At 43.0% G+C, this 144,179-nt stretch overlaps 1 protein-coding gene across 3 annotated transcripts; it reads left to right on the top strand.

Moving 5' to 3' along the window:
* Positions 1 to 36,523: 36,523 nt before the first annotated feature.
* On the top strand, positions 36,524 to 119,614 carry JCAD (junctional cadherin 5 associated). 3 transcript variants are annotated; one of them, XM_074324742.2, is made up of 5 exons: positions 36,524 to 36,638; positions 76,306 to 76,372; positions 87,910 to 88,242; positions 104,778 to 108,541; positions 114,727 to 119,614. In XM_074324742.2, the coding sequence occupies exons 3-5, from the start codon at positions 87,968 to 87,970 to the stop codon at positions 114,759 to 114,761; spliced, it is 4,074 nt and encodes a 1,357-aa protein (XP_074180843.2). In that variant the 5' UTR covers positions 36,524 to 36,638; positions 76,306 to 76,372; positions 87,910 to 87,967; the 3' UTR covers positions 114,762 to 119,614. The 3 variants fall into 3 exon arrangements, with proteins under 3 accessions (XP_074180843.2, XP_019587088.3, XP_019587089.3); XM_019731529.3 differs by lacking the exon at positions 36,524 to 36,638 and adding an exon at positions 73,242 to 73,378; XM_019731530.3 differs by lacking the exon at positions 36,524 to 36,638 and adding an exon at positions 74,598 to 74,760.
* The last annotated feature ends 24,565 nt before the right edge of the window (positions 119,615 to 144,179 follow it).

A 144,179-nucleotide genomic window follows, 5' to 3' on the forward strand; every position in this document is an offset into this window, starting at 1 on the left:
CAGCAGTGTTAGCTATAGTCATCACGTTATACATTATATCTCTAGTTCTTATTTATCTTATAATTGAAAATTTGTGCCTTGTAAACACCTTTATCCAATTTCTGCCCTCCTCCTCCCCTTCTGGTAACCACAAAGCTGATCTCTGTTTCTGTAATTTTTTTATTTTATTTAATTTTTTAAAATTCAACATATAAGTGAGATCATATGGTATTCGCCTTTCTCTGTCTTATTTCATTTAGCATGTTTCCAGCTTCATCCAAGTTGTCACAAATGGCAATATTTTCTCATTTTTTATGGCTGAATAATATTCCATTTTGTATATACACTATAACTTTTTTTTCATTTGTCTGTCGATGAATGAAAAAAAGGTGTTTCCATGTCTGGGCTTTTTAGAACGGTGAAGCTTTCTGTAATGGTAGGTACATTACACTATGCGTTTGTCAAAACCCACAGAACTTCACAGCATAGTTAACCTTAATAAAAGCAAATATTTTAAAAATCATTGAGAAGGTCAGAGATGCTGGGATGAAATGTAGACTGTGATGGGAAAATATAATTGCTATGAATGTATGACATACCCTCACTGGAGAGGAGAGAAAAGGTGATGATTAAGTAACTTTACAATATAGATGTGTACGTATTTTCAGCTGCTTTTTAAGTACTATAGTTGGTAACGTTGGTAAAGCTGTCACCCATGGAGATATGGGTTAAGAATTCTGAAACCACTAGATGTGTCAGCTGGAACTGAACAATGAAGTAAATGTATGGCAGGTGGAGAAAGCCAAGTTTCTCACTGTTGGACTGTAAGGTTACAGACAAGAGGAGAGGGCTAGAATGGTCCATAACATATTGCATTAGAGTTGGAGACATCAGTATGAACTCAGGTTTAGCTTAATTTAGATCCAGATGGCTACATATACAAGTTATTGCTTACACATATGTGTGTGTGTGTGTGTGTGTGTGTGTGTGTGTTACATACACATATATTTGTTTGCTCTGTTTTTTAGGAGGGCCTAGAAGAAATGACTCCTCAGTAACAACTAATTAGCACATCCAACCAAAGTCTACTCTTGGTTTCTAATACCATTCTCCAATGAAAGGGAACAGGGTTTCTTGGAAAAATGGTTGTTTCTAAAAAGGGCTGGGACATGAAATATCCAAGATGAGCCTAGAGCATTTTGTAGTACTAAAAAGCAAGGATGGGCTTAAAAAAAAACAAAACAAAGCAAACAAACAAGCTACATACACACAGACACACACAGACACACACACACACACTATTAGGGACATGTCTGATGGACATGGAGCCATCTGAAAGAGCTCCCAATGGCCAAAGCTGGAATAATTTCAGCAATAAAATAGTGCTATTTGTAGATCGTTGTACAAAGGATAATATAAATATCCATGAGTCCATCCTAATATAAATTAATGACTGAATACATTTGTTTTAAATGTAGAAGATAGACACATCTGTCATGCAGAAGAATCCCAAATAACTTATGTAGATACTCCCTTCTCAAGGAGGTGGAACCTAACTCCCATTCCGTAAGTGTGGGTTGTTCACAGTGACTTCCTTTTAAGAGTAGAATATGGAAGGAGGAAATAGCGGAAGTAACTTTACAATGGAGAGACCCGATAAACAGGACCTCATCCAGGTGACCAAGGTCAACATCAACATACATCATGTTGGCAGTATATAGCCTTGATATAATGGGATGAGAAGGGCACCTTACCTCTGTGGTCTTGCTCCCCAAAACGATAACCCCAGTCTAACCACGAGAAAAATGGCAGACAAACCCATACAGAACGTTCTTTAAAATACTTGACCTATACTCTTCAAAACTGTCAAGATCATTACAAACAAGCAAAGCCTATCACAGTCAAGAAGATTCTAAAGAGAGACATGATAACTAAAAGTGCTGTGGTCTACTGGGTGGGATCCTGGACCCCAGTAAGAAGACATTAGGTAAAAGTGAAAGAAACCCAAATAAAATAGGAAATTTAGTTATTGACGTAACAATACTGGTTCATTAATTGTGACAAAGGTTAGCAATTAGGTAAACTGGGTGTGGGCATATGGGGCTGTGTATATCTTTGCAACTTTTCTGGAAATCTAAAACTGTAGTCTAAACCGAAAAGCTTATTTTTTAAAAAAAACTAGTAATAGTGTTTATCAATTCTCTTTCCAAATTCTAGAAATTCATCTGCATGTTCCTTTCCTTTAATATTGGAAACAGGTTCTAAGAGCACTGGTTGGCTCTGGCCATGCCTTTCTTTCCAGAAATTTCTCCTTTGACCTGTGAATCTGAAGTAGGTCCTGTTTAATTGTACATTTCCTTTGTTCCATAAATTTCTGAGATTTTCATAACACAAAGTGTCTTCTGACTGAGTCATTTGTGATACATCCATGGGTACCCCTGCCCCCACCCTACTCTTATCTCATGGCCAAGGCCGCCATGACCTCACTGACCAGTTTCTCACGGCCCAGCAGGCAGAGCACAACACTGCCACGCACCACCTACCACGGCAGATTGTTCCTCATTTAGTACAATGGCCTGATTTTTTTAAATGGATGATCATAAAAATATCCTTTTGGGGCAGTTTTGTTGTCTGGATGTTTCTAGTGTTTGGATGTTACTATGGTTGCAAATGATGTCATCTCACAGTTAAGGAGTGCCATTGATAATACCCGCCTTGCAAACTTGTTGAAAGACTATAGATACAAGTGGCAATGCCTGAAAAAGGCACACACAGCTCCTGGCACACACAGACCTGCACTAAATACCATGCTTCCTCCCTTCCCACCCTCCTGAGCATGGAAGGCGTATATGGACAGTGTAGAGTTTCCCAAATTGTGTTCTGTGTATCACTAGTAGACTGAGAGATGTATGTGCTGTAAACACAAATGTTTGGGAAATGTTATGCACGTCTTTTGGAGATTTACAATATAAATTAAGTTGTTGGAGTCTTGGAGAAGAAAGGTTAAATTTTGTTTAATTAAAATTCCCCACACTCACTGAACTCTTTTATTGTGTGTGTGAAGAATCTGCCAGTGAACCAGTTAGGAATTCTGGATCTAGTTGTTAGGGCCAGAGACTGGGTGGAAGGTAGGAGGAGACGGAAGTCTGAAGACTAAATATCTGAAAAGCAGATGAAAATGTTGGCCGCCAGCTGCTCATAAAGCATTTAGAAGACTGGCGTGGGACAGAAACCTTTGCCTGGCTCCCTGCAATGGCAGCCACAGCTGGTTGAGTCACTTTTTCCCTAGAAGGGTGAGTGGGGGTGGGGGTGGGGGTGGGCTGTAGGAAACCATGGAGTCGTGTTCTCCAGGTACACGTGGTGAACGTATGGCCAGCTCCAACTCTTCCCCTGAGATGAGGATGAGGGGAAAGCAGAGACGGCTCCTGAAGGGCCCTCCCTGCTTAAGGCCATGGCGCGCGCATGACCTGTGTCAATGCAGGTGACGCAGAGCCTCCCCAGGCTCCAGCTTGGGGAAGTTTCCTGGATGGGGGAGGCCTAGAATGGCTTTTCTTTCTCCCTTGAGACTTTCCAGTTCTCCTGCAAATTGGTTGTGTATCCTTCTAGGAACACTGTGCGTACTGAGATAAGTTAATCCTGGAATTATCTGCTTGAGAGGAGATAAATCCACAGGCTCTGTGTGTGTGTGTGTGTGTGTGTGTGTGTGTGTGTGTGTGTGTGTGTGTGTTCCCAGATCCCCAACGCCTCCAAGAAGAAAAGCAGGTGCTTTCAAAGCAGCCTGAGGGAGACTGAAGTGCAAATGTGGGGCGCTCCACCTGCAGGCAGGTCAAGCCCTGTGGTGTTTTATAGGCGGCATCGTAAATAGTTATAATCCCTCTCTTTGATCAATTTGAAGTCTCTTGAGGACAGACAAAACTGAGTGAAACACAGAATGGAGTATTCAAGCATGTCTAAGGAAATCCTCTTCATATGAAAAAATATATATGGATCAACCCTACCTTCAAAATCTCAAACTCCTCTTTTCTAAAAACATTATGTGTAACAAATCCACAGTCACTGTATTAGTTATTTCCTTAACCTGTCCACAGTATGAGAGCTCTTTAAATCTGGTTATAGTGTAGTTGCTTCACTGAATGACTCTATATGACAAATATTTCCTCTGGTCTTTGTAAAGTGATTTGCTGTTATACAAAAGTACTTTATTATAGATATTTAGTTTTGAGGACAGAAACAGGGAATGGTTCTTCAAGCTGTTGTGCCTTTTCTAAACCCCAGTTTCTTATCTATAAAATCCTTGATTTTGGATACTCGAGTTCAGAGTTCTCTCCCCAGACCTGTGAGAGAATACATTTCTATTGTTTTAAGCCACCAAGTTTGTGGTAATTTGTTAACAGCCCCAGGAAACGAATACAGCCCCAAAGTGGTGAAGATGTGAGTTTGTTCAAAGATCTGAAGGAGTACCCATGAGTAAGATGAGGATTAGCCTGTGATGGTAGTGGAGTATCAAGGTCTAGGCCACATGGCACCTTAGAGAACCTGGAAAGAAGTCTGGATAGTTCAAAGTGTGATAAGAAGCCAGTGAATAGTTTGAGGCAGGAACTATGACCTACTTTTTACAAGGAGAGAGAATGGAAGCAGGGAAGCCAGTGAGAAACATGAGTGAGTGATACTAGTGGCCTGGACGAGGGTAGTGGACGTGGAAATCAAAGGTAGCTGATCAAATCAAGATATAGTCAATAGATAAAGTTGACAGGACCTGTTGATAGATTGGATATGGAGATAGAAGAAAGGAAGAAACCAAGGATGATGCATGTCTAGGTGTCTAGGTTGAGTGGATTGTGACAAAGCCTAGAGAGAAAACAGGTTTGGAACAGCAGATGAGAATTAAGAGTTCAGTCTTGAACATGTGAAGTTTGAGATGGGTGTGGATTATCCAAAGAGAAATGCCAGGTGAGTATCTGAATATACAAAGAAAGGAAAGCTAAAGAAAGATATCTAGGCTAGAGATGTAATTAAAGAATCATTATAAAGATTATATAGATTTTGAGTCCTCAAGGGAAAGACAGTGAAGATAGCTTGGAACTAAACCTTGAGAAATACCAACGTTTAGATATTGGGAAGGGGAAGATTATCCAATAACATTGACTAAGGAAGGCCTATGAGATGAAGGGAAAACAAGGAAAGTATGCTGTCCCAAAGGCCAAGAGAGGGAAGTATTTGAAAATAAAATTATGCTCAGCTTCTACAAATGCTGCTGAGAAGTCAAATAAAACAAGGCCACAGAACTGTCTTTTTGATTTAGCAACATAGAAATCACTAGAAACCTTGACTAAAGCAATATCAGGTGAATGGTGATGGTGGACACCAGATTGGGGTGGGTGGAAGAGTGCATGACCCAAAATAAATTACAGATGGAATAAAAGTATAAACATAAGAACAAAACTATAAAAATATAGTTCTCAAAATATTTTATGAAAATATTCAAGAATTTTTTTTTGTAATCTTGGGGTAGAAAGGCTCTAAAAGAAACACAAAATCAAAACACATACACATTAATATATTTGACAATGCATCAATAATCAAAAACTGCTGTATGATTTTAAAAAGACCACAAATTTTAGAGAAAATAGGAGTTACAAATTTTGTACAATGTATGCAATATAAAAGGATTAGCATTCAGAATTATAAAGAATTTCTGTGAATCAATAAAAAAGATAAATCATTGAGTAGAAAAATGGGTAAAAGATACAAGAAGGCATTCACAGAATAAGAAAACCATGCAGCCAATAAATATACGAAAAGATGCTCAACTTCATTAGTAACCAGAGATATGTTCATATCCTATGCTGGTAAGGGGCCTAGGGACTAGACATTCTCAAACATGGTTGGTCATGGTGGGAATACAAATTGGTACAGCCACGGAAGACAATTTGGCAATATTTATTAGCAAAATCCATTTTGTATACTATGCCCCTCAGAAACACTTATATGTGTGTAGGTGGTGGCTCATTGTGTTTGTAATAGAGAAATGCAGTCAAGGCATCAGCCAGGCAGCTTTCCTTTCTGAAGCTCTGGGTCCTCTTCCAAACACACCCAGAGTTCACTTCCTTGAGGCTGTAGGACTGAGGTCCCCGTTTTCTTGTTGGCTGTCAGCTGGGGGCCGCTCACCGTTCTGGATGGTGCACACAGCCCCCTTCCACATGGCCCCCTCACCACATGACAGCATGCTTCTTCAAGGGCAACAGGAGAATCTGTCCTCCAGGAGAATTTGCTAAGATGGAGTCTTATGTTATGTATTCAAGGGAATGACCATCCCATCAGGCAAAAGTGAATAATATCAAGGAAATTACTAATGAAGTCAAGGAAATTCTTCTCGTCTGGTCTAAAGTAAACAAGCCTTTGATGATTTTGTGCTTATGGATTTAGTTTATTTCCTAGCAGATTAGAAAAACTCAACCCGCTTTTGGTTAAGAATTTTTGGACATCATAAAAATGGTGGCGTTATGGGAGCCTCTTGAAATCTCCCCTGCAATTTACAACAAATTGAAAAACTATAACTCCACAAAGGACTCCTTGCACAGCAGGCAGGCAAGACTAAGAGGCACACTACTGAAATCATCTAAAGGTGGGCAAATTGCTTGAGTAGGGGAAGAGGGAAGGGAGAAAGGCAGAGATGGGGATGCACAGGTGCAGGATGCAGACCTAGCTCAGTGTTCTGAGCTTGCTGCATTCTGGAGCTACCACAGAGGAGAGGGAAGAACTTGTACTAGTAGGGCCCCATTTATGGCCCACAGGGCTGAGGGGACAGCATATAACACGGCTCATGGCAGAGACCTCGGAACAAAGACTGAAGGAAGAAGGCTGAAAACAGTGGTTTAAGCCCTCACTGCCTAGCAGGGAATGGGAAGCCTTAGGCACTGAGCCTAGCCACCCTCTCCCTACCCTCCCAGAGCTCGCCCCGACCCCACCTGCCCAGTGATAGAAGTGGAACAGTAACAGTGTCAGATCAAAAGAACAGAATATTTGCAGTTCTGAGAACTGTGGTCCGCAGACATGGACTCACAACAAAACTAGTTCCAGTAAAGGGGAGGGAGCCATGGAAACAGAACTGGCTGAGTTGGTGGTCACTGCCATTGCTCTGAGCCACCTCTTACAACCCAACCTGTCTCTGTCCCCACATATCTGGTAGGATCCCTGCAGGAGTAAACAGAGCTGCTGAAACACACGAGCTCTGAATCTGGTGTAGGAAGAGCTTTGGAACTTCAGAAGCTTTCCACATCCCCCCATGGAGGCGGGGCCCTATGACCCAGGTGAACTGTTCACAGAGGAGAAGCCCACTTTCCAGGTAATCCCCCCATTGTGTGAGAAGCCAGAATAGTGCAGAGAAAATATAACACTACAGTGTGAGAGAGAATAAAAGGGTGCAGTCGGAGAGAAAAATAAAGCATTCTACCAACACCTACAGTAAAACAAAAGAAAGACCTCTTTCTATCAATCTATTGCAGAACCCACTCCAGTAGATGTCTAGGAAGAAAAAGAATAAATCATAATTGCCATGAATAACCAAGGTAACAAGACACCTCAGAAAGAAAATGAAAAGTCTCCTGAAAATGAACTTAAAGACATGGAAATATGTGACTTAAATGACAGAGAATTGAAGATTGCACTTCTTAAAAAACTTAACGAGCTGCAAGAAAACACAGAAAGGCAGTTTTAAAAAATCAGAAACACAATCAAAGAACAAAATGAACATTTTACCAAAGAGATTGAAATTTTAAAAAGGAACTAAATAGAATTTCTGGAGATTAGGAACTCAGTAAAAGAAATGAAGAATGAAACAGCCAGCTTAAGTAGTATATTTGACCAGGTGGAGGAAAGAATCAGTGACATTGAAGATAGAAATCTGGAAATGACACAGATGGAAGAAGAAAGAGACTTGAGACTTAAAAGAAATGAAAGAACTCTACAAGAACTTTCTGACTCCATCAGAAAGAGCAATATAAGAATAATGGGCATACCAGAAAGAGAAGAAAGAGAGAAAGGAACAGAGAGTATATTCAAACAAATAGTTGACGAGAACTTCCTAAACTTGTGGAAAGAACTGGATCCTCGAATCCAAGAAGCAAATAGAACACCTAATTACCTCAACCCCAACAGCCCTTCTCCAAGGCACATTATAGTGAAGCTGTCAAAAATTAACAACAAAGAAAAAATCCTCAAGGCAGCCAGGGAAAAGAAGACAGTAACCTACAAAGGAAAGCCCATTAGATTATCATCAGATTTTTCAACAGAAACTCTGCAAACCAGGAGGGAGTGGAATCAAATATTCAAACTATTGAAAGAGAGAAATTATGAGCCAAGAATAACATATCTAGCAAAGATATCCTTATGAAGGAGGAATAAAGACCTTTTCAGACATACAGAAGCTGAGGGAATTTTCTAACACACAACCTGCACTACAAGAAATACTGAAAGAGGCTATTCGACCTGCATAAATAGGGATAATTTGTGACAATCAAAACATAAAAGGGGGGAGAGTAAAGGCCTGAACCGGAATATGGGAATGGAGAAAGCAAGCATGCTGAACAAAATGGAATACTCTAGATATGAAACTTTCTTTTACATAAACTTAATGGTAACGACTCAAAAAATATCCAGAACTGAAATATATACTGTAATAAAAGAAGAAACAGAGGGAAACATCATAGAATACCACCATACAGAAATAATAGACAACAACAAAAGGCAAAGAAACAATGGAGACACAGTCTTACCAGAAAACCAAAGATAAAATGATAGGAAATCCTCATATATCAATAATCACCCTAAATGTAAATGGACTGAACTCACCAATAGAAAGGCACAGAGTAGCAGATTGGATCAAAAAACTAAACCCAATCCTATGCTGCCTCCAAGAGACACATCTCAGCTACAAGGACAAACACAGACTCAAAGTGAAACGGTGGAAATTGACACTCCAAGCAAATGGTATCCAGAGAAAATCAAGTGTAGCCATACTGATATCAGATGAAACAGACTTCAGGATAAAAAAGCTAACAAAAGACAAAGACGGACATTTCGTAATGATAAAGGGGACTTTACAACAAGAAGACATAACAGTCATCAATATTTATGCCCCAAATCAGGGAGCACCAAAATATACCAAGCAACTACTGACAGAACTAAAGGGAGAAATTGACCAAAGCACATTTATGGTAGGGGACCTAAATATATCATTGACAGCTATGGCTAGATCATCCAAACAGAAAATAAATAAAGAAATATCAGCCCTAAATGACACATTAGATGAAATGGACATAATTGACATTTATAGAGCACTTCATCCTAGAACATCAGACTATATATTTTTTTCTAGTGTACATGGAACATTCTCAATGATAGACCATATATTGGGACATAAAACTAGCCTCAGCAAATTTAAGAAGATTAAAATCATACCAAGCATATTCTCTGATCACGAGGCTTTGAAATTGGATATCAGCTATAAAAAGAAAGCAGGAAAAACCACAAATATGTGGAGATTAAACACCATACTTTTAAAGAATGACCGGGCCAAAGAAGAAATAAGAGGAGAGATAAAAAGATACATAGAAACAAATGAGAATGAAAATACATCCTACCAAAATTTTTGGGATGCAGCAAAAGCAGTTTTAAGAGGGAAATTTATGTCATTACAGGCCTATGACAAGAAACAAGAAAACTCCCAGATAAATAATCTCACCTTGCACCTTAAAAACTAGAAAAAGAAGAACAAATGAAACCCAAGATCAGCAAAAGAAAGGAAATAATAAAAATTAGAGCAGAACTAAATGAAATAGAGAACAAAAAGACAATAGAAAATATCAATGTGACAAAGAGCTGGTTCTTTGGAAAGATTAATAATATTGACTCACTGAGATAGAAAGAGAAAAGACACTAATAACAAAATCAGAAATAAAAGAGGGGAAGTTATCACGGATGCCACAGAAATACAAAGGATCATCCAAGAATGCTATGAAGGACTATATGCCACCAAATTCAATAACGTAGACGAGATGGAGAAGTTCTTAGAAACATGTAGCCTTCCTAGGCTGAATCATGAAAAACTGGAAAATCTAAATAGACCGATCACTAGTAACGAAATTGAATCAGTCATCCAAAACCTTCCCAAAAGCAAAAGTTCGGAAACAGATGGCTTCACTAGTGAATTCTACCAAACCTTCAAAGAGGATCTAATACCAATCCTGCTCAAACTCTTCCAAAAAATTGAAGAAGAGACAGTACTCCCTAACTCATTTTATGAGGCCAACATTACCCCGATACCAAAACCTGGTAAGGACAGCACAAAAGAAGAAAACTACAGAACAATATCTCAGATGACTACAGATGCAAAAATCCTAAACAAAATTCTAGCAAATCGAATGCAACAATGCATTAAAAAGATTATTCATCAAGACCAATTGGGGTTCACCCCAGGGGCACAAGAATGGTTCAACATCTGCAAATCCATCAATGTTATACATCACCTAAACAAAATAAAGGACAAAAATCATATGATTATATCAATTGATGCAGAAAAAGTGTTTGACAGAATGCAACATCCATTTATGATTAAAACACTTAATAAAATAGGTATAGAAGGAAAATACCTTAACATAGTAAAAGCCATATATGGCAAAACCTCAGCTAATAATCTTAATTAACGGAAAAACTGAAGCCCTTTGCTCTAAGTTCAGGAACAAGACAGGGCTGTCCCCTATCACCTCTGCTTTTCAACATAGTGTTGGAAGTCCTCACCAGAGCAATCAGGCAAGAGAAAGAAATAAAAGGCATCCAAATTGGGAATGAAGAAGTTAAATTGTCACTCTTTGCAGATGACATGATGCTATATAAAGAAAACCCTAAAGACTCCACCAAAAAGCTATTAGAAATAATCAACGAATACAGTCAAGTTGCCGGCTACAAAATCAATGTACAAAAGTCCATTGCATTCCTATATACTAACAATGAAATCTCAGAAAAAGAAAAAGAACCAAAAACAATTCCTTCTGCAATTGCAACAAAAAGAATAAAATACCTAGGAATAAATTTAACCAAGGATGTGAAAGACCTATATGCTGAAAATTATAAGACATTTTTAATAGAAATTGAAGAAGACACAAATAAATGCAAAGACATTCCGTGCTCATGGTCTGGAAGATTCAACATAGTTAAAATGGCCATGTTACCGAAAGCAATATACAGATTTAATGCAATCCCCATCAAAATCCCAATGGCATTTTTTAAAGAAATAGAACAAAAAATCATCAGACTTGTATGGAACCACAAAAAACCCCGAGTAGCCAAAGCAATCCTAAGAAAAAAGAACAATGCTGGAGGTGTCACACTCTCTGATTTTAGCTTGTATTATAGGGCAACAATAATCAAAACAACATGGTATTGGCATAAAAACAGACACACAGATCAATGGAATAGAATTGAGAACCCAGAAATAGACACACATAAATATGGACAGATAATTTTTGACGAAGAAGCAAAAAGCATACAATGGAGAAAAGACAGCCTCTTCAATAAATGGTGCTGTGAGAATTGGAAAGCCATGTGCAAAAGAATGAAACTGGACTGCTACCTGTCACCACATACCAAAATTAATTCAAAATGGATCAAAGACTTAAGCATAAGACCTGAAGCAATAAACTGCATAGAAGAAAACATAGGTACTAAACTTATAGACCTTGGGTTCAAAGAGCATTTTATGAATTTCACTCCAAAGGCAGGGGAAGTAAAAGCTAAAGTAAATGAATGGGACTATATCAAACTTAAAAGCTTCTGCACAGCAAAAGAAACCATCAACAAAATAAAAAGGCAACCAACTGAATGGGAGAAGATTTTTGCAAACAGTGCCATACAATGAACTCATGGAACTCAACAACAAAAAAGCAAACAAACAATTGAAAAATGATCAGAGGACCTAAAGAGACATTACTCCAAAGAGGACATACAAATGACAAATAAACATATGAAAAAATGCTCAACATCACTAATCATCAGAGAAATGCAAATAAAAATCACAATGAGTTATCACCTCACCCCAGTCAGAATGGCTATCATCAACAAGACAAATAGTAACAAGTGTTGGAGAGGCTGTGGAGAAAAAGGAACCCTCATACACTGTTGGTGGGAATGCAGACTGGTGCAGCTGCTATGGAAGGCGGTGGGGAGGTTCCTCAAAAAATTACAAATAGAATTACCATATGACCCAGCAATCCCTCTCCTGGGTGTCTACCCAAAAAATCTGAAAACAGTTATCCATAAAGACATGTGTGCTGCAATGTTCATTGCAACTTTATTTATGGTGGCCAAGACATGGAAACCACCAAAATGTCCTTCAATAGATGAATGGATAAAGAAGTTGTGGTATATATACACAATGGAATACTATTTGGCGGTAAGAAAAGATGAAATAGGACCACTTGTGACAACATGGATGGATCTTGAGATTATAATGCTAAGCAAAATAAGTCAGAAAAAGTAGAGAGCCATATGATTTCACTGATATGTGGTATATAAAACTGAAAACAACTAAAAAACAAGACAAACAACTGAAGGAACAAAAACTCAAAGACATAGACAATAGTTTAGGGGCTACCACTGCCAGAGGGTAAAGGGAGAGGGGTAGTGGGGCTCTAGAAGAGGGTAAACAGTGTCTAATTTATGGTGATGGAAAGAGAACTGACTGGGTGGTGAACACACAATGTGAGATATAGATAATGTATTACAGAATTGTACACCTGAAATCTATGTAACTTTACTAAACATTGTCACCCCAATAAACTTTATTTCAAAAAAAAAGAAAAAGAAAAATTCAATTGTGCAGTATCAGTATTCTCTGTCCTTTATCTTTAACTTGTAAAACTGATTTGCTTACTGACCTCAAACTTTACTTTTTGATCAGACCAAGGGGGTAACCAAATGAACTAAACTATGCTACGAAAAAAACAATCCCCGAAACCCTAAGCTTCCCGCTAGCTCTCTGCCCTGCGGCTGCGTGTACAAATATTTCCATAGCTTCCTATCTCCTGGCGAGCACTGGGAAATGCTGTCAGAAGCAAGTTGTGTGCAGGGTTGTGCAACCTAGATTTTGTTTTTCTTTGTTTCTGTTGTGGATAAGCTTCTTTTCCATTGATGATGTAGGACTTAATTAGGACTGAGTAGGACCAGCAGTAGAAATATGCATATAGGACCTGGGATTTCCTGCAGAGCTTGTCATCTTTGGAACAGTCTCTGTGGAAATGAAAGTCACCCCCAGCCCCGTTGTTCCCTGTGGCTATGATAACACAAAGCTGTGTTCTTTGGACACTTTTTGCTGCCCCAGCAGTTCATAAGAGATTTCCTCTTTGTCATTAAGCCACCATTATGAGCAAATTGTTTTGTCAGTTGGCCAGGACCTCCAGATACTCAAGGATCATATGAGCAGGAAACTCCAGCTGCGTGTGTGGAGGTGGGGTAGCCGTGCCTTAAAGAAAGTTTCATTTTTGTTTCAAGTTGTCATAATCTTTTATTGGGTTCAACAACATTAGATGAAAACACATCCAGGGGTGTTTCTACATCTGGAACTTAGCTATCCTGCTGAGGATAGTCAGGGCGACTCCAGGGAATAACTATGGAAAACAATCAGGAAATCATTTGGAGAGCCAGAGAAAGAACTTTCCATTGTACCAAGATGCTCAAAGAATGTTAGACCCTATGTCAACCCCATATGTGCCCAGGGAGTAATCAGACTCTACCACGGGCCCAGTTCTCCTTACTTCATCCAACTGTGGTTCATCAACTATTCATTTCTCTAGACCGGGGCCGGCCTATGCCCTACCCAGCACCTGCTCTGGCAGGAAGTATATATGAAGTCTTAAACCAGGGCTGACTGATTCATTGTTCTCAAGTAATTGGTGATGTCTGTGGCTTAATTTGCTAAACTCTCTGCACTCCCCATATGTTTCTGGCCCAGGCCCATCACCTCACATTTGATTTTGGTTCAACCACCTGTATTCTCTAGCCTGGTTTTTGATTTTTGGTTTTCACTCGTTTCCTAACCCTAAACTCTCCCTTTTAGAGTCCAGACCCTGGTTCTCTCCTAGTTTCAGTGCCCACTTGATCACTGATGTCAGGTTTTCACATCAAGGCACCCTGACCTCATTCTTGACTTCACTCCACCTTCCCGCAGGATGAAAGCTCCAGCTTAGGGAAGTAGTGGGATAAAGGATATGAATATCTGGTGACTACATTTCCTGGTACATACAAAGCTGAACGATTAATGGTATGATTAGGGCTATGAAATAAATACGGATGTCAAAATGATGGGATCAAAATGGCACCATAACAATATGCCCTCCTGCTGCCCAAGTCTTACAAGACAATAACTGTCACAAGGAAACATGAGTAGCTCTCGTTTCGTAGCACTTCCGAATTTAGAGAGTACCTTTACATCTCATACTTAATAGACTCTAAAATTGTAGGGTACATTTTTTAATATATATTTTAGCATTTCTGAAATCTATATGCATCTTACAGTCAGTGTCTTACAATCACTGTAGGCCAGGTATCAGTTATCATCTCGCTGTCATTGCCTAAGATTTAAAAATGCCAGCATCAAAGTCCGCAGCAAGGATGGCAGCTGCCTGGAAACGTCCCAGGGACAATCATCTTGCAAGTTCTAGGGAACAAATTCTTTGGTGGGGAGGGAGGGGCGGCAAAGACAGTGAATCAGATGGGTTTGGAAATTCTTAAAGAGGAAGCCAAAGAAGGTGAACTCTAAATAATTGCAGAGCCAGCTTAGGAGCTCAGCCCCATCGGCTTTCAGCTATTTGATGGATTTCTTTTTAAAGAAGCACTATAGCATTACAACTCTTCATGGCACAGAGGGCAGTTCATGTAGAACAACACAGTTTTCAGTGACTCTGAGTCAAAAAATAATTTGGAAGAGTTAAGGTATGAATGTGAAGATGTTTCTAATTTATTTTTCTTGTGTTATCCTTTTTATAAAGGCATATAGATTATAAAACCCATGTCTAAGTACTAAAACAGCTTTTTTAATAGCATAAGACAGAAATTCTGCATGATAAGAAAACATTGTCTCATATTTTGGTAGTATTTCTTCTTTCTTAGAAATGATGCCCCTTTAGAGGGTGGCTCTCAGATCATGGAATAGGTGTCCATTTGGTCACTGAGAAATAGGGGACCCTTTGTCCTCTAGTGTGGCCCACTGGCTCTCCTTTCGGCATGAAATGGATTCTGAGTTGGTAGAATTCAGCAGTTTCCTTCTGCTCTGGTGGACTGATTCAGCTATGGCCACAGAACTTTCCTTACTTCTCCGTTTTGAGACACAGTATCCACCTACATCAAGATCGAAGTTGATAAGTGCTTTTAAAATCACTGTGCCTCGTAAGGAGCCAAGCTCAGAGATGGAATAGGGAAAACTATGTGAAAGTACAAAACATCTGCCAACATTCGCAATGCAGAGGAGGCTGACAGGCAGTTCGTTTGCTGGGCCAGCAGCCTTGAGAAATGTAAGGAAAGTGTGATGAGGAAACGTTGCAATCAAACTTAGTGGGACCACAGCTATCCTTCATGAGTGAACAGTGCTTATGCCAAGATTTGATTTGAACCACAAGAGCCAATATCTACATCTCTTTGGGGGAAAGACTGATATCTTATTGTTATGGGCTATGACATACAGCATTTTCCTTCCCAACAGCCACCCAGTTTCTTTATTGAGAATTATACCCTCCTGTGGAGCATTTTCTTGACCAGAAGGCCATCCTGGTTCCGCCCTCTCTCTCTCTGACTCTCCCCAGTATGGAGGCCAAGGGCGCCAATACGTCCTTCATCTGCCTCTTGCTACAGCTAGGTTGGGCCAGGGACCTAAGCTTGGCCAATCAGACGCTTGCTCTTAGGGACTTTGTATTCTGTGCATGTGACAAGAGGAAGGAGAGGAGTTTCAGAGGTTAGATGTATCACAGTGGTGCCAACCATTGTCAAAGTGATGTCGTGATCACATTGTACCTGCAACAGACTGTTCCCTGGTTTATACTCTATGACCCTTCTCTCCAGCTATTTCATGGTTCTTGCTGTCCCAACACTGTTCTTTCAGCTTTTCACCAATTCTGAGAGCCCGCAATTATATTCCCTTAGTCGTACATTGCTTCCAAGAGGCAGAGCGAGTTTCGATTACTTGCTACCAAGAAGCCCGGCCAATTCAATAGCATCTCATGTAGGATAAGTGGCACCTCAAAGGAGAGGAGAGCCTGCAGACTTTCCCCATCATTAGAGGGAAGAGATGAAGGAATGGAGTCTTCCTCTGGAGATCTTTAAGAACGTGATGATGTTGCCTCTAACGTAGGGTGGTCCTGTCAAAAGGATAACAGATGTGACCTTCTGTGGTTCTCTCTCCCCAAGATTAGGTGGACAGCGTGTGTGCTGCAGAAGTTCAGCAGGAGAGTCTAGACCAAGGACATGGAAGTTTCTGTACCCAACAACCTCCATTCTGTCTTTTCCTCCCTAAGGTACCAAAGGATAGAAAGCCAGATTTGTTTAATATTTTAAAACGAAACATCTTTTCAAGGTTCTGTACATATCTTTGCCTTGCCAGACCAAGGACCACCACCCCCAACAAAATCGTAGATATCAATATTTTTTTTGGAGGCGGTTTTGGAGACAGGCGGACATGCGTCCTGGGAGAAGATGGTAGAGAATGTGGATGCATTTATGTGGCATTCAGAAATAATTATTTTGTTGATAAAATTATCCTGGACATTTCATTGCATATTTAAGGAAAATTACAAAACAGAAGTTGGCAATCAGTGGCACCTCTCAGAAGAAAGATTGGGACATGGCAGTCTCCAAAGTTGAGTCTTGCTTGGTGCCCTTGGTGAACTATACCATTAATGACTACCAATGTAGGAAGATTCAGAATTGCCCATATCCAAAGGTGGTTTGGAGGTGCTCAGCTGTATTGCCCTTATTCTTCTCTGAGGCGCTGCAGGATGGGGTGGGGGCCTGTTGCCATGGTTCCTTGAGTCCCAATCCATTTGGCTCTCAAAGTCAGTACGGTGTTTCCCATGGGAATTAGATTTCTGAATCCCCAACAGGACAATCCAAACTGAATTATTCTTCCAGTCGAGGTAATACATGGGACCGGCTGGGCATATTTTTCATGCAGCTGGCCAGGCTGAGCATTTCTGGTTTGGATGGCTGAATTAGCCTCAGAAGCACTCTGCAGGTGTTGACAACGTGGTACTGGCCAAGAGAGTCCAACATGCGGGCCACTAAGCTCCCCCCCTTTTCCTCAGCATTAGAAGAAACAAATATTAAGGGATCTTTCCAGTAACTTGCTCTAAAATCATCAGGAGAATTTGGGGCAAAGGTACAAAGTTCACTGACCCAGTCATGAATGTTTCTATGCATTATGCATAACCTAAAGAGAGACTAAAGACGAACACTTCCAGAAAGAGATAAATACATAAGAAAACTGGAAGTTACTGGTAAGCCTTACCACAGACAAAGAGCAGGGCTAAAGTAGTCAGTCTCTGGGCAGCACATCTGAGTTCCACATTTAGGGAGTTTTTTTTTTTTGAAATGGAAGTTGATACCTTAAGGCTTATTTGCTCACACTTCAATTTGGGAAGAGTTGGCAGGGAGATGAAAATGAGGTCCTGTCACAGTGTGAAGTAAGAACGATGGCACGTAGTTGAGGAAGTCAACTGGGGAAGTGGTGGGAGGGAGGTGTCTGAGATGACTAACCTCCTTCACTTGTTGTTCTAGAGCAGTGCTCCTCCAATTTCATGTGCATGAGTAACCTGGGGCCTTGTTCCCACACAGACTGCTGGGCTTCACCCTCAGTTTCTTCTTTAGTAGCGTCTGGACTGGGGCCTGGGAATTTGCATTTCTAACAAATTCCCAGGTGAGAAGCTGATGCTGTTGGTCTAGAGACTACACTTGGAGAACCACTGATGAGAGCCCTGTGTTGGTTACAGCGAGTATGAAGCAGGGTAGGGAGCCTGAAGATACGTATGGTTTGCTAATACCCACAGCGCTCTTAGTATGTGGTCTGCACACCTGCTTACGTCTGCACTTGGGCCCGCATTTTATGGGCACTAGTTAAAGTCTCAGGGAGTAAATCTTGGAAGAAAGTCAAGTAGCTTGGCTCTTTAGAATGCTCTAGAACTTATTTCCTGACTCAGACAATATGTCCACACATAGAAGATGTTAGTAAAACTATTCTCCTGGAGGCTAATGAGTAACATATCAGGAGAAAGACCAGGCCCAATTGTCCTTGGCATTATGTAAAAAATGAGGAAATGTGACTCTAAGAACAGAGACAGTAGAACAGTTAATTCAGAGCAATCTTGATATTGTCAAGGTGCTGGCAACATCCATCCTTTAAGTCTCAAATTCCTGCTCTTTGGCAGGCAACTTCAGGCTGCCCTGGCAGACTGCTGGTGGCTGCTGTGGGGACGTGGGTGTTATTCTGGCTCTCATTAGTTGAGATGGATTCTTCTTGTTATAAACAGTTCAAGGACTTCTGCTTCGTAATGAGTCAGGCAAGATGTTTTGGCGGGGCAAGAATGGAGGAATGCGTATGTGTGCGCATTTCAGAACATCAGTTTTCAACTCCTCTTTCCTAAGGACCCCTTTACAGTCTTAAAAATTATTGACTATTGCAAAGAACTTTAGTTTATGTAAGTTAGACCCAGTAATATTTATCATATTAGCAATTAAAACTGAGAAATTTTAAAAACATTTATTTATTAATTTATTTAAAAATAACTACAATAACAATACGTTACTTTTTAAATGTTTTGTATTAAAAACTATATTTTTTCAAAACAAAAAAATTAGGAGAATAGCGGCATAGTTTTACATTTCTGCAACCTTTTCAATGTCTGGTTTAATAGGAGACAACTAGATTCTCATATCTATTAGGATAACTTGAAAGGGGAGGAGCATTTTACCAGCCTTTTTAGGTAATTGTGCATATTTTTCTTTGTTACTATATAAAATCCCTACAAGTGGTAGTTTTTTTAAAAGTCAGCTGGAATGTAGCATCCCAAACCGTATCAATGAACTATTCATACTCTGTTACATTAAAGTCCATTGGTCTTCCATGCACTTTGAATATCTTTTTTTCATACTTAATGTTGGAGATATAATAAAATTAATACTATTTCTGCTTCAATCCATGTAATCTTAATTGAGACTTTTTTCCCTCTGAGTTTGTGGTGATAAGGAACAGAATGAGTACTAGCAGAATTTGGTGCCATTGCCCTGGTTTGTGATAAGACATCAGCAGTGTTACTCACCATTGCTTCTGTGTGAATGTCAAGAGAGTGGAAAACATAAATAACATGTCAGTATCATTAGGAAAATAAAGTTGGCTCTGTAGCTTTTTCCGGAAAGTTCTCAGTGACTCCCAGAAGTTCATGGACCATAACTTGAGAACCACTATGCTAGGAGAGTGAGGTGACAACTACGGCCTCCATTTTTATCTTGTTGGCTCTCTGATCCTTCATCTCTCAATGTGACTGTTAAAGAAAATACAAAGATCACATTTAAACTCTTCTAGGGCCGGCCCAGTGGCTCAGGTGGTTGGAGCTCCATGCTCCTAACTCCAAAGGCTGCCAGTTCGATTCCCACATGGGCCAGTGGGCTCTCAACCACAAGGTTGACAGTTCAATTCCTCGAGTCCCACAAGGGATGGTGGGCAGTGCTCCCTGCAACTAAGATTGAACACGGCACCTTGAGCTGAGCTGCCGCTGAGCTCCCAGAAGGCTCAGTTGGTTGGAGCACGTCCACTCAACTACAAGGTTGCTGGTTCGACTCCCACAAGGGATGGTGGGCTATGCCCCCTGCAACTAGCAACGGCAACAGCGCCCTCCACAACTAAGATTGAAAGGACAACAACTTGACTTGGAAAAAAGTCCTGGAAGTACACACTGTTCTCCAATAAAATCCTGTTCCCCTTCCCCAATAAAATAAAATTAAAAAATCTAAAAAAAAAAGAAAAAAAACAAAACAAAAAAACCTTCTAATTTATTCACAACATCAAATTACAGGGCCCAAAAAAAAGAAAAGAAAAAAATTTACCAAAAAAACCAGTTTCTTGAATGTAATAAAAATGATAATTAGTAACCCAATAGGGAGTTACCCTCCTGGCAGTCGGATAATGAAATACAGGACCCTCTAGAATACATAGGAAAATATAGGTTTGAACTTGCTGTAAATTTATAGGTACTATTATGAGAAACATTTTAAAAGATGGAATGCAGTGGTGTCCATGATTCTGTTCTTGTTTCTGTTTGGTGGGGGTAATAGGCATGACTGGGACCTCTGAGAACCTGGTGGTGCTGGGATCTGAGTAGGGGGGTGGGGCGGCGAATACAGAGCCAGGCGTCTGAGGAGGAACTCTAGGGAAATGGTGGGTGTGAAGATGGTTTAAATGGAAGAAGCTCTGACTTGAGCCCACCTACTCCCTGCTGAACTGGGTCTGGCAACGAGGCTCCTGAGAGATCAGAGAGCAGCAGAATCTAGTCTTTCAGTCACACTTATCCTGCAACTGCGAGGTCGCAACCACTTTGGCTCCACGTCCTACATCATCCTAGACTTTTGTCTTCCCCTGACCCGACGCTTGGACTCCTTCGTCTTGGCTGTTTGTCTGGTAGACCTCCGACGTGCTCTATATTAAGCGTTCAGTCGGCTTGGCTTGGCTCTTCTGGCCTCTAGAACTCCTTTCTCACCCCTCTCCCTGCATAAGCCTACTTCCTGGTCTCGGACTTGAATTGGGATCCAGTGCTTCCTTGGTCTTGACCCTGACCAGACTCCGGAGACTGTGTGGGGTTTTGGTACAGATGTCCTGTTAACCTCACAGAGTAGAGTAAATCCAACAACACATTTCCAGGGCCAAAGGGATTCCTTTAGATACTCAGAGAGCAAGTTTGTGGTGGAGGTATGGCTGGGACGCTTAATGCATTGCAATGAGGAATCACAAAACATACTTTTTTAAAAAAGTCCCCTCTCAGAGAGTGTGTTGGCACCATCTGTGCTGTTGATACCTAGAACCAAGGAAACTCAGGCTATCCAGCTGCCCATCACCTCCCTCCCCCACTCAAAACAGAAGTGGCCATGAGGCTTCTTTCTGGGAATTAAACTCAGAGTTTGACCCCTCAGGCAAAGAATGAACTGAGCAGAAGCAAGTAAGTCAATAGCCAAGGGCAAGTTTTGTAGAAACATCAACATCATTCATGACAGAAGCACAACCCTCCAGGGACTTGTGAAGGAAACCCAGAGGGTCACCAGATGCAGCTGTGTGGTAGCAGAGACGTTGTTTCTCCATCGCTTCATCTTTAGAGCCCACTCAAATGTCTAGCTCATAGTCAGTACGCAATAGAGATCTGATGTGTAAAGGAATTAATGACTAAAGCGTCTGAACAAGAGCAAGGCTGACCTTGGACATGAAGGAGAGGGCACTCCTGTCTCTCTACATCTTCTTCCCATGAGTTTGGATTTTGAGCTGTCTAAATAGGATCGATGATGCTTCCAGGCAATGAACATAGCCTTGGCCCCCTGGAGGGCAGGCACGAAGCAGGACAAAGCAGCAGGTGTCCCAGGAAGGCTGAGATGACAGTATTTTGATGCCAGATGGTCTGGTTGTATGTTAGTTTCTTTGTTTATTTCTCTTTTGCTATCCATAAACCTTTAGTTTAATATTCCAATGCTATCATAACTGTGTTATAGGGAATAAATGGAAGGAGTTTATGTCCACATTTGGGTCAAGGCTTTAAAGAAGAGCAGTTCCTTGTGGGCTGGCCTAAAATAATCCTAGAAGGGAGATGGTTTCCAGGGAGACAGGCATCAGGATTACAAGGACCCAGCTGTCTCTCCTTGGAGAGTCTTCATTTATTGATGCAATTTTTATAAAACTCAACATTGTGCCTTGCCGTGCTATCTTTGACCAACTTGCGCCTGTTACTTCCTACAGCTTAGGAGGACCTGTCGGAGGCAGTGTCTAGAAAATATGCACATGGCATTAACCTGAGACTCCCTCTAACCACTGGTTGTGGTAATAAAGCCACAGGATTGTCCCCACTAGATCACCGGCCTCAGGTTGGGGGGAGGGGAGACGGAGCCACCCAAGTGACAGGAGCTGATGTCTGCAATCACTTTGGAAGCGTTGTTGACTTCAATATCATTACACGGAGTAGCACTTAAGGGCAAGGCAGTTTTGTGGGCAGCTTTCTGACACCCACTGATTTCAAGTTGGCTTAAAAAATCATTTAGTTGCTCTTCTAACAAATACATTTTTTCAGACAAGTGCCCTCCACAAGGGGAGGGCAAGCTCCCTACCTCCTGACTGACGCAGCAGTGAGGAGCTCCAGGGCTAATTCCGTCTGCAGTCAGGTTTCTACAGTTAGAGATCTACACAGGCAGCTTAATGCTATAATGCTCTGAAAAGTCAATGGCTGTGGCTGGCATTTGGGAACACTTTCTGTTTGGCAACTTAGTATATGATGACATATTTAAAATTTTTGTATCCGATTTAATTAGAAACGAAGTTTATACCACATTCATCTGCGTTGTCTCACCCCCTAGAATCCCCTGGTACATTTTGTCATAGATTTTTTTTTTCTCAAGGGCAATCAAAATCTCCCCATACAATAGAAGCATAGTTCAGAGGTAAAGAACTTGGGCTCTGGAATTGGACTGACCTGTTCAAGTCCTGCTTTCAGTCCATGTGCCATATCTTAGGCACCCTCTGCCCTCATTTGTCCATCTGCAAAGTGAGGGTGGCAGTACTCACTCATCAAGCAGTCACGAGCACTAGTGGTAATAATCTATGTCACGCGCCGAGTGAAGTGCCTGATCTATAACAGGGCTTCCACAAATAATAGAAACTACTTTTGAAAATAAATTATTAGCCATTGATGTCATTGGTACATTCTTTCAATCTCCTCTAGTACTTCTACTTTAAAATGTTCTGTTCCCTCATCAGACCAGACGACAGAATGTGAGTTCAGGAGCTGTGGTCACTGCCTGCTTCCCCTGCCCCCACCCTCTGCTTTCCTTCCATGTCTCAGGGGCCTCCTTCTGGCAGCTTCTTAGGGTGACCCATGCCTGGAGCTGCAGAAGGAGGTTTGTCAGAGCACATCTTTGGAGCAGACAGGAGACCGGTACCACAGGAGCCGTTCTCCTGTGAGACACGCCTTCGCTGAGGAGTCCGTGTTGCTGCTCACCAGGCGAGGCCCTGCAGGGGACAAGCCAGGCGAAGGGGGGCAGGAGTCGGGCTCCCCTGAGGACCTCGCACCTGGGATCCTGGCTTTTACAACATAGGCCTTGGACTGGATGTATGTGGTATCACATATGTGTGTGGTGCATGTGATATGTGATGTGATTGGTGTGTTGTATGTATATTCATGTGTGGTAGATGTGTGTCTGTGTGTGGTGTGTGTCTGTGGTGTATTTGTATGGTATGTGTATGTCTGGGTGTTGTGTGTGCATGCCTGTGGAGTGGCATAAATGTGAGGTGTGTGTGTGTCTCTGTGTGGTGTGTGTCTGTGATACGGCATGCATGTGATGTGCATGTTTATGCACGTGTGTGTGCGTGTGTGTGTGATGTCCTTGACGTTGGAAGACGGGGCACTTCCGAGTTTCCTGCTCGTGCCTATATGCAGCAGTCACCTCACGCAGGCCTCCAGCCAGCCTCCCTTAAGTGCTTTAGCCCCTGGCACCTGTGCCTTTTGGATGTAGACCAGCATCTTGGAGAGAAGTAAGACTTTGCCCCAAGATGGGAGGATGCCAGCTGCCTTCCTCGCTTCAAAGCAAACCAGCCTTTCCTGAGCTCCACAATGAGAAGCCCCACCTTTTTCCTGGCCTGAGTGTTTACTCCCTTCTCTCAAGTGTCCAGGGACCGCAGCTGAGCCGTCGCCATTTCCACCTCTTTACAGCAGCCTGGTTCAAAGTAGCATCACAGCCTGTGGGTCCCTGGCCTCCCCTGCACCCTGAACACCGGGTGGATCCACTTTGCAGAATGAGGTGGTGTCTGCAGGTGGACATGGCCCTGTTTCTCGCCCGCTGCCCCACAGGGTTTCCAGATTAACCTTCCCCACGTCTGTCGAGACTTTTGTAAATGGTTTATCCCCAGAATGGGAGGGCCCTGCAGACCCACAGCTGGAATATTCAGAGTGAAATTTTCTCCAGTCGGGGATCCAGCATGCCAATACTCCAAATGAACTGCCAACATGAGGACAGGGTCTGTGGTTAGATTTCGGCAGTGAGCTGCCTCTGTTCTGTCTCCGGAGCAGATCTGTCCCACAGTTATTTTGAAGGTAGAAAAACAGATTGTATAGAGCAGACTTAAGTGAAGACTCCAGAACCGAATGCATGTGCTTGATGAATTATTGCCTTGCTCCTCCATAAGTTCCAAGCCACATGCTTTGGGCTCTCCCTACGAGTGACCTGCGTGGGTGCCGCCAGCTGGAGGCGCCCTCCCAGGCCCAGGCTTTGGCACCAGCCAGGGTGGAGCATTATCCCGTTCCTGCTGGCAGCAGGGAGGACTGAGTTTGCTCACTGTAAGGGAGATTAGCTTGGTTCCAGCCTGGAATTGTTTTATAGGCACTCAGAATCTGAGGGTGTCACTGCTGAATGTGTACCCAGAACACCACAGGTACAAAATCATAATGACCCCTAAACCTAGAAGGGAGGGGGCATTTTGCCTTCTTCCTCCCCTCTTCCCTGCTCCCTAACATCCTGACATGTGACTGTCTTAAAAACAAAGAGAGACTGGGAGAAGCGTGGCTTGTTTTGATGGATGCTGTCAAGGAAACATTTTAAAATGGAACATGATGGGTCGTGGAAAAGGCCTCAATTGCTTGAACTGAAATTTCCTTGGTGCCTGAGGTTTCATGATGGTCTTTTTGGAGCCGCGACAGTGTGGGGCTCAGGGGGTGCAGCTGCCAAAATGCTGAGACGAATCTCGTTACACATTTTCCCTTTTCATTTGATCTCCTGGCAAATTGCAACGTGGGGCTACAGTGAAGTTCTCGGGTGTTTCTACTGCATCTGTGGATATTCTTGATATATAGCTGAGTATTGTGCAGCGTACGTCTGTCAGGGATATAAACTTGCCCTTGGATTTGAGGTTTCCCTACACACCCCCGTCCCCATCTCACCAGAAGGCGAGCGCTCATTTTCTGTCACTGCTGCTGCCTCACAAAATGGAGCACAGATGTCTTGATCGATGGGAAGCCTGCCCTGAGAGTGAGAACAATGGCTCCTGTCCCCTCCGGGCTGCCAATGACTGTTTCTTACTCTCAAGCCCTGACCGTTTAATGATCACTGTGGTGATGGCATGACTTTTGGTAGGTCCTGCTCCTGGCTAATATATTCTGAGTGCCTGGTACGCTAAAGCACTGAGCCAAGCAGTTTGTGTGTGTTTGGTCATTTAATCTTCAAGCAATCTCACAGTGTAGGCACTGCTGTTGTCCCCATTTTTAGATGAGGGAGTCGAGGCTCAGAGAGGTTGAGTAGCTTGGCTAAAGTCACACAGCTAGTTAATTGTGAACTGGAACCCAACTTAGGTTCTGTCACTAAAACCAGAGTATTCTATTTCCCACTGGGATTGAAAGACCTGAAAGTAGGCATTTGGGGAAGGAGAGCTGATAAGTCCAGCCCCAGCCCTCTGCCTGCCTTTGAGGGGATGGTCTGTCTGATCATAATGAGCACAGATTCTTTGCTGGGGCTCTTGTCCACGTCCATAGCTTGGCTTCAGGGTGCCCATGAACCCTGCTACAACTGTCCGTAAGATCTTGTGGGGACATGTGACATGTTATTGTCTGAAGAAAGGATGCGTGATTTCAGTGATTCATAGAGGGTTGGAGCCCCTCAAAATATTAAGAATATTAAGGGTCACATCACTGTACTACATCGTCTGCCCCTCTTCTAGGCTTTCTTTTGCTCCTCCTCATCTCTGCTGTCCACCCCGTTTTCTTAAATAATTAGGAATTCAACCCAAGGCTTGTTTGATGGTAACATGAGGTAAAAGGACCACCAAGACACTCACCCAACTCTTGCAGTGTGAGCAGACCTGCCCAACTGCCGTGTTCCTTCTGATGTGTGACCCAAACTCGGTGGATTTCGGACCATTTCTGAGTGGAGACACTGGGCACAGAACCGAGGAGGCTCCCTGCTGGCCCGATTCAAGGTGATTAACAATAGAGTGTGAGAGTCTAGTTTTAGTGGTGTGAAGGATCGTGGGCCCACATGTCTGCTGAGCTGAGGTCCCTGCCTCCCTGTGCTGAACTGTCACCAGAAGCTTTATGTGGAATCACAGTTGGTCTTGCCCACCCTTTAGGCAGGGTTTTGAACTTGAGGGCCCCACCAGTGACAAGACTATTATTTCCCTGTTGAGCAGACAGAACGTGGCAGAGGTTGGAGAAAGATTGCGCCCTGGTCTTTCTGACCCATTTTCTTGAAGTATGAGCTGTCACTTTAGGCAAGGGGAGGGGTGTAGAGATGAGAACCCCAAACACTGACTGTTCCCTAAGTGATAGTTTTCATCTGAATGGGGGTCACGTCAGAAATAAACCCTCTGAGTTATAGACGGTCACAGGCACACTGGACGCAAGTAATTGTAGTGCAAGTTTAAAGAAGCCTTGATGAAAGCCTGGACGTTCACTTCCCAAGATCTCTTTTTCCCAACTATCCATGAAACCTACTATATCAATTTTTCCCTTTATCTTTGGTTGAGGATAATTGGCCTTCATAGTTGGGCAACAGATTTCAAAACATAATTTCTTTCTTCTTTGCTGTCTCATTTCCAATTTGAAAATAGCCTTCCTTTGGTGGGTTAAGACCACCTCTCACACTTCTTAAATATTACCCAAATAAGGCTATTTTGTTCTTTTGATTAACTTCTCTGATTACACCTAAACCTGGATGAGAAGTGAGTTTTCTGCCACATCTGGTTAAAGATGGGCGAATATTCTGAAAATTCTTTGGTGGACTAGAGAAGCAGGGGTATTAGTTTGCTTGAAACTAAGAATTGGTTTAAGCTTTAAGCTGCCTTAAGTCATTTTTGGAATAAGGCATGTGGAGGTAAATTAATAAAGGATTTGGACCCTGCTTTATACCCAGAAGTGGGTCGTGATCGGGGGCCAGGAGGTGAGCCAAGTGCCTTGGGGAACACACCGTTGCTTGTTTACTGTTTGGACAGAAGAGAAGGCTCCTGGGAAAAGGCCTGGGCTTAAAAGAATTCCTCCCCTTAACCGCGAGCTTTCAAACTTATAAAGAATAGAGTTCAAATAAAGCCCTTCTTATTCTTGCCTTCTAGAAGAACTGTGACTCAGAGGTGGGGAAGGTCCCTGCTTACTTGGAGCCACAAGGTCCTCACGGTGCGTAACATGGGACATTCAGACACTGACTGCGGGGCCCTGCACCTGGTCTGCTCCTTGCCAACATGTGACCTTGAAAAAGTAACTTAACCTCTGTGTGCCACAGTTCCCTTATCTGTAATGTGCAGGTAGTGACTCGCTTTGTGGGGTTGTAGTGAGGATTAAAGGAGTTAATATACTGTATGTACTGGCTAAGGTCGTAATTGACTTGTGGTAAGCATTAGGTAAAGGAAAGGTTAGCTATGATTGCTGCTGCTGTTATAAAAATCACCTTCTTCATTCTATAGGATGTCAGAGTCTGAATTGCTGGACTTTTAAGGGTGCAGTCTTCCCCAACTCTTCTTTTCCTGCCAGAATCCTACCATGCCAGACAAAAGTCTGTTTCTCCTCCTCTTAAAGGTCTCTAAGAAAGGTCTCCCCCGATTCTTCAGTTATTTGATCTATATCAAACACAATCTGTCTAGTCAGAAAGTTTTCCTTATAAGTAAATTAACCTCTCTTCTTGAAATTACAGCCATTTCCTCTCACTTAAGCCACGTTGAGACAGAGAAGTGCTTTTCTCTTTAAAATAACTCTCCTCCATTTAAATGCTCTGTTAAATCCCTTTTCTGGCTTTTCTTTTTCTGGAAGGAATTAGAATCATTGAACTTTTCTCTAGGGCTTACTTCTGTTACCAACTTCAATTGTTCTTTTTGCCGTCTTGTTTTTTGTATATCACTTAAAAACCAAAGCCACAAATGAAATGAGCAAATTATGACCATTCTTGCTGCTGCCACAGGCGAGTGAGAGATTCATAGCCCTTGCTCATTCTATTCCTATTCATTCTTGGTGCCATATTTGTTTTCATGGCCACAATCAAAGATATGAATGAATGACTCCCACGCTTCAACTGAGGGGACCCTTCCTGACCGTCTTCAGTGTCTCATCACTTTCTTCTACCTATTCACCATTTTCAGATGTTGTGATCTTTTCGAGCTTGTTCAAGGGGCTAGACTCACATCCAATTTGGGGCTCAGTCTTAAATTTAATGAGCAACGTGAGCTGCTTGAGGAAGAATATTTAACTCTATATCCCAGTACTCATGACCCCTGGCTCACAGTAGGTCTTCAGGATACATGATAGATAAATTTCCTACGCCATTGCTAACAATATGAGGGGATTGGTCTTGTTAGGGTAACATTCTGTGATAGGCTTTGTCTCCCATATTCCCACCGAGACCTGGTTGAGAAGTGTGCAGATAAATGGGATTGTTTTCAAGTAGTGTGTGCTCATACGGAAATGTTCTTAGAGTTTCAACTCCTGTTATTTTGTCTTAGAGTTGGAAATTCTTGAGAAGCATTTGCAAAGCCTCACAAAGGGAAAACTTGAAGTGCTTAGGGCCTGGATGCCGTGTTAATGAGCTCTTTGGAGAGATATGGAGGGAAAAAGCGGGACATTGTGAAATCAAACTAACAATTACAGTGTCTTATAACTCCAATTTGGTTGGGAACTTTTGGTTCAAGTCATACTTTCCACTGGGCCACTGTCTGTGAGTAGCATTCTTTACCGAGAATTACACCGCCCCTCGTTAAGCGTCCGTAAGTCAGACTTATTTCCATCTACTCCAGTGTGTGTACCCTCCACCCCAGTCTGCTGGCCCTGCTCCCTGCCGCCTGCCTAGTTTCATTTCTATGGCTCTGCTCATGCTATTTTCTTGCTAGGGACGTCCTGCCCCTCTCCAGTCTAGGGACATCTATGCAGCATTTAAATCCATCCTAACCTTCCTTCCTCATCGTCATTATTCTCTCCTTGTTCATATCAGTATGTGCAAGTTTTGTCTTCCTAATAACTTATCATTGAAGGTGAACCACTTCTTTTCCAACTCTTAGTCCCAAACCCCTAGTCCAACCCCTAGTGGTGCAGAAAAATAAGATCTGGACCATGTACCCCAAACCCAACCAATTCCCAGAATCACCTGGGAACTTTTAAAAAAGATCTACTGCATCAAAATCTCTGGAGGTGGGGACAAAGAATCAGCTTAAAAATAATAATAATAAAAGTCGCTGGAGCTATGTCTGATGATAAGTCAAATATTGGCTTTTCGTTCCCTGGGGATATTTCTGTATTTACTTATTGTTATATCCCGCATCACATCCAGCTCTAAACTAAATACCACTGCTCTTTCCAGTTAATCAATTTTGCATCAAGATAAACAAGGTTTTACTTGGCAACTGTCATTTCCCATTCCTCCTATTTTGAAAGATGGCTCTTCCTTGGCCAACACACAGAAAAATTGTATTTAGCTTCGTGCTATTTAGCTTAGCTTAGTAATGGTTTTGTTCCTGACATGCTTGTCCATTCTCAGAAGACACGACCCCAACTGCTACCATTACCACATCCATCATACTTTTCTAGGCTGTGTCTATTTAAATGTGGTGTTGGGCTGGGTGTCCATTCATTTATTCATGCGTAGTCTAAACAGCGGTGCCAACCTGTAGATTCACACAGCCAGTTTTGCTCCTATGCTTGCCTACCGCCCTACTAATCTGTGGTTTAGACTGTCCAATAAGCCTCTAATCTTGGCCTTAGGCATGCTTCAATATGCTGACATGACAATTTTTTCTGAATCAGAGGCATCAAATTATACTTCCCATGTAATATCTACTTATTTTATTTTGAATTCCAGAACAACATATCAATATTAATAAAACCATTTATAAGACCCAAGAGAGGCAGCAAGATATAAAGAGGGTGAAGAATGAAGCAGAAAAAAAACTAAATGAATCTGGACTAATGGAGTCTATTTGCAGCTTGGGCTAAAAAGAAAGCACATGAGTTACATAGAGCCAGGGATTAAGTAAGTTTATGGGAGAAGAAAGAAGAAACTTTTCTCCTTTCGCTGAATTTCTGAAGGAAAATTTTCCATGGGGCTATTTCTAATCCCAACCTCTTAGTTAATTGATGTGATGGCTATTTTTACTACTAATGAGGCTCTTACTACCAGCCGGCTAGCCAACTTTTTATGTGCTAGGCACAGTGCTAAATCCCATGTACACATTTTAAAAATGTAATCCTGCAACTGCTCTGTGAGTAGGTCCGATACCCCTCCCCCTCTTGTAGGCAGGCTTTATTCTGTGCAGCCCTTCCTACTAGCAGCTGAATGCTCTCCATGAGCCGGTCTCCTCCAGCATGGCAGTCAACAGAGGCTGACAGGAAGCCTGCCAGATAACAGATAAGAGGATCTCACTCCAGGAAAACTTTGATCTAGAGAATCCGGCACCCAGGGCTAAGTTCTGGCAAAGCAGCTCAAGGAGAGGTCTCAAGACTGAACAAGGGGAGACCGGTCTCTGGTCCTTAAGGACACTGATTTTGATAACCACAATCTTAATTGTTGAGAAGCAACGATGGTGTGGAGGCCAATGGGCTGGACTCGGGGCCAAAGAAGACCCTTGCAGCTGTGTAATGTGAGAGTCACTTCACGTATCTTAGCTTCAGTCTCTCCAGCTGTTAACAGGGGCAGGAAAGGAGCTTCACCATCTCCTGTGCTGAGTCCATGGGAATGGATGTGACAGTGTGTGGAGTATTACAAATGAAACCGGCCACACATTATTCAGCCCAAATTTAAAATCCTGCTTGCGTTTGTTTCTATATAGGTCCTACAAATCACTCAAATTTCATTACCTCGCTCTTCAGTAGTTCTCATTTTATTCTCTTAATACTCTTTCCTACCTCTATGTCCCTTCAGTGTGCCCCAAGTCAGTCCTGCTAGCTGGCTGCCACTCAGCCTTGCCCGTCCTCTCCTTGTCATCACTTAGTATTACGTGACTAGAAAGGGAAGGAAAAGGGAAGCGAAAATATTTATTACTGTACAAGCATCCTTATTTTTTTAAAAGGCAATTTTATAAAAAATAATCCACCTACCGTGTTTCCCCGAAAATAAGACCTAGCAGGACAATCAGCTCTAATGCATCTTTTGGAGCAAAAATTAATATAAGACCCAGTCTTATTTTATTGTAAGACCGGGTCTTTAGTATGACCGGGTCTTATAATATAATATAATTAATATAATAATATAATATAATATAATATAATATAATATAATATAATATAATATAATATAATAAAATACCGGGTCTTATACTAATTTTTGCTCCAAAAGACACATTAGAGTTGATTGTCTGGCTAGGTCTTATTTTCAGGGAAACACGGTATTATCGTATCACCTTAACATGTCAACTCAGCATTCTCCCACACCACTTCTAGTCTGTCTCTATGCATCTGTGATTTTCACATGGCTGTGATCACAGAGTAGATACATTATCTGGTTCTGCTAATTCTATTTATTTAACGCTGCTATAAACAGTGCCTTCGTTGTTATTTTTGCTACTGGTTATTAATTATTCCATGGGGTAAAACGTCTTATGTTGGACATTTAGATTTATTTTAATAAATAATGCCACAATGAACACTTATATGTATATTTAGCCTTTTTTTTTCACCTTATGAACTGAAAAGTGTTTATCTTTTTTTTTTCTAAAAGGCTGGCAAATTTTTCTAAATTCCCTACTTATTTGTCAGCCTTCCCTTACCCAACTCTGCTTTATCTTGCTTTATCCTCATGGAATCTTCTGGTCAATGTGGCAAGATTTAGCTGCTGTTTCTAATCGTGATGTTTTCCATCAACAAGTCTCTTTGAGTGCTGTTTCTTGTTCTCTGGCAAGATCAGAAGAGTTACAGAGATGGCCTGGTAACACTTGCCTCATGGTGGTCAAATTTGGAGAAGTGATCTTGTCCAAAGGATTCATAGTAAGAGGAATTCCACCCAACAGAGCGAAGGCACTGCTGAGTCCCACTGAAGCCCACGGGCATTGGGTAGTTCTTTGACCGGAAGCAAAAATGGTATCTCCATGTCAATCGTGATCCAACCAGGAAAATGAGAGCAGCTCTGAGCATTTAAAAAGGAAGACATTTACTACAGTGAGGAGGTGACACAGATGATGGAAAAGCCAAGAAGCCAAGTGGGGGTGCTGAGGCAATTGAGAGACGAGCAGTAGCGGGAAGCCACTGCTATCCCTCGGCTGAAACACAAGGCAGAGTCACCTGGCAGAAGCTGGACCCAGGGCCCTGTCAGCAGAGCTGAAGTCACAGAGAAGGCGATGAACCTGCTGCAGAGCTACCTGGAGTGGAGAGAGGAGGAGAAATGCCCTGGCTTCATCCCCGCTCCTACCTTCCTGGCTTCAACCGTGCCTCTTCTTGGTTGAACCCAGCTGGAAACCAGGTGTATGAGAGCCTGTGACATACAAGTTCCAAGGGTGAGCCCTCCCCCTGCCCCACCTCCTATGACACAAAGGGAAGTGGGGAAAGGATAAAGAATGAGCCCACAGCAAACAGGCCAAGTATTGGTACAACATCACATTGCCAAATATTCATTCAAAATAACACCGAGGTAAGAAAGAAAAGTCATCCGGAAGTGCTTGTGAAGAAAGCAAAAAGGAACTACATGGTTTAGTTTTAAGCACCTGTATCAGCTATAAACATTGGCATTATTTGCAAATGGTGCCTCTATCTAGTGTGAGCCAAAAGATGATTACTGAGCACTATCAGTGGACCACAGACTCTCTGGGAGGCCAGGGTCGGATGTGGAAGCTGCACAACCAGGAGTATCAGCTACATGTGGGGGGGGCTGGGGGTGAGGGTGGGGGCTGCTGTCACCACAGAGGCAGGCCCAGGCCCCTGAACTCACCTAGCAGACAATCTGAACCAGACACCACAGCTGGCCCTCCCTCGGGCTGCCTCTGAGAGCTGATGTCTCCCTGCCAAGTGGCACTCATTTCCTGTAGAGTGGATTCAACCCCTTTCCTGCCTCCTCCTGTATTTTACTGAGTTAAAGGCAACTGATTGTCCAGACTCTGATGTATGTCTGCACCCCAGCTGCAAAGAAGGCTGAAAGAGAGTCTGGCTTCTACTTTGGGAGAGGGGGAATTCTATGGACTGAATTGTGACCTCCTCCGCCCCAATTTATATGTTGAAGCCCTAATCCTCAATGTGACTGTATTTGAAAGTAGGCCTTTTAGGAAGTAATTAAGGTTAAATGAGGTCAGAAGTGTGAGGTCCTAATCTGATTGATAGGATTGGTAGCCTTATAAGAAGATGAGGAGGACAAGGAGAGAGAGAGAGAGAGAGAGAGAGAGAGAGAGATCTTCCTACCCGGGCACCGAGTAAAGGCCATATGAGCACAGAGTGAGAAGACGGCTGGGCAGTCTGCAGGCCAGACAGAGCACTCTCACCAGAATCTGATCTTGACTTCTAGTCTCCAAAACCTTGAGAAAATACATTTTTCTGTTTAGCTACCCAATCTATGGTATTTTGCATGCATGGCCACCTGAGCAGACTAAGACAAGAACCCAATGTGGAAAGTCCAAGTTTACCAAAAGAAGACTATTGACAAGATGGTGAGTGGCCATGACGGTGGTGAATGCCCAGAACACCATATTGTCAATTTTGTTCACTACAAAATATTATCAGGTCTTGCCACAATTGTGACCATTAGAAAGGATACAAATGAGGGTGTGGTGGCACTGCTGCCAAAATGCTACAATGCCGATGCCACTTGCCATGTGAGGGGACTGGTTTCTTTTATGCTCTGATCCTAATGAGGGCAAATCTTTGTCCCGTGACCGTGTGATAGTTTTGTCTTCTGATGAGGCCACACCAGAGAAATGAGACTATTACCAAACCTTAGAGTAAGAAGGGAACTTAGAGAACACTCAGCCTACTTTCTACCCAGTGCCAACCCTTCCAACTCTTCTGACAGCTCTAGTTGTTACAAAGATTGTCTTTTTCTAACTGCTGTTGGTATATATTTCTGTAATGAGGCTCTTCTTCTGTAAATTCAAAATTACGTGACCAACTAACAAAGAATGTGTAAAAGTCAGCCCCACGCAGGGGCAAGAGTTAAAAGGACAGAGTCAGGGTCATCTGTTGGGAAGATTATTTTAAACACGCCTCATCTTCAGAGAATATCAGACAATCCCTTCATTCATTTCCTTTGAGATTATGTTCCAGTGGAGCAAGACTGACTGAGTTATTTTTGTAATAACCATTAATGGAAGGGCCCCTTGTATGTCTTTCACTGTATTAGGTTTTGGGGATAAAAAGTTGAATGAGATATTGTTCTTACTCTCAGGAAACCCATAGTCTAGTAAGAAAGGCAAACATAGAGATAATTGGAAGATAACTACAAGCGAAGAATGAACAAACTATTGTGAGCGCCTGGAGGAGGGAGCAACTAACTCTGTCTAGGGAGAACCAGAGATGATTTCAAAGACAGGGTGCATTTGAGGGTGACATGGAGGGGGCCTTGCAGGTACTTCCAAGTCTTCTATTTGAGAGACCAGTTGGAGACAGACACTGGTAATTTCCTGGGGATGAAGTTAGGTACACTAGACCAGTGTGGCTAGGCAGGGACAGAGGGGACCTGGATGAAAGAGTTTCTCTGATGAAGGAATAATAAAATTGGAGACTCAGGGTGAGAATATGGTGTTTCTTTCTTAGACACGGATCTTTAGAGATTATTGAAAGAGCCTCCTTGCCCCTTTCTTTTACCTCTAAAAAATAAAACAATGCAAAACAAACACATCAAAACACCTTGCATACAGTCTTTGCCATGTCTATTCCATTCCATTGTTGCAGTACCAACGAAGTCATAGAGGATCCACAGATGAGGGAGTGTGGCTGTGTACCAATAAAACTTTATTTACAAAAATAAGCAGCAGTCTGGATTTGGCCTGAGAGCCATGCTTTGCCATCGTTTCCCCTGGTCTACAGGATCAAATTTGAAAAATGCAGTCACTGTTTACCCCTAGTTTGCAATTTTGAGGTCCGTTGTGAGATTGTGTATGTAGGGAGGACTGGGTGGGGTAGAAATCACTGAGGGAAGGCCTAGGGGGACTCAGAAAGGAAAGCAAGGTGTGGATCCGAGAGGTCCGTTGTAGGTCTGGGGAGGAAAGGACAGATGTTAGAAGGGCAGATGCCATTCAGTCTTCCTTGCAGAGTGCCTCCTGCCACAGTTCTGCTGTCTGTCTGGGGCTCCGAACTGACTGGTGGTGGCCTGGCCAGCTGCTGCTAAGGCAGGCGCTGCGTTTCGTCCCCGAGGTGGCTGTGCACGGGATAATTTATATTTTGGTGTAAATGCACCTCAAGCTCCTTTGAGATGAAAGACTCTAAATAAAACTGAGTTATGACCCTGCTTAACGGGAGCACTGCTGAGGTTTTCCAAAAGTGGAGTTAAACCCCTTTGGCATCTGTGAAGTGCTGGTTGTAAAGGACTGTTGGCCATTTCAGCGGCTCTCGTTTTTGCTGTTGATCCTGTGTGCCGTAAATCATTCTCCTTCAAGTCCAAAGGCAGCCTTTGTATTTGCCAAAGCACGAGGGAGGAGGATCTCCCACTGGTCCAAACTGAGGCTGGATCTTTGCATTTTTGCGTTGTTTGGGAAGTGAGGAGAACACACACACACACACACACACACACACACACACACACACACACTCATGCCCTCCCCACACTCAAATTCTCTCACACACTCACACACATGTTAATCTTCCATAATAGCACATTCCAGAATTGCTGTTCTCTTACTGTGTAACTTCCTATGGATTCTCATGACACTGGTTTTGTCTTTACGCAAAAGATTTGACTTGGTCACACTCCTCTGTCATTCTCTGCTTTGAAGCCCCAAACAGCTTCTTTCTTTGTGGAGCAAAGCTATCAAACAGGTGTCACTTTCTCCTGTCTGAGGCCCAGGATGCCACAGGCCAGCTCCGTGCTGAACTTTCCTTCAGACGGTATCTGACAGGGCATACCAACATGTCTTTTTTTAGAAAAGACCATAAGTGTCTTATCTTACTCCTTTGGAATTTTCCACAGTTCTTGAACCTCTAGTTTAGGAAAAGTTGGTTTGAGGGTTCTTCAAATGTCCCTGAGCTTGCACAGCAGATCTGCGAGCGCGTTGCACTTGAGGTGGATGGGTGCCTCTGCTTGCCAGCGTACCTCATTTCCATCTCTCCTCCCTACTGACTAGAAACCTTGTGTTTAAAATAACACACAGCCTCCATTCAGAGCTCAAACTCAGAGCTGCATTCGGAGGCAGACTTTGGATTTAAGGAACTATTAGAAGATGCATTCGAGTTGCTTCTTAAATACTCCCTTTTAGACTCTCACGAAGAAATCAGGGCTCTTATCAGGTAAACGTTTTCTTTCCTTTTTCATGGTTTTGTTTGAAAAGATGATTAAGAATATCATGTCAGTCAGCACTGGAAGAAGCCAGCTGCTTTCTAGCTTTTCCCTATTGAACAGGGCTTGTATCTGTTTCTCTGAAAGAGGAATAAAGTGATGAAACATGAGTTGCATGGAGAGAAAACTGCAGTGGTAATTCTCTGGGTGTCTGAGGAGTAGATGTGCCACGGTAGATCAACCCAACTGCATTTGGGTGTGTACAGGTCATAAAGGTTGGAAAAGGCTGTCTGGTTGATCTCATAATCTTTACTCTCTGGAGCAGCTGCTTGGAGGGTGGTCACATGACCAGCTCACACAGGAGCGGTTCCCAGTCCTATCTTGGCATCATATCTAATGCCAATAAAGCTAAACTGGTTCTCTTTTCCTTGCTCCTTTCTCTTTAAGTAATTGGGTATCTCTCTCTCTCTCTCTCTCTCTCTCTCTCTCTCTCTCTCTCTCTGTCTCTCTCTCTCTGTCATCTATCTATCCATCATCATCATCTATATCCCACTTCTAAATATTTTTTAAGTATATCTCATATTTTTAAAGGCATGCCTTTCTCCAGTAATAGAACATTAAAGATTGGTCTTACATCTGTTTGTAAAATGTATTCACATTTTCTTTGAACACCATTAACTATAGCCTCTTAAAATAAAGCAGCAGTTTATTTGCAGACTGAGCCATATTTTTTTTTTTTTTTTTTTTTCCTGAAACACCACCATTGCTCCAGGACTTTCTTTGACAGGGCAGTTTTTTGGGGAGGGGGAGGGGCAAACATTCATACCTATGAAATCTTCAATACATGTGACACTGGTGGGACCAGGTATTTATTTACCAATTCTTTCTGTCTGTCTCTCTCTCTCTCTCATGCCCCAAAAGATCATTATTTTCCTTTAAAGTTTCAATTTAAAGAAAATTTCATTCTTGTTTGATGATAGAGCCAAATCAATGAATAAATCAATCATTGGTCAAACAAACATTTATTCAAGTGCATTCTAGATGCTCTGTATTAGAATAGTCTAGATTTTGATTTGCATTCCCCCACTAGAGGTGGGGAAAGGCTGTCTGAAAGAATATAAATATCTTCATTGGTGTTTATTGTGCATTTTGACTCCTAGCTATATTCATGAAATAATTACCAAATCTTATCAGATAGTACAAAACGAAGTGCTGAATTTTAAACTTTGGATTGTAGGACAGGTTGAAATAATACGACTACCATTCCTGAGAGTTCATTCTACATCAGGTACTAAGCTAAGCACTTTGCAATCATCTTATTTTATTCCCTCAACAAACTCATTTTGCATCTGGGGAAATAGCAGCTTAGAAAGGGGCTAAGTGTCCAGCGTCACGCGGCTGATGAGTGGTAGACTCAATGCTCAAACCTCCCGCCTGGGGCCAGTGCGCATGCTCTGGCAGGCGTTAGAAAATGCATCCCAGAAGAAGTAGTCTCTGGGCTGGGACCTGAAGCATTGTTTGGCATCCAAATGGCCAGAAGAACAGTTGTGTGGGTGATGGACAGGGTGGAAAGGGACAGTGCAGCAATGCATGCCCCGATGAGAAGCAGGAAGGGAAGGGCTGGCTGAGAGAGGCACAGGAGTTGGATGCAGAGGTGCCATTTGTGTTTCTGGACTGAGGAGTGAAATGAGGAAAGTGGAGTCAGATCATGCTGAATACTGCTCAGAGCGAGCTGTGTGCTTTGTTTCCCCCACCTGGAAGGCTTTCTGCGTGGCTAATTACAAGGCTCAGACCCTCCTGCCTCAGGTCTCTGCCCAAATCTCACCTCATCTCAGAAGCTTCCTTGACCCTCCTATTCAAGGAGCAACCCCTGAAATCCCCTGCCCCCCACGCTGTCACTATTTTCATTGTAAAATACACATAACATAAAATTTACCTTTTGAACCATTTTTAAAGTGCACACAATTAAGTGGTATTTAGTGTACTTACAATGCTGTGCAACTATCACTACCATGTAGGTTCCAGAATATTTTCATCATTCCAAAAGGAAACCCTTTACCCATTAAGGAGTCATTCCCCATTCCCTCATCCCCCGAGCCCTGACTTCCATCGGTAGGCTTTCTGTCTCTATGGGTTGGCCTATTCGGGACATTTCATATAAATGGAATCATACAATATATGGCCTTTCGTATCTGGCTTCTTTTACTTAGCGTAATGTTTTTAAGATTCATCCATGATGTAGCATGAATCAGTACTCCATTCCTTTTTCACGGCTGGATGATATGTCATTGTATTTACTCTACAGTTTGTTTATCTGTTCATCACTTGATGGACATTTGAGCTGTTCCGACCTTTTGCCTATTGTGAATAATGCTGTTTTGAACATTTATGTACAAGATTTCGTGTGAACACAATTCTCTTGGGTGAATATGTAGGAGGGGAATTGCTGGGTCACATGTAACTCTATGTTTAACTTTTTGAAGAACTGCCAAACTGTTTTCCAGAGCAGCTGCACCATTTCACATTCCCTTTAGCAATGTATGAGAGTTTCAGTTTCTCCACATCCTCGCCAACATTTATTTTCTTTTTCTAAAATTATAGCCATCCTAGTGGGTGTGAAGTGGTATGTCATTGTGATTTTGATTTGCATTTCCCTAATGACATGGAGCATTTCTTCCTGTGTTTGTTGGCCATTGGTCCCATTCACCCTTTATTCCCTTTATTTGGTTCTATTTTTCTTTACATATAAGTTTTACGATTTATTACTTCCTGTCACATTGCATCTTTACTTATCGGCAACCTCTCTTGTGACCTAGTGAGTTCCGTGAGGGTACGGACTCTGTCTGCTTTGTTCATTTTTGTATCTCAATACCTAGGACAGGATTTGTTATGTCAGGGACTCAATATATATTTGCAGAATAAGTGAAAATCACATTATTGTTATCCCTCCAGCCTGGGCCCAGGGCCCCACTCCCTGAAGGTGGATGAACAGAGGGACTGTTTTGTGAGGGGAAAGCCTCAGCTGGTCCTTACAATAGTCCGGACCACATTTCCCACTCTCCCTACCCCTAGCCCATTTTGCTAAGGCCACTGGATTGTAGTGCCCGCTGCCATCCTTCCACCCCTTGGATTGTAGGGAGAAAGGTGGTAATGCGAGCTGGCTAAGGCAGCAGCAAGGAGAGCAGAGTAGGAGGGATAGATATGAGGGAGATATTTAGGGAAAAATCAACAAGACTAGGTGACTGACTGAGGTGTCAATCAAGGTGATTTCAAACGTGAAATTTGGAAGGTTGGGAAAGTGGTGGCATAATTAACTATAAAATGAAGTTGGGAGAAAGAGTCTATGTGGGAGCAAAGAAAAGGGGAGGCCTATTTTATACTGAGTTTGAGAAAACGAGATCTGAGTATACACAACTAAAATAAGGAGATGTTGGAGCACAAGCGAGGAAAGGAGGTGAGGTATGACACAAACAAGAGAGAGAACAAAGAAGGAAAAGAGAAGAGAGTGAGAAGAGGGAGAGAGGGGCATAGAAAGAGAGTAAAGCAGGAAAAGGTTGTTGTCACAGAATAATTTCCACCTGTTCAGTAGCAAGCATGAGAGAGAGGAAGGGAACAGAGAACAAGTGAGCGCGAGAGAGATTTGGCAATTGACTTGCTGACCTACCTTCTCTCTCTGCCTGCTCTGCCCCTGAAACACCATAAAACTAGCTTTACTCTGACTACCTACCACCCAGGGACTTTCCAAGAAAAAGACCCTTAATGAATGAAGTTCAGATTTTCATTCCAGAGAGTCTATAACGATTGCTCCTAATACGGGGAGCTTTTGAAAACTAACATGGCTCCTTTTTCCCATTGAGTGAAGTTTGGTTCCGCCCATCGGTACTCTCCCCACGTTGTGGAGCCATGTTGGAGAATGACCTCCATGAACACAGATGGGAAGTGCATAACAATAGCTGAGTACCGGACCTGTGAGAGAGGCAGCCTTAGGAAGCGTGCAGATGCTCAGCCCCAGAGAGAGTCAATAAATCAAGATGCATTGTAGACAGCCCCAGGGCTCTGTCTATAGCTGTAGCGCATGTATTTCTACGAGGCAAATTGGGCCAAGGATTCCAAGCTCTGCCACACCAAGATTCGGGATGGAAAAACATCTACAGTAGTTCCCATCTTATCCATGGTTTTGTTTTCCATAGTTTCAGTAACCCGCGGTCAACCATAGTCTGAAAATATTAAATGGAACATTCCAGAAATAAACTATTCGTGTTTTAAATTGCATGCCATTCTAAGTACCTCACTTCATTTCATTCATATAGGCATTGTAACATCTCACATCATCACAAGAAGGGTGAATACAGTACAATAAGAGATTTTGAGAGAGACCACATTCACATAACTTTTATTACAGTATATTGTTATAAATGATCAATTTTTAATTAGTTGTTGTTATCTCTTACTGTGCCTAATTTATAAATTAAAGTTTATCGTAGGTATGTATATATTTAGGAAAAACATAGTATTTATAGAGTTCGGTACTATTCATGTTTTCAGGGATCCATTAGGGGATCTTGGAATGAATCCTCTTGAAGAAGGGGGGACTACTCTATTTCCAAAATGTTCAGTGTGGAACATACTTATGGGAACTTGCCAAATGTGTGGTGAAAGACACTTTTTTTCTTTTTTAATGTTGAGTGCATGAAGCCCTTATATTTCACAGGGAATTTTCTCTTTTATCGAAATGTAGACTGAAATGTGTTTGTGAAAAAGGCGCTTATTACCTAGGGTGAAAATCTCTGACTTGCAGCAGAGCATGTAGTGGCAGAGACTTCCTCCCACTGCCTCCAAGAAAAGTCTGGTGAGGGGATTCTTGCTGCTGTCCTTCCCTCTGGCTGGAAACACCAAATAGGTGCTCATGTGTGCAGAACAGAGAGCTGGGGACGATTGGGAACCTTCTCCCAGTGAACCTCTCACTTTGAGTGTATAATATTTTTTCATGCTTGGAGTATTTGTCTCTGATAGCATTTTCACCACTTTACTGCAAAGTAGTGCTCGCCAATCATAAGGCTGGAAGCCTGTACTTGTCCAGCCCTGAGCCTGAAGGAAGAGAAAACTAATGAGAGCCAAGTACACTGTACTGACACTCCCTGACACTTACCCCTGCAGGGCCACTCTTATCTCAAGGTACAGCTCTTGACATTTTTCTGGAACATGACCCACTGACTAAGGTGTCCTAGGCAGAATGACATACCAGGATAGGGGACGTGTTTTATTAAATGTTATGGCCAAAATTGTTTTCAAGTTTTCAAGCAGTTGTCCCTTACGCAATTAAAAAGCAAGTAAGAGTTTTGTCTTCATTCTGAAATTATGAAGTTTCAGGACTGAGTTCACTGGATGATGTGTTTTCTAATTTCATTCAATTAATGTATATATGTATTCATCTAACAAATATTTGTGTACACTCATTGTAAGCTCAGTGAGAGTCCCAGTGGGAGAGAGTCACAACACCCTGTCTCTATTTTCTAGTCTTAATAAAGAATGAGGACTGCCATGGGGATGAAACGTGATCACAGAAGAGAAGTGCACAGCAACCAGATGCTGTGAGGACAGGTACGTGGGGCTCCTGTACACGGCTGTGGCCTCCCTACATTTGAGCTGGTGGCCACCTCCGTAGCATGGCCAGCCAGGAGGATAATAGCAGAGGCATCAGCAGGGGCCCCTGACAAGCATTCAGGCTCAAAGGTCTACAGCCCACTGGGTTCATTCACATACACCTTTCCTGCTATCGTAGGCTTCGCGGTGACAAAATCCTAAGGGTGCATTTGCTTTTTCATGATGCACTCGTCCCTATTGTAAAACATCTCTTCAAAATGATAGATAATGTTTAAAGCATCTTCTACAACAATGATCCGGAATTGTGTTGGAGCTGAGGTACTGATTGGGGTCTTAGTGCCATAAGACGTTTTGTCCTGAAGGGAGTGGTGAGTCCCTTCCTAGGTGTTGCCACTAGGAAACAAGTGATTAGAAGTGTTAGCATTGTTAGGTTGATGCTGGATCTGAACATTTCAGGATATAGGATGTAAAATAACCACTCTGATTTCTTGCATATAAATTGTCAAATCACCCTTCGATCTTTTGTATTTAGCCAAAGCAGTAATGTTAATTAATGCCAAAGTAATTTACAATGACAGATAATAAAATAGAACGACCCCACTGGCTTTAGGCTTTGAGAAGTATTACATAGATTATTTTACAATAGCCTTACCCTTCTGATTCTTAATTTTCTTAAATCAATGTTGAAGTTGTACTGCATGATTTCAGCACAAACGAAGGGAAGGTGAGGAATGAATTGGGCCAGAGTGGCAGAAGGAGCCCATCAAGGGCCTAATTTCACTCATAATGCAGGGCTGGTGACAAGCACAGCCAAGCTCAGCTTTTGTCTTCTTATTATCCTTTTAAATACCAGCCACAATAGAGTTGTCTAAAAATTATTTTCACCTCTCCCCGGTGTACTTTTGTAACAAAATCATTGCCAACCAGAGTTAGCAATCCAGGGCAATATAGCACTACCGGTAAGAGGGTGGGTTTAGGAATAAAATTAACCTGGTTGGTTATCCAATCTGAATTCTTTCTAGCACATAACTTCTCTAAGCTTCAGTTGCCTGATTTGTGAACTCAAAATATTAAAAGCTCCTAGCCCACAGAAATGTTATGACAATTAAGTGAGCTAATGTGTGCAAAACTTTTAGCAAATTGTCTTGCGGGAGACCCTGCTTGCTGCGCCATTTGTTGTGCGGGGCAGCCTGCGGGGTCTCTGCTCCCGCTCTCCACACAAGAACTCAGGACATGGTGAGGCCAAAAAGGAACTCCCACGGAGCCATAAGTAGGGGAGTCATACCCCTATAGTCTCGCCAGTGGCTAGGTTGGAGACACAGGAAGCAGGAGCCACACTATCTGCAACCTGCCGTCCACTTCTCTGCAATCCGCAACCCGCCGTGTTAACTGCAATCCTCGCTTGCTGGCTCAGCCACCATCTTCTTGCTAGCCCCCATTTGCGGCTAGCGTAGCCACAGCAGTTATATTAGTGGCCAGTGGCTCACTGGTTACAGCTGACGGCCAACTAGTCACAGTTGATGGCCATCCAATCACAGTTGATGTCTATTTACTACCTGAGCCAGCACCTTTCCACGTGAGGCCGAGAGCCTGGAAACTACACTCCTGGCTCTGTCCCCACACACATTCAATGTTAACTCTTATTATCCCAGGTAACCTGTGAATAACAGAACTGAGCTGCCATTTTCAGACAACCACCAACCTGCCTCTCTTCTTCCTCCTGTGAGTTTAGGCATAAAGCAGAGTTCGAATGAAAAGTCCGGTGAGGGGATTCTTGCTGACGTCCTTCCCTCTGGCTGAGAACACCAAGTAGGAGCTCATGTGTGCGGAACAGAGTGCTGGGGACAAATCAAGTCCAAAGTCCTTCGGCATGGTGTGTGAAGCCCCTCAGAAAGGGGCATGTCCACCTCCAGCCCTTGTGAGGCTCCGGACAGGAAAACCATTTCCCTTTTCCCGAGTGAGCCCCATGCCCCGCGGCCTCTGTGCATTAGCCTCTGATTCCCTCGTGCCGAATGCCCTTCCTCCCATCTCTGCCTGCAGGCCAGTTCCCATCAGAACCAATCAAGCCGGGGTAAATTTCTTTGGGGACATTTCCATATTTGTGCCTTTACATAGCACTTACCACCCTTGCTTTATATTCTATCTCTTGTGTTATATAGCAAACTCATTGAAAGTTGGAACAAGATTTTGTTCATTTTTATCCCTTCTCTAGTACCTTGCAAGCTGTTTTGCACATAACCAAACAAAAGAAAAGGTTGGTTGAATTGAATTGAAAAGTTGACTCTGTTTATTTTCAATAGGTCATTACAGTAACAATAGAGAAAGGGCTTGTTTAGGATCAACAGGACAGGATATTTACCTAAATATATGTGTGCATATGTATATGTACATGTGTGCATATGTATATGAGTGCGTAATATGTATGTACCATCATGTGCCGTTTGCCAATGAGGATACAGTCTAAGAAATGCCTTGTCAGGTGATTCTGTTGTTGTGCGAACATCACAGAGTGCACTCACACACACCTCGATGGTGTAGCTGACCACCACCCAGGCTCTAGGGTACAGCCGACTGCTCCTATAGTCTGTACAGCATGTTACGGTACCAAATAACACGAGATTAAATCAAGCACAAGAGAAAATGACACAATCAAGACACACAGTAAACACAAGACCATGCGGCTGGTAGAGGTGTACTGTGGCATACTGTTTTACAGCAAACTTTCTTTATAAGTAGGAAGAGTCCACTCTAAAATAGCAATACAAAGTGTAGTATAATAAATACATAAACCAGTAACATAGATGTTTGTTACATTATCAACTATTATGTGCTGTATATAATTGTATGTGCTATAGTTTTATATGACTGGCGGCACAGTAGATTTGTTTACCCAGCACCACCACAAACACGTGAGTCACACATTGTGTTATGACATTATGATGGCTACAATGTCACTAGGCCATAGTGTTTCCCAGCTTTATTATAACCATATGGGACCACTGTCATATATGCGGTACGTTGCTGACCCAAAAGTCGTTATGCGGTGCATAACTGTATATATTTCACTCATCTGTGAAATAGACATATGACATATGAAGTTACTTTCAACTCTAAGTCTACGAATCTGGGTTCTGGGCCTTCCTATTCTATTATATACTTTTAAATGTTATGGTAAAAGAACAACCAGGGCTCTGCCATCTAGAACCATGGGAAGTTGACTGGGTTGGAAGTGAGTCACCAAGAGTGGTCTGAGGGTAGTGACCAAATAACCCTGTGTCCTGATTGACCTTTTCCTAGGCAAAGGCCACATATAATAAGGTGGCTCATTATTTCAGCCCTGCTTTTGAAGTCAGGATGTCACTGGTTTACTGTTCTTCTTTGTAACACTTTGCTTATGTGTTAGTACTTATCCACAGTACACATCCCATAAACATCTCTTGAATGAATGATTGGGGATCTTCCCTTTCATTAAATAAATAATAATAATAATTCTTAATATATTTATGACAGGACTCTGCTTTAAAAACAGTCACAATTTCCGTCAAGGATAATGAACCCTCCTCTATACATTATGCATACATTAGCTCATTAATTGTCACAACATTCCTGTGAGTTAAGAGCTATAAATTCACATTATTTCCATTGTATTTAGCAGAACATATCCTATAACATTATTTGTAGAGCTTAGCACTATCTAAAATTACATGTGTTAATATGTTTATTATACCTCTTCCCGTAAAATGTAATCTCCATGGGGGCAGGAATTTTTTTCATCTTATTCATTGCTGTTTCCCTGTATCTGGCACATAGTAGGTGCTCAATAAATACTTGCTAAAGAGACTTGTAATGTATATTCAAGAATTTAAGTCTATTAGACCCAAACTAAATAAGGTCTATTAGAAAGGGAAAATAAAGGAGTGAAGAAAGCTCATTTTAGAAAAGAGAGTGAAGCCTCAGGCATAAAAACTTGATTTGGCTTAGAGAAGAGGGGATTGGACTAATGGGAGTTTTTTACCCCTGATTTGTTTAGAAAAAAATGGAATGAGATGGAAAATGGGAAGTTGGGAATCCCCTGAAGGTTTGGAAAGAATTAACTGAGAACTTTCTTTTGTAAAGTTGTTATGTTTCAAAGGTAGGGGGTAAGAAGAATTAGGAATAAGCGTAGGTTTAATTTCCCACACTTTTAAACACTTGTTTTAATGGAAAGAATAATAAATAGATTGAAAATTTAGAGGAAGTCTATATAAGAGATAATAGAAGAAGACTGGGTGGAGGATAAACTAAAAAAAAAATATCAAGAAAATTGCATCGTTAAGGAAAGAACCACAGATGCAGTTCAGCTTGCCAACATGAGAGCCAACGGTTTAAAGGAAGCAGGAAGTTTTGGGGGCAAATATAGTAAGTAGAGCAAATAAGGGAGAAGTGGGTGGAATTTTAAGGTTGAAGATTTCAGGACAAAGAGTTATTGGACAGTAGAACTTTGGAATGGCACTTAAAGAGAAGATGAATCATCCCTGAGACTAACAAGACTTTATGAAAATCTTAGAAAAAAAACCATTCATTCTCTCACTTAGCATTTATTTAGCATCAACCAGCTACTGGGGATACAAAGGTGAATGAGTCAGGCCAAACATAATCCCTGCTTTTTTATAGTTTACAAATGAATACATCAGATAATCTCATTTATGAATATCTATGTTCAAGTCGGTGTTCTGGGTGAGGGAGTTCAGACGAAGGAGTGAATAATGAAGGAGCGAGGCCTGGATGGGGTAGGGAGCGGTGCAGGTAGAAGCAGACATTCCCAGGAGTAACCTTTGACCTGGGATCTGGAGCTGGAGAGGGATGAGCGTTGGGTGGAAGAATCCTTCTAGATAGAGGGACCAGCACGTGCAAAGCCTATGGAGGAAGCATCATGGTACCTTCAGGAAACAGAAGCAAGTCTACGTAACTGGATAACCAAGAAGTGGATGAACTGAGGCATGAGTTGTGGGCAAAGCTACATCAGGCAACCCCAAGGGTCATGGTAATTATTTGAGATTTCAGCCCAAGGGCAGTAGAACATCATAGGGAAGTATAATTTCTTGCTTATGTGAGGAATGAGATGTGCCCAGTAGCTAAACTCTCCAGATAACCCAGACCCACCCATCTGTGTGCCAAAACTGTCAATATTTGTACCACTTCTGATGGACAGAGGGCTGGAAGAGTCTGGCTCATTTTCTCTCTATCCTTCTAAGCTTATGTCCCTGAACTCAACATTTTCTCTATGGTCCAAGGTATCAAATGCTATATTTTTGAGGTATAAAGGCTGTGTGTCCTTGTGCTCAGTAATCCTAGACTGTGTTTCTCTTTTGAGTCCTGGTCTGTTTTCAATGTTTTTTTCATTTCCAGTCGCTGCCATTCTGTCTGCCTCTCTCTCCAACTGGATGTTCCCACTCTGTTGTGGAATAAAAAAATCAAAGAACCGAATCAGGAGGTTTCAGTTGAGCTTGAGTACTTGGGTTTGCGACTCTCTGGGTGCCTTTTGGGTGTTGGTGTGCCAATAGCAGGGCAGCTGGAGTGGGTTCCAGCTGATGCCTTAGAGCTGCACAGTCCAATACCATGCCACTGGCCACATGCAGCTATTTAAATTTAATTAGAAACATTAAATAAAGTTAAACATTCAGTCCTTAGTCTCACTAGCTGCATATCAAGTGCCTGGTGACCGCATGTGGCTAGTTGCCACCATGTGACATAACACAAATCCGAACACTTCTGTTATAACAGAAAGTTCAGTTGGACGGTACTATCTTAGAGGATTAATGGAGAGTGTGAACCAGTTCATCTACCTCATTGTTATTAATATTTTTAAACGTCTATCTGACAGTAGCTCTAGGCATGTACCCAATGCAGAAGTGTATGTTGCCTTTCTTGTTCCTCTAAGCTAACATAAATATATCCTGTGAGTTATGCCTTTCAGAATTGTTATAATTAATGCAATGCTATTAAAGAAATGCTTAGAGATCTGCTATTTCTAGCAGAGACATGGACTCAAAGCTAATTAAAATTCCACAGTTGCTCACTGGAAAATCTGAGCTCTTGCGTGATTCACCTTCCCACAGTGTCTCCAAATAGATACACGTCGCACACGTGTCATGCAGCCTCAATAATGTGCATGAGAAATTCCGTGACATCACCTGAGCTTCATCAGGTCCTACCTCAACTTCAGGAAACCAGGTACATTCAGGCACCTGAGACATTAGCACAAACAGATGTTCTTAAAAGAAAAAAATCAGCTCATTGAACTGATGAGCTAGTTATCTTATGTTCTGAGCTCAGAATAGCAAATGAAGAAGGTTCAGATCGAATATATTCCAGCTGAATGTTATATAAAAGTCATGTCAAGGTGTGATGAATAATGCATAAGATATTCCCTGATTTTCATTATGTGCCAGCTTGAGAATGTGGTCTGTGCCTAGAGGTTTCCAAAATAATCACAATAATAAATTATCCATTATCACTAACCCCTGTAACAAGTCTGTAAGGTAGGTAGCATTTTTCACATCTCACAGGTGAAGAAAATGAGGCCGAGGGAGATGGGGTTAGTGGCAGAGCAGGAGCCCAGCTCTAGGCTGATGTGTTTGTGTGTCCCCAGGCTCAGCCTCTCACCACTCTGCTCCCACATGCACACTCCCCTGTTTCCTGGCACCTCTAGTGATGGAAAGGCCGGGGAGGTAGATTAGGAAGACGCAATAAGGCAGTGACAGAGAGGAGGGCTTTGTGGTCCAGGCTGATCACATATTTCTGGAAGCTTCTCTGCACTGTAGCTCCTGTGGTGATAGTGTGGCTTGTGTGCACTGAACCTTGGCTTCTACTGTCAATGTGAAAAAAAAAAGTGGAACACAGCATTTTTGTTCTGACTATTATGGTCAGCTGATTCAACATGACATGAGTTTCAGTGAGAAGTTCCACTTTATTTAAAAACTAACAAATAAGCAAATAGAAACAAACAAACAAAACTGCAAAAATTTCTCTTGGATGAATGGGAACAGACCGTCTCTTGCTAATTTGGTTGTTTTGTTATTAACCGGGATAAAGGACTGTCCGTGGTGAGGCTCGGGATTTAGGATTTTGTAAGGTCTCTCCCCTGGAGAACTTCACCTATTAACCTGAGTGGTTCATAAATATTTTCTGAGCTTCTGTTGTGTGTCAGGTACTAATAATCCAGAGATGAGTGAGCTGGTCCTTGCCCAAGAGAAGTTTGTAGTCTGTCCTGGGAGACCAACGGGTAACCAAATATTAAAACAGCAGGATTAATGCTATAATACGAGGATGTATGAAGTACAAATGAGTAGATAACTAAATGTTTACTTCCATCCAAAAATTCCAAATTATGGCAGGTTGGATGGGCATGCAAACTTGACATGGGACAAAATGGGGAGCTGGCTATTGGCTATGGATAGAACTGAGGCAAAACAGATAAGGTGCCTGGGACACTGGCACCCATCATTGAGGCCACAGGACCACTGGTAAGGCTGTCCCAGGACTTAATTTAGAACAAAAGTTTTAAAAGCCATAATTCACCCAGGGGTAGAATCCGCCTTAATAATTGACTAGGTAATAGCTATCAGCAATACTGAACTAGAAGTGAAGAAATGGGTCTGGGATCAGAAAATAGCTCAAGAGATGAGAGCTATGGACTAATTCTTCAGGGGCAAAATCGGGAACTTCAGGTTCAAGGCAGGAGAGGAAAATTGGGGCCATGGACCACAGAAGGAACCAGAGTCCTAGGGCACAGAGAATGGCCGTGAAGTTTATTCCAGGGCCCGGGGAATATGAGGGAAAAGGATGAAATGATCAAAGGGGCCCAGAGCCACACCGTGGTTTATGGTGCATCAGCCCGAACCCATCTGGACGGAAACCTACATCACTGGGTCCAACATCCTCCTCAGACAATCTGAGGGGAAGTAACCTCTGGCGAGAACTAGATGTTCTCCTTTGCGCTCCAGGATGGAGCACTTTGTATGCTTGTCTCAGAGAGTGTGGGAGGAAGAAAAGATGGGGAACTTCCCCACACCTCAGGGAGTTCGGGGAGAGAGACATTCAGGCAGCAGGTACGGTAATGAGAATGACAGAGGCTAAATCTGTGATGTGTGTGGGCAAGAAGAAAGCAAGGCAGGAGTGGGCGGCTGGCCTTTCCAAAGGCAAGAATGGTGCTTCAGTTTAGAGCAGTAAGAGGACCGATTTCTTTTCATAACAACCCCACCCAGTTCCCCACGACTGTGTCCTGGAGAACGCAAGCAGTGGGGAAGCTCCTCTGCCTTCGACAAAAAGTCGACCCTTCTCCACAGCCCCTCTGGCAGTGACGGTGACCCCACAGCACCTGGGAGGCTGACTTGTTCCTTTGGATCTCCCGTATTTCACAGTTGCCTTCCAGTTCACAGGCCAGGAATTTTCATCTTGGCTTCATTACGAGTCATGACAAAGCAGGAAAGCAAGGACCAAGTGACTTCCCACTCAGTAACTCCTTATGGACTTGGCAAAGTGTCATGCAAGCAAGACGAAATCTTACAAAGTACCCACTCTAGAACAAGATGCACAAGCTCCCAGGTGAGGACCTGATTATTGAAAGCAATACTCAAGAAACCAATATTCCATACAAGCAAAGAGTTTAGAGTTGACTTTGGAGATGCTTATTAAAGAACCTTGACCTCCAAATACCTGCTGAATCTCTAAACTCTACTCTCTCCCTGGGCTGCCCTTGGCTTTGCTGTTGCCCACTAGAGTTAAGGCTTGAACATCAGAGTGCTGCCCTGATAATACAAGAGGGCTGTGCACAAGGGGCCAGAGTTCAAGAGGTCTTTGCAGGAACTCAGGGTGGCAAAGGCACCGAGCAATCACATAGGCAGACATTCATCACTGGCTCAGCAAACCGCCCAGCCTCTTTCTCTGTTCCACAGCCCTGACGGGGCCAGCTGCGGCCTTATGTCTGTCTCACACTTCTCCACAGGCAGCTTGCATGCACCAACAATTTCACTGAAATGTCATTTCCAAATTATCCAAACTGACATGCGTGGCCAAATATGGAAAACAATGGGACTATAAGTAATACTAATATGTGGACACCAAAAAGTTGTCATACCATGAGCATGTCATTGGGATCTATGTGGAAAAACTGGAATATTATTAGTGGGTGTTATCAACATGTAAACCATGCCCAGCGTGAGTCATGCCTTATTTCTGGCTGAAGGTAGATCCCTTTTAGTATTTGGTCTCAGTGTCTACATGGAGAACACAGTTCTGTCACATGTCAAATCGGCAAGGACAGGTAGTAGACTCAACACCCACAACTTTGGCATATCTGCAGACTTTGATCCTTCTATAGTATATCCTTTTCATTATTATTACTGGTTTTTTAAATTTATTTTTTTTATTTTTTTCAATTACAGTTGACTTTCAATATTACAGTGATTTCAGGTGAACAGCATAGTGGTTAGACATTTACATAATTTATGAAGTGATGCCCCCAGTAAGTCCGGTACACACCTGACACCATATGTAGCATTATATTTTTTAATTTATCAAAAATTTCTCTTTTCTGGCTAAAACTCATGGCTTACTCAGAGCATTTTGCATTCTCTTCACGTTCAAAATCAGCATGCATGGTTGGCTTTCTTTATGGACCTTTTCCACAATGGGACATTTTATTTTTCAATAGCACCTTGCAAGAGTTGCTGAGCAGAAAATGGCAAAACCTGAGTTGAAACATAGCTGCTAAGCAGTAAGCCAAGCTCATTCACTAGCTATATGGTTCGCTCTCACCCCCGACACTGCTGTCACCATTCTAGTCTGTGCCTCAGCAGAAGAACATGTCACAGCCTTGGGGGCTTGTTCATAAGTAGTCAGAACCAGGAACATTCAAGCTGCCAATGCCCAGCGTCCGACGTGCGGGCCTGGGCCCTGCTGTTAATCCTGTCCTCCACAAGAAAAATGCTTCTTTCCTGAAGCTTTGAAGCCACTCCCTGTGGGGGGCCTTAGGACACGTGGCACTGGTCTGTGTGCTGTTGCTCAGCATGTGTTGTCCACAAGAGCCCAGGTTTGCTAAGCTGAGGACACTTGGACCTGCTGGCTCCCGTTTGCGGGGCCTGGGGGTAGATGGGGGAATGACGGTGGTTGTGATGGCTTTGACAACTGTAGAAGCTACCAGCTGCTCTGTTTCGCCTGCCACCATATGCCAGGATCTGTGGCTTAGCACTTCCACGCAAATGTGTCTTTGGCCCTCCCTGCCACTATGGTCCTACTTGGATCCCCCCATATGATGCTCTCCAGCCCTCTGTTTCCATTCTCCACTCTTCTTTCTCCTTTCAAAAGTACCCTATGTGTTGTAGAAAATGTACTTTTTGATTTTAGACCTAAAGTAGATTGATGTTAAAGAACTTGAATAAAGTTTGAAATACAGCTATTGTCATGAGGAAATTCAAATAGTTGGTAAAGTCATCTTTTCACATCTTTCTACCTTCTTAACTCCTACATCTCTGAGAAAATCTGACGTCAGTTACCATGTGTTAGTACCGACTTCTTTATGTCTCAGCCCTGCTTTTGACAGAGACTTCCTTTAAAGATAAATTTAAAGAGAAATTCCATTACGGTATTAACATCTCATCCGGAATCATCTCTATTTTTGAAAAATCTTTTCTTAGTTCAGCTTAGTGATCTTTTAATTATGCCAAACAACTGTCAGAAATCATATTGTAGAGTTTCTCACAGATGTACCCATCAGTCGTCTGTAAGCCACCATATTGTTACTCCTCCAGAGTTTTCATGGTCTTATTTAGCCATGAAGATGGAGCCAGGCCTCTGCACCTGTGGTCTGCATCAGGCAGTAGGCCGGAAAGGAGACTAATGAGTGTGGCCTGGGCTTGCTGTGCGAGCAACGGCCGGTGCTCTGCGTCGTCGAAGGCGGTGTCTGCATCCAGCTGCCATTTCTAATCTTGCCGTGCGGGTTGGCTTCAGTTCCCTCCCTCGCCAACCCCCCATCTTATTTATCAATAGCATGTGAATCAGAGCGGAAGCTAACAGACAATGAGCTGATCGTGGCCCATCGTTTTGCCTTGCGCCTCGTGAGGACCACCGTGTCCCCAAGGCCTGGATGCACCACATCCCCTACAGTGACTCAATTATATTATCATGTTCTAAGGTCCTGCTTCTCACGTCTGACAGGACCTTTGCTTGAATATGGAAAGGGATTTAGGCTAGATAAGGATAAGATCTAGCATGTTCACATTTGTCTGCTCTTCGCTACCTCTTCTACCCACCCACCCCTGTGGCTACCATCCCTTGTGCAAATATTTGTCCTACAAAGTTCCTCAAGCAATCAGCAAGTTAAGTGAGTGTTGGACCTTAGTGTACTCTTACGGTATTTTTAGTGTCACTAGCTTTGGAAACAAAGGAATATACAGAACGCCATGAGTCACACTGCTGGGCTCAGCAGCTCTGTGAGTGATAAACCCCAAATTAAAGATGATAATACCTAGTTAAATTAGCACCCATTAGGTTGAGAAAAAAAATGTCAACATAAGCCTCTAGCTGTTGGTGAAAGTTCACCAGGTTATAGATCATGGATGTTGACTACTGGGGCACAGGCATTCTTTTGACCATGTTCATAAACATAACTGGGAACAAAACAAGCCATTTTGAATTTAATTTGAAACAACTGTGTTTTCATGTATTGTAAATAACTTTTACACAGCAGAATTGATGTGTGTGTGTGTGTGTGTACTGTAAAAGCCTCAAAATACAGAAAAGCCTCGCTGTTCACTAGACAGCTGGCATCTGCTGCCCTATTCCAAGTGATTAATTCATCTACAATGACTTCTCACCCCTTTGGATAAATCAGACAGTGTCACTGGCTGCAAGGATGGGGGTGGCCATCCTATACACTATGAAGCAATTATCTAATGAACTCTAGGTATTTTTAATATTTCAGAAGACACTTTCAAAAAGGCTTCTAATATTTTCTGTTTCTAAACAGCCATTAACAGCAACTACAAAAATATGGAAGAAGCATTCACATTTCACACCCCTCATCGCTGATGTTCCACTGATATTCAACAGATGGAAGCTCAGCAGTAGTTCTGTAAGTGGCTGCCAAATAGGGCAGCCAGATGAAACAGGGAGAGAAGAGGTACTATTCAAGATGCTGAGAGACGATGCTTGTCTCCGGGCCCCTGCTTTCTCCTAGGTAGCCATCGCAGTTTGGTTGCTCTAGCCAGATAGAGGCAACTGGAGCCAGGAGGCCCGCCTATACCACCATGGAAGAAAGCCACCCAGCCCTTTATTTCATGAATGGGGAAACCTTGATGCAGAGAGGGAAAGTAACTTATCCATGACATGGAATGTAGTCTCTTGACTCCCAGCCCAGTGGTCAGCCTATCACACCCTAATGTATGGTTTCCATCATGGAACCTAAAAGGGAGTTGAGGGACAAAACCTCTTCTGTCACCAATGGCTTCTAAAATTTCCCCTGAAGGGGGGAATAAAAAACAAAGCCTTTTCCATCTTGGTTAATGAGCATTATATTTTGTACATTGCCTACCTCCTTGGATAGAGACAATTGTCTGTGCTATGTCTTCTTTTCTTCCCATATCAAGGCCTGGTAACCAAATGGACTTTATCCAGTTCCTCCTTTTGGGTCATTGTGTTTCTGAACCTTATTATTTTTAAAAGAAAGAAATTGAAATTGAATCAGAGTCTTTATCTTGCTATCTCCCAAACTATTCAATTTAAAACCTGAACACTGAAGTTGGCAGATTTCTCTACTTGCTCTAAGTAAGCAAAAGAACCAGGAGGCCTGCAGGGAGGATCCCTCCAGCTTTGACGGAGACCAGCAGACTCTGAGAAGAGTGGTGTGTTTTGGAACTCCAAGAGTGACAATTTATCCTGAGTTTTCCATGGGGAGAAATATTGCTATTTTCTATTCTAATACTAATGATCTATATTTGGAAGTTTGAAGCTGGATCAACTGCTTCAAACTGTCTTCCTATTTATAATTTTCACACTCAGCCTACTTTGCTGGTTTATACCAGATTCACTCTCTCCACCTTCATTAATTTTGAGCAAAAATTTACTAGACTCCAGTAAGTTTCCAGGTACCATTGCAAATCTTTTTGCACAGCAATGAATAAATAACACACACATACACCCCTTTTTCCTTCCTACATTCAGAATCAGTTGAGTCAGGTATTACCGATAATGCGATATTGGAGAATGTGATTTTAGTCTATTGGCCAAGTGGGCTTCATATCATGTCCCTAAATTAGATATACTTTCCCAGTTATGGACAGTGTCACTGCTGAAGAAACACAGGCCACCCCGCTTGAGGACTGACTGAGAGTGTGTGCTGAGTAGTAGCTTCAGCGGGAGGAAAGAGGAAGGTGCTGGGATGAGTGTGTTCAGCTCTTCCCAAACTTGACAATGAGATACCACTTCACCTCCAGCCTGGAGTAGACTGTGTATACCACCGTGTATATTGGTGCATCATCAGTGTGGAATAGGGCTTCCTCCATCATACAGGTGTTTCTAATTCGGAAGAGTCAGGATTCCCACTCAAAGCTCTGGGCCCCTATCCTGCTCTTCCTCTGACAGGTACCAGAAGGAATTCTTTAGCAAGGAATAAAACTACTGAAACTAACAAATTTGCTGTATACTTTTTAAAATGAGAGCAATATATCAATATACCTTTTAAAAATTATTTTGGACTTCTCGAGGTGATCTAATTTCTTTGTTTATAAGAAGTATACGAACATTTTCAAATCATGTGCCCCAGATTGGAAAGAGTTCAGATCTACTGGCTGGAAACAGCTCGGTGGACATCCCCTATTTCTTCACCCAGTGTGGGAGCTATGGAAAGTACGATGGCTATAAAAGTGAAGATGCTTTTTGTCAGTTGGAGTAAAGCATTGAACAACTCTTTTCCATAGTGGGATTGGATTTCCACGCAGGCAAGATAGCAATTAATGATTTGGATTTGTAACATGGCTCTTAGCATGCAGAATTCACTGTTGAAAGTCCAAAGCTAAGATAACTGGTGAGGTCCAAACACAGAACTTCCTACCTTGGGTCTACTGACATCATCCTGCAGGCAAACAAAAAGAAGTGAACTCTTGATTGAATTGTCAAAGGTAGCTCATTTAAACTCAGTAGTGGATTCTATTTTCTACCCTGTCAGTAAAATGCACCATTTGGGTTAATGCCCTACACAACTGACACAGTTTACACTGATTTGTCTGCCAAAGGACAAAGTGACCCTTTGTGGAGGGGAGAAGGTCAATGCCCCAAAAGAGGCAAACAAGGCATAAGCTTTGTTTCTAATTGTTTTTCTAGGTAGTCAATCTTTGGTACACTTGGTACATGTTCATTTTTCCTTGAGAAAAATCTTTTAAAAAATAATTTAATGTACTGTTTTGTTGTTTGGTGTAATGCTAAAAAAAAATTCCAAATTTCTCATTCTTCAAAAGATCAGTAGAGATACAGAGTTTTATAATTTTTCTCTGTACAATCCCACTCAATTTGTCATGTAATGTCGATGTTTAGCATTTCAAAGGAGTTCATTTGAACAAATAGACTTTGTAGAAAGAGAACTAGGTTGGTGTTAGAATTGGCTAAACAAAATTCTCTCTGATGTCATAGATTCCTGCTCTGCAGATGAGTAGGCCATGCAGTTAGAACCTCATGGATGGGACAACATCACCTTAAATCCATGGGCGCTCTTAACTAGAACAGGTAAACTGAGTCATCAGTGATGCTAGAGATGAGGGCTCTTGTCCTAGTTGCCAAATGACTGGAGGGCATGTTCAAGGTCAACCCATCACTCCCCACACAGACACACAATTTTGAACATAGAGGTAGGACAATTAAGTTTGTGAACTCATCCTAGAAAAAGTGCTACGCACCTCATTGCTGAATACCGCTACAGTGACCTTCGAAATACTCCCCTTGGGAAGCTATGCACTGAGCCTAGTCCACCCTTCAAAGCAGTTTTGGAACTCTTTTTCTGGAATGGCCATCGGAGCTGTCATTGTATTACCCTTGATGTCCTGAATATCATCAAACTGTCTTCATTTCAATCTTTCCTTTATCTTCAGGTAAAGAAAGAAGTCATTGGGGACCAGATCAGGTGAGTAGGGAGGGTGTTCTAATACAGTTATTTGTTTACTGACTAAAACTCCCTCACAGACAGTGCCCTGTGAGCTGGTGCATTGTAGTGATGCAAGAGCCATGAATTGTTGGCAAAAAGTTCAGGTCGTCTAACTTTTTCACACTGTCTTTTCAGCACTTCCAAATAGTAAACTTGGTTAACTGTTTGTCTATTTGGTACAAATTCATAATGAATAATCCCTCTGATATCAAAAAAAGTTAGCAACATCATTGCAACAAATTCGTGAACTTAATTATCAGACCTCGTAGATCTTTGGTTCCTAAAACTAGTTCTCGCTTCTGTGGCTCATAACTCATATTGTACCTCACTTTGAAGCTCTTCCTTATTCCTTATCCCCATCCTGTAAAGGATTTAATCCCCTTTAAGTAGCCTTTTGTGATTGCACACACAGTGGGTCTCTGTCTTCTCAGAGCTTCTGCAAAATCTGTGTCCTATATTACAGTCTAGCACATCTTCTCTCGAAGTTAATGGTAAATTTATTGAAAGCAAGAACCATGGCTTCTATTCATTGCAGAATTTTTGAGCTAGAAGGAGTCTTATGGTAAAGACTAATGGACAAATGTGGAAGTGCTATTGAAATGTAAAGACCAATACCAGGTCACATAAAAATATTGGCAAATATAGCAGATGGTCTACACAGAAAAGGGCCTCAATATGTGCTCATTTTATAGCAGATCATTTTATTTAAGCGTTGCTTTCCCCCTGATTTCACAATTTGAGGGACTGACTCTTTAACCCCAAGTATATATGTTATACAAAAAAGACAATCAAATGACTCCTCTGAAATATTGAAAATGTAAACACCGAACTTGAGTTCAAAAAGAAACCAAAAGATTAAAACAAAAAGGTTATACAGCTGGAAGTAAGGATGCCAGTGAATAGTAGAATACCTGCTAGTATTCTAGAATCAAGATTCTAATATACTGGGTGTAGTATCAGGATTGTTACTTTATTTGACTCAAAGCTGTGAGCCCCAGGAACTGAGACAAGAGGGCCATTATTGCAACTATTTGAAAGTGGGAAGGAGGGAAGCAGGAGAAAGGGAGAACAACACTGAATCTTCAAGGAGAAAGATGCAAGTGATGCTTTGAAACCTGGTGGTTTTTCTAAGACGAGAATTCCAGAAAGAGGGAAGAATTTCTTTCTATTCAATGACTACTAGGAGAAACCACTGGACAGTAAGAGAATTAATTCCATCTGCACTTACTCTAGGAAACAGCTAAACTACTTATTTAGGTAAGTCATTAAGGAAACCCTCTTATAGATATATATTTTTTCTGCCAAGAGATTTATGTGGATATTCTTTTTCATTCTTGTTCTTTCTTTGGGAGGGAGGGTTTGTTTGAAAAATTAAATAAATGATGAATAATGATTAGAAATAACTGTGAAAGTAAGACCGGAGCTAAATTCTTTTTATAATTTATTCTTAGAATCTACAGAGACTGTTCTAAGTTTTAAGCAAGGGAGATAAATGTGTAGTTCTAGTGTCTGGTTTTTTAAAGTGCAGAGTTACGTATGAATGTATGAGACTCATCAACCAGAGGTGTGACTCATAGTCTCTGACTCCAGAACCTCTTTTGCCCACTGACCTCTAGTCTTGGAATAGGAGTGGCCATGTTGTGTATTATGTGACCCAGCCCTCCAGCCACAGCTGATTGGCTCCTGGTCAGTGAGCTGACCCAAGGGCAGCCAATTCATGGCCAGAAGTCCAAGAGGAGGCTTGTCAAAAGAGCTTTGCCCAGACATAATTGTGATGAAGTAGACTAATCAGATTCTTTCTCTTGGAAAGTTTGCTCCTTAGAAACTCAAAGAACTCATCTCAAACAGTAATCTCTTCATCACTCCAAAGTTCAATTGAACCTTTCTGTACCCTGCTGCCAGTTGGCCAGAAAACTCCTATAATTACGACTCTTCTTGACCCACTAACAAAGTAAGGCAGATCACCATCATTTCCCACAGAGGTGAGTTCCACTGACGTTGACTGGAAGAGCCTATCAAGAGTCTGACAACTAGAGTCCAGGCCCAGATTTGTGGGCCCCTTACCTCCATCTTTACAACATCAAATAGAGTTTCTCATTACAAGGACACACAAAAGAAGATAGCGATGACATCGGACAATCCATTACCAAGATTTATACAAGAACTCCAGCCACACCCCTTCTGTCCTGAACGTTGCCAGCATCTGTCCCTACATCAGGGGCACCATCCTCCTCACTGTCACCAAGGAGAAAGGCCTGCAGCAGCCCTCATATATCTGGTTCTAAAGGGGAATACACTATTGTCCCGTGGCCTTTTTATCTAGTGGTGAGTATAAAGAGCTTGCTGCCATAGGCCAGTCACTGGAGAAGCGACTTCTCTGATTGATCATTCCAGATCCAGCTCTTTCCAATTATCACGGGCTTAATTTACTGGTCTTGCTATCAGGTCAGAGCAATCAGCTTTCCCACCAAAAGCAGCAAGCCCTGCAACGGTTGCTTTTGTCAAGGCTTCAGCTATTAGAGCATCTATTTCTACCATCCTCCCAGGTTAGGTGGGTGAATTGCTTAGTTTGCACCAAATGACAGCTCTCTGATGTTACTACATTAAAAGAAAAGGAAAAAGTAAAAGAAAAGAAAAGAAAACCTTCATATAGCCCGCTGGGAGAGCAAAGTGCCCTTCTTGATCCAGATGCTTGCCTTCCCACCGTTCCTATCAGTCTCTCTGCCTCTGCACTATGTGGTTGTGACAGTTACAAGGTGGAACCCCTGCAGAGTGGCTCTGAGATTTGTCGGGAGACAGGCTTCACATTCACTCACATGGTTTGGTGGACCAGGGGGAGCTGCTGCAATTTCAAAGAAAAAGCCGTACCTGTTGTTAGTGACTGAATTATTAAAAGAATGGAATGTAAGTGAAAAGCACAATGAGATACCACTACACACGCATTAGGAGGGCTGTTTTGAGAAAGAAAATTGAAAATAACAAATGTGGGTGAATGTGTGGAGAAATGAGAAGCCTCCTTTGTTGTTAGTGGGAATGTAAAATGGTGCAGCCAATGTGGAAAACAGTTTGACAGTGTCTCATAAAATTAAACATGGAATTACCATATGATCTGCATTTCCACTCATAGGTGTATGTGTAATCAAAAGTATTGAAAGCAGAGATTCAAACTGATATTTCTGCAGCATTATTCACAAATGCCAGAAAGTGGGAGCAACCCACGTGTCCATCGATAGACAAATGGACAAATAAAATGTGGTGTATACATACAGTGAAATATTCTTCAGCCTTAATGAGGAAGGCTATTCTGACACATGCTGGGACATGGATGAAACTTGAGGACATTATGCTGAGTGAAATAAGCCAGTCAGAAAAGGACAAATATCATACGATTCTACCTCTAGGAGGTATCTCGGTAAATTTGTAGACAGACAATAGAATAGAGGTGACCAGCAGCTGAAGGGAGGGAGGAATGGGGAGTTATTGTTTGATGGCTACAGAGTTTCTGTTAGGGATGGTGAAAAAGTTCTGGAAATGGATAGTGGTGGTGGTTGTACCACATTGTGAACGTACTTAACACCACTGAACTGTACACTTACAAGTGGTTTAAAAAAGTATGGAAAAGTAAATTCCTTTTGTTTAATTCCTTGCCAAGGGCGTAGGCAACTCAGTTCCGTATACCACCTTCTGCCCAGAGTTTGTGAAAGAAATGCACACCAGTGTGTTACCTTACCACAGAGAAGAGGTCTGACTCTGGGAGGCAGGTTTCACTGGCCCACTCTGCTGGCTTGCAGCACTATAGTTAATATTCTCTTCAGTTCCAAATGTTGTCTTATATTTTTCCAAGTTCAATCAAATATATGTCCATTTTTCTGTCTGACATTCTGGGCAAGCGAGTTCTGCTGGGAAATGAGCCTTCTCTTCTCCCTAAGAAACCCTTTTAAAATGAATAAAACATGGGCCTGAGCAATTCAGCCTTCACAGTGGGTTCTCACCAGCTTATAGTATGTCTTTGTTTTCCTCTACCCTTGGCAAGCATGATGGCTTTGCTCTCATACTGACTTATTCCTGTGAAGTGGAGGACGACAGGCCATCTGGTGGTCCCATCACACCAGAGTTTAATTTAGACTCTATCCAGGACTACACACGTGTCCTTATGTTGTCCTAACTGCACATAGGTGGCCCTTTACCATTTCACCACAAAATGACCAAAGTTCACCAGCTAGCCCTGGGATGCGGTCCCTTGCTGAAACAAGCAGTCCTGTTTCTACATCTGGCTGAGCGAGACCCACAGTCTTGGAGGGCAAGGACTTTGAAGCCCAGCCCCAGCTGTGGTTTCTACAATCCACAAACACCTATACAGTGTAACTATTTTAATAAAATAAAAACATTGGCAGCCTAACTCTAGAAAGAAATAACTGTCAGATTTCTGGGTCAGAGCCAAATGATCCAAAAGTCCCTGTTTGGACCATATTTATGAATTAGAAGTGAAAACCCATATGCCTCAGGAAGCATCAGGCTAACTCTATTTGTCACCTCAAATGAGAAGATTCAGAACAGACAACAATGCTTGGAAATAGTATTATAGTAAAATGAGGATACAGTAGTAGCAGGCGGTGGAAAACATCAGACACAGAGGCATGACAGCTTCTTATGCTAATTCTTCCCAGGGACTTCTCCCTTTAGCAGATATATTAGTAAAACCAAACAAACTGCCCTAATTTTGAGTGCATTTCCCCCTTGCTACTCACTTCAGATGTTTCCACTATGCTGCTCCATAATCTGATGGCATGATTCTGACAGGTTGGCATCTGCTGTTGTTTGGTGTTTGGCATTTCTGATGTGACATCAGCTTCATTTCATGCAAGAAATTTTAGCTGGAATGAACCTAACTTTTTAGAGTGGGTTAAGAGTATAGCTTCACTTCAAAATGCAACTAAATCCGAGGAAGCCTTGGCCAGTCTATCTCCTTCGCTGGCCATTGGTTCATTTACTAGATACCATTACCCAGTGCCATCCACACTGACAGGAATGTTAAATCAATTAGGCCCTTCCGTGGAGTTGGGCTAAGGCAATGGGAAATGTCACCAGACTAACAGGTTTAATGAAAAGAGCATGTTCCTAAAGAATCCTACTAAAAACATACTGAAAGCAATGTGTATCAGGGTCTTGCTACGTAAGCTTTTTTGTAGAATCGGAGGGAGCTAGGATTGCATTGGATACTCCGTTACCAAAGCACATTTATTCCCTTCAGAGATTAGGATAACCTGGCCCCCTCCATTTTGGCTTCTAAGGCCGTTGTTCCCCACGGAAGAATAAGATGTTTCCTTGAAGTTGAGATAGATTTTCTATCTGTGAAATCAGAATTTAAATAAAATAATGAAAGCCTTTAAACTCTTGTTTGAATTGGGAAGGAGGGGCACTGCTGTGTAAGACTAAGACTAAGCAGTATGGCCGCTTACAGGAGAAAGCATCGTGTTGGGATGTAGAGGATACAGGAAAGGGAACGGTGGGTGCGCCATGGGTGATTTCTGCTCTGTGATCTCCTCCACCACCCTTGGCTCTGAGGATTGTGTCACCATGACGTCTCCACCCTTTGGGGTTCCTCTTCCATGGGGGGATCCCTGGCAGCTGGAGGTGAGCCCAGTTGCAGGTCCTGTTGTCGCTCCCTGCAAATCATTGCCGTAGTGTGTTTGGGTAGATGCAGAGCTGTGTACATCAGCACTACCCCGGCTCTGACCTACCCATACATGAGGTGAGATATTGTCTACCTGGGAACGTATAGAAGCCAGGCCCTGACAGACAGGCGAGCTCTTCTGAGTGTTCAGGCCAGAGCATTTGGCTCAAGATATGTAAAGAATATTTAAATGTGAAATCACTGAAACTTGCAGTGAGTTTTAATATGGTCACATTTCTTTTACCTTGGCCAGTTCCCTGCTTGGCGCCCTCCCACTAACTTTGGAAGAAAAGGGTAAATAAAAGGCAGTGAAGTAATGTCCTAACCACAGGTACAATATGTGTTACTATGCAAAGGAAGAGTCATGCAAATTTATCCTGCTCATGTATGCTTCAAAGAATATCCTTGATTTAATATCAGATGGCTATTTGGTCCACAGTATTTTTGTCAGGAGTTCTAACACATTTTTTATCCTCTTGTTACTGGGCCAAAACTACTCTTCTAAATCCTGAAAGCCAGTTCTTTTACTACCCTCTTCACACATACACACACACACACACACACACACACACACACACACACACACCACATGCACCACACACCACACACCACACACGCATACCCAGCCATGTGCTCAGATTAAGTTCTGAGACTTCACGTCTCACATTAAATAAGAGTCCTCTCATTAAATTGTTCTCTTGGAATCTTGTGATATCTGGACTCCATAGAAAAATGAGGGTATCTTTACATAGCCTGCCTTACACAGTATCTTAACTAAATCCTTTATGATATTTCAATAGCTTTAAGGAACTCTAACACTATATTTTAATCTGAAAACACACATGCTCTTTACAATACCATTCTCTTGTCTGGAAAGAAGGAAGCAAAAAAGAAAGGAAGGAAAGAAGGAAGGAGAGGGGTGAGAAAGGGGGAAAAGAATGAAGGGACGAAGGAAACTACAATCTTACTTTCCAATTAAAAAGCTAAGTCGAACAGTCCTTCTTAAAATTTAAGTAGTATCTAATATCTCTGTAACATTTTTTCCTACAAAAAGCAAATGAATATAGAAATAGTTTCCTCCCTTGGTTCTCAACAAATGAGGGAACTGTGCTCATAAGTTATATTTAGACCCCAGAAATTGAAGATACTAATCGCTGTGGTTTGCAGAGTGCTGTGATGTGCCAAGTGCTTTGCATTTCTCTTGTGCATTCTCACATGAACCCCGTGGAGGGTGCAGTGTGAGAACAGCTAACCTCTATGGAATGTTGACTCTGTACTGAATGCTTTCATAAGATATCTCATTTAATCCTCATAACCAGACTGTGGCTTGTTATCAATAAGGAAACTGAGGCTCAGAGAACTGAAGTATTTGCCTAACGACACTCAATTAATCAATGACAGCATGGAGATCCAACCTAAATCTGCCTGACTCCAGAACCTAAGTGTTTCTTCCTTTAGGTTATGTTACTTCCTGACAAGCGGGGGGATTGGGAAGCACTCTGCTATGAATGCATCAGCTCCCCAAACAGGGCAGCCAATTGCTTTGTGGTTAACAAGATCTACGGAGCCAGCAAGGAAGTATTACTGAGAGCCTGTCAGCAGCAAGCTGATATTAGGATAGGTCAGGAGCTATGGCTCTTAAACTTTGGTGCTCATTAGAATTAGGGAACTTAATAAATATGCAGATTTCTGAGCCCTCCTCTGGGTTCCTAGCTAATGACAGCAAACCACTAATTTTTTTCAAATGGTCCATAAAATTTACCATTTCTACTTTAACAGATTCAGATGATGACATTTCTGGTCTTAATGGTTGATGATGTGAATGGCAGTTGTCATCGGGTAGCTTGCCATTGAGAAACTTACAGTCTGATGTGATGACTAAGGACTCTGTGCATGTGGGAATGCAACAGGAAGGGCTGCACTTGCTTTGATGTTAGTAGAAATAGTGTCTACTGTAGCGTGGAACACAAAACGTAGCACAGAACCTAAAACATGGGCATGTTAAATAAATATACTTTACTGAGTAGCAGTGGGAGTTAACTGAATTAAAGACATTCCATGGCCTTGACTTTAATTTGATTGGCCTTTAATTTAATTTAAACTTCTAATTTCAAAGTTTTTGTGATACTAATCTCTGGTTACCCATCTTTATGAGGAAGAGGAGAATATTTTGTTTTCCCAAAGCAATGATATATCAATGTCTGTGGGGTTCCTTCTATTATTTTTATGTCAGTGTTTCAAATCTACATCTAAGAAAATTTGCCTGTCTTTTAACTTTTAAATATATTCCCTTAAACAAACGTATCAAGACCCTAACATTTTATATCAAATGGCTGAAAATGAGATTTACCATCTTGCAATTTCTTCAACATTAGGATATTTTATCCTCACATTCCTCGGTCTGTCACCATCTCTGTTTCCCCTGTGCTAGTGCCCTGTTCCCAGGGAAGCTGAGAAAAGTAAAAACAGCAACAACAATAATAATATTAGAACAATCTATTGTGAGATAGCAGTCAAGAATTAATAACTAGGGAACGTTCTTTTACATTTTAAGTCAATCCTTTAACATACAAAATGCATCCTAACCTCATATGTACATTTGCCTACCGGTAAACATGTGGCCCCTGATAAAATAAACTGGTGGCCCCTGACCACGAATAAAGCAGTGTTCTCTGGAAAAGATATTCGTTTTGTTTATGAATAGCATCTGTTCCAAGAATGTGTAATATTATGGCTCCAGTGTATGCTGTATAGGGAGAGAAAAAAATCGGGGTGGATTTAATACTACATCTGTGACTCGTTAGGTATGGTAACTTTCAGGTATTTGGTGGTTTCAGCAAAAGTTCTACTACACATTCCAGGCATCAAGAACCATAGAGAAGACTGTAAAAATATTTAGACAAAGAATTAATACATTCACTGGTTTGAGAAAACTACAAAGTACATGAAGTTTCCTGCTGACTTGAAAACTGCTCTCAATTCATCCTTTTAGGACGGAAGTGTCCCCATGCACAGACAGAGGTGGTAGTGATGGCACGTGCGGAAATGGGGAGTCCTGCTGGGCCTTGTCAGCTATGACTGGGAAAACTAGACTAACTTATGGTGGGTGGGTGGGGGAATGACAAGCATAGCAGCAGTTATCCAGGAACTTACTAACCAATTGTTCCAGCTGAATGAGACACCGGATTTGGACTTTTATGGTTATTTTTTAACTACTGCTAGTGAAAAGCTAACTTTCACTAATCATTTCTTTGTGCAGACTTCTGTTTCATGTCTGTTAGTTGCCTTATTACAAACCACTAATAATTTTCTTTGGCCTCTCTTATATGTATTTTTAAAAATATTACTTGCTTTTAGAAAGTTTAGTTTTTGTTAGATTCAACCAAACAAATAAATAGCACCCAATCTGTTTGATATATATATATACATATATATATATATATATATGTATATATGTATATATGTAGTATATATGTGTATATATGTGTGTGTGTGTGTGTGTGTGTGTGTGTATATATATATATATATATATATATGTAATCACCCAGCTACTTAAGATGCTAATAAACAGAGTTTGAGGACAGTAATCTAGATTTAAGTCAGAATATGGAAAAAGCAAAAGTAAAACTCAAAACAATTTAAAACAAAGAGATTAAAAATTCAAGAAAACCTAAACATGTTCTAAAAACGCAGGCCATTTTTCCTTTGGTAACCCTCAGCCCTCAGCTAACATTTTGTCCCTGTTCATATATAATAAGGATTTACAACTCAGGATTTCTACAATGTGAATTTAAATGAACATTTTTTTACTTTTGAGATATTCACCAATTCAACAGACAGCTTTTCATCTATCTGTCCACAGGTATGGTGCTAGGTTGTGGTAAGCAGAGGGATTGATTTGTACCTGGGTCTTAATTTATAAAGGTGACTGAGTAACAACATGGAGAGGTCAATGTCATTGAAAGAAAACTTTGAAGTTACAGTTTCCCTAGAAACACGAGGCATGGCATGCCATACACAGGGCCACAGGGAAGCACCAGTGTCCATCAGGGGGTAGAAAGGAATACGGGGAAAGCATAGACCACAACCTTTATTGGGGTCTCTGTGAAAAAGGCAGGGCAGGGCTGGGAAAACAGCTTAGGACTGGCTGGTTTGACTAACTCTAGTGGGCTTGGGGCATAGGGGCTGTTCCTAGTTGTCTGGATCTTAGGGTAGAGAAAATATTGGCTGGGTGTGGCAGTTAGATAAAAAGCTGGTTCCAAGTTATAGGCTCTAGATCACAGTAGAGTTGCAAACAGCTGTGGCCCATAGTTGGGCCCTGTAATTAATGGGTGTCAAGTAAACAAATATAGAACCTAAGAAAACACAGTTAGGGCAGGATGAGCAGTCCCTTCCATGAGGAACTCAGAATCTAGTAGCTGAACTAAACACAAGGTGTGATCAAACAATATAGTGAATGTTTAAATAATAAAAAGTTATTATACTAAAAGATGCATTGCCAGTAATCCCCCTTAAAATACTCCCCCTCACTTCAAACACATTTACCCCATTTTTTTGCCACTTTCTGAAGCAGTTCTGGAAGTCCTCTTTCGTGAGTGTCTTTAGTTGCGCTGTCATGGCTGCCTTGATATCCTGAATCGATTCAAAACGTTTACCTTTCATGTTCATTTTGACTTTGGAGAAGAGCCAGAAGTCACACAGTGCCAGATCCAGGGAATAAGGTGGATGAGGACACACTGTAATATTTTTATTTGACAGAAATTGCCATATACCAGAAGCGATGTATGACATGGAGCCTTTCGTTGTGATAACAAAATATGTTGAATCCTGCTGTCAAGTGTCACCCAACAAAAAGGCAGGGATTTTCAATACAGGAAATGGCGCGTTGAACTTTAGTATTAGTGTGTGACAAGTTTAACCTTGTTCGGTGCAGTCAGTCGGGTGTGAGCTACGATTGAGAGAAGGTGTGTTTTAAAGTGTGCGGTAAATAATCTTCCATCATGACAATGCTCCGTGTCACACATTGCTTCTGGTATATGGCAATTCTGTCAAATAAAAATATCATGGTGTGTCCTCATTCATCTTATTCACCAGATCTGGCACTGGGTGACTTCTGTCTCTTCCCCAAAGTCAAAATGATTCAGGACATAGAGGTATCATGACAGTGCAACTAAAGACACTCACGAAAGATGATTTCGAGAACTGCTTCAGAAAGTGTCAAGAACAATGGGATAAGTGTGTTCGAAGATAGACGGATTATTTTGAGGGGGATTTCTGGCAATGTGTCTTTTACTATGATAATTTTTTTTTTATTTAGACATTCACTGTATTTTCTGATCACACCTCATATGTAGGCTGATAAAGCGGATCCAAGGCATACCATGATCAATGCTGTGCTAGCATCTTAAACAAAATGCTATCGGACTTTTACACAGGTAAACAAGCGAAGATATGGAAAGCTTTCTCATATAGGCGATTTTACATTCTCATCAATATTCAACCAAAAGCGCTACTTCAAAATCATGCAGCCCTGGTACTAAATGCTGCCCTTTTGTACATGGAAGAACATAAGTCAAGGCCTAGCCAAGAAACATTACACATAAGAAACGTTGGCACATAAGAAACGTTAAATGTAAATGAAAGATAGTTTTCACCTCTCCCTCCCAACCTGGTATCATTTTTGTGTTGCTAGCCATCACTGACGTAATAAAACTCTGATACGTCATTCTCTCCCAAAATGAAAACTTTTTTTTTTTTTTTTTTTTTTTTACACAATTTATGCTGGCAACTGATTTGTTTCATAGTTGTTCACATATTCCCCATTATTTGAACAAAAAGTCACACAGGGTTAAAGAAAATACGTTAATTTTGCTATTTTCTTGATTAGCTGGTGTGTGATGGTGGGAGAGGCAGCCCAGGGATGCCCATGTCTGGCCACATCACTGTCTTCCTGAAGCCGCATTTACATCACCTTCGTACCAGTGGGATACCAGCCAGCCACTGTCATTCCCTGGGGGACAGGAAAACAGGGTTTTCCTTATGAATTTGGCAAAGAATTGTAGATTGCAGGCAGGGGGATGTTTGGAATGTTCTGTCAACCACTAGTAAACAGCAACCCTTTTCTCGGGTGAGTGGTGACAGGGCTTGGGAGACAGGCAGAGAGGCTGTTTTCCATTAATGTGTAGCTTTATGGAGGAAAAAGCTGACAAAGAGATAGCAAATAATTACAAATGATTTTTCTCATGCAAAAAACATGCAGATTCATTCTCCTTAGAGTGAAGGTATATGACTGAAAGATGTTTGTTATTCTTTCTTTAATCCCCAGGGGTGTAAATTTTTCTGTTTGATAAGTGTCAGATCCTCCAAGCAACAGTTAAGAAACACCTCACGCACTTTATTCCCTAGAGACATGGCTATGCTAGCCTTCATCTTCACATAGTGATGTTCATGGCTACTAGTTTTTTTGTTTTGTTTTGTTTTTTAATGTTTGTTATGTACCAATCCTTCTGTTAAGGTCTTGACACCGTATTTCTAGTTCTAATGTTGTATCCTTGTTTCTCAAACTTTCCCATGTGTAAGAATCATTTGAGCATTTACTTCAAGTTCACACAGTCCAGGGTCTCAACTGTAGGAATTAGAAATTAAATTCTGATGGTGCCCATTTTTGCTGAGGCCCAGGGATCTGGCTTTCAGTCAACTCCCCTCCCCCCACCTCCAGCTGGTCCTGAGGTAAGTGGTCCATGGAGCACATTTTGAGAAACAGAGTTCATGGTTAAAAATCATGTGGCATCACCTCTGAATTAATATACAGCATGTTGACATCTAACAACAAATTTTGTTAGTGCCCGTTGACATAAAACTCTCTGTATTATATACAAATATAATCATTATTGTCTGACTTTCTAGAACAAGCCAATAAGAAGGACCTCAAGGTTTTATCAAGAACATTAATCTTTTTTAAAAAATGAGAACTGGTAGTGTTTTTCAGACTGAGAAAAACATCAAAGACTATGTCAGCTAAAGGAAACCTTCTAGTAGGTCATCACAGAGGGGCCCTATAGCAGGGAGGGAGTTGGCTAATGCCAGGTCCTTGAAAAGGCAGCAAGTTGAAGAAACAAGGGTTTTGTCTTTTATTTTTTTAAGAAGGCTGTTGAGCATTCTTTCTCTGGTCATTGTACATCTGCCCTGATGACTCAATAGTCCAAGTTCCTTCCTGAGTCTGTGAAATCCCTTTTCCAGGACTCAGAGAAAGGAAGGGACATTTGGGTATCCGGGGCTGGATCCTGGCACATGCTCCCAGACAGCACTAGATTTCTAACAGCATCACGCTAAAAGTTGTTTTAAAGCACATTTTATATTTTATATCACATAAGCAGTAGATATTTTTTCCTGTGTTTAAATCTCCCCAAATCAAGAAGGTGGGAGAAAGGGACTGAAGCTGCACAAAAGTGGGAGTCGGTGGTGATTAGGACAGGAAATGTGATTCTTCTAAAGGTCCCAATAAAACTTACGCATGTGCTTTCTGAGTTACAAAGACCTGACTTAGGAAATAATGTCTTTTCATCTGAAAACATAATAAGAATATATGTATATTTGTATATGTGTGTATATAGAAAAAAAATACATAAGATTATACATAGCTGGTTTCTCAGACCTCATGTCCACCAACCCATGTCTATGTACTGGTGAATCATGTGGGAAATTGGCCCCGTGGATTTCCTCATCAACTTTTATCTTCATTTGGGGAAGCACCGCACTGCCCCTTGCCTCTGTCTTCTTACATTATAATTCAGACAATCACCCACTCATACTCATGTAGCTTTTTAATTCTGCCCTCCTTCCTCTTCATAATTTTATTTCCAAATCTTCAGAAAATCTCCCACCTTTCTTCTTGCTCACCAGCCCTACCACCTTCTTCTATCCTCAGTTTGCATTCTGCTTGTTCTCTTGAAATGGCCTTAGCCATAGCTGGAAAGCACTAGAGCAGGGCTAGTGATGTATGAGTGCCAAAGAAAGAAAGAAGCCAAACATTTTGAAATCAGGTTGTCATGATAAAGAGCCAGTGTCAAGAAACCACAAAATAGGTTTAAAATTGTGAAGTTGTTCTTGTCAGAATCTGGTATCTCAATCTTGTTATCTTCGTCTTAATTAAATCTACCCTTACCAGCCTTAAGGCTAGAACAATTTATTAAGCGTTTTGGGGTTGGTTTAGCTTGTTCCTAGCATTGCTTCAGTGTTGTTTTCTACTGCGATTATATAGCATTTCAGTTACATTACGAAACTTCTGTGAGGTTGACCCAGAAACCCAACAATATAACAATGTGCATCTTAATCTCAGTTCCCTGGCTGATTAATGATCTTGCGGAAACATTTGGTTCCACGTGCGTCTGCATCATGCTGGGCACTAAGTATTCCACAACAACAAGAAGTTATTTCATTGAGTTGACAAATTGAGGATAAACAGGAATTGTATGTCATTGAAGCAATCTATCTCCAAACGATGCTTTTATGACAAGAATAATGTCACTACTGTTAATAACTGCATTTTCCAGAAAAGCGGCTCCGTTTCTTTGTCTTCATCCTATTCCTCCAGCTTGGAGATGACACCCTTTGTATTTGCCTGGCCGCAACCCGCCCGTCTGTCAAGGTGCTCCCCACCAAGCCTTCCCCGGTGACTCCTGCCCACAGAGCCCTAATAGCAAGAGTATCAGTGCCAGGAGCTAACGTTTTCTTCATTCTCACAGTGTGCCAGCACTGTGCTGTGTGACAGAAAGGCATTACGTCACCTAATTCTCATGGCTTTCCTACAAGGTGAGCATCGTCATTATTCCCATTTTGTTAGAGAGGAAATGGAGGCTAACAGAAGTGAAGTAATACATCTAGAAAGCGGCAGAAGCCCCCAAGATCGGACCCAAGCCGTTTGCCTTTTGAGCACCTGATCAGGCCCCCCCAATCCCATCTCCTCGCCTGGTGTCCTCAAATGCACTATAGATAATGCACAACACAGCACCTGATTCTAGTTATCCTTTCGCAGCTCTAGTGTGTTTGGCTTTTTTGTCCTCTTAGATTGTACATTCCTATGATTAGGGTTCAGAACAAGAGTCTGGGGCCAGATTCTGCAACTTGCTAACTGTGTGCCTCTCAGAGCTCCAGTTTCCAGCGGCACCCACCTCATTGGACTGTGGTGAGGGTCAAAAGAAAATAATGCATAAAAAGTACTCAGACTGGGGCCACGCATGGTGACAGTGCAGACAACCTTATGCATTATTGGTGTTATGGCAGTGAGCACACTCTATATCCATGTATTGCTAAGTGGTTTTCTCAAAATTTGTTCTCTAAGGACTCCGGACTACTCTTTTATCCATTCTTGCCTCTGTGGACTTGACTTAGACAACATCCTCTCCCTCCCCAACCCATCAACAAAGGTGGACGTTTTATGTCTATGCTCTGCCCTCCAAAGACAAGGACTTTTGCACATCAGAAGACCTGGCAATCTAATCTCTGCGGCAGGAGGAAATTGGAGGGGGATGGGAGACAGCAAATGCTCATTCTGGTCTGAACTCCCCACTGGTCTCCTACTCTTGGCTTCAGGTAAATCCTACTCCTGGCTTCAGTTTCCTCATCTGTCACAAAAGAAGACAAACTAGCTGACTTCTGAGGTCTCCTCCAATCTATAGCTAAGACTCTTATATGTCTTCTTTTAAAAGAAGGAAATCCCAAGCTCTAAGGTGTTGTCACCATTGCTGTTTTCTGTTCATGCTTTCAATGTGTGTTTGTGTGTGTTTCTGTGTAAGTGTGTGTGTGTGTTTTCTGTCTTTTTGTGTGTGTGTATATGTGTGTCTGTATATGAGTGTGTTTGTGTGCATCGATGTGTGACTACATGAGTATGTCTGAGTTTTGTGTATCTCTACTCGTATGTATGTGTACATTCGCACAGGGTGAAGCTGCCCAAAGCCAAGTGACAGGGAAGTGTGGTCAGCCCACCTGTGCCTTTCGCACGAGCCACTCAGGCTGCGGTGCCTTGGCCTGGATGCAGCCCCCTCTGAGAGAAGCCAGAGCCTGGAGGCGTCCAGGCGGGCGGGGCGAGGCCGGGCGGTGGGCGGGGCGAGGCCGGGCGGTGGGCGGGGCGAGGCCGGGCGGTGGGCGGGGCGAGGGCAGGCGGTGGGCGGGGCGAGCGGCGGCGGCGGCGGCGACGGCTCCGGGCATGCTCCGCCGCGGCGGCAAGCGGGTTGGTGTCGCTGGTCCCCGGCCGGCCGGAGCGGCGGCGGTGGCGGCGCCGGGTAGCATGAGGGAGCCGATAGGTAAGTCTCGGCTACTCTCCCCACTCCTCACTTCCACTGTGCATTTGGCCCGCTCCCACGGCGCTTCGCGGGCCTCTCCCCCAGCCTCCCGCGCTCTAACCCCAACTTCTCCAGCCGGACGTTGCTCGGGTCCGAGCCTCACCCAGCCTGGGGGACGTCGCACCCGGCGCGGAGCACCCCGGCGGCGACCATCCTCGCAGCGTCTGGGGGGAGGGGCGGCCCGCTTTTCCAGGAGGGCGAGTCCCCACCCCTTAGGTGCCCTGCCCCGGAGCGGGGCACGGGGCTCCCTGGTGTCGCCCAAGGCCGCGGCTGGCGTTAGCGTTCGCGGAGCCCCTCGGCGCGGGGGAGAGCCGGGGAGGACAGGGGTCGCTGTGCCCCTCTTGGCGTCGTCCCCGCCACCGTCCGAGTCCAGCCATCCACCTCCCTCGCCCATTCGCCCCAACTTGGACGTCTCCACCCCGGGAGCTGACAGCCGCTGCTCCGAGTCCTCCGAGGTCCCGGTTTCCCACGGTGTCCCCGGCGGCTGGACCTGCCCGCGGGACGTGGGGAGCTGGCGGCCGCGCCCCCGATCCCTGCTCAGGTCCCCGCCCTGCCTGGCGCCCCCGCTCCACGGGTCAGAACTGGGGATTAGAAGGCTAATCGCCGCTGCTCCCAGAAAGTGCCCCGGTAGCCTGGCCCCGGCTGCTGGTGGTCAAGCGAAAAAGAAAAGAAAAGGGGGGTGGGGGTGAGAGAAAGGAAAGAGCCCCGCCTGAGAGTGCTGTAAATCTCGTCAATTCGCTGGTTTATGGGATCTTGCGCTGCCTTCTCGCTGGGGTCCTCGCTCTCAGGTCTCTGCGAGCACCCTCCGTCCCCCCAGCCCAGATTGCGGTCGTCACCCCAGAATGCCATGGTTTTCCTAGATGCCCGGACCGCAAGGAGGCTCGGCACCTACAGCTGAAGGCGCCGCTCTTGCTCCTTGTCACTGGCAATACCGTAGCAGCCAGGCTCCTCGGATTCTTCTGGGGGTTTGAAAACGAAGCTAAGATTTCACTACTAAAGAAAAAAATAAAAACGGGACTTCATGCCCGCGCAGCCTGGTGATGCCCTAGTCCTGCTCATCCACCCTTTCTAGGAGCAGAGGACTTTGGGGAATTAGCTTAGATCACCACTACCCCCCACCCTCACACACACACATCCTGTCACCCACTCTTGCATCTCTCATCCCATACATCCCCTCCCCTAACCCCTGTGCCTGATTCTTCCTTCCCTGGTCTGGTTGCCTGGCCAGTTTTGGGGAGGAGAGTGAAAGAGTTCTGACCACACAACTCAGATGTTTTTTTCCCACAGCTTCCTTTCTCTGGCTTTTTGTCTCTTCTGCTTTGCAGATATCCCAATGATTTGAGGTGAGGGTTGGAAGGTGGGAGGGGGTTCGTGGGAGGGAGTGGAGCGGGACATGGGATTTGGGCAGCCAGAAATGTTCTTTTTTTAAACATTTATTTGCTTATTTATTTTAGTTACAATTGACATTCAATATTATTTTATATTAATTTCAGGTGTACAGCATAGCGGTTAGACATTTATATAATTTATGCAGTGATCCCCTGATTAGTCTAGTACCCACCTGGCACTATACATAATTGTTGCAACATTATTGACTATATTCTTTATGCTGTACCCTACATCCCCGTGATTATTTTATAACTACCAATTTGTATATTTTAATCCAGAAATTTTCTTGACAAAAAAAGGCAGACTCAATAGTCTAAACTGAGTGGTCACAGGCTGTGAAGTTAAAACTTCGGGAAAATGGTGCCTTATGTCAGGTAGTTGTTTAATTTACCATGACCAGATTATGATCATCCAACAACACAAGTGTGTAGTTTTTTTGGAAATCACATTCAGATTCTATTTTATGGGACTTGTGTTGGTTTTCATGTGAAATTGGGAGTTTGGTAAATTCATGTGGTTTTCCATGATATTCTGTGGGTTTGGACTTTATATTTATTTACCTTGATATGAAGTGTCTAATTTTTAGCCACCCACTGAACAAGCTTCCTGAAGATCCCTACATGTTACTGGGGCAGGCAGCATGTAGTGAACTGTTTCACTCCTACTGGAGTGGGTGAGCAAATATTTGTTGAACAGGCCTTAATCTGCTGGGTCTTTCTCCCGCCAAACTTCACCCTCTGCTGCAGAGACTGGAAGATCAGGCCCTTGGCAGGCCTGAGAGATTTAGGGGGATTGGGTGGGTGGAGGGAAGCCTAGGCAAAAAAAAAAAAAAAAGAAATTGTCTTTCCCCCTCTTTGGAACGTAACCTAAAATGCCTGAGTGTCCACATGCTCTGGAGAACTTGACAAGCTAATCAGAGTTATCTAATAACCCATCTGAGTAGTCACAGATTCCAGGGGTTGATGGTATATGGTTCAGTAGCTATAAAATATAACTGGACATGGGAGGTACCACAAGGAGAATAAATAAGGACCATTTTTCAGTTAAAAGGAAGGAAATATGAAAAGATCCTTGGAGTCTGATTTTTAAAATGCAATTTGAACATAAATCTGAGAAATACTATCAGGAAAGAAAGCCCAGGAGCCTGTGGTTCCGCCAAGTGTTCAGTGTCCTCGCTGGGAGAGCCTGCTAGTTTGGGAGGACAGCAAACACCAACCGTGCTTAGGAGTCCAGAAGTTTCTCTCTTAATGAGCTTGGCGAGACTCCACGCCAATTATTCTGGAGAGAGTGTAGAACACAGAGGTAGGATTGAAACAATTGTTCTGTTGTGGTTTTTATTTTGATAAGCAAGGACGGTATCTCTGAAATCCTCTGGGCCTATTGCTGAACCCATTCCTGCAGTTTTTTTGCTTTTTTTTTTAACAGATGTTGTTTTTTACCTTTTGAATGGGAAGAGTTATCTCACTCATTAAAACCTTGTTATTGTGCTTTGTTTCAAGGGCCTGCCGACTTAAGGAATGCTGAGGGCCACTCACTTGCCAAGGCCAGCAGCCCAAGGAGGACGAGGTCAGTCTCCAGTACTTTGATATCTGCTTTAAACACTGAATGTCATTTTAAAAGTACAGGAACTACCCCAATACTCAGACTTTGTCAATTATCTTGATTTGAATTTGTGGTCCCTTGTTTAAAATTTGGATTATCACCTTTACTTTCTTTAATTAAATATGTTTTCCAAAAACTTTCTATAGATAATATAGTTGCGAAAAGCCTGACCAAACGGGCAAAGACGATCAGACCACTAAATATCCTTGTGGTTTACTGCTTATTGTTTATCTCTCTATAGCTTACTTATTAAGCTTGTTTCTTCTATACGTAAATGAAAGAAGTTAGATATTATGAAGAGAAACCAAGATATATTTCAAGGAGAGAGAAGAGACAGAGAGAGTAAGTAACTGTACTCGTATGTATAGGAAGAAGAGTTACTGCTGGTTATCTCTCAGTGGGGTTATTGGGAACTTTTACTTTTTGCTTAAACACTGAATTTTGTAGTGTTTACTTCTAGAATAACTTTCTATGACTTTTGTAATTAGAAAATAAGTAAAAATGTAAGAGTTATATGAAATTATGAAATAATTTAACATTTTTATAAAACCTTAGCTCTTTTATTCTAAAGACATTTAAAAACAAAACTACCATGTCATAAACCTAATAGACTATTTTCAGAATCTTTATATGTGGAGTTTAACATACATGATGATAGTGGAATTAAATTCTAACCTATTATAAGTTACACAATTATTTTTGCAAATAGCCAAAAAATTTCCAGAAGATTAAAAAAATCTTATCTAATTTTAGTCCTTTTCTTAATGACTGCTAATCTTTCAGAAATGTTGATGAGATACTTAGGGTCTCATGAAAATGAAGTGAGGTCTCCAAAGCATAATGGTGTGACGTAATTTAAAGGTGAAAGAGAAGATGAGAGAAAGCTTGGGAGAGGAGAGAGAGAGAGAGAGAGAGAGAGAGGAATGTTCACTCAAGTTGAGGGGGAAAAGACAAAAAAGAGAAGTTAGAAGAGACATAGTTAAGAAAAAAATACAGTGCATAATATTTTCTTCTCTTTTCTCTCTCCTTTTGGATCAATGCCTTAACACCGACCCAACCCAGCAAGATTAGAGTTCCAGGATCCTTTTGATGTTAGACTCAAGTTTGTTCTCTCTCTCTGTCTCTCTCTCTCTGTTTGGTCACCTTATAAAAACAACTCAGTGATGGTTACCCTACTAAAATTATTGCTTCACAGATTAAATATACTTTTTATGATTTAGGAGATTTTAACAAGTTGAGGGTCCTGGCAGAGCTGGCCATCGTACTACGTGGTATGGTCATGACGTTGTGTGAGAACTTACTGTTCCAGAACTTAAACTGGAACTGTTGGCGTTCTTTATTTAATTATTAAGGCTGAGAAGGGAAATGATAATCCTATTGCTCATAATAAAATACATAGCTCTCTACAAAAAAAGAAAAGCTATAGAATGCATTAGAAGTCCATGTATCAATTAGCAACATGCTCCATTCTGGTTTGTTTTATGTCTTAACTGTTTACCTCTTGTTTAAAGAAAGTATTTTGTTATATATTAGTCATAACATTAGACAGAAAAATTGTCAGTTGAAGAAATATTTACAGAGAACTGCCAACAATTTGAGGGACTAATTACATCTTAAGTATGGAATGTTTGTGAATACAGCTAAGTTTTAGGTTTTCTAGGGAGTAAGAATGTCTAATCAAGACCTTTAGAATGCCATTTGTAATCTTGTATTAGATTCTATCAGCAGAACATGTAATTTTAGGCTTACTGCAAATAAGTTAAGAATCTCTGTATCAGATAAGACACATGCACCAAATACTAGACCCTTAGAACCTTTTGTGATTTATTATTCATTTATTCTTAAGTGTTTCTTTTATTCTCTTTGAGTCTTGCAAATGTGTAATATATTTTCAAAGATGCATTTTCCTAATCCTACCTATGCAACTCTTTGTTTTTAAAAGTGTTTTTTTATGATGATGAAATAATATTAAGTTAAAGTATATGAAAGTGCCAACATTAGACCTTTTTTTTTCACCTGTAAAATGGCAACTTTATATGGTTCCACCTAATACATTTCATGACAGAACCTCATAAAATACAGTAAAGCATAAATAAGGACATTAAAAACAAAACAAACCTGAGACTCCGATACTATTTTGGTGTTTCTTTTTGGTGTCCTCCCAAACCGTCCTCCCCTCCCCCCAATCCCGGCATGTGCATGTAAACGAAACTGGTATTACACTGAACCTATGGTTTGGTACCCTGTCTTGATTATTTAATGTGGTACCATGAGCATTTCCCTGTGCCCTTGTATATTTGAAAACATCATGTTATGCATGTTATACATGTTATAGTCTACCATGTGGATGCACCAGAAGTTTTCTAACCATCCCTTAAATTGACATTTAGTCTGATTTTTCATTTTCGTGATTAAAACTTGGACACATATCCTTGTATAAAATTTTGTGTGTATCTCTGATTATTTCATTAGGATGACTCCTAAGACGTGAGATGATTAGTCCATAATAAGGTTTTATATTTTTAAAGATTTTTATAACATATTGATTACTTTTAGGAAAGGAAATACCCATTTACACACAGACTGGCCCCCAACACACATTCATACACCCACAAATAGGAGAGCTTCCATAGCTCATCATGCCCTAACCAACAACAAATAGTGCTTTGTAAAAGCTTCACTAATTTGATAAGTGAATAATAGCATTTTGGTTTAATTTACATATCTTTAATTATAGGTGAGTGAACATTTGTTTCATATTTTTAAATGGGGTATTTGTGTCTTTCCTTTATTAATTTTCAGTTCATATTCTAGGCAAATTTTGAAAAGGAAGACACGTTCTGGTTGATTTAATGAGCTTAATACTTGCTTTCATTCATTCAACTGTCTTGGGAGCCTTATAACTATAAATAGGAGAATAAAATTCTTTTTTTAATTAAAGTTTATTGGGGTGACAATGGTTAGTGAAGTTGCATAGGTTTCAAGTGTACAATTCTGTAATACATCATCTATATATCACATTTGGGGAGGATGCAATGGTACCTGTTCAGTAACATTCATTTGCGAGTCTCAGCCTCTAATGATGAGAATACCCATAATTGAAGTAGCACCATTTAGACTATGCCACCCACATGGAGGGTGCTGATGGGTCTTATGTGTCTTTACGTTCTCTGGCACAGAGCCCAGGCCTTGCACATTCAGTGCAGAATAAATGTCTTCACCAATTTAACTTGGAATAAGTGTGCAGCTCCCGGGATAGAGAATTTGCAGATGGTGTACTCCCTGGCCTCCCCTCAGCTGCTCCTCTGCTCGGTCTGTGGCCATTAGCTCTGCTCTCCTGGTTGGCATCTGTATGGGTGCTATGAGGCCAAGGTCAGAGGCTCTATCTTCATATCTTCTGTGTCCTGGCCACAAGCCATGTTCTTTTCCCTGTGGCAGCTGACTTAGAAATGCATGCAGTTCATGTCAAGGGAGAACATGCTGGAGAGAGGGGCAGGTTTCTAGAGCCAGAAGGACCCCGAAGAACCTTTAGTTCAACCTTCTTATTTCACTTCTTTAGGAGAAGACTGAAACCTGAAGAGGTTCTCTCCTTTTCTCTTGCTCAGTGTTTCAGGGTCAGTTCAACACAACAGCAACAGAGAAAGATAGAAATTCATCCCTACAGCGAGCATGTGGACAATTCGACTCCGTGCTTAAATGCTGATGGGTTGTTGACAACACTTTCCTAATTGTATCGTCCCTTCTGTGTGAATATAAGCGATATGGCTAATATTTAAAGAACTTAGAAATCTACCACACAACAAGATTAAGTGGCCTCATTCAGGTTCTTTGGAAGGGACAAGTAATCTGATGAAAATCTATTTGAAAATGATTTTTGCAAAAAGAAAATTTTGTGCAAATAGGCTGGTTAAACCAAAGTCAAATTGCCTGTCATCTTCTCCAACCAATAGTTGTTTCCAATTTCTGTATTTCTCTTAGTGACTAAGAGAAATTATCTTAGTCACTGAGACTGAAATCCATTGTATTTCTTCCCTTGAAAATTACTCTTATTATGCCTTTTTGTCTCATCTCCTCTGCTCATCTCCCTGCACATTACAATAGGAGGGACTTATAACTATGTGTCCCCACATTTGTTCTTGCTCTGGCCACTTTAGTTCTTTCCCTTGCTTTCTGAAACTCTGTGGTTTCCCGTTGTCTGCTGAAATAAAGTCCACATTCTATTCATGTTGCAGATAAGAGTGAGTATATCTATGTAGATAACTTTTTTTTAGAATTTACTTTTTTCTGAAAGTTACTCCTTTCCCATTTTTCATAGACATAGTTTGTCTGCTTTTCAGTTTCACACAACGGGTTTTATGATAGCTCTGTGTTACTGACAAAGAGCCTGAAACCCAAAATGATTGAAGAGGTCTGCTGAAGATCACGAAGTGATTGCATGGTGTACTTGTGAATGACTCATATCACTGAGTGTTTAGAAATTCACATTAGTATTGCCATCAAGACATTATAGGCAAATGAGGCATCAACCCTGTGTGTGTGGGCATGTGTGCACACACACACACATGCATGTGTGAATAATGTGTGTGTGTGTGTGTGTGTGTGTGTGGTGTGTATAAGGAAAGAAGCATTTAGAAGAGCCATCCTAATCTCAGAGAATAAAGAGAATTTTTTTCCTTTTAAATATATAGTTTTTAATTTTAATGTCACCATGCCTTCTATCTTTTCTTGTTTATGCATTATTTTGTAAATTAGCAAACTTTTGTTGCTATTCAAAAAGGAACTATAGATGGATGAGCCTAAAACAGTAGCACAGACTTTGAAGCTAGCCTATGTTGGTTTGAACCTTGTGTCTGGACTTACCAGCTGTGTAACCTTGGACTCAGTCTCAATTTTCTTGTCTGTGAAATGGAGACATCAATGTCTGCAGCAGGAAGTGTGCTGTCGATGTTACATAAAACAAAGTGTGCCAAGCAACTAACAGAGTATCTGGCAGGTTGTAGATCCTCAATGGATGGTTGATGTGCTGCTTGCTCTCTTGAGCTTATAGAGCAGGCTCTTCCTTCTACTTTGTATATAGAAAGATATTGGGGCAGAGGGGAATAAATTAACCACAAATTGGAGAGTATTCTTGATGAATTTGTTATGCATCTACTGGAGAGTATCTTGAGCATTTCACCGCCTGTCACAAGCATCCTCAAGGGGGGAAAGTAATAGAATATAAACCTATTGGTTCCATGAATCAATCAAAAAACTCAGTGCAGGCAAGCGTGGCTGTTCAGCACTGTTATCCCCGCATCCCATCCCCTCTAAACCGCCTAAATTAGAGACTGCATGCAATAAGCATTTCTTTTAGGGTCTCATCTCATGAATTTAATTTAATTTAAACCAGTCTCATCGAGGTGAACAAGAGAACTGTGGATTGAGTGTCTTCTGACCCGGCTCAGTGTTACTAGATTTGTATTTCCTTCACTGTTTCTTCAATTATGATTCAAAGCTTGTAAGTAGCATTTTAGTAACAGAGATAAGAAGCATAAGTTTATATTTATCTTATCCTTTTTCGTGTTATACACGCAGCACAAAATCTTTCTTCTATAAAAAGAGAATTTTTATAAATCCATTTTTTTTCTTTCTATATATAATTGACCCTTGAACAGCATGGAGGTTACAGGTGTCAACCCCTCATGCAGTTGAAAATCCACATATAACTTTTTTCTCTCCCAAAACTTAACGACTAATAGCCTACTGTTGACTGGAAGCCTTACTGATAACATAAACAGCGAATGAAGATATGGGTTGTATGTTATAGGTATTATACGCTATATTCTTATGGTAAAGTAAGCTATAAAAAAAGAAAATGTGATTAAGAAAATCATAAGGAAGAGAAAATACAGTATTGATTGAAAACCATATGTGTATAAGGGGGGCTGTGAAGTTCAAATCCATGTTGTTCATGGGTCAACTGTACTGTCCTACTAAGTTTGTGTTAATCAAATGGCTTCATTCACTCAACCCTAGTTGTACAACTGGGTGAGAAATTCTCTGAGAGGGTGGCTGGGCCTAGCTCTGATTTCTCTTTAGTTAAATCGAGCAATGCCACAAAGTCCATAGAAATGACTATCCTAATATCCTAAAGCTCCGAGGAGCCCCATAACCTTGGGATAAAGTCACAGACCCATCTATTTTACACATGAGAAAACGGAGGCTCAGAAGTTACATAAGCTGAGAAAGGCCGCCTACCAAGGGAAGCCAGGATGGAAACTTAAGTCATTCTGATGTCAAAGCGTGTGCATGTTCTTAGTATGCTCTGCCACCCTCTCTACACTTGTGCAGGAGAAAGTCTGCAAGCACCTCCTACCCGAGATGAGAAGAAATAGCTGAACCCGTGCTACCCAGAAAACTAGATCCATTAGGACATGTGTCCCTTTGATAAAGCTGTTTTACTGTAGTGGTAGAATTTTTAAACGGATTTGTAGATTTTATTTTTGAAGTGATGGACTAACTCTAGGAATACATGGGCCAGAAAATAGTAGGAAAAAGTGAGAAGAACAATAGTGAAATCAAAAGAAACAAGAAGCTGTGTCTTGGCTTTCTCATACCAAAGAGAGAGAATGAAAGTGGCAGCAGTGCAGAGCTGCGTCATTTCCAGGGACCTGCGGCTTCCCTCTTTGCCCCTGCAGTGCTGGTTTCTCTGTCCCCAGTGACAGTGTACGCAGACCTCAGGTGCCAAGCCCCTCATAGGTCATAGGCAGAATGAGGAAGGAAGCAGAAGACAGTACTTTCCCTTAAGGAGATGTATTTCTTTTTCATTTACTGACCTTCAGAATAGGAAAGTAGTTTCACTTAGTAGCTGTTAGGTCTTCTGAAAAGAAGACCTAACCGGAAAATAAGCCTTAGCCTGATTTTTCAGTATGACATCCTCTGAATGTAAGCCCTAATGCGTCTTTTGGGGCAAACCTTAATATAAGACCCGGTCTTATTTTGGGGGAAACATGGTATGCCTTTTCTTGGAAAGAACACTTTTGATAAGAGAGAAGAGTTATATTTGCTGTTGAGAACAGAGCAATGAACTTGTTACACCGAGGGATTTCTCATAGATTGGTAGGGTCTTTGAACTTGCCGAAATCTCAGAGGTCATTTAGTCCAGCTCCCTGATCAGGGCAGGAATGATTTCAAATTGTAGGTTGTGACCTACTAAGACGCCATGAAATTTAGTGGGCGGTGTGACCTGCCTTTTAAAAAAGTGAAATAGAATAGCGTGATTACAGTTCATGTCAGGATGTGAGGGTGCATATTTTTCCTTTAAAAACTTGATTGATGTGTGTGCGCACACCTTCGGTAGCTGGCTATAAAAAGAAAAAAGTTTCCAAGTAAGTTGTGCTTAAGAACCTCCCCACACAAAAAAAAGAAAAGAGAAAAAAAAAAAGAAGAAGCTCCCCACTAGGAACTCCCAACTTTCAGAGGCAGCGGTGCCTTGATGGACTGTTCGGTTAACATGTTTGTTCTTATGTTAAATGTTCCCTCTGTGTGAATGGTATTCAGACATTCATAGAATGAATACAGTATTTCTAGTGGGCTCATTTGTCTCGTTATTGTGTCCTGGCTCAGCCAATGCCAGAAGGCCCTTCCTTACCCGAGACTGTATCTAGGCACACGCACTGCCTTGACCACTCCTACAGGGTCCACAATGAGTATTTGAGACAAGGCAACAAACAAAAGTAGTAAAGGAAAAAACTTCTTAAATGACCTGGCTGGAAAATCATCCTTATAGGGGGATCTTACCGTGCAGATCTACCCTGAAGTAGAGGATTTGTTTGGCTTAGAGGCAATCTTTCCAGAAGCCTTCCTGGCCCTTTGAGGTGGGGTAAGGGTCCATTCCGTGTCACCATGTCCTTTTTCCTGTCACAGTGCTATGGCACTATGGAGAGGTGGCTAGTTCCTGTCACTAATGCATGCATATGTCATGTTTTGATGGCTTGTTTTCCAGTTGTCTGTACAGCAAGACAGTCAGATTCTCAAGGGCAAAGACCGTGTCTTATTCATTACCATAGTTTTAGTGCCTGGTGCATTATAGGCGGTCATAAATTGTGTTAATGTTTATAATGTTTGTAAAATAACATTGACTGTTCTACAAGAGTGAGTTGGATGGAGATTGGAGCAGCCATTCACAAAGCACAAGAGATGTGGGTGCTATAAAGTGGCACGACTTTGGAAATCAAGAGTGACATCCCAAATGATACCAAAGGAATTAGGAAATGGTCTAAACTGCAGGATGAAAATTAATAACTAATTGAACTATTTCCATAAGGCAAATAACTCTGCCTTCACTGACAAACTAGAGACATTGTAGCATAAACAATCCACCATCTTATATTTGTGTGGTGGTTTCCACTTTTACATATTCTTATTTGGCCCTCAGAACAGTCTGGTGAGACAGGAAGATAGTGGCATGGCCATTTTGCAGATCAGAAAACTGAGGTTTGATGCAGTTAATGACTTGCTCTAGGACCAGAGCTGGGGCTAGATGTCAGCACGAACACCGGGATTAAAAGGATCACACCTAATACTGTTTGAACTATTTGAACTGTACACATATCTGCCAAGTTGTGAAATCTGTTATAATAACTGACATTTATCAGTTTTGGTGTGTGTTTGTCTTTCTAACAACGCTTTGAGTTTAATTAAATGCTGTTGACGTAGAATGCTGACATGTCAGGATTGGAAAGAAACTTTAGAAGGGACAGCTTTTAATCCAGCAACTCATTAGATGCCTGGCTCCTCCTGGTCCCCTCAGGGTCCCTTCCTGGTGGCCTCTATAATTGATGTGTTAGTGAGACAGCCCTTTCCATCTTAAGTAGATAAGGATGCTGAAGAAAGTAAGCTGAATATGCCAGGGATTAGAGAAACCATGTGACTGTTTAATCGTGTGTATAAGGGAAGAGGTGGTGGTCAGTGTGGGTGTGGAGATGAGGTAGAGGCCAGAGTCTGAGTTGGGATTGAGAAGGTGACGAGTGTGAGCCTAAGGGAGAAAGGGCCTGCATGGATTGAACAGTGTATGGGAACACTCGCTTGGCTTACGGGGCCGGTGGGTCATCCCCTCTCCACTGCGCCTCTCCCACCTGGCCCCAGGTCCTGTGTGCTGAAGCTGGCAGATTTCATACTCCTGCTGCCACAAGCTCTGGCCTCAAAAGGTTAGGAATTTCCAGTGATCAATACGCTTTTGACCTCAGACCTACAAGTCAAGTTATGGCTCGTAGAGGTCTGAAACTTTCTAGGAAGATGTTAATAGCTTGGCCTGGGTTGTGTTGCCACTTAAGGGTTTGCTAAATATAATGACCATACAGACATAGCCATCATGGACCAGCTTACCGAACCCCAGGAGAGACATGAGCCACATACATGTTTGTAAGTGTCACTTCTTACCACGCCACCAAGGGACTGCAGCACTGACCTGTCCCGCTGTGTATGGATGGACAGTTGGAGTGCAGTGCACTTTTCTTTTAAAGAGCCTGACATAGTCAGAGAGAGAAACTGAGTATCACAAGCCCTTAACTCTAGCTGTAAGTGGGGTGCTGACTGGATGTGTGCAACCGAGCCAGTGAGTCTGGGGACCCTGGTCTAGGCCACCAGGATTCTGTTGTTATTTTATTTCTTTACTTCTAGGATAATTATATCCCAAATCTATTTTAAATGTTAATTCCCTCTCTCATACACATGCACGTGCAGTTTTTCTAGTGAACTCCTAATCATGCTTCAAAACTTAGCTCAAATGCCCCTTTCTCTCGTTGGTTCATTCACACAATGGCTATTTATTGAGAGCACACTATGTGCTAGTGCTGGGGGTAGAGTGACAAATAAAACAAAGACCCTGCCTTCCTCTTCTTGCCTCTATGTGCCCTTGGCCCTGTGTTTGTAATGGAATCGCTTTCCTCTGCAGTCTCCAGTCCAGTGACTTGCTCAATTGAATCAAAGGACAAATGCTTGCCTCTCTGATCCTTCCATTTCTGTCTAAGCGAATGACCCGGTTGTACAGGTCCCTCAAAGATACACAGCAGGAGTGTCAGGAATGGCGGAACTGCTGTGGAGAGTTTTCTACTAGTGCAGTAACTACCAGAGCTTGTCAACCTCCCATAAAATGTAGGTACCTCATGGGAAATTATAGCCTTGCAAAGTTTGGTGATCTCCATGCTGACCACTGAGACTTTGCTGCCGCCGTAACCTAGCATGTGACAAAGAGAGAGGACATGCGCAGTCAGCAGAATTGTGTGATGGGCCCCAGGAAGAATTCCCACCGGCAGGAAGCACATGCGTCTCCCTGTCACCTGCACACGGGCCCGCAGGCATTTCCTGGCCATTGTTCGATGGGGCTGCCACAACGCAATTTCCGTTCACCAGTGAAGTGGGGCTGGAGCTGGCCGAGCTCTTACAGGCCTGGCTTTGGTGTGCTTCTTGCCCAGCCGAGTGTCATAACCTCTGGGGAGCCAGATCCATCCGACCAAACTGCCTTCCCCTCTATTAACAATGGGAAGACAGAGGAAAGAAGATTCTCTTGTGTAAAAATAAACATGGCAGCCCCACCTATTTTCACACATGTGCTGTCCAATAGGTTCCTGTCCGTTTTAATTCTTTTTTTGCTGGTACAATGGCCATAGGACAGTTTACTCGGGGAAGTAGCTGCCGGTAAATTAATGTACCGTGGCAGGATTTGGATGTGGACACCCTTGGCCCAAAGAAGTAAAACTTTTCCCCAAGATTTATTGGGAAGAAATGTGATTCTTTAAAGTTTCATATGGAAAAGAGAAGTTTGGGATTTGCAGTGGGTTGGACACGTATGCTTGATCAGTGTGTCATGTGCTTTCTCATTATGAGCCTAAAAACTTAAGAGCTATTTTCAGCAGCTAGTTAACCTCCCTGGTGGAGGAAAGAAGATTCTTTTCTGCTCTAGCTGCCCTTGCTACGGTATGTCGTGGTGAAGCACATCATCGCTAGGTGTTGATTAAAGCTCTCGCTCTGGCCTTTTAGAGCAAAAGGTATGTCTACAAGATGAAAGCAAGGAAGTATAAGAAGATGAAGCCAGACGCTGTTACTTTCTCTTTTTAGAAACATGAGGTAGTAATTGCAAGTTTTGAGCCTGTATTTATTTTCTCCCGTCTCCTTATACGTTTTATTTTCAGATGACTGGGGCAAGGGGATGGTGGAACTGTCAATCATTTCATTGCTTAAACTCTGTTCTGGACTCTTCTCCAAGAGGCAGCCACCAGAAGGTGGGGTCCCCAGAATTACCACCACCTCCTGCAGAGTTCCTGCTGTGTGCATGCTCTCGACTTGCATAAGACAGAGTAATTTCAGGCAGAGCAGTCACCATTTCTTCCCTTCCTGTGCAGGCACCGCGCTGTGCTCGTAAGCAGGGTCTGGCTGGGTCAGGGTGAAGGGACGAGGCAGTATCAGGTAAAGTTGTAGGGAGCACAGGTGAGTCCTCATGAACCTCTCTGTTGTCCCCTCAGTGTGGGTCTTGCCACCACGACGGTCCCAGCGGCGGAGCTTTGATGAGGCCAGTGCATTATGTACAGTGTAGAAGACCTCCTGATTTCTCATGGATACAAACCGTCAAGAGCTCTCCCGGCACCACACGAGGATCACTGCGAGGGGCGCCAGCCCGTGCGGACGAGAGCCAGAGCGGGCCTGCTGAACGGGTGTGAGGATGGCCCTGCCGCCTTCCCACACAGTAAGGCATCCCTGGGGACAGGACACGGGAATGACTCCGAAAATGACCGCCGCACACTGAGAGGCCACGGAGAGCCCCAGAGAACCTCTGCTGCCAGAACGTCTGAGGCGGGGTAAGCTTCCATGGGAACCCACCATTTTCTTCAGACTTGGGGGCTTGGCAGTGGGTCTGTAAGGAAAATCCTTCAGTGCCTTATAATTGGCAAGGGCCAGGGAGAGAGGGGGGGTGAGGGCCAAGAGCACTGCTTTCCATGGAGCTATTAGCATGTTCCAAGAGCGCTGAGCACAGGCCTTAGTAGGCCTTTAGTAAATCGTGGCGAGTAAACAAATTCTCATGCTAAACATGGCGTTTCAGTACTTGGCTTCGGTGTTCCCTTGTAATGTCTTGATACTGCCTCAGCTAGGAATCATTTAAAAACTCTGCGAAAGCTAGTTTATGTCAGGCACACATTCCTAGTACATTTGGCTTTCTTAATTTATGTCGATATTTGGTACATTACAGAGTTGAAAGAGGTCTGTATTTCCCTCCATTTGTGAACGACACCTTTCTTCTTGTATATTCATATAATTCCACTGGCTCCCAACTCGTGTTTCCCTTGTACACACACTGGCCCTAATGGGGGTCCCCATCTGCATACAGCTGCATCTGTGGGTGTTTTCTTACAACAGGGTGGGTTGAGTGGGGGAACAGGAGGGTTAAAAAAGAGAGAATTTCGGCAGCTTGCCATTGAGCCAGCATGGGAGAGGAGCCCTGTAACTCTCATCCAAGCAGTTTTGACCTAGAGGAAACCTTTGTCATCACTTCATAAAATTGTGTTTGTCTTTAATGCTGTGTTGGGACCAGGCTCAGACTGGGGAAGGAAGGCTCTGCTTCTATCGAGCATGTGATGAAACTGTGTGTAACCTGGAAGAAATGGACCGGTCTTTAAAGGAAACAAACAAGCAAACAAAAATGGGAGTGAATTAAGTCTAAAGAGAATGAACTAGCCTTTCCTAGTTAGAAGTCACCTTTTCACAGGAAGGGTCTTCCTTGTTTGGTTGACAGCTTTCAGGCAAACAGTGGGAGGGATTTTGTTCATGTAATTCAGTGTATCCAATACCTTGGTTATTGAGTAAAAGCAGAGGTGATCGCCCCTCTTCATGCCCAGTGTAGTAAAAGCAGGTTTGTGTTGCCAAGTGAGAACCACTTCTTTGGAGAGGGGCAAGAGTCATTCATTGACGGGGCCAGGTTCAGGGGAGGACACAGAATAGAAAAGAACTTGAAGCTGCTTTTCTTTGACCTTGGCCTTCACAACTCGCACTTGTGTCCATTGCTGTCTTGGGCCTGCATGTCTTTTCAGCCATGTTTCCTGAGAAACGCCCACCGTAAACTTTGAAAGAAGGTGCTTATGGACAAGTTGGCTAATATTTAGGACACCTTAGTTACTACTACACAAACTTGTGCTTGATTTTATCCTGACTTCTGTTGCTTCTAGTTTTATGCCAAATATATCTGTACTTTCCATCTTGGATTTCAGGGTCCTGAGGCTGTACCTGGGTTCCTCCTTCTTTTGTATTTCCTGGAGAGTGTTACTGTGCTGGGCACAGAGGGTGTTTACTGTCAGTTCATTCTTCCCACCCTTGTTGCAGCTGTTGAGAAGCAGGAGGCTGTTTCTAAGCAGTGGCTGTAGAATTCATGCGAACGTACCATGTAGGCTGTGTGGGGTCTCCCTCAATGTTGATGGTCTGGATCAGAGATGAGAGTTGGGTCCATAGAATCCCCTTTAGAATTCCGTATGGGCATTGTGTCTCCCAACCTCTTCCACAACTTGCTGAGGACATTCTCGCCCCTGTGTGATAATAGGTTCCTGTGGACCTCACAGCCCATCAGCCTGGCCTCTAGGTGGGTGGGCATAATCTGGTCGGCCAGCAGTTGTTCTTTCCACCGCGAGTAAAGCACTCAGATAAGCGGCTTTGTGCTGCACTGGATGACTCCGTATTAGATGACAGAGATCTCAAAAGATCTGGCCACTTTCCCCGTTTCTGAGGTTGGCTGATGACTTGGGAGGTGTATAGTAGCTTTTGGATTGAACGTTGCCTTGTCAGGTGGAAAGAGAAAATGCATACATGTTTGCAAAAATCTATGCCAGTGCCCAACGCCTCAGAGACCCGCTGCAGGGCTTCCTGGGATGTAATGAAATGACATCTTTCTTCAGTAGCTAATAGTGAACTGAAAACAGGAGGTGAACAGAAAGGTGGGCAGGAGGAGGATTATTTTTCCTCATTAGGGAAAAACAAGTGCTGTGGGGGGAAATAAATAGGTGCTAATAGTTAACAGCTTAAAATTTTTTTAAAAAGGAAAAGGAAAACCAAGAATGCTTCAGCTTACGTAACTTCTAAATCTGGGTGAATATGCGGTTCTGTGCCAGGTCTCAGCCTTCAGTCTGTCCCTGAGTGCAGCCTGGTCCTGCAGCCTGGCCTGGTCAACAGTGACCTTGCTGGGCTGGCCTCTGGGTCCAGGGGAGGGCAAGGCCCAGAACGATTCTGTGCAGCTCCAAGCCACCCGGTGACTGGGAAGCCTCACGAGGGCCCCCTCTTCCTGCAGTTTCTTGGGTGGGGTGAGGTCTGCCCTAGAGTGTGTCCCTCTGCCATGGGGCCACTTAGTTTCTGGGGATGATGGCCATCAGTCACTTGGAAGGCCACAGGGGCCAAACAGGCTGTTTTATTCTTGCGGAATGGCAGAGCTGGAGGCACATTGGCAATGCCATTCTTTTATCACTGAGGAGAAAGTCGGCGGCTTGGCGAGGGCTGCTGGAAGCCTGGCTTGGCTACAGGCCCTGGGCTGCCAGGCGGACTGGTGGCCACTGCTCTATAGCAGTGCTGGGCCTGGCGGAGCTCTCCCATGGCCCAGTTTGAAAGGGGCGTTCAAGCCTCAGAGCGCCATTTATGGTTGCTCCGTGCTGGGCTGTCCTGTCTCACTTCCTCGTCCTCTGCCCTCCCAATGGCCCGTGTGGATGTGGAACTGCTCTCCAAGCGCAGCTGCGTCCCTTTCCTGTCTGGGAGCTGCAAAAGGAATGCATCCTGTCATACTTACATTAGGGACGTGTCCGTCATGCTGCTTCTCTGTGTACATGGCTGAGGCTCTGTGAATGAAGGTGGTGCTGCGGGGGGCGTGGGGAGAGTGGTCAGGACTGTCTCCCTCTGATAGTTAACATTGTCCGAGAATCAAGTTTCTTATGTAAGGGCTGGTCATAGCCAGTAAAACTTAAAAAGAAAAGGATACACACGTGGAGTTTTGACTAGACGTCCAGGCATTCAGGATAGTGCTTCATAACTTGCTGAAGAGGTTGTGCGTTGAGCGTTTACTATCGTTAGACCAAGAGGTACTGAGCACCCACAATGGGACGAGAATGACAGCTCTGATGTGAGGAGAGGTGAGAGGCCGAATTTGCTGAAACGTTCTTATACTCAAGCCACAGACCCAGGCCCAAGAGTCAATTCTAACTTTACACAGTTTATCCAAATTGATTAGCGAGCACTTGTTTTCCAGAGCTACATTCAGTGTGTTGCACTGTCCGTCTCAGGGCTGGTAACTTAAAGCACAGATGATGGTCTCTGAACCCTGACCTTGTGGCTCCCTGCTCAGGGGCCTTCCTGGACCCCCACTGCTGGTATTGTCAACCTCCAGCTCTTTTGTGGGCCCTGCAGGCCTTCTCCAAGCCCGATCTGCCTTTCCTGTGCCCTATCCTGTTTCCAGGCTGCCAGCCACGCAGGGCTCCCCTGTGTGCTCCCCACTCCCTAGCCCTCCCTGGAAGCCCCAGAACCCTCTCCCCCCACCTCCCGCTGGAAACCCACCTTATCTGTTCAACTTCTTCAGCTTCCTCTCGTTAGTCTCTCGCATGTGTTTTTCCAGCACTTTCTCCTAGTCCCCAGGATTGTCAGCTTCCTGAAGGCTGACACCATTTCTCATTCCTCTCGGGTTTTGCTAATTCCTATTAAAGAATTTTGCATTTATTAAACACGCAAACTTTTTTTTTTTTTAAGTAAATTCATTGGATCAAACCTAGTACTTATATGGCAAGGCAGCTGTGTAAGTGTTGAGTGTTTCGGATCACTGAGCTTATGTGGGATAAGAGGTGCAGAAGGGTTCGCCAGTGAGAGGACCTGTGTGAGGCTAGTTTGGGGAGGTTCCATTGTGAAAAGGAGGGGTGTTGGCTTTCGCGTGAGGCACTTACGGTAGCAGTGCTGATAGCTTTCTCCGTGCACGCTACCTCGTGGGGGGCTAGCAGGGGGGGAGGGCGGAGGAAATAACAGTCGGAGACTGAGAAACACTCCCAGCAGGCCATCTAGTCCCTCCTCTGTGGCTTCTGTGAGGACAGGAAACTGAGCCCACCTAAGTGAACAGGGAGGTTGTTGTGAGGACGCTCCACAGGGAGGAAAAGAAGACTCGTGGGCCTCACTCGAAAGGGGATGAGCGAGCTGGGAGTCAGGATTGGCCCCGTCAGTTGATGTCTCTCTGGGTTGGGGGTCTCCTGGGGGACTCTTTGGGTCTCTGTCCCATGTTGTCATTGTCTCTGCCTCTCCCTGCACTTCTGTTCCCTCCTCTGCCTACCAGCCTCTTCCCTTCACGGACAGTTACTCTTCCCAGGAACTTGGGCTCACGGTGACTTTTATTCTCCTCTTGCCTCTGCGTGATGCTTTAACTCCAGAGCCCCCAATGACCACGGCCTGTGTCTCTTAGTTAGATTTTTGAGAGAAAGAACGGATAGTGTTGGGCAGCCAGTGGGTGCTGAGGCCGACCGTCTTCCAATCAGTGGGGACGGGAAATGGGTGGGGGGTGGGAGGGAGGTTGGACTGGAGGGAAGGACCACACAGGGAGGCCGCGCTGTACCCAGTGTGGGGAAAGGGGCTGTGCACGAGGGTGCTGCTAGGCCGGAGGGGTGTTGGCCACGCACTCTCAAACATGTTCTCTTCATGGACTTGGTACGTCACTTGGTAACTCCAGAGACGTGGCATTTCCCCCTGAAGTCATTGACTCCACAGAGAGCTTATCTAGATGCTAACCCACTCTTAAGTGGTCTCAGTTAACACGTTGCGTAGGGCGGGGTTTAAATCCCTCGTGAAGATTCTCGTGATCCGTACGCAACGTGTTAACAGATTGTGATGGGGAAAACTGGCTGCAGGCTTTACATAAAAGTCCCTCACGTGGTACAGCAGAAACTTCACAGGCCATGTCAGATGTCACTACAGGAATCGTAAGTTCATAGCTGGAAAACACGACTGTCTATGAAACGGCACACAGCATTCTATATGTCAGATAATTTAATGCTAAATTTTTATTTTGTCCTAATTGTTGCCATATAACCAAAACAGATACTTACTGAGTGTGTCTTCTATGTGGCATTTCTGTCCTCTCTCTGATAATACGAAAAGGATGTTTCTGAAAGCTTCTATTTACATCCACGTTGAAAGATTATAATGGGAAGTATTCTTTTATCAGTTCATCAGTTTGCACTACGTTTAACTGTTTATGCATATACCGTCTTGTTCCGAAGCTTCCTTGCCAACACACACACACACACACACACACACACACACACACACACACAAAGATTAAAGGGGGAACCCAGGAGACAAAGGAGAAAAGCGAGCTGTTATCTATATGTGGAGGAAACTGCTGCTTAAAATGCAAGTAGCCATAACTAAATAATACTTAGCTACCATTAAACTATGTAAGAGACTGTTATCAGGCATTCACGGTTTCCTTCATGTGTTTCCTTTGAAATATTATAATCAGAGGAAACTGTAAAATAAAGTAACATAGCAGGGCTTTGAATCTGAAAGGCACAACATAATAGGTTCTTCTCTGCTTAGCCCCAGGAATTCTGGTAAAAATTTTTGTTAGTTAAACCATGAGAATAACTTGTAATTATCTCTTGTCATCAGCGGCAGTTGTAACTAATTAAAGACTTAACAATCTAAGCAAGTCTCTGATGTGGCAGTGATCTGGGAACTCGTCCTGGGAGGCTTATATTTGATCAGCAAGCATCCATTCTAGATGGTGCTACTGGATATGATAAACAGTTAATTTTCAGAGGCTTTTTAAGCTTCTCTCAAATCATATCCTGCTTATAATGGTTTTCCAAAAAAGGAATGCTTCAAGTTTAACATCTGTTTCTGTGTAGCTCTTTCTCTTTACAAAACCATACTTCCACAAACAACATTTGTCTATTCGCTGCTTGCTTCATATCCTAAGTGGTAGGTGTTGTTATTTTGACCTCTTCACAGAGAAAAGTCTGAATTGTTTGAGTTGGTGTGCTCATGCACACACATGAAGATTCAGACCTCTTATATTTCCCGTTGTCTTTCTATAAACCCTTCTCCTGAGGTGCTTCGTTCTTCTTCAGAAGTAGTGTAACCTTCCAGAAGTGCCTGGATCCCGGTCTTCTCTCCTGTACACGCTCTCATGTTGTTTTACTTTCACTAATTTCTCCCAACAAGAACCAGGTTGGACCCTTTGAACATGAGTCTTCTGGAAGAACAGTGATAAGGAATTACTTGTAGAATCCATGGGAAGACTTCAGCAGCACGGGCTGGTCATCACCAAGAGGAGAATTGCTAGTGTTGAGTTTCTTCTTTAGCTAGAGAATTGGATTCGTTAGTAAGCTGGGAAATACCCAGGTGAGAGACACTGGATGGTAAGACTATGAAACAGAGGTCTAATAAAGACCTGAGTGGGTCCTCAGTTTCAGGCACTTTATTTCAAGGGTGACTACAGTTGCCCCTTGAGCAACATGGGTTTGAATCTGCGGGTTCTGCCAAACGTGGATGGAAAGCAGTATATTCGATCTGCGGCTGGGAACATGCAGATGCAGAGGGCTGACTGTATGCATTGTTCTGCCATTTTACATAGGGGACTGTGTATCTGTGGATTTTGGTATCTGTGGGGGGTCCTAGCACCAGTCCCCTGCGGATCCCAAGGGGTAACTGGGGAGTCAAAAGTGATACTCAGATTTTTGACTACACAGAAGTTGGCACCCCAACCTCTGTGTTGTTCAAGGTCAACTTTGAATTCTTGATAAAGTACAAAGAGCCTAGACAGAATCTAGCTGAGGCACCGCCAGGTACCAGCTGTGGAACCTGAGGGCCTTAGTTAGCTTTCCGAGGGTGCAGAGCCCTTATCTGTCGATGGAAAGAGTGGACTGGTTCTTTACACCTCCCCGGGCTCTCTCGTTTGCTCGTCCGTCCCTGGGGGCTGCCTGCCCTTCTCCTCACTGCTCTGAGCTTCCCTTCCAAAGAGCAGAGGTTCGAGGCACAGAGAGCACTCCATAAATGTTCGCTGAATCAGTGAATGGCTGCATAAAAGTGAGGGTGGTGATAGAAATGTGAAAGCTAGGGTTGGTTTTTTTCCCCATTGTCCATGATGGAGGCAATGTATGGACTACACCAGTGAAGCCATTTTAACTTGGTAACAAAGTAATATGTCCTTATGAAATAGAAAAATACAGAACTCATCTGCCTCACCTATTGGGTTTAGTCAGAGCAGATGGATGGCAGCTTGCTCTTCCTGCTTCGTTTTCATAAACCAAATACTGGTTTGTTCTACATCATCATTATGGAAACGGGCGTAGCTTCTTCCTTAGAGACCAGCCAGCGCCGCGGGGCAGAGTCTTGTTATGACAATCAGCTCCATCACCGTTTCCGGTGATTGTGAAGACCTATAGAGTACGACTCAGAAACAGACAATAGATCTAAAGTAATCATCAAGCTGAGGCAGACACTCAGTTCTTCTCTGTCCTCTGTGCCCTCACCACCTTCCTCGGATGATGTGAGAAAAAGAGTTTCAAAATCATGTACTCCACTGAGAATGTATGTTAATTGGGTTCATAATAGTAATAATAGCTACAAACAAGGGTTATTATGTGTTAGACACGCTGCTAAACACTTTAAATGTAGTATCTCATTAGTCCCTCCCCAAAAACTTAAAAAGAAAGGAATTACCACCATCCCCTCAGTGTAAATGGCGAATCAGAGGCACAGAGGGATGAAGTATATTGCAAAGGCAAACAGTGAGAAAGTTGTGGTGTTGGCATTCAAACCACACCATCTGACGGGTGCCCAGGGCAGATGCCCGCACTCTCCTGGCAGCGTTGCCACACTGCTCCCTGTTGGTGCAGTGAGACACCCGAAGCCACCCAAGGTCTCTTTAGCCCTGTACAGGCACCACAAGCTCTGACCACTGTGTTGACCGCTAGTAGCCCTCTTTGGGGGCTGTCTGCAGGTTCACAGGGCTTTCCCGTGCCTGACCACAGGGACGGTCTTTTCATTCCACTCTTATCCATTTGAGCCTTTCCTCCCCAAAGCTAGGAGACTCGTCAGAAGGTGATTAGTGACCTGTAGTAAATGCAGGTGCAGCCACCAAGCAGTCAGATGGGGAGGCCCACATCTTGGAGGGAGGGAGGTCAGCCATCTGCCCCGACTTTATTTACCTGGGCTTTACCTGCAGCGAACTGTACATCCGCGTAGTCTCCACTGCTTCCTGCCCCTTGACACGACCCTCCCTGAGGGTCAGCTTCTCTGTAGGCTCGAGTAGGCGCCTACGTTCGCGATGGTACACAAGATGATGTCTGCTGTAGAGGGAGCGGTCGTCCATCACGGGGATCCTCATGTGCCGAGGAGTGTTGATGCACGCCCTGCGAGGGAGGCTGCTGCTGGAACGAAGAGGACTCCCAAGTGTCTTCCTGCCTTTCCATTCAGAGTCACCCGTGTCCCCTTGCCATTTTAATCAGGAAGGCAGGTGATCTCGTTTAAATGGGAAACTAATGGAAATCAGAGATGGGAATTTGTCAACCAGGCTTTCTTCTCTTGTAAGCTCAGTTGTAGGAAGGCTGTGGTTCGAAGATGACATTCACTGAGATTCTAGCTCTCTCCACTGAGGGTAACTCAGCGCACACAGCAGGGCCGCCCTGCCTGGGGGGTCTGCCAGCAGTTCCCACCCCCCTGGCGTCCACATTCTTTTTCTCCTTCCATGCAGGCCGCATGCCCTTCTTCCTTCAGTTGTATTCCTTTACTCTCTCCTACTTCGCTCATCTTTTCCTTCTCTGTGTGTGCATTTGTCAGTGGTCCACATGGAGAGGGAACCTCAGAAAGATCCCCTTCATTGAGTGGTTTTCCTAGTCCCTGAATTTGTTACAGATGAGAATTCTCACCACACTTTCTAAGATGGCTCAGTCTTTCACACCAGCACCCCCTGTGCACTTACTAACTTGTAAAAAGCAAGCACCACTCCCGGAGGCAGGGCCTCTTGGGGGAGGGGGTCTCTGACTTACATGGCATGTATAAAGGTCTTTACTAGATTTGCAGAACCAAAGTCCATTGAAGTCCTACCCCAAAGAGAATTCAGGAAATTGCTGGCAGCCACAAATTAGACGTCCATTTCTAGCCATCTAATTCTTTAAAGACTGTGTTTCTCCGAAAATAAGACCAGGTCTTATATTAATTTTGGGTCCAAAAGATGCATTAGGGCTTATATGTTCAGGGGATGTCCTCCTGAAAAATCATGCTAGGGCTCCTTTTCCGGTTAGGTCCTATTTTCGGGGAAACATGTTGTCATGGTCCTATGGCAGAGCAATTGGCACGGCAGCAGGGATGGCTTCCAAAGTGACTTTTTCCATGCTGAGTTCATCTTTGTGGAACCCAGACCCAAGGTCAGGCATTCAAAGTCAGGAGACTCAGGGGCTTCCATCTGCTATGTCAGCAGGTGGTTTTCCAGGTGAACCTACTTAGTTACCGCAGCACACCCATACCCTGAGTGCTTTGAAGGTTTTTCCTGTCTTCCCTTGTTCATGGCTAAATTAAGCATCATTTATATGTCCAACAATTTATTATGCCTCCTCTTCCAGACTGTGGGGACAGAGCCCCAGAAAGTAGTTTACAGGCTCTCGGCCTCACGTGGAGGAGTGCTGGCTTGGGTAGTAGATGGCCGTCAGCTGTGGCTGATTGGCCGTCAGCTGTAGCCAGTTAGCCAATTAGCCGCTAATATAACTGCTGCGGCTACAGAGGAGAGAGAGGAGAGGAGAATGGGGGCTAGCAAGAAGATGGCGGCTGGGCTGGCAAGCGTGGATGGCGGTTTGCGGACAGTGTGGATCCAGCCTCCAGTGAGAGTATAGTGCCGCCAGAGAGAATATAGTGGTATGACTCCCCTACCTGTGGCTCCGTGGGTGTTCCTTTTTGGCCTCACCATGTCCTGCGTTCTTGTATGGGGAGCGGGAGCAGAGACCCCGCAGGCCACCCCGCACGACAGACCCATTATAAAGTGTGTGTATTTTTAAAAAGCTAACACAAAAGTTACTCCCGAAACAGTCTACCTGGAACTTTATTTTAACTGAATCTATATTATTTATCATTTATACTCATTTATTGTGCCATTCTGAAAAGCAGGCATAATAGTACATTAACAATATGACCAGGCATTTGTGTATTTTCTAGTTACAACTGTGCCAAGGCACTTGCAATTCTTGTTCAGGTTGAACTTGGCTGAAGAGTGGTATCCATCCATTATGGATCTAGCAGCTTTATCTTTTCCGACCGATCTTTACTTGATGCTGACCTCTATACCTTAGTCTTAATCTTCTCTTGATCTCACATTTCCCCTTTCTGAAAGTAGTCTCTGTGTTACACTGTATCAGAGGTTATTTACATAGTGTCATATGTTGAATATACCAAGACATGCTGAGAAATAAAATTACAGGTATCTAGGCTCAAAGAGCCTTAAGAGCAAGTCCTGTAACAACAGGTGGCTGACCCCATCACAGAAACATGTCAAACATCTAACACTGGGGCTGGTGAATAGGAGTCACTCGAGAGATGCCTCAACGCCTCTGCCCATCAACAGGAAGAGAGCTTCTCCTTCGAAGAGTGTGAGGTTCTTTAAGGGACATGTGCTACCTTTGTGCTCAGACTGTCATCTGGGTAAGACTGACCCATCTGGAAGAGGGAGTGGCTCCTGAAAGAATGGAAAGTGCTGCAGCTGTCCCCGTTCCAAAATGTGACTCCACATCAAGGTTTAAAGGCAGTGGGTAGCTCTGGTAGGTGCTAAGCTGGCAGACCTGCAACTGGAGGAAATCACTGGGCCAGGGATCGCTTTAGTGGGGCCTCCCACTCTCCATCCCACCCTCACAGGGAAACACAGCTACCTAGACTTTGGGGGCTGCTCACAGGGACCAGGTTCAGGATTTTGTTCATGGAGGAGGGAAGGCATCTCTCCCATGCCCACTGGGTATCAGGCACAGAGCTGGGCTGTAGCATGCCCAGATGATAGCAAGTTGGTTCAGCAACTAAAGACCTGGGAGTCCACTGAGAGGGTAATCCTGGAGCGTGTGAAACCATGGTTAAAAGTCATTCAAGTACTGCCATTCTAAGTAGGCTTTTACTTTTTAAAAGAAGGGCAGTATTGTGGTTGAAAATGAGCCATGTGAACTACTAACAGAAATGTTTCCTAATTTTTTCATCATTAGCTTTTGTATGTTCGGTGACTAGTTCTGCCTGTTTTCCTTTAGACATGTTGTTTTTCACATGTTCGTATTTCAAATATTTTCCAAACAGCTTTTATCAGTTGTTTTGTTGGCATCATGTCCCTATTCTGTGATAAGGCATGGAGCTGTTAGCAAGTGTAACTTCTGTCTCATCTCTGTTCTGTTCTCCCAGGAATTCTGTATAAAGACTCTGCTTGTCTCATTGAACTTGTCACCACAATTTATTTCGGCTATCGCATTCCACTTTGCTTTCCTTATCTTTTTCCCACCCTGTTTTAATGTGTTCAGCATGTTTTGTAAAATGTCTCATTGTTAACTTTTTTAAAATGTAAATTATTAGTCTCATTTTTTTAAAAAAGAAGCAATGATTTCACCTTATTTCTCAATGGTGTTCAAAAATATATTCTTGGCTTTGAAGCCATCTGAGGTAGCACATATTTTAGCTGGTAATGGATGTCATGTATCAAAGCCAGTAACTGTCCACACTTGATAACTTGTCTGAAGGAGAAATTTGCCAGAACTATCACCATGTGGGGTCCACTTGTGTTTGTCAGAGCCAGGCTCATACTAGGCACAAAATAGATGTTTGTTAAATAAATGCTTTAGTTTTCTGTGTCATGTGGACTGATTTTTAAATAGACTATTTAAAATCTCCCAGATGATCTGTGTTTTCCTTAAATTGGGATTGTGGTGCATTGGGCAAATAGAAAAAAGTTTAATCCAGAATGCTTAGCCATTTTGATTAGTTACATACCACAGGTTTGACAAAGAGGGTAAGATAATAATGTAACATTTTTGGGTGGGAAGAAAACTGACCACATTACTTGCAGGTAGTTGCAGTCTGCTTATATTCGTATCCTATTTATGTCATTTTTTTATTTGTCTTCCGATTATGCTTGTGGCACACACATCACCTTGGAATCCAAATATCACCTTGGAATTTCAGTTACTCTTGGCATTTAAGCACACCACATGCTCACCGAGAAACCAGAATATGCATTGAGAAAACGAGCAGAAGCCACACAGTGTGGTTTCTTCCATAAAGTCGGGCAGCCCAGGAGCATATTTATAAGGACTAAGAACGGCCCTTGTTAAAGCCGTGTGGTTCATAAGGCCCACTCGCTGTGAGCTCGAGAGCAGGCAGGGAAGTAGACTTTGATGCAGGGCATCAGCCACAAATTTCCTAATGATTTATTTTACTTTCTCATAATTGGATCTATGACCATTGAAACTTCTTATTAAGTTGCGTTTTTTCAGTCTCGCCCTTAGACTTTGCGTAGAGTCTAGGATCCTGTAGCCAGAAGGTGCTAAGGACGTCTCCAGTGTTTTTCAGGCTATGGGTGGGGAGTCACAGAGGATTTCCTAAGGGAAGGGACTGAGGCTTCCAGAACTCTGGACTGTGATTGGCTGGCTCACCTGGGCGGGTGGTGTGGGGGTGGAGGTGGCTTCCATAATGACTAATCCTTAAACCGCGTTTCCCCGAAAATAAGACCTAACCGGAAAATAAGCCCTAGCATGATTTTTTAGGGAGACATCCCCTCAACATAAGCCCTAATGCGTTTTTTTGGAGCAAAAATTAATATAAGACCCGGTCTTATTTTCGGGGCAACACAGTATTAGGTTGGTGCAAAAGTAATCGCGGTTTTTGCAATTATTTTTAACATTTTAAACCGCGATTACTTTTGCACCAACCTAATAGAACCTGACGCAAGAAGTGCTCTGCTAAGCATTCAGAGCCTAAATATTGGAAACCTGATTTTGATGACAACAAAAGCAACAAAGAAATTGACCTTCCATCATACCCTGCGTTAAGCCCTCTGGCACTGTGTATGAGTAGTCAATGCAGAAGAAATTAGGCTGCTCAGTGGCAAATGGTTTACCTCAAATTGATTTTAAATATTTTCTACTTTTTCAACCCATAACTCAGCTTTGTTTTAAGTGGCTGTTTTAAGTTCTTGGAGGTGGGGGTGGAGGCACTTTTTCTAAGGCAAAGAAGTAATTCCAAAATCATAATAATAATAATAATATAGTAATAGATTTTTACTATTTATTTACCATCTAGGCCCCTGCAGAACAGCAGCCTTCTGCCAGTGTGTGGGGAATGGTGTTCCTCTAGCCCAATCCCAGCAGTTGCTCCATTCCCAGGCCTTTACATGCCGTGGTTGCACAGAAATAGGTGCCTAGGAGCCCCTCTCCGTTCCCTGTTGTCTTCACTCTACCGTGCTATCAGCTGAAACGTGGACTGTATTGTAGAAATTGTTTGAAACCACAAATGACATGTAGGCACATGAAAAAAATTTACCTTACGAGTGATCAAAGAAATGCAAATAAGAAAAAAAAAACTGATTGTAATAATCAGAGATGGGAAAGGTTTAGCAAGACCAGCTCTCTTCTGCACTGCAGCTGGGAGTATAAATTGCAATGGCTGATCTAAAGTCAGGTTTGATTATATGGATAACATAATGCCCCGATCTACTAATTCCTGTTTTAAGGATTTATTCTAAACAGTCTGAGACGTGCTTAATGTTTGTGAACAATAGTGTTCCTCAAAGTGTTTTAGAATGTAATCTACATAGATGTCCAACAGTGGTATAAATGGTTAAATAAATCATGTACATATGATAGAATACTATTCATCCATTAAAATTATGCACTTGAGGAAATTTTCATTACACTGGAGGCAGTAAAACAGAGTGGCTAACTAAATGGGCTTTATGATCACACTACTTGGGTTTGAATTCTTTTCCCACCACTCCTTGCAAGCTGTGTGACTTGAGAGAGTTGTTTAACCTCTCTGTGCCTCTGTTTTCCTTATCTGTAAAAGTGAGAAATAATGGTGGTTGTAAAGTCAATGAAAGAATTTATTTAGCATGCTTTGCACAGTGCCTGACACAGCATAGCGCCCAGTAAATGTTAGTGTTAAGCAAGTTACTTTTAAGCAAGTTACTTAACTTCTGTGCCTCAGTTTTCTGCTTTGTAAAATGGGAATGACAGTAGTTCGTACCTCAGAGAGGTGCTAGTGAAGCTTAAACGAGTTCCTGTATTAAAAGCACTTAGTATGGACCTAGCACATGGTAACCACTATGTAAGTGTCAGCTCTCGTACTACAAGTGTTGGGAAATGTTCATATAAATCCACACTCCTAGCAGAATACTAAGGCTATTTGAAAATACACACACACACACACACACACACACACTCACAGAGACTAGAAGATGTATATCAAAATAACTATCTCTGGTTAGAAAAATTGTAAGTGATTTTTTATTTCTGTACTTTCCTATATTTTTCTAAATTTTCAATGCCAAATACATAATACTTTTATAATTTAAAAAACAAACAATTGTTTTAGAGTTGAAACTTTTTCTGCTTGGCACATGGTTAAGCAGAATAGTTGAGTGCTCCAAGCCTCCTTCCAGTTAATGGTTTTTCTGTGATAAAGTCCTCCTCTTTGGTCATTTGTAGGCAGTCGCTTAACATTTCTGCACAGTATAAGTGTGGATTAGATGCTTTCTTTAGCGGCATTAGAACAGTGTTTCTAAACTCTGGGTGCAGCTAGACTCATTTGAGGAGATTGAATTCCACTGGTGTTGGGCTCCTCGCTAGATGGATTAGATCCAAATGTTTGGGGCGGGGGTGCCCCTGGGCATTGGTATTTTGTAAAGGCTCCCCAGGAACTTCTAAGATGCAGCAGGTGGGGAGCAGCAAGCTGGAACGAGGTCAGCGTTTATCCTGCTGTTTCCTGCCCGGCAGGGCGTGCTGCCCATGGACAGCGCTCCCCAGTCCTCTGGTCAGTTGCATTCAGCCCTGGAAGTATGTTCCACATCGGCTGTAGATAAGATTCCCCTGGAGTGCTTGTTAAAAATACAGCCACCTGGACCCTAACCCACACCTACTGAAGCTGACTTCCCGGGGGAGAGACTTGCTAATAGGTGTCTTTAGTGACCCTCTGGTGATTCTTACCATCAGGGAAGTGTGGGAACTCTGCGAGGCTGTGGTTCTGTCTCAGCCACACACTGGGAATTCCTGGGGACCTGGAAAAGCTCTGGGTCCTGGCCCACCCCTGCCTCCACAATTCTAACATGGCGGAGCTAGGATACTGGCTGGGCATCGGGAGCTGTGAAGTCCCTCTGGATGCTAATGTGCAGTCACGTGATGGTTCTCAAAGGGGGGTGCGGGAGCCAATAGCATCAGCATCACCTGGGGACCTGTTAGAAATGCACATTTATTCCACCCGTGAGCGAAATCACATGGTATTTGTCTTTCTCTGTCTGACTTATGTCACTCAGCACAACACCCTCAAGTTGCATCCATGTTGTCACAAATGGCAAGATTTCATTCTTTTTAATGGCTGAGTCGTAGTCCACTGTTTAAACGTACAAACAAAACAAAACAAAACAAAAGCAAACTCATAGATATAGGGAGCAGATTGATGGTTACCAGAGAGGAAGAGGGGTGGGGAAGAGACAAAGCAGGGAAAGAAATGAATTGTTTGGTGATAGATAATAATGAGACTTTTGGGGGTGATCACTTTGTAGTATATATAGATGCCAAATTATAATGTTGTAAACCTGAAACTTATATATAATAATGGAAAATGCACATTATGGAGCCCCACCCAGTCCTGCTGAATCAGAACTGGGGATGGGTCCCCTCTCGTGATTCCTTCATGCACTAAAGTTAAGGAATCGCTGCTATAGGGCGGGGTCGTGAAGAGCAGGTTCCCACACTCACTCCTTGAGAGCTCAGTGGTCTGGACTAAGCTGGGAATGGATGCCCAGTGTCCCAGGACCACACTTGAGAAGCATTGCTCTCGGGTTTACCCTTGCTCCCTGGGGCATTCAGAGTTTTAAGGGCCTTGGCATTTCTCAAGTATAACTGTGTCCTAATGTTTCTGTGGGCAGCCTGTTGCTGCCACTCCTGGGCCCTTGGATGGCAAAACAGTGGCTGCCTTCCAGCCATAATTAGTGGGATGTGCTTTCTGTAAGGTCGACAAGTACTCTGGTTGAGAATCTAATTTTCAAAAGTACTGACCTACGTTTGACTTGGAGCACCAGTCACAGAAGCAGAGAACTGCATGTTTCTTCTGTATGCTTCCTCCATCGGTGTAATTTCCGTGCCTCTTTGTTTTGTAGGTTTTATCATCAACCCATGCTAGCGTGGTCCTCTCAGCCCCAGAGCGGTCACAATCACGCCTATTGGAGAAGAGGACAGGAGGTCAGTGGCTTGCTGGGTCCCAGGGACCGAGAAGACCTGGAGGTCAGAGGAATGGCCCAAGCCCACAGTCTGCCAGTCTACACAAGGGAGGGTCCATGGGAAGTTGGAGGAAGGACAGAGAATGTGATGAAGAAGGCAGTTTGGGAAGAAGAGCTAAGAATGGAGGGTCCTGCCAAGTGGCACAATGTGAGCCTGGAAAACTGGAACCAGCCAAAGAAATTAGGGAGACAGATGTCTGATGGTGACAGGGAAAAATTGTTTCAAGATCTGTACCCACTCATGCGAGGAGAACATGTGCTGAATTCCCAGAGCAGAGGGAAATCCCGGTCGTTGCCTAGAGTGCTCTCTCCCGAGAGTCTGAGTTGCATGGAAATTCCATTAAGTGATGGGCATTTACCAGGTGTCCCTAAAATGCCATTTTACCCTTCAAATGGTGCACCAAATTTGGAATCCACAAGAAACCCTGGGAAGGGTGGCTCCTCGGTCCCTTTTTCCCGGCCAAAGTTTGGGAGACCTCTCAAGCCTCCCTCCTATGACTCCCACCAACATCCCAGGGGAGGAGTGGAAAACAGCGTCTACCTGGACAGCCAGCAGGCAGACCTGAGTATCGCCTGCTTGACCAAAGCGAACGACCCCAGGCAGGAGCTCTGCCTGCCTGACTCTGGCTTGGAGCCTCCAGTGTACGTGCCTCCGCCATCGTACAGGTCGCCACCCCAGCACATCCCAAACCCCTACTTAGAGGATTTGGAGCCCAGGCCTGTGTGTGGCGACCGTCATCATCCGGGGGAGGAGGCCACAACCAGCTGTCAGCTTCCTTCTGGCTCCCTGGGGAGTGGGAGTGAGTATGGTGCGAGCCCACGCTCTCCCCGAAGTTTCCCTCAACAGCCCCGTCCCACCACTGCTTACGACGGCTCCATTCTGTATATTCCCTTTGATGACCCACGGATACGACATATTAAACTGGCCCAACCCCATGGTTTCTGTGAAGAAATAAAGATGGATGAGAAATTGTACAGCGCTGGTTCAGTCTGTGCCCCAGAGCCAGCTCATGGATACATGTACCATGATGGTGCCGTTTTGAACCCACAGAGCATGATGCCCCCATCGGGGAGTGAGAAAGGCCCTGTCCTTGCCGATCCCAGCCCCCTGTGGCCATGGGGCCAGCTCCCCAGGGATGGAGAAAATCGTGGCTTTTCTGACCAAAGAGACCACTGTGTTACGAGAGGACAGTGGCCTGAGGTGAGCAGCAGCCAGCAGGGACAAGCAGAAAGCCAAGTCTCCTCCCCAAACCCCCAGGGCGAGAGTACCTGCGAAACCCGAACCAAGCTCAAAAAGTTTGAAACTGGGATTCAGACCAAGAAAAGTTCAAAGAAAAAAATGAACGAGACAATATTTTGTTTGGTTTCCATCCCAGTTAAGTCAGAATCACATCTGCCAGATATAGATACCAACAACAATGATTTAAAACAGAGTGCTGATAAAAAGCATGGGGTTGATAAGAGTGCCGCGCTGCAGGAGCAGAGTCTGCTGAGCATGTCTTCCACCGACCTGGAGCTGCAAGCTCTCACAGGAAGCATGGCTGGGAGAACAGAGTTCCAAAAACAAGGTCTGGGGGAACCAGAAGAAGGGAAACAAACAGATGACCTTCGATTCATTCACCCTATGAAACACAGAGAACTCAAGTATTCTGGCTCGTGGCCAGGGCACCACTACAGAGACCAGCAAACACAAACCACTTTCACCGAGGAATCCAAAAGCCTGCAGCCCCTCCTTGATGAGATGTCGGGACAGTCACCTAATGCGGTGCTGACTTCACAGTTTCTAGACCCTACTTCCTCAGAAGCTCAGATGCCCACAGCGTTAGCTGCCGGTGACCAAAACCAGAGGCCAAATGCTCATCACCTAAAAGGTCAACTGTCCCTCACCCCTTCCAGCTACAGTGCTTTTTCAAGGACTTCCTCTTCTGTGAACCAGGCCCCTGTGCCAAAGGCGGGCCAGAGTCAGGTCTGTGTGGATGGCCACGGACAGGGAGGCAGCCCCGTGCCCAGGGGCGAGGTGGTGAAGGGGGCGACCACAGGCCCATGCAACAGTCAACAGCTGTTTGGTCAGTTTCTTTTAAAACCAGTTAGCCGACGTCCCTGGGATTTGATAAGTCAGTTAGAAAGTTTTAACAAGGAGCTTCAGGAAGAGGAAGAGAGCAGCCATAGCAGCACTCGCAGTGAGGACAGTGAGACAGAATGGCAGCTGCCAGGCCCTGCTGACTCCACAGCCAATAATATGGGCTGCAGTGACTCCAGCCGTGAAAGGAGAACGGAGGAACCGCCAAGGTGGCCAGTGCAGGAAGAGCTCGTGTGGAGGTCGAGAAGAGTTCAGAGTAAGTCTGAGAGTTGGAGTGAGGAGCAGAAGCCTGCCATCCAGCACCTTGGTGCCCGTCCTCAATCCCCGGGCCCTCCACAGGCAGAAGACAGCAGAGGTGAAGCGTTGCTGTCAGCACATGGAAGCTGGATTACAGAGAAGAGAAACCAGGAGATCAAGAAAAGAATAAAGGAGCTCGCGGTCAGCCCAGGTCCTGTGAAAAGAATGACGTCTTCTAGGTCACGTGACACAAAACCATTGTCTGATCCCGCTGAACTGAGGGACCCCCAGCAAAGGCAGGAACTCCCCAGTGTTTCAAGTTCTATGGAGCTGAGCAAAGCGGGAATCCCTCTGAAGGCCAGTGGTGGGCAGGAGAGGGGCACGGTGGTCCTTCTCTCTCTTGCCAGCAAACCCCGAGGACTCTCGGCACCCGACTTGAGGTCTGTGGGGCTCACCCTGGCACAAGAGCAGAGTGCCAATAAGTCAAGTGGGTCTTCAGGTGACGCGAGTGCAATAGAAATCCCCGCAAACGAGTCCCTTCAAGCGAGGGCTGTGAGGATCCTGGGCATCGATGTGGCCGTGGAGTCCTTGCTGCCAGGCACCAGGAGAAAAGGACAGAGCCATCACCCCGAGCCTGAGGGTAGTGCCCGCAGGCCGGCGTCCCCCAGGGAGGAGCCAGTGTCCAATCCAACACAGCCAGATAACCCCACAGTGTGCACTGATGCCTTTTATGGCAGGAGGAAGTGTGGCTGGACTGAAAGCCCTCTCTTTGTAGGGGAAAGGGACAGTGCCCGACGGGCTCCCTGGACTTCTGAGCACGCAGGTGTGGACGGCGCCATCCCCAGCAAGGCCCCCAACCCCGAGCCTCCCGCGAGTCCCCCGGAGTCCACGCCTTTCAATCACAAGGATGTGGGGACAAAAGCACCCTTCAGGTCCACTCTGTTCCATTTTATAGAAAGGACTCCAAGTGTGGCAGGCTCACAGAAGCTGAGAAGCACTTCCAAAGTGATTGAAAGTTTACAGGAGAAACTGGCTTCCCCGCCACGGAGAGCCGACGCTGACCGCTTGATGAGGATGAAAGAGGTGAGCTCTGTGTCTCGGATGAGGCTCCTGAGCTCTCGGAGCGCCGAGTCCATGGAGGAAGCCAAGGCGGAGCGGGGCCCCGGCGTGCCCCCCGGAGGCCTGGGGTCTCTGACCCCTGAGGACCTGGCCTGCAAGGAGGAAAATGGGCTCTCTGTCTCCAAGGGCGCCCTCTCCTGGGAAGAAAACCGGGACCTGGCAGCAGGCAGGGAGAAGAGGACCATTGATCAGGACTTCTGGTGCCCAGGTGAGGAGTCAGGCAAGTGGGCAGACGTTCACTATTAATTTGGTGTCCTTGGGACATAAAAAATACCAGGTTGATGGATAATAAAAATCTGCATATTCAGAATAGATCAGGTTCACCTTGTGAATTATTGTACCAGACGATTCATCATTTTACAAGGAATTTTCTAGAAGCTTTCCTTAAAAATCAAGATCTTGTAATGTATTTTAAATGATTATATCTTTATAGAAATAATCTATGTAAACAACTAAGTAAAAATACCCATGTAAGCAACTTGTTGGCTCCCTTACTGTGAAGAGGTGAATCAGTAAAGGATTCCATCTTTGGTGCAGGCACCTTGATAACTCTTGTAGGAGACCCTAGCACTTGTGCTCTATGCTCTCTCCTAAACCTACAGGCGTTCACCCAAATAACCCTCATTGCTTCTTATTAACCTAGTAAGAAAAGATATACTGGGTTGATTAAATAAACCACCTGCCCCATGATGCTATGTCTTACCTTTTCACCTTCCAAAATCCTTTGTTCCCCACCCCATTTTTATCTGTTTTCACTACCATACCATTTATGAAACTTTAGTATACAAAATTAACTTTTCTGACACCCCACCTCTAAAAAGGTCACTTATTGATTCTGTTTCTTAAAGTTCTCTTAAAGTTCGGACTTCAAAATCCCAGATGAGATGGTTTTGCCAACCGCATCCTGCAGGCCTCTGAACCCACTCCATCCTCCCACCTTAACATCTTCAAGAGCCTTTTCTGAGTCATAAAGCTATAAGACAGGTTCCCAATGACAGTGACAGTGAGTTTCCCCAAATGCAATTTCTCTATCTTGGCTCTGATACAAACCGGCCAGGAGAACTCTTGCCATTTCTGTTTTAGCCACTTTCTTCAGGGACTGGGGATTATCAGTTATATATATCATAGAAATGGTTAAAAGGAGAGTTGAAGTAGTTACCAAAAGGTACACATAATAAATCACAGACTAGAAGAGACCTTAAATCATTAATTCAGACCTTTTTACAGTGAGGGGCAAACTGTGCCCCCCGAGGTGTTAGAGCGCTGCCCTCAGACCCCAGTCTGATCTGAGCCAGGCCTCTCTTCCATCTTCCTGCGCCATCCCAACAGGGTGGTCCCCCCGCCCTGCTGCTCTGTCTCCTATTTTGAAATCCAAGGATGGGTTTATTTATTTATCTATTTACTTTTTCCATGAGGACAGAAGTCATCTAAACATCTCCATTTTCAGAGTTCAGAATGTCAATATTTCTTTGAGCTTCCTCTAACTTGTTTCCAAATAAGTTTTGAACTTTGTGGTTATTCTTGTTGATTTATTTATTTCACCCATTCCCATACCCCTCCCCTTTGGCCACCTTCTGTTTATTCTTTATATCGATGGCTCTGTTTCTGTTTTGTTCTGTTTATTCCTTTGTTGTTGTTGTTTTTTCAGCTTCCACATATAAGTGAGATCATATGATATTTGTTTTTCTCTGTCAGACTCGTTTCACTTCGCATAATACCCTCGTGGTTCATCCATGTTGTCACAAGTGACAAGATTTCATTCTTTTTTATTGCTGAATAATATTCTGTGAGGTATACACACACACACACACACATATATATATATCTCACGTGTTCTTTATTCATCTATCAATGGACACCTACGTTGCACCTGTATTGGCTATTGTAAATAATGCTCTCCTGAAGATAGGGGTGCATGTATCTTTTTGAATTAGTGTTTTTGTTTTATTTAGATAAATACCCAGAAGTGGAATTGCTGGGTCATAAGGTAGTTCTGTTTTTAATTTTTTGAGGAATCTCCATACTGTTTTCCACAGTGCCTGCACCAATTTGCAATCCCACCAACAGTGCAAAGCGTTCGCTTTTCTCCACATCCTCACCCACACTTGTTGTTTGTTGATTTATTTGTTATAACCATCCTGACAGGTGTGAGGTGATAGCTCATTGTGGTTTTAATTTGCATTTCTCTGATAATTAGTGACATTGAGCATCTTTTCATATGTCTGTTGGCCATTTGTATCTTGTCTTTCGAGAAATGTCTATTCAGGTCCTCTGCCCATTTTTTAATTAGATTGTTTGATATATTTTTTTTGGTGTTAAGTTTATATTTAAGTTAAATATATGAGTTTCTTATATATTTTGATATTAACCCCTTATTGAATGTATCATTTGTGACTATCTGCTCCCATTCATTAGGTTGTCTTTTCCTCTTGTTGATAGTTTCCTTGGCTGTGCAACAAAAGTTTTAGTTTGATGTAGCCCCATCAAACTGAAAATCCTCTTTTCTTTTATTGCCCTTGCTCGAGGAGCCATATCCAAAAAGATATTTCTAAAACCCATAATGTCAAAGAGTTTACTGCATGTTTTCTTCTAGGAGTTTTATGGTTTCAAGTTTTACATTTAAGTCTTTAATTCATTTTGAGTTTATTTTTGTACATGGTGTAAGAAGGTGACCCGGTTTCATTTTTTGCATGTTGTCTGTCCAGTTTTCCTAACACCACTGGAAGAAACTGCCTTTACCCCATTGTATATTCCTGTCTCCTTTATTGTAGATTAATTGACCGTATAAGTGAGGAGGAAATCCAAGGATTTAAAAGTAGATGGAAAACATTGCTTGTTTCAGCTAGAGGAATTCAGAAATTTTTGTTAAACAAAAAAATATACTTAGCACTTTTAAAATTTTCCCGGAAATGCAGTATGATTCTTAGGAGTGTTAGCCAATGTTGCTCTGTTCCTTATGCAAAATACTACATTATTGAAATAACCAATTTGTCAGGGCCCTCTTGGGGATCATCTCATTTGACAAATGTGGTTTTGCTGACGATGAACATACTAAGAGTATGGAACCTTTGCCATTATGGTGAAAGAGTGTTACAGTGCCCATTTTTGGAGCTGTGGAGAAGATATATTATCCTTAGCGTGATTCCTCTTCTGCTGTCCACCCCCTCCCCCAAATACGCTCTGCTAGTTAAAAAGACATCATAGGCTTTTAAAGTGAGCTTCTTTATCTATAAAATCAAGATGATTTTATCAGTCCTACCTCATCCTGAGAATTATAAGGACTTTAAAATAAGACAAATCCTGTTAAAATAAAACACCAGTTTGTAAAGAGTTCTGTGTCTCTCTCCATGGCCACATATTTTATGCAGTATTTTATAGGATAGAATTTCTAGTTCAATAAAACAGTCCCTCAATTATTAGTCTGACATTTGGCATGTGAATGGGGTGGGATAGGTATCTGAAAACACTTACATAATTAATTTTAGCCACTAAAAACACCTCCTCCATGACCTTATTATTTTTATTTTTTAAGACCATACTTACAGGGAGACATTTTTTTCTCCTTTCCTTCTGCTGCGTTTGTTAATACACAATACAATGATCAAAAAGCTGAAGGCAGAGAGCTAGTCTTGAAGACAGACGGCTCCTTCGGGCATTCTTAAGTAAATGCCTGGTAGGGCGCCTCCATGAGGGAAGATTTCTTACACATGCAGTGGCCCAGAGGAACCTCCACTGTCCTTTCATGTGACCCACCAGCCCTTAATATTCAAACGAGTCCTTTAGAGAGGTCATATGCCTGAGGTAGTAAAACTTCTAACATATGTTAAATTTTGTACTCACTGCTGCTTCACAAATTAGAATAAAGCCTTGTAGCTTTGTTGCTGACACACTTTTGGGCTTTAGTTTTCTTTTGATATATTTTATCATTTTAAACAAAAATCTTCATCTTCATCCCCACCATGATCACTCCTGTCTTTGTCTCCCCAAAGTGCCAGAACCACTTCACTGCTCCTGAATGCACAGCCCACTTAAATCCAGATTTTGTGCTGGAATTGTAAGACAAGAATATACCATGTTTATCTATAACCATTCCCCCCTCCCCTTCTATAACTTTATTATCTTTGCTGTTTGGTAGCATCATATCATAAAGTGTCTTTATTTCAGCTTAAAGATGGGCATTCAAGCTAACATCTTTTCAGGTTCTGGCTAGGAAATCAGCAGCTCAAAAGTCATTCAGGTGACAGACTCCCATCTCCACTGGGTGGAGTATGCTCCAGTTCAGAATGTCATCCCAGGCAGGTAGTGTTCAGAATCTGCGGGTGCCATCAACTTCCATTGTCCGCTCTCCCAATGTGAGTGCAGGAGGAGAATCCGGAGCGACCACAGCCTCAGGCCCGCAGTGGGGGATTCTGGGAAGGCTTCACGATGCCACATGATGCCATTAGGAGGCTAGACATTAGCACATCTTCCAGGGCAGTAGCTTTCGGGGGTATTCATACACGAACTGTCCACCGGAGCAGGCCTTAGTGGTTTGTCTTCACCTGAAATGTTGCCCACAGGAGCCAGGATTCCAAATACTCGGGTAACTTCTCTGTTCCCTAGACCCGGGCTGGTCAGTGTAGTCGCCCCCTGTCACTTCACTTTATGGCTCCTGAGCAGCACTTGAAATATGGCTCATCCAAATCGAGATAGCTGTAAGTGTAAACTACACACCGGAATTCAAAGGCTTAGTACAAAAAAATGAAATCCAATATTTCTCAGTAATTTTGATATTGATTACCTGTTGAAATGATAATACTTTGCATATATTTGGTGAAATAAAATACATCATTAAAATTAATTTCACCTGTTTCCTTTTATTTGCTTTAACATGGCTACTAGAAAGCTTAAAATAACATTATGTGGCTCAAATTATATTTTTATTGGACCTAGACCCCGCCCCCGTGATCTGAAGAAGACCCATTGTTCTATGGGATTCGTTTCCCGCTCTGTCTCTGGGCCTTCAGCTTCAGCAGTGGGCTCTGGGTGCAGACATGTTCTGTGGAGGTGTCCCCATGTCCTTGGCCCTGAGGGAGCTGGTCAATGCCCAGTGTCTGTGTAACTTGAAGCTTAATAGAAGATAGACCTTTTCTAGGCCAAAATGTGTCCTTTCCGCAGTGTCATCCATTAGCGACACCCATCTCATTCGCAGTGGAGAAAAAGACATCTTTGCTCACAGGCAGTCCCTCTCAGAATCAGCTCATGGTGAGGCTGATTGAGCATAAAAATGTGGCGCTCAGCTGTTAACATCCTGCGTTGTCCCATTGGGTGGTGTTGCTTGTAAGATTTCAGAAGGCGCCAACTCACGTGAACTCGGCTTGCTTTGTAGCCAGATGGGCACTTGGGTAGCAAATCACGTTTTAGGAGCAGCAGGCTCATTTTCCCAAATACGGAGACTGTCCTGTCTGGTTTGTAATGAATGACTCAGCGCTGTGTGTAAATCCTGTCTTGGTAGTTTTGGATCGTAAATATATCGTGCCTAAGTTGAGAAGGTGTGAGGAGGACACGCTGCTAGAGAAATTGGAATCTGTGTGGCCTACATGCACGTGCCCAGATGACTTGAGAAAAGATTGTTTGTGATAGTTTTTATAACTATCAGATTGTACTGTTCCAGATTTCTTACGTGTTTTGTTTAAAAAGTCCGGAGCTGCTGTGGCAGGCAATTCTGACCACAGGTGGCACACGTGTGAGCTTCAGGTTGGCCTGGACCCAGAGATCTGTGAATCCCAGACTTAGCATCACCAGGCTGCAGCATTAATGGCAGTTTGGGACTGTTGTTCTTTGTATGGTGTCCCATTTGGGAAACGCAGGACATCTGGGCCCAGTTTGGGATTTCCCAGTGTGGGCTATAGAATGGATCTGTGTGGCAGCCCTGCCTGCTGCCTGGTGAAGGTGGGATACAGGGGGCCTCTTATTAAGGCCAAGCAGTCAGGATTTCAGTGTCCGCAAGCCTTCCAGGGACAGCGTTTGATCACAAAGATGCACATTGTAAAGCAGCTTTCATTAGAGTTGAAATTTATAAAAAAATAATTAAATAGTCCTTAGCATCAGCCACTGCTGGTTAACAAGCACTGCATTTAAAGTTAATTATGTTTCACTATGAACAGCAGGAAGGGACCATCAACATATTAAGCAACTCACATTTTTCCATCTGTCACTTTAAAACAGTCTTTTGATGATAGTTTTTTTCACTCCTTAGTGAAAACAAGATTGCTGAAATGTCTAAAAATTATGTAGCTTTCATACACTTGTGGGTTTTGCTCCCTAAACATATTTATTTATGGTCTAAGAATTAAACAGAAAGACCAGTTGAATATCCCACTAATTTTCTTTTCTGTCTTTTCTTTGTTACAGATTCTTATGACCCTAGCAGAGTGGAGAGGGTGTGATGAGCTGCCAGTGAAGTGTGGGCTAATTGAAGTATTTGCTAATTGAGTGTTCTCTGATTTTATCTGTCAGCCAGCTTGCCGGGGTATCAGCTGGAAACGGCCAGCTTTCGGTGCACTATGACATCCATTACCACTACCACCAGGAAACTCCTCATCCCTACAGAATAGCTTTGTGGAAATAAAGCAGCAGTTCATTGAAACCATCTGTTTTTATAGCATGAAGAGTTAATACCTGTATTTAGAAAAGAGTCACTTAGACTCTCCTGAATGATGGCGTTAGCCATCATGGTTCAGTTGACAATTTGGACATGGACAATACAGTGAATGATTTTGAAAGTACTGTGAATGTCATAAATTCCCCTTTGCATTTCCAGGGCCTGCTGTCCGTGCTCATGTTAAGGATCTTGGGACAGAGGCAGTTGCCTAGTGTTTCTGCACTTTGAGTTTAGGGAAATGTGAATGACTATATCTGATCGATTTCTAATCAATTTGGCCTTCTGCAGCTGGAAGTAACTTTACTTACAAGTAACTTGCTATCAGAGAATAAAAGCAATATCTTTTAAGTTCCGAAAAGATTAAAACTTGTACTATGATGTACTAAGAGTATTATTTATCTGGTAATGAAATGCTTTGATCGTTTGCAAACATACCATTGTCTGCTTTGCACTCAGTATTATCTATCTATTTTTATTTCCTGTATGGATGTTTAGAAATTCTTTATATGAAAAATAATTACTGGTTTAAAATAGACCATTTTAACAAAGTAACTATATTTCTTTTTACAAAAATGCTATTTTTCTATGATGTAAACAGTTGTTAGGCGGCAGATTTTTAAGGAAGTATTATTTTATTTAAGAGTCTGTATCCCTTTGTATGAGAGGGACCCAGATAGAGTTCACGTCTGCTTTAAAGCATCTCTCCCTTACCCATTCACACCTCTGCTCCTTCTATTTTATCTTAGAAAGAGATGTCAATGTAGGCATTTTACAGGGTTAATCAAACTGTCAGAAATAATTTTTTTACAAATGTAACTGTAAGGTTATTTGTGAAAATAACCCTGTCAAAACCAGCCAACGTCTTTATAGCAATTTTTACTGCCATATCCATAAGATTTACCAAAAAGTATAGTTTCATCTTTGTATATCTGTGGGGATCTGCCCTGAGATCATACTTTCCTCCCACCCCCACCCCCTGCCCCTTTAAGAAATATGTATTTTTATCTAGAATGATCCTTAATTGGTCTCTGCATATTTTTAAAAATGCTAGAGACATTATATATATGCCAGTACAAAAGCATTATGAGGCCTATGTATTCTACTGTGTTTACTATTGCATTAACCTGCACAAAGTTTATGCATTTTTTATGCATTTGTCCCTCCTTTCTAAGTAAGGTATTCTTATTAGCTAACATATTTCCTGAGTGGTTCTTGTCTCCTTCCACCATCCCTTCTTCCCTCCCTTTCTTTCCTTTCCTTCCTTCCCTATTTCTTTCATTATCTTCCTCTTTTTTTCTTTTTCTTTTCTTTGTTTAAAATTTTTTTGAGAAACCACCTTAGCTATTTTTAAACATTTCAAATTCCTAAAATGTGAACTGTTGGGTGGTCTACAATTTGGCCCCAAAACGACTCTGACCGGGCTTTTATGGCCTATTTTTATCTGTGCCATATGATTTTATTTCATAAGAACTTAATGTATTTGGACTGTAATAAACAACACAGAATCTAAGTAATTCTGAAAAATCTTTTCAGATACACTTATCTACAGTCTTGTTTCTTACCTATAACTCATAGTCACTTCTTTCCAGATTTTGGCTCATGAAAAGTTATAATAGGCGCTTGCTTTCACAACACAATGAAATGGGCCAAGTTTCTGTTAGGAATGGCTGAAACTGTTTTTCCCAGGAAAAATTTAGTGGGAAAGAGGTCAATTACTCTGTTATATAGTTGGTGAATCACTTAAGTCGTTTGGTAGAACTAAATGAGGGTGGTTACCTGGAGGCGTTGTGGGGGTCCTGCTTCCCTATTTAACTGCAAATGAAAGAAGGTGTACATGTGTATATATACATATGCAGATACATATATATACACATATAAGGTAGACACACATATATACATAGATATATTTTAACTCTTCTGACTTTCTTTGAAATTTTATTGATCCCATCTAAAGACTCTTTTCATCAAAAGAATCAAATTTTAGTTTATTCTTCAAGAGAAATAGAAAGATCCTAAAGGGAAAAACATATTGTATTATACCTTGTGTATATCACAAAACAAAATATGATAGTCTTCTATTTTGTTTTATTCTAAATTGTTGCATCATAGCTTTCTGAAATGATTCTGAATTTAGTTTAAATTATCAATATTTTAACCTTAATTTCTAGATTTCAGCCTGTATAGAAAGTGTTTGGGGGAGGGGGAACTTTGAAAATTGGACTTTTAAACTTGCATATTCTGAGGTAAATAACAGCCTCTAATCAAAATTAGCTTTCCCAGAGATTTTGAACTTAATACTAATTACTCTTTTGTTATTTCTATTTCTCATACATACAAAGCTCTTCGTTATTATTTTGTGGCTGGAAAAAACTTTTCATATTTTGTGGTTGTCATTGTTTTTCTCATGTGTATGACTTACTTTTGGTGTTTAATCATTTGGGGCTTATAAAATTAAAAGTTCTAATTTTGACTATTTGGACCGAAAATTATATGAGCAATTATATATTAAATGTATTTGTATTTCTTAACTTGCAAAAGAAGGGGGAAATGTTGGTAATATAGCTCTAATGACCTCTTTGAAGAAAATTTCTGAATGATTGAAAACCAAATATCTTTATTATGATTTTAAGCCTTACATTTCTACAAACGACAGAAAACTCCTCCCTAAGATGCACAGCCCCTGACTGCATCTTCAGAATTTTTTTGTCTTGTTGTTTGTAACAATTTGGATTTCTTTCTGAAAAGTCCCTTAAAACTGTATCTACTGTCTGAGATCCCAGTGTCCATCCTAGAATTACAGGTTGAGGTTCTGAATCATGTGGAAATTCTAAGTGGAACTTTTCTGATTCCACTTGACGGTTAGTGAAGTGTTGTTGTTAATGGAAGTTCAAGTGCTTAAATGCCAATCACTCTGAATCTAGACTCTGACCACTTTTTGCAGCAGCAAAATGACTTACTCTGACAGCAGCTTGGTCTAGGGCTTCTGAGGAGAAGTGATGAGCTCATCTGCTGTTGACACAGCTCCTTCCCAGTTCTGAACATAAAGGACTGATTGAAGCTAAGATTAACCTGCCATTGCACGTGTGACGCCCCCAAAGGTTGTGTTTGTGCGCTTGGACTGTTTTTGTTGTTATTTTGTTTACAACGGTGAAGTAACACACAATTAAATGTCAGGTTAGCATCTCTTAGAAAGTGACCAATGTAGCAGAATTCTCTGTCTAAATATGTGAGCTTAGAGGAACACTTCCAATTTTCTAAATTCTTGTAAGCAGTTACTTTATAGTGTTTGGGCCATTGTTCTGCCAGATCCATCTGTGCAGGGGGATGAAGCTTACGGGATAGAGTGAGGGATGGGAGTGTGCCTCTTCATCTGAAAAGCTATTATAGCAGGCCTGCGGGATTTTTGCATTTTCATTCTGTTTTGTTCTTCACTTCAGATTCTGTACATCTGTGTGGGGGAGGAGAGTTCTACTCAGGACAGGATTTAAGAGACACATTTCAAGTGACCTTTAAGAGTCAGCATGGTGGGAGGTCCTCCCCCCCCCCCCCCCGAGTGTGGATTGGTGTACTCTGGGACCCACAAGGGAAGAAGGGGGAGATGATAAAATAACATTAAAAACAGAATGGTCCCAAACCTGCACGTTAAGGGGTGGTTAAGACTGTAATTCAGATTGAGGCCTCTTGGAACGGTCGGTGTAGCTGAGCAAGCTGCCCGTGGAAACAGTCCTTGGGTTCATCAGCAGTGTGGCGAGGCAGACAGAGCGCCTGCAGATTCCTGCTTTGACTTTTGAGAGCCCCTGTCACAGCCGTATTCACTACAGAGGACAGGGAGGTCCTTGTGCTGTGGCCTCTCACTGAAGCTTGAACCCAAAGGCAAGTCCTGCCGTTCTTCCCGATGCCTTGATTGGGGGTGAGGAGGAGTCTCCCTAGAAGATGAGCTCCTTCCCCGAGTGGAAGTCAGGCCCGCTGGGGCTAACAGCTGTGCCCGAGGGTCAGCAGTCTCTCTCCTGCTTCCCTTCACGCCGCCCCATGGCAGGGCCGAGATGTGCCTCTCACTGTCATGGAGCAAGAGGGAGGAAGACAAAGGCAAGTTCAGGTTGAGAAGTATATGGCAGGAAGTAGAAGCAAAAACTGTATGTCCTGGTCAGGGAGAAAAGCAGTAACCTACAGATTTTAAAATCAATGAGGTACTTACTTTCCACCTGAGGCAGCTGAAATGTGGTCCCTCACACTCAGGCCTGACAGGAAAGCTAAGGTCAAGCAACTCAAAACAACAACAACAAACACAAGAACTTTTAAAATCTGGTGAAGACAAAGCCCTGTAACCCCACAGAAACTTTCTGCTCGGCATTTCTCTGGGCACCATTAATAGTTAAGGCAGGCAGAGAGGGTCCCAGGAAAAGACAACTGGTAATGGCTGGTAGCCAGCTGTGGTCATCGCCCCCAGAACAGGCAGTACCAGAGACCTTAAGGTGATGAGAGGTGAAGGTGGGTGAAGTCAAATAACACCAGCAAAGCAAAGATGAATGTCGTCAAGGAGCTCTTGTATTTCTCTGCACAATGTAAAGACTCTTGCAATTTCAGGATGGCTGACCTGCTCAGTAACACACATGTTCCAAATAAAGATTTTGCATGAAAGTCTGTGTCAAATGTCTTTGGCTGTGGGTGCAAGAGCTGCCCTGTAAGCCTTAAGGCTTGTGCCCGGAGGGCAGCAGAGTCCACGGGATGCAGCTCAGATGGTGTCGGTAATACAGGGACTGGTGGCCCAAGGAATTCCAGCACCTTTGGTCTCCAGCAAGTGTTTCCTGAGCGTTAAAGCTCCTCTCTGCATCTCCCACAAAGCCCTGCTGACATGGAAAGAGGCCTGGGTCAATTTGGGGAGTAGGCTTGAGTTTGGGCTCCATCACTAACCACGTGGTCTTCCACATGTCTCTTCTCCAGCTTCTGTTTCCCCATCTCCTTCTCTTACTCCTTGAATATAAGAATCAAATACATAGAAAAGCTCCTGACACACTGGAAAGTGAATGTACACCTCTGTCTTTCAGGGAACAGGCAACTTGTAGGTTTTACTTCCAAGCCTTGGTGTTCATTTAAAGATTTAGCTCTTGTTTCTAGTGTCACAGTTCTGGAAGCAGAGGCACATTCGGTAGTCGTCATGCTCTCAGTTTGTTTCTGGCGGTCCAATAAACATGTAAGCTGTGGTTCCTGAGTTTTAAAATGTTTGCTCCTTCTTTCCAACTTAAGCGCCTTCTCTTTCCCATTAGCTTTTGCAGGCTGTTGTGCTTGTTCCTTCCTTGGTTCCACCTGTGTAGGTCTCAAAGCTCCAGAGTTCCAGGGCCCTCTCAGTAGTCTAGAATTTCAGATCATGTTGAGATGTGGGTTTTACAGTAACAGCTATGCCTGGTTGGTTGATAATTGAATCCACATATTAAAATATAACTGGAAAAGAAGTCCCTTGACCAAATTAACATTATAAGATGAAACATGCCACCTAGGAATTAGGGGATCCAGTCCTGGGCCTGTCTCTGCATTAATGAGCTGTGACCTTGGCCTCCTCCCCTGCTCTCTCTAGACACTGCATAAGTAGAGAAGAAAGATCGAAATAAACTAGCTGGTTTCTTCCAACTGTAAGATTCTATCTTTTTTGGCAAAATTGGAAGTCCATAGCATCTTTTGCCCTGCCAGAAGGGTCCAAGAGAAAAATGATTTGAAAACACTGGCTGTATGTGGCTGAGTACTGGGTTATCGCAAGGGTAGGGAGCCCTGCCATTATTTCTTTCACCAGGGTGGTCCACTTCCCCATTCCAGTAATTTATCATGCTTCTCTCCCCCTCGTGATCGTTGTGGACCAGCCAAGAGACTGACAGAATTGAATTCTCCCAAACATATTTTCCTTAGGTTAGAGTAGGGCATGGGTGTTCGTGAGCCTGGCAGGCAGCCCAGGGCATTCATCGACACGGTCTATACTCACTGTTTTTCTCACAGTTTGGCTGCTTGGGGTCCTTTTAAACGCACTTAGGTTCGGAGATGTTTGGGTCTTGCCAGCTGAGCTTCTACCCCACACATAAATCTTCACCCAGGTGGTCAGCTTGTATTTCATAGGCTGGGAGTGCTGTCGGTCACCCCATTGCTCAGCATTTTGGAGACAACACCTCCATGGAAAACAGTGCCAGCCCTCCCAGGCCCAATGGGCCCCTGGTTTGGATTCAACTGGAGAACACAAATCTTTGAGCTATAGGAGATTTGTTCCGGATCACATAGAAGCTCCCTTTACAGTTTTGTTTGTTTGTTTGTTTGTTTGTTTCTTTTTCTCTTGGCTACCTCCCTCTCTCCTATGCTTCCTGCTGTGTTAACTTGGAGGAGGGGTGTTACCTCCCCTCACCCCACTGGTGTATTTAGAAGGTTATAATAGCAGGGTCCGTTTGTGGAGAAATAAACTCAAATGTGCATTTACCTAGAATTTCTTTGGAGTATTTAAAACAAATGCTCAACACGATGGTGAAGTGACGATAAGGAAACTAATGTTGTTGGGTCCCTGCTATGTGCCAGGTGTGTGATATGCATCGATTAATCTAGTGAACACCATTTTACAAAAGACAAATAGGTATAGAAAAGATAACTAATTGCTTGCAGATGAAGCTGGCAACAGAGCAGGGATTCAAACTTATTTCTACACCCCCGAAGTCCATGCCGTTCATCTTAGCTTGCTGTACCCCAGAAGGACAAGAGAATGATACTCTGGCGAATCAGGAAAATCAAAGGTAACAGATTACAATACTAAATGTGTTTGTTAGGATTAGGTTCAGCTTCTTATGTCAGAAAATCGTAAACAATCATGGCTTAAATAAGACGAAAGAGATGAAAGCTTATTTCTCTCTCACTTCAAAGGAATCTAGAGGCAGGAAGTCTAGGGCTAGCATGTTAGCTCTATGGCAATTGGGGGCCTAGGCGCCTTGTATCTTTCTGTTCCAGCATCTTCACATGGTGGCTTCCCTCCTCAAGGTAACCTCATGGTCCCAAATGGCTGCTAGAGTGCCAGCCATCTTGGACACTTTCTAGGTAGCTGACAGGAGGAAGAATTCTTCACTCAGATGAGTTAGTTTCCTTTAAAGAGACTTCCACGAAGCCCTACACTCTTCTGCTTATATTCCATTTGCTAGAACTTAATCATATGGTCAAACTAAGTGCAAGGGAGGCTGGGAAATGCAGTCTTTTTTTAACTGGGCACCATTGTGGGTCTGAATAAAATAAATATTCAGTTACTAATAAAGAGGGTGACGATAGTTACTGACTAGCAACCAGCAGTCTCTGTCACACTTAAACTACCTCAAGGCATTAGCCCCAGGGTGGATAGATGCTTACTAGCCAGCAATACAGAAAAATTATTGTGCCTCTCACGTCTCTGTGGAAGGCTTTGTGATGGGAACCTTGTAGGCAGCACTGAAGAGTTTGTCACCAAAGTCTAAGCATGTTGTCCCAAATGTTTAGAGTTTTTAATAGTCCCTTCCATCCAATGAGGGAGCAACTATGAGGCCAAAATGGCCAGCTCTAAGCCACCACCTTTGCACACCAATCTTAGGGTCTGTCAAATGCAAACCCTTGCTTTCCTGGGAGATGCACCTTCAGGGGAAGGAAATGATGTTACCATGTCGGTGCCCATGATACAACAGGAAAGTGGGAGGTGATGGCAAACGCAGGAGTCTAGATGCCAAGTTTCTGGATCTTGGGGACAACAGACTTTGTTCAGCCTTCACTCCCCTGTGGACACTCATCACACCTACAGAGGCAGAGGCTGTGGATTCTGGGCTGTGTACAGTGAAGGTCCCACAGTCTTCAGGAGCCCCCAGGGTGGAAGGGGAAAGGGCCACTGGTGGGTGAGACGGGGGCAGAGGGAGGGTAGAGCCAGTGGCCCTGAAGATGGATGGAGCAGCATCCTTGCTGGAAAAGTCCCCAAGAAGGGCTATGGCAGTGCCTTCTTGTCTGAGACGGACCCCTCAGCCTTGGAAACCCTGCAGTTTACCAAGGGAAGCAGAACTAACTCTGAGCAGTTCAGACAGCAGGTTTTACCACTGAATGAGTACCGTATTCTGCTTTTCTAATTGTTTCAGTTCATACAGTTGCAGAGTAAAATTTCTGAACCCTCTTCTCTGGTTATTGAGATTTTTATTTGTTTCTCTAATACAGAAGATGGAGCCTAGAGACACTTTTTCTTTTCTTTCTTTTTTTTTTTTTTTTTTTTTGTCAGACTTCATGACTAAAGGCAAAAATGAAACAGAAATCACAAGAAAACATTTCAAGATGCCAGGAAAAAATGTTGTGATGGGCGGCAATGTTCATGCAATATAAACTAGCTTGGCATCGGCTATTCTGAAGGGTATAGACTATGCCCCCTGGCAGGTCTCTCTCTGAGAGGAAGCAGAAGAATTCTGTCATGATTGGGTGGTCGTACTGTGCTAAGTAAGGGAGGAGAGGCCGGGGAAAGTGGGGAAAGACAACTACCGTATTTCAACAAACCTAGAAGACACACCATTATTTCATCCTAAAAATAATAGAAAATGCTGTCGATTGAATTATTTCTTGCTTTGGATTACAAGAGCATCCCAATATCAGAGATGCTAAAATATGGAAGAGAGATGCACCCATATTGCAACCAACCTCTATTCCTCACTCTGTCAGGTTCTACAGCTCACTAATACCCAGTGGGGCCCCTGCTTGGCTGGCTCTGGGATGACACTGGAGGACCTGTGATCCAGGAGTTCCCAGCCATGTGCACAGGCAGTGGGATTTTGGCGTGATGGCTTCCATATTTGGGTGTGTACCCCAATGCCTGGAATTTGTTAAAAGAGAAAAGGAGGCTGATTTAGCATGTCGGGCATGGGAACTAAGACACATCTTCTTAAACTAGTACATCATGTGATTTTAATGCACTGAGTCCCATAGACATTTGGAGAAACTCTCTGGAGTCTTCAGAAGTGGTTCAATAGACCAGACACCAGAGTTTCTCTCAGTCCTTCCTGGCTCGGAGTGCCTGCCCATGCTTATGTCTGTCACTGGCCGGCCTTAGCTTTCTCTTCTCTTGACAACGTCCGTTCACCCTTCACATCTCAGTTTAAGCCTTAGGTTCTGTAGCAGCTTCCCTCACCTGCCCAGGTGAGCCTGGAGCTAAGGTCTGAATGTGATCCCCAGAAATTCATGTGTTGAAACTTAATGCTCAAGGTGATGATACTAAGAGATGACACCTTTGGGAGGTGGTTAGATCAGGAAGGTGGAGCACTCGTGAATGAGATTAGTGCCCTTATAAAAGACACCCCAGGGAGCTCCCTTGCCCCTTCCACCAGGGGAGGACACAACGAGAAGTCTACAAACCAGAAGAGGGCCCTCACCCCACCGTGTTGGCACTCTGACCTCAGACTTCCAGTCTCCAGAACTAAGAGCAATCGATTTCTGTGGTTTATAAACCACTCAGTCTGTGGTATTTTGTTATAGCAGCCCCAATGTACTAAGACACATCAAGAAGCTCTGAGATGTGCTTCTCCGTGCCACTACAATGACTGTAATGAAGCATATTTTGTGTTGATTATCACTGTCCCCTCCTCCTAAGCAACAAGCATCTTGAGGGTTGTGTCTATCTTATGAATCCATTGGGCCTAACACAGTACCTGGTACGTACTGACATTATAGGTTATCAATAAACATGTTTTTCTGAAGTAAGAGCACAGCTGTTCAGATGTTAAACAAAAGGAGGAAGCAGTGGCCACCAGGTCCTCTATTTTACTTTGGTAGAGCAGGAAATCAACACCATAGTACAACAAAAATGTCCAAGTCTGGAACTGTTTATACCAAATTGTTAACAATCGTTATCTCTGGAATTAGGATTATGGGCATGTATGTACTGTTTATCTGTCTATAAGAAACAGCTATCGCACGAAGAAAAGAAAAAAGGAGAAGGAAAGATTAAAAGAGAGAGAAAAAATGGGCGGTGAATTGAACTGAGGTGGTAGGTGGGATGGGAGTTGCATGGGTTAAGCTGAAGTAGTTGAGGTTCTACCGGGGAAAGGGGTCTGTGGGGAGGGAGACTCAGGGTTGTCTTAGCAAAGCAGACGGAATCCAGTATCCGGTGTTGAGGGAAGGTGGTCAGAGGGCTTGAGCGAGCATGGGCAGGAGGAGGGCGGTCCACACCCTCTGGCATCACGGGCCTGCAGAGGCTCTCCTCCCTCACACGGCCTGGGCTGAGCCCTCATGGTCTTGACATGTGGGCCGTGTGGACTGGTCCTAGGAAGGACCCCACCACTGGAGGAAGCCAGCAAAGCACACACAGCCTCTTCTAACCTATTCATTCTCATAAGGTCCAGTCCAGTTTCACCCTTAAATCTGACCTTATGTAAGTCAGCAGGAAGTGAATTCAGGGGTCTGCATTCCTCTTGGCTCATGCCTACCATTCTTTCAGTATGGGACAATGCCTTTTATTACAACTAGGGATAAAATCCAATGTGACTCTTGACTGAAATTCACTCTGCAATCTAACCACTCAATGAACCTGCATTTCCTTTTTAATAGGAGAGAGGAGTTTCTTTTTAAAAAGTCCTCTGAAAGTGAGCTGGAGGTGTGATGGCCAGCCTCCAAAATGGACCAATAATCCTTGCTAATATATTCATATCTGGGAAATCTCCTCCCATATTAAATAAGCCTAAACTCTGTAACAAACTAGCATACTGCAACAATTTTAGCATGTAAATTCTGAAGCTAGGTCATAAAAAACACTGTGGCTTCCAACTTGCTCTCTAGGATACCTCCCTTTGAGGGAAGCCAACAGCCATGTCAGGAGGATTCTCAAGCAGCCCTGTGGAGAGGTCCACGTGGTGGGGAGCTGAGGTCTCTCACCTACAGCCAGCACCAGCTTGCCTGCCACGGGAGTGAGCCACCTTGGAAGTGAACCTTGTAGCCCCAGCTAAGCTGCTCCTTCATGCTGACAGAAATGATGTGAAATGATAAATATTTGTTTTACTTTTAAAGGTGTGATTTGTTTTGCAGAAATAGAAAACTTATAATGAATGTTTGACCTTGACCCTAAGAAAGGAAGTTAGAAAGCAAAAGGAATCTGTGATTGCTACTGGGAGAAGAGGAAGAAATGTAAGACTGGGGGCTGGGAGGGAGGATTCGTCTTGACAGCCTCATCATTTTGCCACAGGGTCTGCCCTTTTTGTCTTCAACTCTGGAAGAACAAGCAGAAGGTGCCAGGGGAGTTATTTCTACATTTGGGGAGCCCTACATGCATGAACTTGGACAGAACACGGTGTCTGAGTCATGCCAATACTGCAATTTATACCACTATTTTTAAATGACTGTCTTTATTATAAAGGTCTATTACTCTCAGAGGATTTCCTGTTAGAGCTGTAATTGTACACATATATTATATCTGGTTAGATCCATTCCACATACATAAAACTGTGCCATGAAGAAAAATAAGCTAAAGTTTGTAGAATTTGTTATTTTGTTTACAATATTTCATCTTTATTAAGTTTGGGTACCTCCAATGGATGATGTGAAGGGTATTGCTTTTTTCTTAATCCAGAGAAGTTTCAAGTCACAGAATCTTTGCATAGATCCTGGTACTACACATAATAAAGAGAAACCACCTTATGAAAATAAAAGGTGGTTGCTCAGGGATTCAGTGTGTCATGATTGTGGCATATCGCAAAAGCTCTGCTGGGTCCCCCATTTCAAAGATCACAAGCTCTGGGATCACCAGGAGGATAGTAGAGTTGCCATCCCCACAGGCAGCCCCCCAGTGACAATACTGGAAGCCCCTGCTGGGAGAATTCTCAGCTCCAGGAAACTGGACCATCCTGGAACCTTTGCTAATTTGACCTGCATAGTTTTGTCTGTTCTTGAGTCAACTTTAAGAAAAGTGGCAATGGTCCTTTTTCTGAGGCATGCACATAACTCCTTCAGTTTGAAGCTGGGGTGTAGCAAGAAGTCTCTCACCAAAGGGTAAGCACAGCATCTGTCTCTGCATGGCTGTGTGTCCCATCCATTGAGTAGTCAAAGGCACATTGGGGTCTCGAGGGATGGGATTGCATTACTGTTGAACAAATGTTTATTTTCTGACCCCCCACTCTTTCCTCCCCAGTGCACACACCCTGTTTTTCTTTTTGGAGCTTGGCCATGTGGCTCGCGTTGGCCAATGATATGTTAGTAGATGTGATCTGACCAAAGGCTTGAAATGTGCTCACGTGGATGGGCTTTCCCTCTTGTGCTTCTCCTATTACCAAAAGAATATGCTCCGGGGAGCCCCTCATTCTGGAAAAGTGGGAGACCCTAAGAGGCGAGCCACCTCAGTCAACCTGAAGAACTGTAGCTTAACACCTAGGGTGACCCACAGACGTGAGGGAAAAAAAAATGCTATAATTCTATGTCCTTGAAATGTTTGTGGTTGCGTCTTACAGAGCATCCCATTGGTAGCAGCTGTTGACTAGGACATGGGCTAATTACATTTTTAAAATTTACCTGCTATTGTACTTAGGGGGAGAACTGTGCACTCTTACGGTATCCATGAATGGTATGCCTTGCAAATGCCTCAGGTCAGAGCGTTCAGGAATGTCAAGATTCCCCTGGAAAGGGTATGTGCTCAGGAGAGTGTCTCTCTGCCCTCTGCCCCTGATTCTGTCCAGAAAACATGGGTGCCAGTTTTATCCTGGTGGCTGCCCTGGGAGTCTCCCCACTCAGCCCCCCTTTTATTCCTGAGGGTCAAGTTGAACTCAGATTTTTTTATTCTACATTTCTTCTTCAAGGGCTAAGAATCATTGGAGGGCTCCAGTTTTTTGCACATTCCAACATTTTTCTAAAATCCTGACTTGAGGAGTGAGTGGGTTTGTTCCTTAGTATACAGATTCATTTCTTTGGAAATGTACCCATTTTCTAAAACGGATGGTGACATGGGAGAGACTAGGAAATATATTTGAGGTTTGTGAAATCCAAGTGGAAAATCCAGTCAAATATCAACACTTGCCATTAGCCATTGGGATAAATGGCTCCAGGATGACAACTACAGCTGATAATGTACAAACGTCCCTGTCAGAGAAAAAAAAAAACCCTCTCACAAGGTGGAGCCTGCCAAAGGTTGCCGGCAGCCCCACATGGAGATTTTCATGCAGGGCCCTTGAGGTCTGTGTGGGAGAGTAGCCCAGAGTGCTGGGAAGTGGCCCATTCTTCTGGGAGTGGGAAAATGTGGCTCTGTTCTGTCGGTGCTGGAAGAGAAGAGGTGGCATCCTGAGAAAAAGAGCGTCCTGCTGGTGTTTGAACATTAGAGGGCAGTGTACGCTCATGCCAAGGAAAGTGTTGACCAAAATGCACCCGGTCCTGCCTGGTGGCAGCAAGGCTCGCCGTTTTTCCTGCAGACAGAACCCACAGGCCTGCTGAGCTGAAGTTCTAGGTTGAGGTATTTTGCTGCAACGGGTTGGCATGAAAGAAAGGCTTTTAAGAGATTCTGCTCATGGACCTCTACTTTATTTGTGAGAGTGTGCCTATCACTCACAAGCAAGCATACACGGACCTTAGAGCAAGTTGGGGCTTTGATGAATTGGAGTTTTGTCACTTACTGTGAACGTAAGCCTGTCACTATAGAAATGGTTCTTCTGAGGATTTTGTTTAAAAATAAGGTAATACCCATGAACAGCTTAGCAAAATGCCCGTTCACATCAATGTTAACCACAGTCATACCGGTGGAGCGGAAAACAGGCCTACACTGGGCACAAGCCCTGTGTGGAGACAGTGCAGGCCCTGTGGCTCCTGAACAACGTCCCCCTCCCCGAAGGGGTGCAGCAAGAGCCCCTCCAGGGCAAGACACCCTCATTGACATTTGCCGAAGCCCAAGAGAGACCTCAGTCCCCAGGCCACATGGCCTCTTGAGCCCGGCACCTTCGTTGCATAGAAAGAAGCCCTGAGGTATGGATCCTGTGGAGGACAGAGCAGAAACAGGCAGATCCCATGTGAGGGAATCCTGCTTCTCCTCTCCTCCCAGGCAGCTCCGGATTCTCCTGCTCAGGAAGCTCCCAACAGCAGACGTTCTGAGGGTCCTGACTGCCCCTGGGCATCTGTGAGCTCCCTGGTCATCCGCTGACACCCAAGTTGGCGGGTTGGAGCAGCCCCTGGGAGCATTAAGACAACCTGGAACAAAGCCTAATTATTTAGTGCCCATATCACCTGTGTGCAAATGTGCTCAGCCTTAGAACCTTCAGAAGTTTGTAGAGGCAGTGATTGCTGAGTGTTCCTGGGTGTTTCCGTTTGTGATTATACTGGGGATGAATGAAGCTTGAGTGACATTGGAGATCCTCTTGTTAGTAGCCTGGAGTCTAGATTTCTCAGTGTTAGACATGGCGAGTCACCAAGTAGCTGGATACCTGTGCCAGGAGGTAACAGTGGCCTCCAGAGGTCCCCTCAGGAAGGTTCTACTTGGCGCCCATCAGCAGGACACGCCCCATGACAGAAACACCTGCAGGCAAGGAGCACTGAAGTCCTCATCACATCTCACATGGGTCCTATGGGTGCGGGAAGGGAGAGCGGAGGCCAAGCTCTCCCTGCTACTCAAGAGTGCAGGGCTGCGGCTGCTCAGGTGTGCAGCCGGCTCATCACAGGCGGGGATGCAGGGCCGAGAGGCAGCCAGAGTAGGAGCAGGGGGCCCTCCCTGGCCTTGGCCTCTGCTGGAGCAGGGAGGACAGCGTGATGGAGCTGCTTCCGAGGGACGTTAGCAAAGTCAGGGGACCCACCGAGCATGGGTGAGTGAGAGTCCAGCAATGAAGAGATGCAGGTGAGTCTGATCTCCCTTTCATCCCTGTGTGTTTTGTTTTTTAGTAGACGGGACCTCTGAGGAAACTCTAACTTCAGGTTCCAAGCATTTGTGTGTGTGTGGTTGTGTATGTATTTGTGTATGTGTGTGTGTAGTTGTGTGTACTTCTGTACATGTGTATATTTTGTGTGTGTGTGGGGGTGGGGGGGAGAAGGATAGAGGTGCCTGAAAAGGCCAAAGCAATGGCTAGCTGGCATTTGGTATTACGGTGAAAACCTTAGGCTTTCGACAGACTTGAATTAATAGTGTGGGGCCAGGGCACCGTATTTGTTGCTTGTCTTTTGTTTCAGGCACAGTGATGCTTTAACAGCTCCCGGCTGACACTGATATACTCAAGGTCTCATTCTATGACCACCGGTCCATATGGCAACTGAACCGCTGGAATGTGGCCAGTCCAAACTGAGAAATGCTGTAAACTATGCCCCAGATTTGAAGATTTCATAGAAAAAAAAAAAGAATGTACAATAGCTCAGTATTTTACATTACACATTGAAATAGTATTTTAATATACTGGGTTAAATAAAACACTTTATTAAATTAACTTCACCTGTTTCTTTTACTTTTTTAAAAGAGTGCTACTAGAGAATCTAGTCACCAATGTGGCTTCCATTTGCGGCTCACAGTATATTTCTATTGCACGATGCCGCTCTCTCAGCCCTTGCATGTTCCAGAAAAGGGACAGAGATTAAGTGGCTAGTGTAACATCACAGGCCTAGTTAGTGGCAGGGTTGGCAACTGCCCTCCCCACGCCTTGCTGAGTTGGGGAACACACCTGGCTCTGGATGAAGCCCACACGTCAGAGGTTTGGGAGGAAGCTGAGTCTTCAAGGAGACATTCCTGTTTTCTTTGTTGCTGGCCCCGGAAGCACCCAGCACAACACCTGGCACACAGCAGGCACGTGATGCAAGTTGTAAAGTTAGCGCATCCTTCATGCTTGTTGCCTCTGGAAGCGAAAGCCGTGTCCTCCAAAGTCTCTGCAGCGCTGTCGTCTGCTGGCTGCTTATTGGAAGTGCTCCGTGAGGCCCCCCAGAAGCTACTTGGGTGCATGTTGTGTGTGTGTTGCATGAGTGTGTTACATGTGCGTGTGTCACGTGTGTGTGTACTGCCTGTTACATGAGTGTGTGTTGCCGGTGCGTGCACTGTGCATTACATGTGTGCACTGTGTGTGTTGTGAGCGAGTGTCTTGCTTGTGTGTTGTGGGGGATGCCACGTGTGCACCACACTTGCTCTTGCTTTAACATTCAACAGCTGAGTGTCCTTTAGCTCTTAGCTTACTTTTCTCCCCATCCCTGTAGCAGCAGTTGTCGTGTCTAAACAGCTTCGGTCAATTGTGGGAAGAGTCCATTTTATACAAATTGGGGTCTTGTTGCAGTGTTGGGTCTTCTTTCTTCAACACAAAATTATTTCCATAATAACACAGAGTGTATTCTGAGGGCCACACGAAATCTCAAGTAGGAAATTCTAGTTTAAGCCTATTTTGTGGTTCAGATGTTCTCTCTTCTTTGTTCTAAATATTTGTTTTCAGGCTTTGGGGTGATATTTCTTGGAGAAGGAGGCAGTAAAGGGTTGAAGGCACCGGGAGAGAGATGGACTTTCCATGGTGGAGGGGGGCCCTTATCTTGTGCCAGACAAGAAAAAAATGTGATGTGAATGCCTAATGGTTGAGCTTCCTGCAGAACCCCCAAACATGTGGTACAAACGTTCACACCTTGGAAACATGTGCAAAGCAGTGACTGAATGGCCTTACTCTCCAGCATGCAGGCTCACCTGAGTATGAAACATGGACAATGCAGGTGGGGCCCCGGCACTCAGATGACTTTCCTTCATTCACTTTTGTAACAGTGAATTTAAATCACATTACCTCTAGAAACCACACACACAGGAACAATCTATGACTCTACTCTATAAAACATTCTCCTTTTCCTCCAAGGGGCAATTAAATTGTGGTTTCTGGATAAGAATCCAATGACTAATCTGCTGGTGATCTTAAGCAAATTGTCTCACTTTCAAGACTTTTTTTTAATCCACAACATGTCCCACTTTCCTCAATGGGATGACTTAGAAGGTTGCTTGTGACCCTGTATGTCCGTGGTTGTCAGTCCTGGTTGCACATTTAGAAACACTGCTGCCTGCATCCCCATCCAGATCCATTACACCAAACTTTCTCGGTGTTTGGATTAGTGATTACATTTTTTACCCAAACTCTCCCAGGTGATTTTGCTGAGTGGCCAGAGCTGCTACACAGGAAAGCCTGTCCTAGAACAGGGCAAACTCTGTTGGCATGAGAAATTCTGAGTGTCATTTGCACATGTGAACTGGGTTCTCTGCAGATAAAAATAGCAAAAGACCGAAACCTCCAGACCCAGGGATGCGCTGGCTCTGCCAGGCTTGTGTCTGTCCCATGAAGAACATACGTTTTTGTTCTACTGTCCTTGGGCACTGCCAACAGCAAGCGATGGGCCTAAGGGACGTCTTTGTGATATGATGCACAGGTTGACCTTACCCTGGGCTAGGGAGTCTTGGCTGTGGGTTAAACTGGGACCAGCTCTCCCCATAGGAATACAAGATTCAGGGCTGGGGCATGTAGCTTCGGTTACTCTGGGTTTCTAGGCTCTACTCCCTCTGTTTGCGTCACTTCTGATCTGTTCTCTGTCCCCTCACAGTCCCCTTCCTACAGTGGCCCAACATGTGAGTAATGGGAGGGCTTGTTTCTGTCCCCTTTTCCGGCCCAGCTGGGCAAAAACCCAAGGCAAGGCAAGGTCCTTTTGTTTTCTTAAATTATTTTCAATGGGCCTTTCAGTTACACACAGTTAGCTCTGACTAACTGTCAGAGATGGAAGATAGGTTGGGAAGACCATTCCCTCAGCAGAAAAATTCTTCAGGGAAGTAGAACACATGTCAGTGTGCCCATTGTCAGCATTCCCGCCACCCTAGCTCCATGGTGACTTCAGCAATGTCCCCAGGGTTCCTTAAGCCTACCAACAAGGACAAACGCTCCCAACTCCTCTCAAGCAACTCATACCCTCTAGTGGCTTACTGTCTCTTCCCTCCAGAATGTGTTTTGGGAAAGGTAGATACCTGTCTTTAAATAGCCTATGGTGAAAATTCAAGTAACATGTGGAAAATTTGAGAAGAAACTAGAGAGATTACAGAAAACACATTAGTCCTTTTATGCAGGGAGAGTCACTTCAGAATTTGAACTTGAATTCCTCTTTGGTAGACGCTAGGTCCCGCTCCTTACCCCCACAGCCCACCTGCCCTCCCCTCTTCCTGGGTACAAGACCATGTAGCTGAAGTCTTCCTCACAGCCTTCCTTGTGTCTGGGTGTGGCCACACAACTAGTTCTCGCTGATGGAATGTGAAAAGGAAAGGCATGTGCCCCTCCTGCCTCACTTGCATAAGAAGGAATTTGCTGCCCTGGGCTCTCTCTCTTTTTCCTTTTCAGTGATGTCTCCGGATCTAGCCTCAGCCTTGCAGCCAAGGGCAACACCCTAGGAGACGGCAGGGTCACAAGACCGGAGTCTTGGTCCTGGCCAGTCAGGGTCCAAGCTCTGATTTAGCAGAGCTGGTCCCTAACGTGGGGACTGTTACGTGCATGGGAAATAGATGTCTAATTTTCTGAAGGCACCAATTTTGGGTCTATTTGTTACAGCAGCTTAGCCTTTACCCAAATACATTCACTCACAGTATAAGTCCCTCCTGTACATCATGGTTTCAACTCAGACCATTAACTCCTATCTTCTCAAGAAGGGCAACTTGCATGACTCTATTTTCAAAATATTTGACTTCCATCAGCCTTTCTTCTAATCCCAGGAGCGGGAGAGGCTTATTACAATGGAGTAACATTTTACCTAGAGGTTTGGGTCTAAAAGGTAAAAATCCTACAGAGTCAAAGTGATCTTTGAGAAGTCCTCTAGGATGTCTCCATGGTAAGAACATCTCTCAATATATCAACATGGCCAGCTTTTCATCCACCCCAGGTAAAATGGTTAGGTTGCAATCACAAGCCACAAAGTATTAATAGGAGACATACCTTAGAATCATGTTCAGTGTGGTAAGATGCTCACAACATGACAAGGGCTTGGGTTCTGAGCTGGACAGAGCAAAGAGCAGATTCTCATGTTCAGCTCACTCTAGGGCTCTGGTTCTCAACCAGAGGTGACTGTGCCCCCCAGGGGGACATTGGCAATATATGGAGACTTGTGTGGTGGCTGAAACTGAGAAAGGGAGCTACTAGCATCTGATGGGTAGAGGCAGAAAAGCTACTAAACTTCCTACAGTACACAAAACTGTCCGCACAATAGAATCATCCAGCCCAAAATGTGACTAGTTTCTGAGGTTGAAAAACTGTGCTCTAAGGAATAGGCTTATTGAGAGGAATGGCAGGGCAAGTTGTTGTACATGTACCTTCCAGAACTCTCCCCAGCTCCTTCGCTGACTTGCATACATTTATTTTCATATTAGTTTAAGTTAGATATACTGCTCTTTCTTCTTCTTGGAGCCAGACAGCAAGATCCTTGGAAATGCCTTTATATCCCAGTGTCATAGAGACAAAAGATGTCCTATTTGGGTCAATCCCAGGCTGGTTCAGGAAGTTTCATCAATAACAGTTAACAGTGTTTTATCTTGCCTAAGTTTTTTGCTTTCTAAGTGACATAGGCGCCTACTCTCATGTTGAAAAAAAGATCTGCTGACCTGCTGCTTTTGCCAGGGATACCCTCCAACAACCAGTCCCGAAGCGTCTCTCTTAGTTTTACCCTGGAGTGTTTCCAGAAACACCCACCTCACGCAGTATCACACCACATTAAATAGTTACTCTCTTGGAGACAACTTCTGCGCCTTATGATCTTCCCTCCAGCCTCACCTTGTACACCAGCGTGTCAGCTATCGTTCTTCTCCAGTGAGCCTGTACCATCCTGGGAACCAGATGTGCCAGATGTAAATGGACAGCACCTGGTTTGTCTGGGGGCGTCTTCCTGGCCCTGTGTTGGGGCAGCAGATCGTATAGGGGCAAGAAGGAAGATTTCAGAAAGCTTTAGTGTCTGAGAGCACACATCGATACTTCATTTCACAATTCTGTGGGTGCCTTGATGGTGGACAAACCCAGGCAGGCCTCTGGATGGAATGTGAGCCACAGACAAGTCACCTGACACCATCACACAGTCAGGACAATGATGATAAAAAAGCTACCATTCCTGAAGTTCTCTTGTGCTTGGGTTACTGTGCCTGCTGCTTTACATACATTATCTTACTTAACCCTACAACCTCAAGAGCCTTTCTCCAGGTATCTATTCTAGGCACTGGAGAAACTATGGAGAACAAAACAGACAAATGTTCCTGCTCTCAGAGAGGCTGTGATCTAGTGAAGAAAATAGACAAACCAAATAAGTGAAATATATAGTACTTTTATTCAACATCTATCTGTGATAAATAAAAATTAGGAATAGGAGCTTACTTTTTTAATATGTTAAAGGATTAACTCTAAAAAATCCTCCAGAAAACATCCCAGTCAATGATCAAATATTGAAGCCTTTCCCTCTGAAATGAGGAAAAAATAAACTTGTATTTATTATGGTACTAGTGGTCCTAACCTGTGCAATAACAGAAGAAAAATAAGTTGATAAATAAATAATAAAATTGATAAGAAGTGATGCTGTTATTATTGTCAGGTGCTATGATGTTGAACCTAGAGATTAAACTATTAGAATAAATAAATGAATTGCTCAAGGTTTCAAAGGTCAATTTTTTAAAAACTTCGTTTTATTTAAACAAACAATTAGAAGATTAAATTTAAAATGCCATTTAGAATAGCATTAAGCAGTCACATATCTAAGAATTAAAAGTGTTCAGTATCTCTACCTTGACAACTACAAAATATTAAGCGAAATTCAAGAAAAATTAAATATATGGAGGTATAGCTCCTGCTCATGTTTTGGAAGATTAAATATCATAAACATTTCAATTCTCCCACAAATTCTCCCGAAATTGAATCTGTAGATTCAATGGAATTCCTTAAAAACCATCAGGCATTTTTGTGGAAATTAGCTGATTGTAAATTTTATATGGAAGTGCAAAGGGCCAAGAATAGTAAAGACAGTCCTGGAGAATAACAAAGCTGGTAGGTATACACCACAAAATATCAAGGTTTTTAGGTACCTATGCTAGGTAATTAAGAAAATGTGGTATTGGCCCAAGGACAAAATATAGGCCAGAGGAAAAGAATGGGAAATTCAGAAACAGATCACTGCATAAATTGTCACTTGATTTATGATGGTGCAGTGGGAAAAGATGTTGTTTACAATCAGTGGTGCCTGAGGGTATTGGAAATTCATGTGAGTGAGAGGTGAACTTTTATCCCTCCTTTGTACTATTAACAAAATTAATTCCAGTTGGATTTTAGGTTTAATTGCAGTGGAAAATTATAAAGTTCTATGAGCTAATATAGTAGAATATCTTCAGGACTTTGGGGAGGCCAATTATTCTTATGCCTACACAAAAAACTCACTTAAAAATAAATAAATTGGCCCACATTAAAATTGAGAATTCTGTTGATCAAAAGTTACCACTAAGAAAATGAAAAGGCAAGCCACATGTGATAGAAGATATTTGCAATATAAATCCCCCAAAAAGATCCAGATCTAAAATATATAAAGAATTTTTACAAATCAATAAGAGCAAAAGCAGATAACCCAAAAGAAATACTACAAAAAAATCTTGAAACCGTAGTAGAAGAAAATATCCAAATGGCCATTAGCATATGAAAAAGTGTTCAATTTCATTCGTCATTAAGGAAATGCAAATTAAAACCATAATGTACACACATACCAGAATGATTCAAATTTTTTAAAAAACTGACAATATGAAACATGGGTGAGACGGGGAGCAGTGGAACAACCTCCACTGCCTGTGGTAGTGGAAATTGGTGCAATCACTTTGAAAAACTAGCTGAAGTATCTATTAAAACTGAACATACTTGAATCCTATGATCCAGTAATTCCGATCTTCAGTCTTTACTCAATATATTCAATAAAAGACATGTGCAAGAATAGCCCCAAACTGAAACCAACACAAATGAATAGCTAAATTATGGTATATCCATGCAATGAAATATACATAACAATAAAAAAGAATAAGCATCTACATCCTGTGACAAATACGAGTAAATGAATCTCACAAACAATATTATGTGATAAAAGCCAGACACAAAGAGGACATATTTTACAATTCCATTTACATAAACTTCAAAAACAGGCAGTTAATCCACAGTGATAGAAATCAAAATGGTGGCTACTTTGGGGAGAGAGCTAGTAAGTGTGGAAGGCTTCTGGGGTGCTGGCACTGTCCTGTGTCTAGATCTGGTGATGGTTATAGAGCAATTACATAAAAAACTTGGAGTTGTGCTCTTAAGCATAGGGCACTTTACATACTTGACTATAAGCATGTAGTCCCTCAATTTTAAGAATTAATCTATTAGGAAATTCATGGGATTAAAAAAAAAGCTCCATTAATTTATTCCTTCTGCAAGTGGCATGTGGGTGCAGGGGTGTAAAAGTGGGGGGCTGACAGTATGGAGCTAGAAGTCGAAGTGTCTGGTCTTCTTTAAACATGCACACAACCTCCTTCTCTACTACCTCCTTGAGAGAAGGGAGAAAAGGCTGGTGATGACTCAGAATTGCTCTGCTAATCAAAAATTCTACGATTGACCACATCCAGAGTTATTTCTGAGGGAAAATTGATATTGTCGTGCACAGCAGGTGAGAGCATTAATTGAAGGACAACTTGGTGGTTATTGATTACAGCTTTTAAGTTGCATAACTTCTGCCAGCAATTACAGTTCTAGGAGTCTGTATGTGTGTGCACACAAGCCCTTTACAAGGATGGAGATGCTTATGAAAAATCGTAAGAGGAAAGAAATCAACAATCTAAATGTTAACAGGAAATGATTAAATAAAATACAGAGCATATACACCATGAAATTGTATGCATTATGCAGCCATTAAAAAGGATGAGATAAACTAATACAGATGTATATCTACAAAAGATATTTTTTAATTATAAAATAAAAAAAAGTAAGTTATAGAACTTACTTTTGTAGTGGGAAAGATGGTCTGACTTGGTTACAAGCAAGAATTTTACAATCAAACAGCTGTGGCTCAAACTCTGTCTCTGCCGTTTTCCAGCTACGTGACTTTGGACAAACCACTTAACCTCTGTGTTCTTCAGTTTCTTATCTGTATGAGGATACAAATAATGCTTCATAGGGTTGTTGTGAGACTAAAATGAGTTACTGCATGTTAAAGATTTATAACCGTACTGGTGCCAAATAAACACCCTCAAAATGTTAGCTGTTGCTATAAATATAGTATGATCCCATTTATGAAAATCAAGACAATAGAAAATGATATGTATCCCCATAATTATGTGTGGATACACTTAAAGGGGAGCTATTTAATATTTCACTATATATATAAATATATAAATATATATATATAACATATATATGTATATATGTTTTATTGATGTAATTATTTTTAATGGTGCGTTTTAAAAGGCCTTTCTCTCAATTATTCATGCTGTGTAAAGTAAAGGAATAGCTCCAAGGGCTGTCTACCTGGCTTTGGGATACAGTCTACCTTACCCATGGGGTATCGCTCACATTTCTGAAGACACTCCACCCTAGCTCCACGTTCAGCAGCCCCAACTCCAGCTGGTCTGTGATTAGAAAAAAACAGAGGACAATCCATAGAGAGTCATCCAAACACAGTGAAGGGCCAGCACAATTATGAAGCTGAGTTTGGCCTCCTCCCTGCCCAGCCTCCTCTTCCTGAAGTCTGTCTCTCTCTGTGTCTCATTGCCCTCTATAAGAAACTTTCCTTCCTTTTCCTCTAGAAAACCTCACATAGTAAAGTTTTTAATACACTCACTCATAATGAAAACTATATATTGACAAATTGCACATTTGTTCTCCAGGAGTATTTACCTTGTTCCATGAATAAAAGAGAAGACTTAATGACCCCCAAACAAAGACTCTGTAATTGTAGATCAGCAGAGAGTCACAGTGTGAGTCTTTCTCATAAAGGGTGAAAAACATGCTTCCATGTATAGGTTAATTTCTCCCTCCATCACTAGAGCTGTGTGCTCTATAATGACCAGAGCCTGTTCCAATATTTACGTTACTATATCAAGTGTCTGGTCATAAGCCCGAAAGTCATGGGATTTGGAAGTGAGGCCTGGATTCTATCTCAATTCTCTCTGGGATATCTGGAAATGAGGTTTTAACTCTAGACCCTAGAAAATGGGGATGATAATAACTCTTACTTATATGGATATATTATAGGAATTTATGACATTTTTATTTAAAAAGTACTTTGAACTTCTTAAGGAAAAATCTCAATGTATTAATTTCTTCAGTGTTTTCCCTTTCATGTACAATTATTTAATCATTTAATATTTATTGCTCATATGATTCTTTTTCTCTTACTTTTTCTTTCTTCTTTCTACCTCTGATCAAAAAATATTTATTGAATGCTGTGAGAGAGCATCATAAAGAAGCAGAACTGATTTAAAAAATAAAATTATCAGTTCTTAACTAATACAATCAAACAAATGTTATGCTGAAAAGGAACCATGCACTTACTCCAATCCTGCTGGAATTTTCTGGAAGTCTTGGGGATTGGAGAGTGTAAACTAATACTGAAGGCATTTTTCAAAGAGGACCATCAAACTACCTCCCTTAGAGATAAATAATTTTCACTTAAACGTTTATCTTTTGCACATACTTATGGGAACATTCTTTACTTGAGTTTTGAGTCACTGGTACAAGGCTGTCTTGTGAGAAAGTTGTTAAGAAGCTTAACAAGCTGGATGCTCATAAAAACTTTAAATAGGGTACCACGAATATGGCAGGAGATGCTGGCATTTAGATGGACAGAAGAGAGAGCGATTAGGGAAATCCAGGAGAAAATGGTACCTTAGCTTTGTCTTGAAAGATAAATAACATTAGGTAAACAAAAAGCTGTTAAGCAATGTGAAGAAAGATGGAAAGAAGAAATGCTCAGTGCCTGTGGGCAGCTGCTCTCCATGGGTTGTGTTTCTACTGTCCGTGTCCAATGGAATAGCCCATTGGATTAATGGGGGGGATTTTGGAGCCTAGGTTATGGAAGGAGGATGTTGCCAAAGTATGTTGTGAGCTAGATGCTGTGCTGCGATCTGTTCCCAGTACATCAGCGTTTTATAGTGAAATAGCAAATAGCTACAGGAGAATTTTGAACAAATGAATGACTAGATCAAAGTACCATTTAAAACATACTAGTTCAGCAACAGGAACTCTGATTCATTGCTGGTGGGATACAAAATGGTACATACACCCACTTTGAAAAATAGTTTAGCAGTTTCTTACAAAACTAAGCATATTCTTCCCATAGAATCCAGTCATTTTGCTCCTTGGTATTTGAACTCTTTGGTATTTTCAACACACTTTGTATTTACCCAAATGAGTTGAAAACTTATGTCTACACAAAAACCTGCACAGGAATTCATAATTGCCAATACTTGGAAGCAACCAAGATGTCCTCCAGTAGATGAATGGACAAACAAACAGTGGTACATTCATACAATGAATATTATTCAGTAATAATAATTTAAAAAGCTATAAAGCCAGAAAAAGACATGGAAGAACTTTAAAAGCATATTGCTAAGTGAAAGAAGCCAATCTGAAAGGTTATATAGTGTATGATTTCAACAACATGACATTCTAGAAAAGTCAAAACTGTGGAGACAACAGGAAGACCAATGGTTGCCAGGGGTGAAGAGGAGGGAGGGATGAAGAGGTGGAGCACAGAGGACTTTTAGGCAGTAAACCTATTCTGTATGATAATGTAATGGTGGATACCTGTCATTACACATTTGTCAACACCCATAGAATGTAAAATACAAAAAGTGAATCCTAATGTAATGTAAACTGTGGACTTGAATGATATATCAATATTGACCCATTAAAAATGAATATATATATGATATATCAGATTGGGTGGAGGAGAGCAAGAGAGCTTGGAGACAAGGGAGACCAGGATATGCTGGTGCTTGGCAACGAGTTGGCGGGGTTGAAATGGAAGAAGGATATAAGAATAATCTCGTGAGCTTTTAGTAGATTGAAATTCTCTTGGGAGTGGGTCATGGGACCCATGTTTTTATGAAATTATTCCAGATGATTAAATGACCATCCAATGTAGGAGTTCCTACTCTTGGAGTTCTTAAGATGCCCCTGATTCATGATACTTGGATTTTGCTATTCAGCTCCAAGAGTAATCACTGAATGAGTTACCATTTCTTCTTTTGGACTTTTAAAAGCACTTGCAAGCATTCTCCCATTTCAAGTAGATTTCTCCAATTTTTAGATGAGAAAATTGAGTAGATAAAAAAACTTAACCTAATCACTCTGTGAATTCATGGCCAATGGGGTTCATCCTCTTTTCTCACTCAAGTTTCTGCCTCCAGCCTTTTCTTCCTCAGGCTTGGGACCCACAGTGCTCTGTGTTGGGCTGTGAGAACATGAAGTTTCTGGCCTGAGGTTGGCAAACACTGTTTCCAATTCTTTTGTTACAGGTGCCTGGGTGTAATGCAGGCTCTCTGATTCCGCTCCCCACATAAGAACGCAGCATATGGTGAGGCCAAAAAGGAACACCCACGAAGCCATGGATAGGGGGTTCATCTCACTAGAGTCTCTCTGATGGTTGGGGTGGAGATACAGGAAGCAGGAGCTGCAATCTGCCATCTGCTTCTCTGCCAACCTACAAACAAACAAACCCTTGCCAGCATAGCTGCGGCACTTATATTAGTGGCTAATGGCTAACTGGTTACAGCTGATGGCCACCTACTACCTGAGCCAGCACCTTTCCACGTGAGGCCGAGAGCCTGGAAACTGCACTCCTGGCTCTGTCCCCACACCCTTCCTGCCCTGGAAAGCCATTGCTATCTCCCAGGCTTGGCCTGGGCCTCTGGACGTCCATCTCTGTGACACCAAACCCTTCACCATCAGTGTTTTTCTGATTACCTGCCTGTGGAGACCCACATGGTTGGCAAGTTGCTACAGGACAAGAAAAAAAGCCAAGAACCATCACAAGAGAGAACAGGTCTGCCATTTGAGGCTTCTGGCTTATTAAATTCTCTCTGTCTCTCTTCTTTTTTCTTTTTCAGTATTTCTCTAAGGGTGTTCTCTGAACTGGCAGCATCAGCATCACCTGGGAACCTGTTAGAAATCCAAATTCTCAGGTCCAGCCCAGTCCTACTGAATCAGGAGCTCTGGGGGTGGGACCCAGCAGCCTGTGTATCAACAAGCAAATTCTTTTTCCTTGCTCCTCAAGAGCAGCTTCTTATGTGATTCCTTTCATTTAGCAAGGCAGGCCATTGCAGGTGAAGGAAGTCACCAGGTTTCTTAAAGTATTACAGTCATTATATTGATTCCCATCTGTACCCGTGTATTTATTGATTTGGGAAACAAACTAAAAGATCTATGATTGACTATTAAACCTGCAGATCATAATATCTCACATAGACTGTTGGTCCTTTGGTATTAAAATACAAGGGAAGGCATCTTCGACATCTGATTATCGATCTGAGAGGCTGAGGAGCAATTTCAGCCCATTGTCCAAACCCAGCTCCCTTTGCCTAAGTAGGAGGCAATTCTGTCCTTTAGATAATTACAGACCCTCCTCCCCACACAACCCTCACTTCATAGGGTGGGAAAATGATCATCAAGCTGAAAATTTTAAAGAAAAGAAGTATCACGTTCAGAAGCAATCTTTATGTGCAAAAAAATTCAGTTTCAAAAAAATGTATTTCTTTCTAATGACCAAAGGCATCGTTTTTGTAAGTCAGAGATGAGAAGCAAATGAAAGGGTTTAAAAAGTGACTCAGTACTTAAATTACATAAAACGAAGCAGGGGTTCAAAGATTCAAAGCATAGATGCAATTGTAAATGTATTTCAAAAGTTACTTTTCACCTTGGTAGTGCAGTCCAAGTTCATTATCATATGTCATCGGGAGACAGTGTAGGGCCTCTGAAGTGAATCCCAGCCCTCAGGGATAGTGAAGACCTCCTTTTGCAGATAGAAATCTGTGCCTATGTTCTGGGTCCTGGAGGTCAGGCTATTTCCTCTGAAACCAGGGAGCCCCTGTGGCTCCACCTGCCTCACACCCTATGGCCGTTAAATCACTTGGTCTATCTCTGGGTCCCCCAACTCTCATCACCCCAATATGCTTTCCTCCATCCAGAGGCTAATTCCTACTCATCCTTCAAGTTTCAGTTTATATGTCACCTCATAGAACTCTGACTACTACACCAGTTTCTATTCCTTTGCTCGGCTTCCCCAGTACCCTGTCCCCCTTTCCTAAGAAGAGCATATTGCAGTGTCACTAATGTACTTCAAAATCCATCAGCAGAGACAGTGTGAAATTATTTATGTCAGTTACTTGGAATGTTGCCCCCTGAGCAGGTATGCCAATCTAACATATCAGAAATAAATAACCCAATTAAAAAATGGGCAAAAGTCTCGAATAGATATTTTATTTCCAAAGAAGACATACGAATGTCCAAAAGTCCATGAAAAGGTACTCAACATCACTAATAATCAGGGAAATGCAAATCAAACCACAATGAGACATCATCTCACACCTGTTAGAATGACTATTATCTAAAAGATAAGAGACAAATGCTGGTGAGGACATGGAGGAGACAGACCCCTCGTGCACTGTTGGTGGGAATGTAAATTGGTGCAGCCACTATGGAAAACAGTATGGAGGTTCCTCTAAAAATTAAAACTAGAACTACCGTATGATCCATGAATCCCACATCTGGATATTTATCCAAAGGATGAGGAATCAGTATCTCAAAGAGATCGCTGGACGCTCACGTTCACTGAAACATTAGTCGCAATAGCTAAGCTATGGAAACAACCTAGAGGTCCATCAATGGATGAATGGATGAGGGAGATGTGATATATACGCACAATGGCATATTATTCAGCCATAAAAAGAGAAATCCTGCCATTCGAGACAACATGAATGAAACAGGAGAGATTATACTTAGTGAAATAAACCAGACATAGAACGATAAATACTGCATGAACTCATTTATGTAGGGAATCTATAGAAGTCAAACTCATAGAAACAGAGACTAGTATGGTGGTTGCCAGGGGCTGGAGCTGTGTGTGAGGAAAATTGGGAGATGTTGGTCAGAGTATAAACTTTCAGTTATTGCTGAGTAAGTGCTGAGGATCTAATATGCAGCATGGTGACTATATAACAATACTGTATTGCATACTTGAAATTTGCTAGGAAAGTTGCTCTTACATGTTCTCT

Source organism: Rhinolophus sinicus, chromosome 1 (genome assembly GCF_057876585.1).
Source record: "Rhinolophus sinicus isolate RSI-liver-muscle chromosome 1, RSI-T2T, whole genome shotgun sequence".
NCBI lineage: Eukaryota > Metazoa > Chordata > Mammalia > Chiroptera > Rhinolophidae > Rhinolophus > Rhinolophus sinicus.

Bases quoted from the DNA above. Each gene is read 5' to 3' on its own strand.
- JCAD (XM_074324742.2), top strand. From the start codon at position 87,968: ATGTACAGTGTAGAAGACCTCCTGATTTCTCATGGATACAAACCGTCA. The intron at 88,243-104,777 runs GTAAGCTTCCAT...TTTGTTTTGTAG, and splicing joins GCCAGAACGTCTGAGGCGGG to GTTTTATCATCAACCCATGC. The intron at 108,542-114,726 runs GTGAGGAGTCAG...TCTTTGTTACAG, and splicing joins TCAGGACTTCTGGTGCCCAG to ATTCTTATGACCCTAGCAGA.